Here is a 144,179-nt window from a genome sequence, read left to right as displayed (position 1 = left end):
AGAAGAGAATTTCATAGAATATCTTTTGTCTCACATTTTCTCCGTTTCTCTCTGCCTACCGTTGTATATTAGTGATTTAAAGAAAGAGAATAAAAGTGAACTATGTCTACTTACTGGGGTTCAAGAAGGATGGTGCAAAAGTAATATTCATTTCTTTTCAAAATTGAACAAACTAAAAACAACTTATTGGATCGAAACAACACATTAACTGTCAAAGTTTTTTTTACCAGTATTACAACCGTCAAATGAGACCTCCGTTGATGACACGATACTTTTCGAAACAGTACTGTTCTTCTGTCCAGACTCGTGCAAGCATATCCTCGGTTATTGATTCCACTGCTGCTTCGATTCTTCGTCATAGGTCATTTAGGTCATTTCGCAAGGGGGGACATACGGAGTCGTAGGGTGTTACCGTACTTGAAGTAATTTTAACTCTCTTGACCCAATTAGCAGAAATTCGTGAAAAAAGGTAATTCTGTAGCAGAAAAGGTCTCTTTCATATCTATAACAATTTTAACTCTCGTGATTCAATTATCAGAAATTCGTGAAAAAAGCAATTCTGTAGCAGAAAAAGTCTTTCATATCTATAACAATTTTAACTCTCGTGATTCAATTATCAGAAATTCGTGAAAAAAGCAATTCTGTAGCAGCAAAAGTCTCTTTCATATCTATAACAATATTAACTCTCTTGAATTAAGTAGCATAAATTCGTGAAAAAAATAATTCTGTAGCAGAAAAAGTCTCTTTCATACCTATAACAATTTTAACTCTTTTGACTCAATTAGCAGAAATTTGTGAAAAAAGTAATTATGTAGCAGAACAAGTCTCTTTCATATCTATAACAATTTTTACTCTCTTGATTCAATTCGCAGAAATTTGTGAAAAAAGTAATTATGTAGGAGAACAAGTCTCTTTCATATCTATAACAATTTTAACTCTCTTGATTCAATTCGCAGAAATTCGTGAAAAAAGTAATTCTGTAGCAGAACAAGTCTCTTTCGTACCTATAACAATTTTAACTCTCTTGATTCGATTCACAGAAATTCGTGAACAAAGTAATTCTGTAGCAGAACAAGTCTCTTTCATAACTATAACAATTTTAACTCTCTTGATTCAATTAGCAGAAATTCGTGAAAAAAGTAATTCTGTAGCAGAACAAGTCTCTTTCATACCTATAACAATTTTAACTCTCTCGTGAAAAGACCAACTCTGTAGCAGAAAAAGTCTCTTTTATACCTGTAACAATTTTAACTCTCTTGATTCAATTCGCAGAAATTCGTGAAAAAAGTAATTCTGTAGCAGAACAAGTCTCTTTCATACCTATAACAATTTTAACTCTCTCGTGAAAACACCAACTCTGTAGCAGAACAAGTCTCTTTCATACCTATAACAATTTTAACTCTCTTGATTCAATTAGCAGAAATTCGTGAAAACGTAATTCTGTAGCAGAACAAGTCTCTTTCATAACTATAACAATTTTAACTCTCTTGATTCAATTAGCAGAAATTCGTGAAAAGACCAACTCTGTAGCTGAAAAAGTCTCTTTTATACTTGCAACAATTTTAACTCTCTTGATTCAATTCGCAGAAATTCGTAAAAAAAAGTAATTCTGTAGCAGAACAAGTCTCTTTCATACCTATAACAATTTTAATTCTCTTGATTCAATTAGCAGAAATTCGTGAAAAGACCAACTCTGTAGCAGAAAAAGTATCTTTTATACCTGTAACAATTTTAACTCTCTTGATTCAATTCGCAGAAATTCGTGAAAAAAGTAATTCTGTAGCAGAACAAGTCTCTTTCATACCTATAACAATTTTAACTCTCTTGATTCAATTAACAGAAATCCGTGAAAACGTAATTCTGTAGCAGAACAAGTCTTTGTCATATGTATAACAATTTTAACTCTCTTGATTCAATTAGCAGAAATACGTGAAAGCAATAATTCTATAGCAGATGTTTCATACCTATAACAATTTTAACTCTTTTGACTCAATTAGCAGAAATTCGTGAAGAAATAATTCTTTATCAGAACAAGTCTCTTTCATACCTATAATAATTTTAACTCTCTTGAATTACGTAGCAGAAATTCGTGAAAAAAAATCTGTAGCAGAATAAGTCTCTTTCATACCTATAACAATTTTAACTCTCTTGATTCAATTAGCAGAAATTCATCAAAAAATAATTCTGTAGCTGAACAAGTGTTCTTCAGTCCTATATCAATTTTAACTCTCTTGACTCAATTAGCATAAATTCGTGAAAAAATATAATTTTGTAGCAGAACATGTTTCTTTCATACCTATAACAATTTTAACTCTCTTGATTAAATTAGCACAAATTCGTGAAAAAATCTGTAGTAGAACAAGTGTCCTTCAAACCTATAACAATTTTAACACTCTTGCCTCAATTAGCAGAAATTCGTGAAAAAAAAAATAATTAGCAAAAATTGGGTGTATCGGACGCCCGCACTAATAAGTAAGCGGTCACCTTGCTGTGAAAAATTATTTTTCCGGCTACATTTTCCCCCACTCATTTTCTCGGTAATATTTCAGAATGAAATTAATAATAGAAGTGTTCTCTGCTAATGTGAGAATTACTTTAGATCGTTTTCACGGAGTTGTATCCATTTGTGAAGATGTCAGAACGAACATAGCAAGACAGTAATAAATCTTCATCGCAACTAAATTGACTTTCAGGGGGGAAATGAGACGAAAATGAATAATTGAGTATCTCCCTGGGTAAAGGATGTAACATCAAATTAATGAAATACGAAGTTTTTGATGGAAAAACGCAATTTTGAAGCATTCATTTATAACAATGACTTATTGCATCCAATATCTGAATAAACTTTTATCCTTGATTAGCCAAATGGTTCTGCTAATAAAAAAAGGCCTAACGAAATATACCGCAGGAATTATTTGCCTTTCTCCTGAATAGATTTGTTAGTTACATCCTTATTCCGGGGAAGTCTTCAATTGTAAATAGTTACACCATTGCAACACAATATGAGCTCCAAATCTTCAACAATCAACGGACGCTATAATTGCTAATTCAATTAGGATGTGTAGCTGGAAGAGAAGTTAGCAACAATCAAAGAAAACTCTGAAAACTTACGTACGGAAATTTCTCAAAATCTTGCTAGCGTAGCACAGACAACAACTTGTAAAGCCGCCATGACAGCCATCGAACCTTCCAGCAGTTTTGTTCCTATTTCGCTGCAGTGTGACGTCATTGTTGTCCACCGGTCCGGTGAGATTCGGAATACGCTGATTGGTTCCTTTCTGGAAAATGTGGTCCAATTATTGAGAGTAGGTGAAACAGAATCATGTCCCATGATGAAGCGTCTGGCAGTGCCAAGGAACTTAATCCCCTGCTGCACGGAAAGGAAAATTTACTTCAATAGTTCTCCTTTAAAACACACGTTTTCTAGCTGGTTTATCCAGTCCGGTCCAGATATTTGTTAGCTTGCCTTTCTCAGGGTATCAGAAAGTGTCTGCAAGATGTGTTCACCGCTGTTTCGTTGCATTTATTCCAGCTGCTTCCAGACATGGAAACCACATCACATAAGACAACATGTGGAAGCAAATCCGGACCCTCTCAGCGAGAGCACGCTCCCTTTCCACCTCCCCTCTTCTCGTATACACGCACCAGTTGTTATTAACTTATAAAGTATGCCGCTAGCCAGAGAATTTCCGGGTTACAGTGCCCAAGTACAAGGTTTTACGAGCGAATGTGGGAAGTCGACCACAAACCTCAAATACAATATTATATTCTTGTGAATTCGTGTTTAAAAAAATAAAGAATGAAATAGCTACATTGTAGGATTTTATATTCTTCGAGTCAATATCTGAAAGTTGGAAAATTTCAACTCCAATTTTATGTTAGGATTTAAGTTCAGGTCACTTATAGACCATAGACCAGTGTTGACCAAAATTCGAACTGCAGTGATTACATGCGACAGACAACCTATGAAGTAAGGAAACGAAGGAAAGGTACTTGACATGAAAACTACAACCAGTGGTGGTTCCTGTACTAACAACTTGATAGAAATTTCAAGATTTCTTGTATCAGAAATGTCACTGCTGCCATCAAGAGCTAGTGAATAATATACGATGTTTCTTGGTTATTTTTTAACCTTTCTCTTGAATATAATCAGGAATTTTCCAAATTCATCTCTCGATATTTGGTCGAGAAATTCGTACCTTTTCAAAATTAAAAACTTCTTATGGACAAGTTATTTAAGCTATTTTAATCATTACTCTTTTGAGATATTCTGTTCTATTAAAAGGCTTTAGAGAACGAGATATTTCAAACCCCATTAGGTAGCTGACTTCCTTACATTTATTTATCTCATCTTTCTCTTCCTAGCTATGATTTAAGAAATGTAAATTCCTGGCGTTTAACAGTTCGTTAGCACATAATATTGAATAACTTTTTCTACAATATTATTATTAAATGAATAACAAATAAATAGTTATCCTCATCTAAAGATTAAGAAGATTAAAATTGAGATAAAACCTAATAATTTTATCCTTCTAGAGAGAAGATCTAAAAATATCAATATTCATGCACGTACAGAAGAATGATAGAAACACATACTTAGTGGTCAGTAATAATAATAATAATAATAATAATAATAATAATAATAATAATAATAATAATACATTATTCAGCGTGGCAATTAATGTTTCTATATAAGTACTCCTAATTGAACTGTTGAGCAAAGTAAACATATTACATTTTGTCGGACAGAACAACAAAAAACTTCTCATTCTTTACGAAACCACCTCTTACTGCTTTTATAGACAGATATTGTAGAGCGACATGATACCGCCACTGTCTGTCTTCAATACGTGAATGAAACACACAGCAATGTACAGGAAACTCCTCGTACCCGTTTGAATTTCTGTGATTACACGATGTAATCATGACACCCTCTTTGGTCACCGCTGCCATAGATGTATAGATTATAATAAGAGTTATAAAACAAGCAGATTGTAAATATTTTTAACTTAAATGAAGAAAATGTAAAACAAAATTCAGTGGTAAAAACATATATGATAAAATTCGGAATAACATTTTAGATTTACAAATCAGTGGAAAAAGAACTTTGGTCAGAAGACCAAGGACCAGATTTGACGATTAATATTCCTTCATGACCGAACAGTTCTGAATAGTCTAAACCAGCGTTTCTCAAACTATGGTCCGCGGACCACCTTTGGCCCTCGAGGTCTGCCCTTTTGGTCCTTCAAAAAAGACAGAAGAAAAAATAAAATTCAAACGAACTGCGTATTACATTATAGCTGAAAATCTCAGAGATTGGAAATTACACATGACAATCGCTTTCACTTTTTCTCCCAGTACTGACATTTTATGAAATTTGAAGGGTACACGGGAAAACGAACAATGTCACAATGCTGTTAAGGGTGATGTCATTATCTAATTCACTGTATTACTACAAACTTTAGTGTTATTTTTACCAAAAGTGGTAAAGGAGAATTAAAACCACGGATACACTCATCATTTCCTTCATTTCAAATAGAAACACCAATAAATTTAGCAGTAATATACCGAAATAGATCAAACCCTAATGGAAATGTGACATTGTTCGTTTTTCCCGTGTACCCTTCATTTATTACCCTACCCGTCTATCGATTTCCCACTCTACTCTCAGCAACAAAAGAGGGATTTAAAGCACAATGAACGCGGTGTTTCTCGCCATCTTTTCCCTGAACTTCTGGTGCTGCACCTGTAACCCAGGCAGGGACCACCCGAATTCATTACAGAGGACCAAAGTACCGAACCTTTTCATGTATTTATGGCTTTAAATCTTTCTTATGCGGTACATGCTAGTAGTTGTCTATGTCTCTGTTAAATAGTGCCCATTACACATAATGAAAAACTGGCTTCGATCCGGAGCTTTGAAAAGAAAAGAACGTGATGATACGCTTCATTTAGGCTCTGCTAATAGTTCAGAAGCTGTGTGTGAAGATATTAATATCAGTAATTCTAGTGTCATTAAATAAATATCTAGTCATTCAAATATAGGCCTAGAACAACTGTCTAAGAATCGACAGGCTCATTCATCTCATTAATGTGACTACCAACATTTATTAATTTTTTTAGTTAATAAGTTAAAGATTATCCAAACTGTAATAGCCTTGAATTATTAAAAAAAACGAAAATTAATTTTCTTCTATTAACATTATCTTAATTATCTAATACTAATATATAATAATTAATTGAATTAAATTAACTTTAATTAATTAATTCTAATTTCAAATATAAGTATACTGGTATTAGAATATGCTACAAAAATTATAAATTTACTTTCGAAGGGAATAAGAGTAAGGTGGTCCGCGGAACTGTTCTGGCTTAAAAAAGTGGTCCCCATTTCAAAAAAGTTTGAGAAACGCTGGCCCTAAACCACCAGCGGTTTTCAAAGTGTGGATCGCGACCCCTTGGGGGATCTTGTGAAGAGCAGAGGGGGTCACGACATGGTTTACAATATAAAACAAAGAACGCATCATTAATAGCACATTTATTTTGTACTTAGAAACAAAAACAATCTAGAACATAAAAATACAATGTCTCAGTTGCTGTGTAAAAATAATCAATGCGATAACTATGCCTGTTTTTGAGATGGAGCTTCTCAAACTCTGTATACGATACACACACGCTGGTAGCGTTTTCAATTTTAAGGATTTTTCGCTTCTATTACGATGACAATTATGGCGAGAAATTTAATTTGCATGAATACGATTTTGCAAATGCGCCCTAGTTTCTTGACCCCCATATTTCATTTAAAGTTCATTGCCGCGACTTTTTTCTAAGGGAATGTTGTAAGATTTCCTTCGCATCCTGCATCAATTCAGAGTGTAAATTGCGCCCTGACCCATCGGTTGTGTAACTGAAGTTGTGTTTGGTGGAAAATAAATTAACTTCACGTTAGAAAAATCAATCCTTGGATGGCAGGTACCAGGTCTAAAAACTGTATGACCTTACGACCTTGACGTTTCATTGCTCCATTGTAACTATGAAGCCACTCTTTCATGATAGAACTGGTTATCTAAGTTTTTTTTATTAAATCGCACAGTTTTACTTTATTCGCACTGTTATTTAAAACTGTATTGGCATATTAACACAAAACTCAGAATAAATAAACGGAAATGTGAAACTTAATTGACACTACACTACAATTATTCACAGTATTATTCTACTCGCACTGTCCTTTATCACTGTATTGGCTTGTTAGCACAAAACTGAGAATAAATGAAAGAAAATGCAAGAGGGTTGGAAGAAATAACGGTACAGGAGGTCAGTGATCTGCCCGGGTCCTTGACAATAAGCACAGAATAGTGATATGGTTAGAGAAGAATAGCGAAAGTCTTTCAGAGCATTGCATGTACAGTCACACAAAAAAAATTATGTCATGCTTCGTACAGTATTATCGCAAAATTAAAAATGGTTTGAAATAATTTAGCAACAGTTACGCTTAAAATAATCCGTTTTAGTCAGATTTTTTTTTTTACCTAAATGGTGCCCAAATATGATTCCGTTTTCGCGTTAGGCAGTTTTCCGTTTTAAAGTATTATTTTCATTGGAAATCATTCCGTTCCCAAATTTATTTTTCGTTTGTGCAGGTTTCCTTTTTACAGACGGTACGTTTTAGCAAGGTTTTACTGTATAAGAAAAAAGGAAATTTAATAATAATAATAATAATAATAATAATAATAATAATAATAATAACAATAATGGCTTTATTTAACCTGGCAGAGTTAAGGCCGTAAGGCCTTCTCTTATACTCAAGCAGGATTAAAACTTGCTTACATAGTTGAACATAAAACTGGATCGGAATTAAGTAATTACATACTGATAAAATTTAGGTACATAATGAGATCAAAAGAGGTAGTTACATAAAAATTTACCTCATGAAATAAAAATAAACATAGTGGTATACATATTAATGTTGTTAGAATCAAATACGAATCACATAAAAACAGAAGCCGATAATTCAATTAAAAAAACACATTAGTATACATATTAGTATTAGATTACAATTAAGTAGGATTTACATAATTGAACCAGAAACCGACAATTGAATAAAATGTACACAAAAAATAGATTAATAATAAAAAAATAACGCAGTGGGATACTTATTGGCGTTAAGTGATAAATAAACACGATTTAGATAATAAAAATAAGAAACAAAAAAAAAATAAAAACAAATACAGTGGAACACATTCCATTAAATATTTGCAACGCGTTAGGTCTGGTAACTCATCATAAGATATTTTTCTAATTTACATTTAAAGGAAATTAAAGTTCGGCAGCCTTTGACTTCAGGCGGCAGAGAATTCCAGTGACGAGAAGTAGCAATAGTGAAAGATGAAGAATAAAGAGATGATGTGTGGAGTGGTATTTCTAGCGTGTTATCATATTGTGACCGAGTATTTAAGTTATGATACCGAGAAAGAATATCGGTCAGATAAGTAAGAGGAAGTAGAGGTGTGCAAAATTCGGTATAGGAGAGAAAGGGAATGGAAGCAATACAGGTAGTAGGCCTAAAAGGTGCGTGTAAACTGAAAGAAATAATTAATGGCAGAAGAACAAAAGTGAATGAAATAAATGACAAGAAAGATATAGTAGGAACAATGACAGTAAAAAAATAATACTTTTAAGTAGAGAACTAAGGACTGTATTAAGACAGAGGACATAATGGAACGAAATAAAATCTTGAAAGAAAGGGGGAATGAAAAAGAATGAAAAAGTTGAGAAAGAAAGGAAAAAGGAGGAGACCGAAGATTCCAGATGAATACAGACTGCAGCTGGACTTTCCAATGTGGGAGTCACGCTCAAAGGGAAGTGCTTGTTTACTCAGTACATTTCCACCACATCCGCAGTCTATATTTCAAATGAGATTTAAAAGAAAATCCCTCTGTTTGTCGCAGCGGGAGTCTGTTTCTGTGAAGGTTATGTGCTAGAGTAAAAGACATTTTTGTCCTCAGTTTGATGTCCGCGAGTCCATTACCCAACATAAACCAGTTCGCAAGTTTCAACGTACCCGGTACAGTGAATGGCTTCCCTTATTCCTCTACTTTTCCTCCATTCCTCCAGACTCTTTTCCTCTCCTTCATTTACTGTCTATTTTGTACCTGATTATATTCCCTTCCACCATTTCCACCTGTCGTGATCTTATTTAATATTCTTTCATTCTTATCACTAGGGTGAGTTGAGGTAAATTGGGTATAAAAACAGCCTTTTTAAACTTAGAGACACAAAGCCTGTTATCATGACTATTACACTTTTACTACGTCACACTACTTTTGAGCAATCAAACGGTACGAAAAGATGTCTTTCAACTAATCATGGCTACTTATCGCATAATTTTATCGCGTTCTTAGCATTTGTTTAATTTTATCGCTTCCCTAGTATTTGTTTGTTTTCATCACTACCCTAGCATTTGTTTCTTTGTTTGCCAACATTTCAAACTGCTCTGGTCTGGACGTCAAAAAACAAAATTGCAAACCACTCCAGTCGATGCACAACAGTTTCAAATATGACTCGCATTGGTATTCAAGAACAAGAATTAATAAAGATCACTGGTCATAGCTATGACTAATAAATGAAGAGCATCATTCGGAAATCCTGAATTAGTTGAGGAATAAACCATGTACATCAACGAGTTCCAATTCTTTTACGCACACGTCTAATAAAACCAACTGAACCACCAACTACTAAAATATTCAAATTTAAAAATTGTACTTTCCATAATTGTTCCTTTTAAAATTATTCATTTTTTTATTTCATCGTCCTTTATTACAACGTTTCTTGTTTATTTCATCATCCCTAATTAAAACTTTTCTAACACTTGTTTATATTATTTAGGTTATGTTATAGCTTCTGCTATATGATATTATGGATAGTCACGTATCAGAGATTGTTTAATACTAATATTTATTGAAAATCATCTGTCAAGTGTCGTTGATTACTGGGATCCGGATAATTGCAACTGTTTTAATAAAAATGAAACTGAATCAACAAAGCCTTCTTGACTAGTAACCGTCCACAGAGTTCAATGAAGATTCCATAGTTGGCACAACTGATAACAAGAAAACAGCTAATCATAACACACTACTGCCATCTAGCGTAATATTTGTAATGTTCAGATGGTAAAATAATATATTGGAAGGCAGCTGCATTTTCGCAAGTCAATTAATATTTTATTGTATTGGAGTACTTCGTGTAATAGTCAATTAAATCCCACTCGAGTTTTGATTTTCTCTAGATAAATCAAAACCTCTAGTGAGATTACTGTTGATAAAACTTTCCAGTCAGTTTTTTATATGTTAGCACTGTGACCTTAAATGCTTGTCCCAGTCCCGGATTTTTAATTTTATGAAGTTCCCCTCTTTTGTGAAGACGGCAAGTGAAGGCGTGAAAATAACCATTAAAGACAGAGGAATCAACAGTGAATTGATGTCCACAATATTTTAAAATTTATTGCAGACCTATTATACAACCCTACGTCTATCGGCTACTGAAATTACTATTACCCAAAAGCTAACTTTTGTAACCGACTGATGTCGCAAATATTTTTTAAGAGTAAAGTTTTCTCATTATTTTCTTCTATTGATAACACTCCTTTCGTCGGTGTTTATTTTATTGTAAGTTTTATAGGGAAAGTCTTCAGTATCAGAAACTATCATTGTGTTTGTGTAATATAGACTAATAATAACGTGTTTTAATTTTAATACTTCCAAAAAAATATTTTATGCCGAAAAAACCTCCAGCATCACAAACTAACACTGCATGTGTGTAATTTAATAAAGGGTTTTAATATTAATCCTTATATTATAAATAATTTTGAAACTTGGTCTCTCACTTTGAGACAGGAACATAGGATAAGGGTGTTTGACAATAAGGTGCTTCCTAGGAAAATATTTGGGACTAAGAGGGATGAAGTTACAGGAGAATGGAGAAAGTTACACAACACAGAACTGCACGCATTGTAGTCTTCACCTGACATAATTAGGAACATTAAATCCAGACGTTTGAGATGGGCAGGGCATGTAGCACGTATGGGGGAATCCAGAAATGCATATAGAGTGTTACCTGGGAAGCCGGAGGGAAAAATACCTTTGGGGAGGCCGAGACGTAGATGGAAAGATAATATTAAAATGGATTTGAGGGCGGTGGGATAGAGACTGGATTAATCTTGCTCAGGATAGGGATCAATGGCTGGCTTATGTGAGGGCGGCAATGAACCTCCGGGTTCCTTAAAAGCCAATAAGTAAGTAAGTATTAAAAATAATTTTTCTGCGGAAAAAACCTTCAGAATCGGAAACTGCCGGTAAATAACATTGTTTTTGGGTAAAACAACAACAACAACAACAACGTGTTTTAACTTTAATAATGACAAAAAGTTTTTTCTGAGTAATAAATTTTGTTATAGAAAATTGTCCCGGATTTTGGCTCAAACAATATGGTCAACCAAACTTACAAAAATGTATAGAACATTAATTTGTATCATTGTATTCGAGTTTGTGTTGGCTTCAAATATTACCATTTTATACTTAGCCTAATACCCTTACATGAGGCGTTCAGAAGTCAACATTATTAACTCCACTTTTGGTTATTTCAGAGTTTCTAAGTTGGCAATGTATTAAATTGACCACATTTTTAGTAGTCAAAGTGATTAACTCCATAGTTCAGTAAAAAGCCCACAAAATGCAATATTCTTCTTGACTACAACACAGAATCAATTGCGTGTATTCAACTTTAACCTTGAATATCTCAAAATCTTTGGAAAAGGAGTTAATCATATTGACTTCTGAGCGCCTCACATATGGCCCGATATAGCACACATGCAGCGATTATTAATCTCAGATTAAAAATAATAACAAACCAACCTACAACTTGTCATACAGAGTAGCAGCCCACGTCCTCCCAGAATTTGTGGGCACCGTCACCATCCATGGCCTGGCTACTGTTTCAATCAATCCGATAAAAATCACAATGAAATCATTCAGTGATATTTCCTGCTTTGCTTCAGCACAGTGAAGTAGAACTTCACGCTTCTAAACTCCACGAGGAATATAGGAAGGAAGAACTTGTAGTAACAATTCCCTCAAGTATACTTCCGTACCCGATTTAAGAAATGTCCTCTGTTTCTCTCAATGCTTCTATTGGACGAGCTGTCTGCTGTTCTAAAAAAGCTGCGTAACAGAGCAAACTGAAAACTAAAATCTTGGCAGCCATGATGACAACTAGAGAGGATGCAAAAACCAGAAAATTGTAGTGTCAACTTTGAGCCAACTAGAGAGGATGCAAAAACCAGAAAATGGTACTGTTACCTTTGAGCCAACTAGAGAGGATGTAAAAACCAGAAAATGGTAGTGTTAACTTTGAGCCAACTAGAGAGGATGTAAAAACCATAAAATGGTAGTGTCAACATTGAGACAACTAGAGAGGATGCAAAAATCATAAAATGGTTGTGTTACCTTTGAGCCAACTAGAGGGGATGTAAAAACCAGAAAAAGGTAGTGTTAACTTAGAGCCAACTAGAGAGGATGTAAAAACCAGAAAATGGTTGTGTCAACATTCAGGCAACTAGAGGATGTAAAAACCATAAAATGGTTATGTTAACTTTGAGCCAACTAGAAAGGATGTAAAAACCAGAAAATGGTAGTGTCAACATTGAGACAACTAGAGAGGATGCAAAAACCATAAAATGGTTGTGTTAACTTTGAGCCAACTAGAGAGATGCAAAAACCATAAAATTGTAGTGTCAACATTGAGCCAACTAGAGAGGATGTAAAAGCACAAAATGGTAGTGTTAACTTTGAGCCAACTAGAGAGGATGTAAAAACCACAAAATGGTAGTGTTAACTTTGAGCCAACTAGAGAGGATGTAAAAACCATAAAATGGTTGTGTTACCTTTGAGCCAACTAGAAAGGATGTAAAAACCAGAATATGGTTGTGTTACCTTTGAGCCAACTAGAGAGGATGTAAAAACCAGAAAATGGTAGTGTTAACTTTGAGCCAACTACAGAGGATGTAAAAACCATAAAATGGTATTGTCAACTTTGAGCCAACTAGAGAGGATGCATAAACCATAAAATGGTATTGTCAACTTTGAGCCAACTAGAGAGGATGAAAAAAGCATAAAATGGTTGTGTTACCTTTGAGCCAACTAGAACCATACAGTGTCTCCTATTTATCTGACCACCCAGAATATCTTCGTAAGCAAACACCAAATGAAAAACTGTTTCACACAAGAGGTGTAAATCGGAAAGGTAGAAATATTATACTGACGGGAAAGCAACCTTGTAGCGTTATTTATTAATGAGACACAAGTATTACTATTGTTTTTAAATGCCACTATGCATGTATTATTCAATATTTCAATTACGCTCTTCAAGACCTGTTAAAAATGTATTAGAGAGGAGTAATTCTAATAGACAGAACATTATTTGATGGCTTTATGGCATGGTTCCTGTGCATAGTACAAAAGAAGTGGTTTGAATTCAAGTTGTTGTAAACAACACGTAGTACACTGCAGATATCCAGGGTCGCGTAACCCATTCCACGTAGTTTTGGTTTACAACAAATGAAAACAAATGAAGAACAGACCATTCACTCAATCATCAGTGTCTAATCGAATGAAACCAGTTGTTAACAGTTTACACCAACTTAAAGTCAAACTACTTTCTTTGTACGTACTATGCACAGCAACCAAGCAGTCAAGGCATCAAATAATGTTCTGTTTATTAGAATGGCACACTGCGATACGTTTTTAACAGGTCTTGACAGCCTAATAATTGAACTATCGTGTAACAAATGCATGTGCAATTTAAAAAATCAATATTAGTACCCGTATGTCATCAATATTATTTCACCCGTTTAGTTGCACGCCTTTCGTATGGAACAATTTTTCATTTGGTGATTGCGTAGAAAATAATTTTGGGTGGTGAAGATAAATGGAGAAAGAAACGAGACATGAAAAAGAAAAAGGAAATGAAGAGACGGAAAAAAAGAAAGCACCAATAAAGAGAAAAAGACAGAGAAAAAATAAAGAAAGAAAGAAAGAAAAATGAAGAAAGAAAGAAAAATGAAGAAAGAAAGAAAAAATGAAGAAATAAAACATCAAATAGAGAAATAAAGACATGCAGAAAGATATCCAAGTGGAGTAGAGCAGGGAAGAGCGCATAACACGACAATGGGTCAGTGCAATGTTTGTTCCCCAGGACGAATATGCTGTTTATGCGGCAGCTATATATTTTAATGATTCTGTAAAATATTCACAAAATTACACTGAACAACAAGAATTTTGCTCCGACTTAAAACAATGTGTCCCTTATGGTTTGATGTGCGCTGAATCCGAAAATGCATCTCTGTTCTTCGTATCACGTAAGGTTTGCAAGATGTACTATGATTTCACTTTTCGATAAACGGTCCCCCAGGAAACATCTGGCGCGGATTGGGGGGTATAAACCAAAACACAAGCTAATGCATTTTATGAGTTTATGACTTATTTCCAGTTTATTATGATTGTTGGCATGTTATTTTGTACTTCTAATAAATAAACAGATATTGGTCCTTTCTATAAGTAAATTTCATAACTGTTCAAAGCGAGGTCTATGCAGTGAACAAACAAGGGTGTGGTTTTCAGTATTTAAAGGAAAAGTTTACCAGTCTGAGACAAGGAAAATTAAGAGAAGGTATTTTCATCGGTCCACAAATTCACAAAGTTATGACTGACCCTTTGTTTGAGGAAAAACTTTCCGTCACAGAAAGAATGGCATGGCGCGCTTTCAAAGACGTTTGCTCAAATTTCCTTGGAAATTCCAGAGCAGAGAACTCTATAGAAATTGTTGTGTAAATTAAGTTAAGTGCATATGACAAAATGGAGTGTAATATGTCTCTCATAATACACTTTTTACATTCTCATTTCGATTTCTTTCCTCCTAACTTTGAAGCGGTAAACGGCGAGCATGGGGAAAGATTTAATCAAGAAACGTCTGAAATGGAAAGACGATATAAAGGAAGATCATCATCCAGCATGCTTGCAGACTATTGTTGGTTCCTTATAAAATACAATTCCGGGTCTAGTTATAAACAGAAGTCATCCAGAAAGTTATTTTAAATGTAAGTTCAAATTCCGAGATTTTTCTCATTATATGCATGAAATATTTTATTGTTGTTGTGTTTTAAACTATGTTACATCATTTTTGCATCCATTACACATTTTGCAAGTATTATGAGGAATTTTGAATCCCTAGTGTGTTGTAAGTTTATCAGTAGCAGCGAAAAATGAAAAACAGATAAGTTTTGTCCAAAAAAATTCAATTCATTTTCCCCGGAAAATGATACGTGATGGGGCAATTTGGATTTTAAATTCAGATTTAGGGCACACATATTAGTAATATTCACCTATTTACATTTCGGAGCAAGACAAAAAGTAAAAATTTGTTGTTCAGTGTTATTAGTTGCAATTATGTACATGCTTCCTTTCTTAATTTATTACAATCAATACATATTGAGAGCACCTAGAATAGGGATTATAGGACCCGTTTTTATTAATTTGATCCTTCATCTACGAAAAGCTGAGACTACTGGTACAGGCAACAAAGAGCAGGTCTTATATCTGTATGAAAAGGACAAAGTGGACTACTTCACCGTGGGAGAAGATTCGGCGACGAACAGCCGCGCTTGTCAGGGGGCCCGCAGGGTTATTTGTTGCTGAGATTGGAAACAATTTAAAAAATGAGGTGGGCGACATTCGACCTCAGGCTTGAAAATCGCACGATATGTAGGCGTTATTCCACTATTGATAGATAGCGACACGTCCCCAGCATGTTTTCGTCTTTATTGTTATTCAGACTCTTCTTAATCTCTTTCCGATACGATTTGAACCTTAAATTAAACAAAGAGTAGAGGAAGTGCCGTGATAATTCAAAACTTAATGTTGACAGTTCAAATGAAATAACCATTTTCAGCATCAGAATTTATATAAAAAAAATAGACCTAATCTGTCTTTTGCGTGCATTTCTACATATATTCTGCATACAATATTTAATTAATTCTGTTCCTCTGAGGGTAATACAACAAAAGAAGATGGGTAAACAAGCAACGGTAAGGATCAGAATTAAAAAAAAAGAAAACTGAAATAACAAAGTAGAAATGTACAAGAAATATGATTGTGAAAGGAAACAAGAATCGATAGAAACAATAAAAATGAACACGAGGGAGGCGTAGGGTTTAGTGTTTTGAAATGTTCGAACGTAAGAGAGAAGCAATCAAGAGATTACAAACTTAGTCTTATTTCATAAGACAAACTATTCGCAGGATCTGTGCTAAAATTCTTAAGCGGTTAAAACATGAAGAGGTGGGAGTTGAGGACAGCGAATATATTTTATAGCAAGGTGGAACAAACACGACAGTCCTCCTCCTGCAGAGCGAACATCGGCGAATATCGAACTTCACCATACTCCACAAATTTGAACCGGACATAGACCCAGTAACGCACAACGCTAGTAGGGATATGGAAAAGAATATAACGAATAATAGAAAAAAGGATGAAGTGTAAAAAATAGAAGAAAAGGATGTTATAGGGGGAAAAGAGTAAAAACGTAAAGAAAGAGTAAAAGGGCAAAGAAAGGGAAAGAGGTTAAAGGAAAATGGAACTGGAAAGGATGATAAACTGATATTATTAAAAGCATTTCGATTTGTTCGTAAAGAACGTGCTATATATCCAGAACAATTAAGCTCATATCGTTACTTTCAGGCATTTGAATGTATCAATAAAAAATTTGCTGTATAGACAGAACATAAGCCGGTATCGTTACTTTCAGGAATTTTAATCTGTTAAAAAATGCTCTGCATATTAAGAATATAAGTTGATATCATTAATTTCAGGAATATGAATTTGTTAAAAAGAATGTGCTGTATATCAAAAACATAAGCGGATATCGTTTCTTTCAGGGATTTGAATTTGTTCATAAAAATGTGCTATATATCCAGAACAAATACTCATATCGTTACTTTCAGGAATTTGAATTTATTAATAAAGAATGTGCTGCATATCCAGAACATAAGCTTATATCTTACTTTTAAACATTTGAATTTGTTTATAAAAATGTGCTGTGTATCCAGAACATGAGTTGACATCGTTACTTTTAGGCATTTGAATTTGTTCGTAAAAATGTGCTGTGTATCCAGAACATAAGCTGACATCGTTACTCTTAGGCATTTGACTTTGTTCGTAAAAATATACTGTGTATCCAGAACATAAGCCGATATCGTTACTCTTAGGCATTTGACTTCGTTCGTAAAAATGTACTGTGTATCCAGAACATAAGCTGACATCGTTACTTTTAGGCATTTGAATTTGTTCATAAAAATGTGCTATATATCCAGAACAAAAACTCATATCGTTACTTTCAGGAATTTGAATTTCTTAATAAAGAATGTGCTGCATATCCAGAACATAAGCTTATATCTTAATTTTAAACATTTGAATTTGTTTATAAAAATGTGCTGTGTATCCAGAACAAGAGTTGACATCGTTACTTTTAGGCATTTGAATTTGTTCGTAAAAATGTACTGTGTATCCAGAACATAATCTGACATCGTTACTTTTAGGCATTTGAATTTGTTCGTAAAAATGTACTGTGTATCCAGAACATAAGCTGACATCGTTACTTTTAGGCATTTGAATTTGTTCGTAAAAATGTACTGCGTATCCAGAACATAAGCTGACATCGTTACTCTTAGGCATTTGAATTTGTTCGTAAAAATGTACTGTGTATCCAGGACATAAGCTGACATCGTTTCTTTTAGGCATTTGAATTTGTTCGTAAAAATATACTGTGTATCCAGAACATAAGCTGACATCGTTACTTTTAGGCATTAGAATTTGTTCGTAAAAATGTACTGTGTATCCAGAACATAAGCTGACATCGTTACTTTTAGGCATTTGAATTTGTTCGTAAAAATGTACTGTGTATCCAGAACATAAGCTGACATCGTTACTTTTAGGCATTTGAATTTCTTCGTAAAAATGTACTGTGTATCCAGAACATAAGCTGACATCGTTACTTTTAGGCATTAGAATTTGTTCGTAAAAATGTACTGTGTATCCAGAACATGAGTTGACATCGTTACTTTTAGGCATTTGAATTTGTTCGTAAAAATGTACTGTGTATCCAGAACATAATCTGACATCGTTACTTTTAGGCATTTGAATTTGTTCGTAAAAATGTACTGTGTATCCAGAACATAAGCTGACATCGTTACTTTTAGGCATTTGAATTTGTTCGTAAAAATGTACTGTGTATCCAGAACATAAGCTGACATCATTACTCTTAGGCATTTGAATTTGTTCGTAAAAATGTACTGTGTATCCAGGACATAAGCTGACATCGTTTCTTTTAGGCATTTGAATTTGTTCGTAAAAATGTACTGTGTATCCAGAACATAAGCTGACATCGTTACTTTTAGGCATTTGAATTTGTTCGTAAAAATGTACTGTGTATCCAGAACATAAGCTGACATCGTTACTTTTAGGCATTTGAATTTGTTCGTAAAAATGTACTGTGTATCCAGAACATAAGCTGACATCGTTACTTTTAGGCATTTGAATTTGTTCGTAAAAATGTACTGTGTATCCAGAACATAAGCTGACATCGTTACTTTTAGGCATTAGAATTTGTTCGTAAAAATGTACTGTGTATCCAGAACATAAGCTGACATCGTTTCTTTTAGGCATTTGAATTTGTTCGTAAAAATGTACTGTGTATCCAGAACATAAGCTGACATCGTTACTTTTAGGCATTTGAATTTCTTCGTAAAAATGTACTGTGTATCCAGAACATAAGCTGACATCGTTACTCTTAGGCATTTGAATTTGTTCGTAAAAATGTACTGTGTATCCAGAACATAAGCTGACATCGTTACTTTTAGGCATTTGAATTTGTTCGTAAAAATGTACTGTGTATCCAGAACATAAGCTGACATCGTTACTTTTAGGCATTTGAATGTGTTCATAAAAAGTGTGCTGTGTATCTAGAACATAAGCTGACATCGTTACTTTCAGGCATTTGAATTTGTTCGTAAAAATGTACTGTGTATCCAGAACATAAGCTGACATTGTTACTTTTAGGCATTTGAATTTGTTCGTAAAAATGTACTGTGTATCCAGAACATAAGCTGACTTCGTTACTTTTAGGCATTTGAATTTGTTCGTAAAAATGTACTGTGTATCCAGAACATACGCTGACATCGTTACTTTTATTCATTTGAATTTGTTCGTAAAAATGTACTGTGTATCCAGAGCATAAGCTGACATCGTTACTTTTAGGCATTTGAATTTGCTCATAAAAAGTGTGCTGTTTATCTAGAACATAAGCTGACATCGTTACTCTTAGGCATTTGAATTTGTTCGTAAAAATGTACTGTGTATCCAGAGCATAAGTTGACATCGTTACTTTTAGGCATTTGAATTTATTCGTAAAAATGTACTGTGTATCCAGAACATATGCTGACATCGTTACTTTTAGGCATTTGAATTTGTTCGGTAAAATGTACTGTGTATCCAGAGCATAAGCTGACATCGTTACTTTTAGGGATTTGAATTTGTTCATAAAAAGTGTGCTGTGTATCTACAACATAAGCTGACATCGTTACTTTTAGGCATTTGAATTTGTTCATAAAAAGTGTGCTGTGTATCCAGAACATAAGCTGACATCGTTACTTTTAGGCATTTGAATGTGTTCATAAAAAGTGTGCTGTGTATCTAGAACATAAGCTGACATCGTTACTTTTAGGCATTTGAATGTGTTCATAAAAAGTGTGCTGTGTATCCAGAACATAAGCTGACATCGTTACTTTTAGGCATTTGAATTTGTTCATAAAAAGTGTGCTGTGTATCCAGAACATAAGCTGACATCGTTACTTTTAGGCATTTGAATTTGTTCATAAAATAATGTGCTGTCTATCAAGAAAATAAGATGATATCGTTACTTTGTGGCATTTGAATTCGGTTATAAAGAATGTGCTGTATATCTAGAATATAAGCCTATGTCGTTACTTTTAGGCTTTTGAATATGATTATAAAGTACGTGCTGTATATCCAGAACTTAAGCTGACATCGTTACTTTTAGGCTTTTGAATAAGTTTATAAGGAACGTGCTGTTTTCTATTTCCAAAACAAAAACTGGTATCGTTACTTTCAGGCACTTGAATAAAAGAATGTGCTGTATATGCAGAACATAAGCTGATATCATTCATTCAGGCATTTGAATCTGTTCATAAACAATACTCACTGTATAATAGAGTAAACAACACTACATATCGAGAGCATAAGCTGACACGGTTCTCTCAAAAGCTTAGACTGGTTCGTAAACAAAACTATCTTGTAATCAGTGGCAACTTTCAAGCTTCTCCTTATGAAATACTCGCTCTGTGTCGACGAATGCAATAAAAGCAGATGAGAAATATCTGTATTTCTGAATATGGGGCCGGAAGTCGGCAGAGTAGAGCCACAGTGGGCCTGTGGTGATGGAAGCCAGCATTTATGAGCCATTCACTCCGTCAAGGACGGAATTTCATATTTTTACGACTCAGTACTAACAGCATCTTTCAACACTCATACAAATATATTATTCTTTGATGTCGTTGCGCATTCGTTTGTCCATAAGACAGACTGTTTGTTCAGGCGAATCGTTTAGCAACAGATGTTGCATCCTTGTCCGACACAAATCGCTTTTAACCGAAATCTACCAGATTTAGGCGACATTGAATAACAGCAGATTGCGTATCCACATGGAGCGCTAGTTAACATAACCTGCTTTGCGTTGACTTGGATATCGTCACCTTCCTAATAGAATTTGTGTAAGTTACAATCCTTTAGTTACAGAATTTTTCTGTGGAAAGAAAAAATGTTCTCGCAAAATCATAGTGGGTTTGTAAATGATTATATAATTGCAATTAAATATTAGATATATGAAACATCCTCTGAGAGATATAACTGTGTAATTTTGCGTTTTACGGCTTACAAATTTTGTATCATTTGCTATTTTTTCATACGAATCCAATATGTGAAATGGTGGGCAAATGAAATGGCGTCTAGACAAACAGACAGGTAGACAGGTATGGATAGATGGATGGATGGGTAGGTAGGTAGGTAGGTGGATAGATAGATAGATAGATAGATAGATAGATAGATAGATAGATAGATAGATAGATAGATAGATAGATAGATAGATAGATAGATAGATAGATAGATAGATAGATAGATAGATAGATAGATAGATAGATAGATAGATAGATAGATAGATAGATAGATAGATAGATAGATAGATAGATAGATAGATAGATAGATAGATAGACAGACAGACAGACAGACAGACAGACAGACAGACAGACAGACAGACAGACAGACAGACAGACAGACAGACAGACAGACAGACAGACAGACAGACAGACAGATAGATAGATAGATAGATAGATAGATAGATAGATAGATAGATAGATAGATAGATAGATAGATAGATAGATAGATAGATAGATAGATTGAGTAATATTATACATACAGATTTTTACATTATCTAGTTTTCTCTAAAATCCAATGCACGGGTCTTCTGACCGTACGTGCTTTGTACCTAAAACAAGTCCTACTTTGTAGGTTTCACCCCCCCCCCCACCTATGATTATATCCAACTACTCTCTAAAAGAACACACATATTAAAATGAAAATGGCAAACAAAAGATAGTATATAATATATCCTAAACTAAAACAGACATAAAAGTGTATAGTTGGATAGATACTATTATCCCTTCCTCAGTTAATAGTTTAAATAAATTCAATATTAATTGCTACTTTGCGTTGTATTTTACAGAATGTTACTTGAACCCTCATTACTTATTTTTGACTTACACCACTTCTGCTCTGAACAGCTCAATTGTAAGAATAATAATATACAATTTGTAAATAAGGTGATGAATGAACGAAAAAAACTGAATAGATGGCAAGAGTTGTGGGTGACTGGCAAAACTGTTGAATAACTGAAGAAAAAATACGAGCGATGTATGAGGACTACTTATGAATGAGTTAATGAGTGAATGAATCAATAACTAAAATCAGAAAAAATTAATGAAAATACGGTATTGGTGGTGTGTTTCCGTGGATAGTCAGTGTGACTGTCCGTAACGGCGAGGGGTCGTTAGGAGATGAGAGGTGTACTGAAATGACTTTCAAACCCACAACGAGAGAGAACAACACTAATTTCCGGAGTCGCTAGAGAAGAGGACTTGACCACCTACTGCCCTGGCAGGGGGCCCTACATTGCACGTAATGTCAGGGTATTAAAGAGGCCCGCACATCACAAAATATATATTACATATCTGAGAGAGATTGATGACAGCCTCATGCGGGCAAGGACTGGTTCAGGACCACCAAACGCAAGGCTTGGCTGACGTGCTCTAATTAAAGTTACTTATTTGAGGGTGTTCGATTTTGGTATGTCTATTAATATTGGATTAAAGGCGAATGGTTATGCTTATACAGAGTGATTTATATAGAACTGACACATTTCTTTCATTAATTGTTTCAAAACGAATTGTGCTAGCGACAACTTATTATACCTAAAATGTAGAGGAATTTTGGGAGATTATTTACCTCTACAGCAAATGTTGTCCGACGTTGTCAAATCCGGAGATCTCGGTGGCCACAGGTTCCTGGAAATTATTCGGTCGTCACATAACCGGATAAATGGAACCATGCTTTATCTGTGAACCATGTGATGGACAATATGGCAGGATTTTGCACAATGAACGTCTGAAACCAACGACAATAATTCAATCTTTTATCCTTATCTGGTTCCTGTAGCAGATGAACAACCGTAACCCTATATGGCTTTAGGCTCTCTGACACATTGAGTAGGTGTACCCTGTCTCCTGCGACAAACGTCTTAATGATTTTTTGGGTGACTGCTTCATTCGTGCACTTACGTCAACAACAACCGTGGGAAGCTTAGATGAACGATGCTTGCCCTTTTCACTCACCAGAGATCCAGTTGTTTCCAATTTGTTTACCAGTCCCAGGACTGTGTTTCTTTTGGGAGGATTGCGAACACCAAATTCTCTCTGGTATGCCCTTTGAGTAGCTGTAATTGAATTCGTAATCCAGTATTGCTTCACAAGGAAGAGTCGTTGATTTAATGTGTACTGCATTTTCACTTTGACACAAATTGTCGAAAACAGCTGCCAACAATAGGAATAAAACATAAACATCTGCGCATATAATGGCAAGGAATCGAAACTCCAGAACATTCTGCTGTTAGTTTCAGACGTTCATTGTGGAAAATCCTGCCATATTGTCCATCACATGGTTCATAGATGAAGCATGGTTCCATTTATCCGGTTATGTGACGACCGAATAATTTCCAGGAACCTGTGGCCACCGAGATCTCCGGATTTGACAACGCCGGACAACATTTGCTATAGAGGTAAATAATCTCCCAAAATTCCTCTACATTTTAGGTATAATAAGTTGTCGCTAGCACAATTCGTTTTGAAACAATTAATGAAAGAAATGTGTCAGTTCTATATAAATCACTCTGTATAAGATAATGGATTGAATTTCACATATCGTCACTCATTAGTTCTTGGAAAACGTCTACAATATCCATGTGCATGGATGGGCAACTCGTGCTCACAAAGTGCTAAAAAATCTTGAAAGAGAGAAAGACAGACGGAGCCAGCCGCAGGAGTTACAAGTTGTTTGTAGTTTCGCTGCAAAAGAGTTCACTGCCACGGTGCGCTCTGGCGGCTCATGCAGATGGTCATGATATTTACTCCATGATTTGAATTTCAGGATGACGCATGGAACAATAATTACAGTAATTTTAGACAGACTGTACCCTAGCACACATAACCAAATTATATTATTTCCTATATTGTAAATTAGTTTAGTACTGGAAACACAAACTGAATACAACCTTTTCAAGATACAACAAATACAGGTACAAAATTTATTTGTTATTACATTATTTGTTAGTATTTCTTATTATATGCCTTATTTGAAACATAGAACGCGAGAATTTACAAGTCTTTATACATCAAAGATTATTTCTCTGTTCTCAGAAAGGTAACAGTCTGTATTCGCAAACAATCTCAAATTCAAGGAAGTATTTTTTACATGTCACGTCAGATGAAACAAACTTACTTCTAAGATCTTTCTGTAGATTGAGAGCTTTTACTATTCTTTCTTGTATTAAACTCTGACTCAAGTACATACAGTATACTGGGTGTTCAGTTCAAAGTGTGTCATGGCTCGCTGTATGCCGTCACGTGGCTAGTCGATGAGCCTAGAGAATTCAATCTTCCTACACTTCCGCAGAGGTGTATTACTTATCTGCCAGAGAAGTTGCCTACCAAGTACGGCGTTCATTCAGAAGAGTACTTACCGATAAGTACGGTAACGCCGCCGGTAGTGGCAGGAATGTGAACTGTTTCGAAACAGTTGGTGAGTTATCTCTTACTGTCGGGATATGGGGAGAGGGTTAAGACGATTACTTACGTATTTGTTGACATTAACTTCGATGGTCAACATGGACACGGAGCATTTGATTTGTATTGTGGAATGTTGCCGTACGCAACCGAAGACAACAAATACCCTGCGTACGACTTGGCCGCGCAAAACACAGATCGAAAGAGGTTATGGTAGTACATAGACCGTACAGACCGCCATCTGTTGCTACGACGTTCAAGTTATACCGTACACGTTCTCAAGTTCAGATTGAACGCCTTGATTAATAGGCAACTTCTCTGACACAAAAGCTGAAACTCGCTTCAAATTGCTGACTCATTAACAGTGACGTCATGACACACTTTGAAATGAACACCCAGTATATGGAAGCAAAGAGTATATTTGGAAATTCTGACTTAGGCAGCATTACGAACAATTCGATTCCTGATTTCTCTGGAATATGAGTGACGTGCTGATCTGTAGATTTATCAATTCAAGCTATAAACTTTCAGCATTTTCTATCGGATGTAACCAAAAGGATTTCAGAAAAATCTCGATTCCTTGTCAATTGTCACTGTTTCTCCAATGAATTCTGCTGTAGGTCTTGAAATAGGGTCTCATAATTTGACAAGAAAATTTTCTTATCACTCTTCAGGATAGTTTATAGTCAAAGAAAATGAAGTTGTCTATGTTCTATCTGATGCCGCCACAGTGCCACATTTCAAAGTTATCTATAAATGCTCTTAGGTAGTCGATCATATGTCGTGCAATTCTGTAACTCGCACGCACAACGTGCTAACGATATTTGACATCAGTCTTACCCTGTTAATATTTAATTTTTACCCTTAGCTGTTCTCAAGCAGATCTAGACAGTATTTCTTTACTAAAACCATCGCTGTGTTTATTTGTAACAAAATGCCATGCGTGAGAAAGTGTAATAGAACATAATAAAAGCTTTACCTCCCTTCATAATAAAAAAAAATCTTTCTCTTTCGACTCATCACTAAAGGGAAATGATCTGGGGATTATATTGTTTTTCACTTAAAACTAGCCGCCACTTACTGCAGACGCGAGGAAACTTGTATACAGACACTACAGTACAGAGTCCGTTCTACCTGCACTGAGGTTGTGTTCACACTTCGAGAGCACGAGTTGCCCACCCATGTCCATGTGTATTGCAGGAATCGCCATACAGAACATTAAAACATACAGAGGTGAGCCTGCCTGGAGAGAAATAAAAAATAGGTTGCAGCCGCCAAATTACTCTGCAAGGAACGACCATTCATATAAATTGAGGGAAAGAAGGCAGAGGACGGACACTGGAAAGTTTTCTTTTCTCAATCGTACTATCGGAATGCTTTACCTGCAGACTTACTAAAGGCTTTACCAACAACCAAAAATGTATTTAAAAATAGGCTTAAGGACCTTACTAAAAGACGGTAATTATACACAGTATTTAACGGGTGCAAATGATATGTTGTTATTGAAGTGTAGTATCAGTGAAGAATTATGTTGTGTCAGTGAAGTGTGTTGTATCAATGAAGAAGTATGTCTTGTCAGTGAAGTGTGCTGTGTAAGTGAAACGTGTTCCTGTCAGTGAAGCTTTATAGTTTATAGTTGCAGTGCATAGTATTTGAACAGTGAAATGATGTTTCTGAAGTGTTAGTGAAATCAGGATAGAATCAGTGAAATGTGTCGTAGTTCCAGTGCAGTGAGTGAGTTGACAGCGACATGAGTGTAATTTGAAAGGTACTTGTGCAGATATGAACATATCATACTCGTGGGTTTTAGTTCGAACTTAGGTTTAAGATACAAATTGGATTTATTTCAAATGTTATTTTAAGTGATCGTTTCATTTAATTTACTATATTCCCTGTTGTTGTTATTATTATTAATTATTGTTAGTATTAATTATTAGTATTATTATTAATTGTATTTTTAATTTTAAGTTTATTATTGTCATTATTGAGTGTAATTAGTTACCACTGTCACCGGGTATATACCCACTGCAATGTGAATAAATACATACATACATACATACATACATACATACATACATACATACATACATACATACATACATACATACATACATACATACATACATACATACATACATATTGAATTGTTGAGCGTTGAACTACGGTTTAAATGGCAGAAAACTGCCGATCAAGTTAAACTCAAGTTAATTAGTAGTTAGGTTTATAATACGAAGCAGAACGAAAAACTTCAGTTTAAACTGAACGTAAGGTTTGTAATACCGGCCCTAAACCAGATACATAAAACTGAGTACATCTGTATTTCCATGTATAAAAATTGGCCAGGGCTGGTGTTAACCTCGTCTCCATCTCTAGTGTCAAAAATTCGACTTTATTGGTTTCAATTGGATGCACTTATGCAATATGGAACCAAGTCCAAAATACAGCTTTTGAGCTACAGCTGTTTTAGCAAATCGTTACAAATAAACTTCTACATCAATACTATTACGAAAGTAATGATTGCATTATTAACATTCTGAAATGCTCTTTCAGATCAATGGTGCAGCTCGCATTAGTATTTGACTCACACAGAGTAGAAGGGCAACATTGGAGTTGGTTCCATATTGCTTATTGCAAAAATGGATATTGGCACTTGGTTCCTACTTGTGTGATTCAAATGAGAGAGAGAGATGAGGCAACATTCTAGTTCAAATCCATATTTAACACTTTATTATTGGAAAACTAAACATCCGAGACACTAATTGTGGGATTACAAATACAATTTAAAAAAATATACGAGTATATTCATTAGCATTTGTTCATACATTGACTTATCATTCCAAGGTGAAGTCAAGGGGACCGTTGATTCCATCAACATCATCCTGTCCACACCTGTGGAGTAACGGTTAGCGCGTCTGGCTGCGAAACCAGGTGACCCAGGTTCGATTCCCGATCGGGGCAAGTTACCTGGATGAGGTTTTTCCGGGGTTTTCCCTCAACCCAATATGAGCAAATGCTGGATAACTTTCGGTGTTGCATCCTGGGCTCATTTCGCCGGCATAATCACCTTTATCTCATTCAGACGCTAAATAACCTAAGCTGTTAATAAAGCGTCGTAAAATAACCTACTAAAATAAAAATTCATTGGATTTTCTTCTGCAGTTACATATTTGATACCTAAACATCTTCGATTCTACAACTTTCTTTGATACATTAACATTACTCTTGTTGCTATAATATAATATAATATAATATAATATAATATAATATAATATAATATAATATAATATAATATATCACTCCTATTAGCAAAAAATTGTATTCAAACTCCCATATTTACACAAAACAAACATGGGAACTGACAGCTTGGAGTTGGTTCTAAATTGCAAAACACTGCACTGTGGATTCTGTTTTTGGTGGTTGGTTCAGATTTCTCTATAGGGCAGCACGTTGCAGATAGCAGTTGGTTCTATTTTGTATAAGAAACTATAGACATTAAGACACATTTTGCAATAGAAATCCAGATATTCATAAAATGGTGGTTGGTTCCATATTGCATAAGTGCATCCAATTAGCCTAAATAGCGGTAAACAGACATCTTCACTTTACAATAGTGAAGTTTACCGCGACCTCAAGGTTTCATTGCTGTTTCTGCTCACAAAGCACATTTCAGTAGGCGGAATAGGTGTTCCGGATGAAATGTGAAGTCGAATTTGTAATATTACTTTATCCACGTAACAGTAGCAAAACATGACTGAAGCATGGGATGAGAAAAAAAGCGCCCGCCTGGCAGTCACGAACCTTTCTCGCAGATGAAGGACGCTGGGGTGAGTAGGGATCGCAGGGCTTCAGATTCTGCTTCCGTTTCGTTTCCTTGTCATATTTCCTGAAGACTTACAGCGTATTAATATTACACAAAGATCTCCGTGACCAGAATGGAATCCCTACGTTTGTACGCCGTAGAGAGGCGATGAATCTCTGTGATACATCGAAACCTGAAAGCCACACCAGGTTGATATTTGTTGAAGTCGCTTGTATTAAAGTAGATGGTTGTCAGATATCAACACTAATCCAGAGGAAAAGTGAAATTGAAAATGAAAATGAAAGATTGAAAAGAAAAACTTTGCTATTAAAACTTAACGAACAAGCAAACAAAAATTACACATTAATTAATTTATAGGTGATGGAATGAATGGACGGCCAAAGAATTTTTTCCAATGGACCAATGGGGAAGTGAATGAATATTAGTTGATTTAGTAAATGAATGAATATATATATATATATATATATATGTGTGTGTATAAAGAGATAGTATATATATAAATAGATAAATAAATAAATACAAACTAAAGAAAAATAAATGAATACATAAATAAACAAATAAATAAATAAACGAATAAATAAATAAAATTAAATAAATAACTGAATTAATGAATGAATGAATATGAATGAATGAATGTATGAATGAATGAACAAATAAATAAATTCTTAAATAATTTTAATAATGAATTAAATAAAGAAAAAATAAATAGAGAACTAAATAAACAAGTAATTAATTATATAAACAAGTAATTAAATATATAATGAAATAAATGAATAAATAATCAATTAAATAAAGAACGAAATAAATAAAGAACTAAATAAACAAGTAATTAATTGGTAATTAGAATTTGGTCTAGAGGAAAATCTTTAATTTGGGACTCCACTTGCGTTGACACTCTAGCTCCATCTCACTTACCGAATATCTCCAGACGCGCAGCATCTGCTGCTGAATTAGCCGTGAAGAAGAAAGTCAATAAATATGCTCATCTTTGTCCCATTTGCTGTGGAGACCTTCGGTCCTTGGAGTCATGACGCTAAGGTTTTGGTATCTCAAATCGGCCAAATTTTGATCTCCATTACTGGTGATCGCCGTTGCACTACTTATTTGCGTCAATGCTTAAGTATTGCTATTCAACACGGAAATGCAATGAGCGTTTTGGGTACTCTTCCAGAGTCCAGCCCTTTGGACGAACTTTTTCTCCTGTAAAATGTATTATCTCTATGTAAATGTTTATATTTAGTTTTTATATATGTGTAATTGTAATGGTGAAAATATTGTTAATCAAATAACTTTTTTTTTCATAAGTGTATATTATTTTTGGGAGCGTTTTTGCATACGCAAATACATTATTAATTTGGTTATAACTTTTATATCACCTTTATAAAGGTAAATACGCCTTATAATAATAATGTCCTCAATAAAATCAGTAAACAATAAAAGTTCCAGTAATTAATTATATACCGGTAATTAAATAAATAATGAAATAAATGAATAAATAATTAATTAAATGAAGAACGAAATAAATAAGTAATTAATTAGATAATTAAATAAATAATCAATCAAATAATTGAATAAATAAATAATTTAATAAATAGGCCTATCTAAATGAATGAATGAATGAATGAATGAATGAATGAATGAATAGACAAATACATAAATAAATACTTAAATAATTTTAATGATAAAGTAACTAATTAATTAAATAAATAATTAAATAAGAATCAAAATAAACAAGTAATTAATAAAATGATTAAATAAATATTGAAATAAATGAATAAACGATTAATTATTTAATTAAATAAAGAACAAAATAAATGAATTACTAAATAAATAAATTCGTTAATTTATTCATTCTTAGTGTTCCGCCCAAGGATAGGTCTTTCACTGCAAACCCAGCATTCTCCAATCTGCCCTATATTCCGCCTTCCTCTTACTCTTCGCATACGATCCATATCTTAATGTTGTAAATCAAATGATGTCTTCTTCTGCAGCCCCGAACTTTTCTCGTGTCCACCATTCCTTCCAATGCATCCTTCAGCAGGAAGTTTCTTCTTAGCGACGCACTCGGTAAATTCTTCTTTCTGTTCCTGATCTGATTCAGCATTATGTTTACTTCACCTATGCGCAAAGGCGCCGCTGTGCAAGCCGGAAGGTCGCGGGTTCGATTCCTGATGGGTCATGAATTTTCTCCATATATTTAATCTTAATCCTTCTGGTTGCACTATGACCATAAAATTCACTCGGTGTCTAACAGAAATGGATACCAGGGATATCATCTTCTTCAGGATAAATGACGTGTCTTTATTTAAGGATTATCCTTCTGCCAATCGTTGGTTTGAAGATCAGCACGGTCTCTCGAGCAACTTAATCACGGCTGTCTTCAAACAGCTGACTAAACAACAACATTATGCAATAAGTCATCATCATCATCAATAGCTATCAGGGTTTACGCCATTTGGCCTGTTCCGTCTCAGGTGAAAAGCTGGTCTCTCCATCGCTTCTTCGGGCGTCCACGATCTCGGTATCCAAGGGGTCTGTAATTTAATAATCTCCTGGGTAGTCTATCATTTGCCATCCGTAGAACATGCTCATGCCAGTTGCTCCGATAGTTGTGGATTGTCTCTGTAATGGCTGCGATATTTAGTTCTTGTCGGATGTCTTCATTATATTTATGGTCATAGAGAGTGTAGCCTGCTAGCGGTCTTAGTAATATCATCTCAGCTGCTTCTATTCTTTTCAGTTGACTAGTTGTTAGAGTCCAAGTTTCTGATCCATATTATGCTATATTATTAATTATTATGCAATAAGTAAAATTTAAAAATCGTTATGGTGGATATAGACTCATCCTCTCTAAAAATACGGTCGGTCTAAATGACGATCGACTACAATGCTTACATATGTGTCACTCAACAGCTTGAACCACACTGATGTCGTCCTATTACTGACCACCTAAGGATTAACAACAGGACGCTGGAATACGTCGCCGAGTATGTATACCTGGGACAAACTGTGTCACTCTCCTGTAGGAGAGAGAAAGAAATACGAAGAAGAATATGTTTGGCACAGAAAAAATATTTGAGCTTGAAATTCATCCTGCTAAACCAAAACATCAGAACCAAACTGAAATTTGAAGTTTTGGAAACCTGCGTAATCCCAGTAATGTTGTACGGATGCCAAGTTTCGTGTCTGACAGAGCAACAGAAAAACCTGCTTCGTGTGTGTCAGAGGAAAATGGAAAGAAAAGTCCTCCAGCTGAGACTGCAAGACAGGATAAGAACACCGACATCCGAATAAGAAGTGGAATGCAGGATGCAGTGATGCTGGCGCTACGTCTCAAGCAGGGTTGCCAGATAAAGGAAACACAACCGTCGTACCAACTTATCAAAAATGTCGTACTTCAGCATAAAATTGTCGTACATTTCTCACCTTACTATTTTTGTAGATACAGTGTATTGTACAATAGTTATTTATGGTACTTGTGAGGTAAGTGCATCTTTATTGCACGAGTGGAAAGATTTAAGCACGAGGCGTCAGCCGAGTGCTTAAATTACACGAGTGCAATAGAGATCACGCTCACAAGTACCATACGTAATTTTATCCATGACCATAACGAAAAATTATGTTTTATAAAAGAAAATATGTTGAAAATAAATCCTCATGTAATCACATACCATGGCATGGATTTTAGAATCAATACGAGTACTAGGTAGGTTATGATGTAGGAGGCTATGATTAGTAAAGAATTCGTTGGATAAATAACAAATTATAATTAATTATATAATTTTAATATATATTTTTTTTCATTTTAAACGTGTATTTTCGTCTTTTTAAAGTTTCAGGGATTAATTAGAAGTTTTCACGGGACTATTGTGATTAAAATAATTTCACATTTTACTTCTGTAAACTTAAGGTGAATATTAAAACTTAATTAATCATCGTGTCTGTTTAGCTCAGTTGGCTAACGCGTGTTGTTTTAAAATCCTATAAACCCAACTTCGCAGGTTCAAGTCTCCTCGCATCCCAAAAGGTAAATTATTACAAAATTTTAAGAAGATGCATATTAGATATGGATGTAATGTACAAATTACGACGTAGCAGATAGAGGAAAGAGAAGGAGATTGAGTGTAAATTTGTTTAAACAAAAGCCGCCCTAAATAAGGGTTCGATAGATCGGCCTACTAATCAATTCATAAAGAATAATAAGTAAACAAAACAATTCTGTGACATTTGGAAAGAAAAAGAAAAAACATTAAGATAAGAAAACTTAGGAAATCATTTACAATAAAAATGTTGTTGGGTACAAATGATTACTAATTATAGCTAAGGATGATTTTTAACACGTGAGATCCTATGGCATCAATCGTTGCATCAGACATTTTATATTGTTTAAGTTGATTTAAAGTTTCACGCGGGATCGTGCCACGGGCACCGAACATGAGCCCAAAAACTGTCCAATGTGTGATGTGGTATTGTTCTCCAAAATGCTGACAACAAGGCTCATATAGGACTTGTTTTTCACGACACACCTCTTGTGGCTATTGCTCATGCATCTCAAAACGGATTGTGGGATCAAGAATGACACCCTTATCCTTCTGCCGATCAATTATGATGATATCAGCCCGTCTAGTAGAGCCATCAGAAGAGACGCAACCAACCTCCTCATAAACCTCATAGGAAGCATTCTGACGGATTGAAGCTGCGATGAGAGAACGAACCGTATTATGTCTGTTGATTCGGAGCAATTCTCCATGATAGCAGAAACCCAAGACGTGAAGAAGCGTTTCTTGCTCGTCGCATCTTCTGCAACGGGTTGAGTCAAGAGTTCTACCAGGGAGAGTACGTACAGGTATTGTATTACAGTTCATCTTAATGGCTTGCGTCCACTGACTGCTCGAAAGTCCCTTTTTGGTTGAGATCCACGAATGGAAATAAAGAAGTAGAGGTAGTGACATCTAGTAACTAATATATTAACTTCTTGAGTAATAGTTGAATGGAAAAGTATACGTGTGCACCCGGGTACTAGGAAAATACTAATGAACTGTGAGATAAAGTTCAAACTGTGAGGTAAAGTCTTTATCTCACTAGTGAAATAAAGTAATGTTGAATAAAAGCCTACTTTACACACGCAAAAGTACTTAGTAAAGGCATGTTTTTCGTTATGGTCATGGATAAACATATTTTACAATACACTAAAAAAAGTAATTCATAGGCCTATTTATAATTGAGGGGTTTGCCGGAAGAAAGGCGTATAGACCTCTACGCCCTTCTCCGCAAAAACGGTTTAAAATGTAGTGAATAATTCGCTAATTATAGTAGCGAAATTTTGTTTTGATTGTACTGTACATACCTGCAGGACAGGGCTGCGTGCGTGCGTGCGTGAGCGATTTAGTTAGTCTACAAGTAGAGCTAGTGCTGAGCGTTACCGCATACTGTACTGTGTGTGTTTTCTCTTGGTAGAGACTAAGCAAATACTGTATATATAGTTCAATTTGGTCAGTCCAGTTGTTTCCTTTGACTGCTTTTTATGTTCATTGTTGTCCTTGTTTTAAGAGTAAACAAACTTATGAAACTCATAGATTCAGACGGAAATATTTTATGTTCTATAAAGAGATTTGTTACAATATTCAGATTTCTGGGCTTATTGTTATCAGGATTATACAAAGAATACATTTTATTTATTTATGTTCACACAAAACGGAGATTTTCTTTTTCTGTTATATTCAGAGATTTTGCTTTGCGTACTTAATGTATACTCAGTATATCTGAAATAATGTAAATTACTTTAGAAGTAGATAATAAATGTCATAAAATGTATCTTTGTTTCAATTCCGTGTGAAATTTAAATCTGAAATCTACATTAAATCCCCTAAGCAAATCATTATATGGATAAAGGGCGTATAGACCGAAGTTGTATATGGTACAAATATAAGGAAATTTAATAATTATAAATTGCCTAAATGCTACAAAACATTTATACTCGCTAAGATTTTTAATTTAATGTATAATTTTGTTCACTATCTGTATAACATTTTATTCAGGTGCGTTTTAAAATCTTAGATTGCCTGTATCTCAATTCACCATATTGACGTATACGCCCTTTTTCGGGCAAACCCCTCAATTATACCAGCAAATTTTTGTTACATGAATATTACTAATTTTCACATCCACAATGACATTTAACATTCAAACAAATGACCATTTCTTCATCAACACTGTCAACTCCGTAAAGCATGCACGATGACGCTTGGTCAGAAACAACATCATTATACAGCTCATGCATTTTTTCCAGACACTCCCCCACTCTTCCTACAGAGCTGCGCACGAGATCGGATGAGTCTACTTACGAATTATAGGGGAATGGGTTAGTATTTGCCTTGAGCTCGGTAGACACACGCCCGACCTTCCCTTCTACTCCTACCCCCTTGACAGAAACGTTGTTCCCGTACTGCACATAGCGAGTGTCTTGAAAAAATGGATGAGCTGTACTGAAAGTCAGCAGAAATTTGTCTTTGGCAGCGCGACAGAGATATTTAGGCTAATATTAATCAGCTGATAATTACATTAAATTAATCCACCTGCAGTCCACTCAATTCCGACACCGCTATAATATCGGCGCGTTTAGACTTCTTGACATAACCGCTCAGTACAATGGAACCTACAGCTGAAGATAACTAATTATGACTTGCATGGCAAGCGTAGCCACCATATTGATTTTCAAAACATCTTTTATAACTTTAAAGCATGTTTTTTCCTATTAGTCAACGCCATACTGAATGAAGAAAACTTGTCCAAAAAGGGACGAATTAACCTTTGATTTTATATTAATTATAGATTATAAGTTCCGAAATAATTTTGTTCCTTCATTAAAATAGTCGTACAAAATAGCGTACGACATAGAGTTCGATCGTACATCGTACAATTAGTCAAAATAGTCGTATGCGTACTACTATAGTCGTACGTATGGCAACCCTGGTCTCAAGTGGAAATGGGGCGGACACGTGAGTAGGATGGACTGCAGCAGGTGGACGTATGCCTCGACCATGTGGGACCCACGCATTGGGAAAAGAAGCAGAAGACGTCCAAGGAGAAGGTGGTCAGACGCTCTCCGGAGAGAGATTGGAGCGCAGTGGACGAGAACAGCGAGGGACAGACAGGCATGGAAAAGACTGGAAGAAATTACGAACACTATGTAAACTATGTATAGTTTTGTATTGTTTACACATAGTTCTTTTTGTGTGTGTTAGTTTGGATAGTTTGAGTCCGTGTTTATTTGGTATAGTTAATGTATTTAGTTAGTATAATTTTTGTGTTTAACTGTATGGTTTTTGTGTGTTTAGAATATATAGATTGTGTGTTCAGACTATAATTTATGTGTCCAATTTGTATAGTTTTTTTGTGGGTGTTTAATATAATTTATGTTTAGTCTGTATATGTTTTCGTGTTAAGGATATATAGTCTGTTTATGTGTTTAGTTTGTAAGTATATTGTAAGCTCTCTTGGACTGGATCCCCAAGTGTAGTAGACTTTCAGCTCACCCTGCACTTCTGTAGGAGGCCGTTGCCCTTATGGGATTTCAGGCTTTTCATATCATATTCCATATTCATTTTCTAGTAACCTACCATTTTACAAACTAAGTAGCTGCTCATTCGGACTGAGGTTCTTTTATCATAATAACCGGCTAACCAATGAAATTACGATTTTTCACTTCAGATAGTAGATAAGTTAGAAAATATACTTATGCCATATTTTTACTTATTTATTTATTTATTCTGGTGTTGTTAAGGCCATCAGGCCTTCTCTTCCACACCACCAGAAATTCAAATACAATAATAGAAATAAAAAGGGAAAAAATACACTATAAACAAAGTAAAGCCACACAAAAATATACACAGGTCGCAGTGACACAGACTTTAAATGAGTGATTAAGTATCATAATTAATTGTATCCTAACTAATTATCTAACATAAAGAAGAAACTTGCAATTTTAATCTAGATTAAAAAAAACACAAATGAACAATTCTAGCAATACCTAAAATGCATTAAATAAGACAAAAATTTTCCAATTTAATTTCGAATTGTGATAAAGTCCGGCAGTCCCTGACGTCATTAGGTAACGAATTCCAGAGACGAGGTATTTCTACAGTATAGGAGGATGAGTATAAAAACGTTCTATGATGAGGGATAGGAAGAAGTGCTTGGTGGCGGTTTCGAGGAGTTGTAAGAAATTGAAAGCGCGATAACAGATAATTCGAGTAGAAGTATGCATGATTCTAAACAGAAGAGACAGTGAATGTATTGTTCTTCGTTCCTTCAGGTGCACTCATGAAAGTAATTGGAGGGAAGGTGTTATATGGTCAAATTTACGAGTATTGCAGATGAATCGTATGCACACATTATGAACACGTTGTAGTCTCTGAGCTAAGAGTGAACTTGTATTAGTTACCAAGGAATCGCAATAATCAAAATGGGGCATTACAAGCATATGGTACCATAAATGTGTATCTTGTCGTTACTTGCTTCTTGAAACGTATTTCAAAACAGTGTTAACAGTGGATATAATAAAATCACACGTTGTCTAGAAAATCAAAGGCAAATGAGTAACATTTTTTTCAGGAAAATATATTTGAGATAGGACAGTGTATCAATTTTCCGAGCAGATACTCGTATTTTGTCCATCCTTGTGTAGTTTCCTTTTATATGACGTCTTGATTAGGAGAGGGCGTGGTGTCTTTAGCTTTCAACATCCAAGCTTGTCGTCTTTTCTAATCTGGTAAAAAGTAATAGAAAAAGAAAGAGACTTGAAGAAGGAAATGCCGATCACAAATTATTATTGCAGTCACTTAATTAGACGTGAAATGAACTCCATTGTGTGAAAAGAGACTTTATGACAGCTGTCAAAGCTTTTATTATATTAATGAGGAAATGTGGCTCGTAGCACACAATATTAAATTACAGCTACATTACTGGGAACAATAACCGTCTTGTGTTTCAGTTGAAAGGTGAATTTCCTCATTGTGCTCCAGGTCTTTCAGTGCAGAAGTTTTACAATGAATAGAATGAGACTATTATGCAAGCAGAAATGGGCACATTATAGTATGAACAATGCAATTTGTATCATTAAATTTTATCACCGAATGTAGTACATAATTTTCTCGCTATTTGAGTAACACTGAAACGTGGAAGATACAACAGTTTTGAAAGTGTGAAATATACAATACTAGTGACTTGTGCAGCAAATCCTGCAAACTAACAAGGAGAAGACACGCTCTGTATATCACCGAATGGAATAAGATTGTATGAGATGAAAGTAAACGACGTACTGTTTAAAGTCATACTTGATATGGGTGGCCAATGACCCCTCGTTTTGGAAATATTGGCTATTGTTTGTGACATACTTCCGTTAGGTGCTCAATAGGGAAGCATTAGCCTGTGTAACAGCGTAGCCCATATGGTTGGATGCTGAGTTGTTATCCAGGCAACCTGAGTTCGAATCTTAACTGGTTCTATATTTTTCTTTTAATATGATTAATACTGTGATCACAGTTATATATTTACATACCTATATCATATTTCTCAATGTATTGAATGCTTCATCATGTTTTAAAGAAATTACTAATTAACTAACATTGTAGTGTAAAGGATAATCATTGAAATACTGCTCACGTAGGAAGGTAAGATGTGTTCACTGGCGTCTGTTCTATTTCTGTAGCAGCTATTCCATTTCATTTTGTACCCGATTCATTATGATGTCATAAAAACACATAAAACATACATATTTCCTGCACCATGCACAGCAAATGAAAGAAGGTTGTCCACAGTCATACACATTTTTCCGAACTGCTGCTGCGAAACAAATATCCTTCACATTCACAAACACTTCTCGTTCGTTTAACAATTTTGATGCATGCCACGCATATTTCAACATGGCTTTGAATATAGGAACTGACAACTGAAAGTAAATTAAAATAATAATAATAGTAATAATAATAATAATAATAATAATAATAATAATAATAATAATAATATCAAGCTTTAAAAAATTATAAGGCATTAGAATTCGAACTCGGGTTACCTGGATGACAACTCAGCATCCAACCATATGAGCTACGCCCTTACACGGTTTAATGCTTCCCTATTAGGCACCTAACGGAAGTATGTCATAAACAATAGCCAATATTTCCAAAACGAGGGGTCATTGGCCACCCATATCAGGTATGACTTTAAACAGTGTGTCTTGTACTTTCATGTCACACAATCGTATTCCTTTCGGTGATATACAGAGCGTGTCCTCTCCTTGTAAGTTCATCAGACGTTCAAATAAAAATGTTTCAGATTTATTTTCAATGAAGAATACCGGATATTTTGAAAGTTATTTGCTTCTGTAATAATGAAACATACTCCCTCTGAATGGTTTTTTATGACAAATAGTTTTTCTTGAACCCATCCACCTTCAGTTTTTGAGTTTCAACGCGAAAACCCAAGTCTCAATGTCAGAACGATCAGTGGGTTTTTCATGTGGGAGTAAAGCAATAGCTATTTCAGGTCATTATGGATTGTAGATGAAAGTTAAAAAAAGTAGTTTTGCTATGCTTTCGAACAATAAACATAGCATCATGGTATAGCTGCTGCATGTAAAACTTGATATGTAGAGGGTAAAATCATTTTATATTGCTAAGAGATCTTGCTGAAATGATTGGGATACTACATAATTTTGTAGGCTTCTTCTTTTATCAGTAGTAATACCTTTTGGTCTTTCCTTAGGAACTGTAATTTTTGCGCTCTCTCGAGTCAATACTGAAGAGAATGACGCATATAAATACCTTCACCGCACCTGCGGGTTCGTTAAAAGCCATTTGTAAGTAAGTTAATTTGTGTACCTTAAATACTGCTTTTTGTAGCTGGTTCTCCGATTTAGCAATAATTACTTGGTCATCACTCATCAGAAAATAATAGGTTGTTCACCCTCATTTCGTCAATAATAAAATTATCTGTAGTAATGTCACGAGAGATCTGAGATTTATCTGGGAAATCTCAGACCTCGAGTGGCATTTATTAGGACTATTTCGTGAATAAAATAAAAATGTAAATAATATATCCCTAAAATTCGATCACAAAATGTTAATATTTGTTTATTAACGAATACTTAACCTATTCAGACATTGTGAAGTTGAAATACTCGTAGATGAATATCGATTACTGCAATAAAGAAGTTCGATGTTATTATTCAGTAATGCCAATTGCGAAATACATGTACTGCACTTTTCTCTTATTATAACATAAATACATTTTCATTATCTGCTGAAATCATAATTTAATTTAACAGTAACACTGGGGTCAGCTATATACCAAGGCTTGTGTATTCCCAGCGAGACATGTTGCTACACAGTGAAGCCATCTCTGTATAGATAGGTCTAATTAAAACACGAATTTTATTACTCCATACGGAAAGCAGTTTCATCAAAGACATTATTATTATTATGCAAGGTCTTTGGGCTTGATATGCGATGATGTTACATAAATTTGAACATCTGACTTTCTATTAATTGTTTAATTTCATTCACGAAATACAAATTTTATAGGCTACTTATTACAGGTTAAGTTACCTGTGGTAGCAGGACCAATGTCAGCTGTGCCTTATTTCCACCGTTACACACAATCAGTGCTTCACGAAAGCATTTTTTGTAGCTCGACAAACGCATTCTCGCTACAGTGTGTAGCGGAACTAAAGCTGTATCTACACAGTTCAATATTTCAATCGCGTATTCGTGCAATCTGGGAAGAATATTGAAAGAATCAAGCTTTAAAGGTACGTTCAATTAAGATGCATGAAGATTTTGTATCTACATGGAGCGCCGTTTTGAACGTCGTCTTCACTGCGTAAATATATTAATTAATATTAAATATCAATCTTGCATTCATTGCTTTAAAGCTGAAAGAAAAGTTTAACCGTGTAGTTGCATCTTAATGTATTCATGATCATCAATGCATGGGGAAACAGTTGGCGACAACGACTAAACAAAAGAACGCCCATGCGATAAATTGATAGCGATAAATCTAGCTGCAAAAATTATCGCAAAGTGTGTCTGTGATTGGTTGCAATTCAAAATTTCATTACACTTCATTGGTCGAAAATGGAATGACGTCATATAAACGAAATAGTCATCTAAAATAGCCTGCCTTTAAAAACTTCTACCAACTTTAATTCCCTTCCATAGTAACGCACTCTAAGGACATCGCACTTTAAAATCCATGCCGTCGTATCCAAAGACTAGCATGGTGTCCGCTAGGTCGCCGACGACGGACATAACGAATGACATGGCTGGTATTAAAAATAGGAGCCTCATACACACACGAATAGGTGATTATTTGGAGCCATATTTCTTATGAGCAGGGAAAGGATTTATATGTAAATACATATTTACTTATAAAGCTAATATAATTTATATTTTGCATTATCTTTATGTTTCACAATGTGTAGGGTTGAAAAATCCTACTTTTATTTTCCATATTTTTCCATATTTTAGAGTTTAGTACATATTTTCGTTAATTTCCATATATTTTCCATATTTCATATAAAACAGTCCATATTATATTAGGTTTAACAATAAAACAAAACAAAATTCCATTAACTTTTAAAAATACATTTCAACAATAGAGATTTAAACACATGTTCAGTAATCCCTTTAACATTAGAGTTATTTGAAAATTAGCAGTCCTATCAACAATGGGAAAGTAAGTTACAAAACTGTATTAATTTAATTTAAAATTTTTAACAGACTTCAGTTGTGCAGCTCAACAGTTAAATGCCAGTCAGAGTACACATAGGTTCAGTTTTGTAAATCATACTATAAAGACGGTAAATATGCCAAAAGTACGTCATTCAGTCAATTTAAAATCAAAACTAACAAGTTACATTTCAGAATTTAAAGAAGATGGTTTATCAACTGACAATAAAATATTATTTTGTAATTTGTGTCAGTGTGCAGTATCATCTACACAAAAGTTCCTGGTGCAACAACACATTACAACTAGTAAACATCAGGCCAACAAACAACTAAATTCCAAGCAGAGACAATTGTTTTTAACACAACCAACAACATCGAATGTAAGATCTGAGTTTAACATCGACCTGTGCCGTTCTCTCATCTCTGCTGATATTCCTCTCTACAAACTAAAGAATAAGGTCTTCAGGGAATTCCTTGAAAAATATACTCAACATACAATCCCGGATGAGTCAACACTTAGGAAGACGTATGCTCCATCCATCTACGATGATACAATACAGAAGATAAGAGATGAAATTAAAGATAGTTCAATTTGGGTTTCCATTGATGAGACTCCCGACAAAGAAGGTAGACTTGTTGGTAATGTAGTTATCGGTTTGTTAAGTGAACAATATTCTGAACGAATTCTTTTACATTGTGATGTTCTAGAAAAGTGCAATAACAAAACTATAGTTAAACTGTTCAACGAAGCTATGGGTATCCTGTGGCCAAAGGGTATTATGTACGATAATGTGTTATTCTTTATTAGCGATGCTGCCCCTTATATGGTCAAAGCTGGACAAGCATTATCTGTTGTATATCCTAAATTGACTCATTTTACTTGTGTGGCGCATGCATTTCATCGTGTGGCAGAAGTGGTCAGAGACAATTTCCCTAAAGTAGATTTGTTGATTTCATCAGTGAAAAAAGTATTTCTCAAAGCTCCCAGTAGAGTTAACGTGTTGAAAGAAATGTACCCTGAAATTCCATTGCCACCAAAGCCAATTTTAACTAGATGGGGTACATGGCTAGAAGCAGTTGAATATTATGCCGAACATATAGACTCTATTAACAATGTTCTCCTTGCATTGGACTCTGAAGATGCAGTCTCAATTGATACTGCGAAAACAGTTACCTGTGACATAAGTGTGAAGAATGACTTAGCTCACATTCAGCATACATTTTCATGCATCATAAAAACGCTCAAAAGTCTCCAAAATAGGCACCTTTCACTATCTGAAAGTTTTGAAATTATAAATAGTACTGTGGAACAACTGAATCGTGGTAGAGGTAAAGTTGCAGATGCAGTAAGAGCTAAGGTGGACACTGTACTTTCAAAAAACCCTGGATATGAAGAACTACAAAAGGTTGTTGCTGTGATGAGTGGTGAATCAACAGTGAAGATTAACTTGGACTTATCCCCAGCAGACATTGTGAAATTGAATTATGTACCAGTTACTTCTTGTGACGTCGAACGCTCTTTTAGTCAGTATAAATCTATCCTCAGAGACAATAGAAGAAGATTCACTTTTCAGCACTTGAAAGAAATGTTTGTAACCTATTGTTATGGTAACAGACAATAAAAATTGTGTTTTGTTGAAACTACATTGGAAGATAAGGTACGTCCATTATATTTTTTGTTTAGTTTGATTAAAATGTACCAATATTTAACGTACATAGTCATTTTTTTATAATTTTAAGTCCATATTTAATTCCATATTTTGGTAAAAATCCATATTTAATTCCATATTTTGGTAAAAATAACTACATATATATTTACATATTTCATATATTTTTAGTCCATATAAATCCGTTCCCTGCTTATGAGTAAAGCGAATTATGCTTAAAATAGCTCACTAGCAGACAAACGCGTCCCCTCTCCCCTTCCTTCGTTCCTGAAACAGAATGTGATAGAGTTTCATTACGTGCAAGCTGCTGTTTTCAATTGCAGATTAGCTTCCTGAGGGATATTCTGCAATGCACTTGTATGCAAATTAATTCATAAAGATCCGCTGCTACAAATAAACAGAACGCATGCAGACGGAGAGGCTTAATGTCTCGAAAAGACAATCAATCAACGCGTAACTATTCCGGCGCGCGGTCGTAAACAATTCAGACGCCTGCTGCCTGCCGTATTCGCTTCAGAGACACTCTATTCAAGACCGGGTGACCTACACACGCTACTGTTGCAATATTGTTCCACTGTGAAATCGCATTTGTTCAATCTACATCCCTAACAACATCGCGGCCATGTAGAGAAAGTGATAATAATTGAACATATAAGCATGGAAAAGTAACAAGACATTTGAGGAAACACCAATGATTGCGTGTAATGTCTGTACAGGAATTCATTCATTCATTCATTCATAGTGTTCTGTCTTGTGTCTGGTGTGTCATACAGGGTGATTCACGAGGATTCACGAGGATTTACGAGGATTCGTACCATCCCTTACGCAGCTTATTTCCGAAGACATTCAGAGCTAAAAATGTCATATAAACATTCGTCCTAATCTCAGTATTTTCAGAATTACACTAATTTGAAGTTTTTTGTAAAATACCTTTATTCTCGAGTTTCAAGGGTAAAAGAAGGATACACATAAACAATGAACTATTCAGGAGTATCAGTTCTTTAATTAGCTAGTATTCTTCTTCTTCCTCTTAGTTTAACCTCTCCCTTTTAGGTTCATTTACACGACCCACACCACCCGGTGCTTACAGGGCCGCGACCTGTCGGGAGAGGAATTAAAATGTTATGTTTTATTTAACGACGCTCGCAACTGTAGAGGTTATATCAGCGTCGCCGGATGTGCCGGAATTTTGTCCCGCAGGAGTTCTTTTACATGCCGTTAACTCTACTGACATGAGCCTGTCGCATTTAAGCACACTTAAATGCCATCGACCTGGCCCGGGATCGAATCCGCAACCTTGGGTATAGAAAGCCAGGGCTATACCAACTCGCCAACCAGGCGACTCGGGAGAGGAATTTCTCTATAGATCACATACATACTTTTTTGACCACAGAAGGACATGGAGGGCCTTCCCGGATGAGGGATCAGCTCAATGTCAGGGCCACCTTCGATACAACACAAACATTTAAGACATTACACAGCATTCACTCACCCATATGAAATGAATAAGGGAAGGATCGCCGTCCATGCCCGGACTTTCAAGAAGTGCAATCCCGGAATTTGCCTGGAAATAACTGAGGAAACCATGAAAAACCTCAGTTAGGATTGTCGGCCCCTGGGATCGAACTCCGGACCTCCTGAATGCGAGGCCAGCCCTCTACCACGCTGCTAGCCCGCTCAGTTAGCTAGTATTCTAAAGCTAAAAATGTGTTGTTAATTCCATAGTTGCTTCGTACAGAATTTCTTTTTTTCCATTTTTAACTACAAAACTACATTTTCTTACTCATTTATCACAATAATTGTTACAAATCAGGCCACTCTTGTAAATTTTTTAAGACTGTACATTAGGATCCATAATTAAACTGTAAAGTATCAAGTTCCTAAAATCGTATGATTTGTAACAATTTTTGTGGTAAGTGCGTAAGAATGATGTCACTTTCAGTTAAAAATTGTAAAATAAAATCTGTGCAAAACAACTAACAACATATTTTTAGCTTCAGAACACTAGCCAATTAAAGAAATCATAGGCTAATTCTGAATAGTTCATTCTCTATTTGTAATATTTTTTACCTTTAAAAATAAACAAAAAGATATTTTACTATCAACTTGCAATTAATGTAACTTTGACAATATTGAGATTACGACAAAAGTTTATATGACATTTTTGCTCAGAATGTCTTCGGAAATAAGCTTCGTAAGGGACGGTAAATCCTCGTGAATCACCCTGTATAGGTACAATGGCAACGTTTTATTTCTCTCTTAATAACACTATAGTCAACCCAGTAGACTTTTATAAAGTCGCATTTCGAGTCCCGTATGTTACTACAGATACGAGTTGCTTCATGTTTAGATTCATTTCTTCTACAGTCTATATTTTCTTCATGCTTCTAATAATTCCTCTCCTGTTGTATTTACTTCGAGTGCAATAACATCGAGCAAATGAGGCGTCCATTTCCAAAAGTATCTTCGTCCAATGTGTTTAATTTTAGGAAATATGATAAAAACATTTTACTGATATTTTTCATTAGACAATATTAATTAAATTTTTTTGTTTTATTTATTTATAATTTATTATCGAATGGCATTTTCAAATTATTAACTTGAAATTCTTATTGGTTTTATTGAAAATAAGGTTACTTACTTGGACAAGGGTAATGTTGGAATTGTTTAATGAACAAGGTGATTTTGGAACTGTGGGCATTTTGTTCTTGCAACATTTTATTAGTGACAGAAAAGAACATAATATTTAGTAGTAGTAGTAGTAGTAGTAGTAGTAGTGGTAGTAGTAGTAGTAGTAGTAGTGGTAGTGGTAGTGGTAGTGGTAGTGGTAGTGGTAGTGGTGGTGGTGGTGGTAGTGGTAGTGGTAGTGGTGGTGGTAGTGGTGGTGGTGGTGGTAGTGGTAGTAGTGGTAGTGGTAGTAGTAGTAGTAGTAGTAGTAGCAGCAGCAGCAACAGCAGCAGCAGTAGCAGTAGCAGTAGCAGCAGCAGCAGGAGCAGCAGCAGCAGCAGTAGCAGCAGTAGCAGCAGTAGCAGCAGTAGTAGTAGTAGTAGTAGTAGTAGGAGTAGGAGCAGCAGCAGCAGTAGTAGTAGTAGTAGTAGTAGTAGTAGTAGTAGTAGTAGTAGCAGTGGTGGTAGTGGTGGTAATTTTAAGTGTTAAACAAGTACAATTTAGTGCAGGGATTTGGCAAGAATGTCATCGTGATCATTACCAATAGTGACGTCGCAGGGGCAGCGCAGTAAACTGTCTTTGCTCCTCCCCCCCTTACGTAAGACTCCCATCCGCTCGGTAGCAAAGGTGTCCAATCATAATAGTAATTCCAGCAGGAAACACGTAATGAATATCTCGGTTGGTAGAAGGCGGCCTCAATTACTGTTTTTGATATTTTGGGACCTTATTACAACACAGTATTAATGCATTAAGTGAATAACTACTTTTCAGCCAAGAAAACAATTACCTATATGAATAGGTATGCAGTACTGGGTGTTCATTTCAAAGTGTGTCATGGCTCGCTGTATGCCGTCATGTGGCTAGTCGATGAGCCTAGAGAATTAATCTTCCTACACTTCCGCAGAGGCGTATTACCTATCTGCCACAGAAGTTGCCTAGCAAGTACGGCGTTCATTCTGAAGAGTACTTAACGATACGTACGGTGACGCCGGTAGTGGCATGTACTTCGAAACATGTACTGAGGTGAGTTTTTTTCTTACTGTCGAGATATGGTGAGAGGGTTAAGACGATTACTTACGTATTTGTTGAGATTAATTTCGACGGTCAACATGGACACGGAGCATTTGATTTGTTTTGTGGAATGTTGCCATACGCAAACGATGATAACAAATACCCTGCGTACGATTTGGCCTCGCAAAACACAGTTCGAAAGAGGTTATGGTAGCTCACAGACCGTACAGACCGCCATCTGTTGCTACGACGTTCAAGTTATACCGTACACGTTCTCAAGTTCAGAAACGCCTTGATTAATAGGCAACTTCTCTGACATAATAGCTGAAACTCGCTTCAAATCGCTGACTCATCAACAGTGACGTGATAACACACTTTGAAATGAACATCCAGTATAGTAGGCTATACATGAGAATATCCCGTAAATGTTGTTATTGTTATTTACTCATCTGTCTGCAATGTTAGTTAGTTCTGTGGTAGCGTGCCTGCTTCCAGACTAGCCGACCCGGGTTCGATTCCCCGTGGGGTCAAATTTTCGTGTAAAATTTTACCTCGTGTGTAAGAGAGGGAGAAGTGGCGGTTGTACAACTTCTAATCACTAGATTGTGCACTAATATGCCTGGGTTAAATCCCAAATTTCTTTTCAGTAGGCCTACATATGAAGAGAAGGCATGTGTCATTGTTGATAGTGATTTGTCCGTCGGACAGGAATGTTAAGCTGGTAAGGAGTGTAGGCTACGTGCCGGCACCGGGTTTCTCTTTCTCACCTTCATCACCATCATCACACATTCCCTACGCTACATTTACACGAACACATACACATACACTCACCCAAGTACACGATATAACTCTCTACAGATACTACACTATACATTATACAGATACTACTATATTATAAAAATTACAATATTATGGTATTAGGGATAATGAATTAAAATTATTTGTGTCTTATTTTAGTAACCGTCAACAGTGTGTCTTCATTGATGGCAATAAATCTAAGCTCATGAATGTAAAATATGGTGTGCCTGAAGGATCAGTGTTGGGTCCTATCTTATTTTTAATAATGGTTAATGGCTTATTCTGTGGTATTCGCTGATGACGCCACTTTCTTGACAAGTCATAGTGATATTAATGAATTGAAAACTCTTGGTAATTCCGTTTTTAATAAAGCCAAAAAATGGTTTAGTTCTAATAAATTTCTTTTAAATGAAAGTAAAACTGCATCTTTGTTGTTCAGTAGTACAGTCATGGAAAATAATAATTTTAAACTTCTTGGTATTACTGTGGACTTACTTGGGCAGACCATGTTGATTCTGTTTGTAAAAAATTGTCAAGAGTAATATTTTTTCTGCGAAATTTGAAAATGTATGTTCCGAAGAATTACATTAGAGTTGTCTATTTTTCTTATTTGCATAGTATACTTTCTTATGGACTATTTTTATGGGGTAATAGTACTCATACTAATAAGGTACTTCTGTTACAAAAAAAAAGTTATTAGAATTATAAATAATTCATCAATGAAGGCACAATGCAGACCGTTATTTGTACATGAAAAAATTATGACTAACATCACTGTATATTTATCAAGCCCTAAATTTGGTCCAAGAAAATTCACATATGTTGACACATAGGAATGATGTTCATATATACAACACCAGAAACCGTGACCTTTTTGACATACCTAAGTGTAGGCTAACTAAAACAATGAATAATTATTTTATTATGGCTTTAAAAATAGCAAATAAATTTCCGAGATATCTTTTTAAACTGGAAAGGAAGTCTTTCAACAGACTTGTCTCTGGCTGGTTAATCACCAAGCCCTTTTATGATATTAATGAGTTTTTTAATGTCAATGTTGTATAGAGTTTTTAAATTAATTTTATTGTTCTGTTGTTTACTTTTTATTACTGACTTCGTCAATTGCACAATGTTGTGTGCTCTTACTGTACAACACTGAATATACTGAATATACATGTACAGCGTGGACCGCCGAAGTGGTGTGGAACTTGAAAATGGTACACAGTCCTGCCTTCTGTCCGCAATATGCGAAACACAAGTAAAGTGAGTAGGGATTAGGTACACACATACACATATGTATGTGAGTAATGCCAAGATTGTGTAAATATCCTATAATTACGCATGTAATGTGCATGTGTCTATTTCGCGTTCATAAAGCACAACTTAATACCATTATTTGATAAAAAAATATAATACAATCCCCCATAGATTACAATAAGCTCTTTCCAGTGTGTTATATGTATATGTTTGGGGATTTCCCTTGTTTAGAAAAATGTATTTTTTTATTTCTAAGACTACAGGTCATTTTCGTAAAGTCTTCTTTTTTCCTTAAACTAATACGAACACAACACCCTTGCCCGAAGCGAGACTCGAACCCACAACCCTTCGGATGAAGCACTGGTAACATTTCGTGCGCCACCCAGACCGGTTGGACTCGTACTGTACATAATGCCTCTTTTTTTTCCTCCACATTAAGTCCGTCATTTCTCCGGTCGCACCGCAATCTTAGGGTTATTGTGCTGTCTATGTTTAATTTAATACCGATTCATCAGCCCTCTTTCCTTGATTAAAGTGTACAGTCCAGACATAGAACTCGCACATATTGCCTTTATATCGGGTTTTATACACATAGCATTATACTTTCTGAATAAAGTATTGAATTGATATATTCTAATTTATCCGCATGTACAATTATGTTAAGAACTTACTTGATGAGGTAAGATTTGCAGAATAATAAACTCCGTTGATGTTGAGAAGTAAGCACTTACCTGCAACAAAAAGAAAAGGACATTACGGTTAGGCTTCCTACATTCCGTGCGTAACGGATATAAACCTGCTTGCTATAGACAAGTATTAACTAGGAACAACGCGGTAGATATGGATTAATGCAAAATTAAACAGCTAACCTTTTAAACTTCAATTCCGTAAACTGCACACAGACTAATCTCAGATAAACAAACGAGAGTTCATTAATAGATAATCTTTGAGCTACTGCAATTACGACTGTTTACTTTGTTTATGAGCAGTTTGCAATTCATTTTGCGATGGAAATAAAAAACATTAATGTATTCTCGTATTTATTCTTTGCATGTACCAATTCAAAACAATCAGCTCAGAAAGTAATTTACAAAAAGGAATACACATCTAATATATCTTGAGCGTTGAGTAACGTCAAAGTGTTCAAAATTGTTTAAAACAATATGCGTTGATTAAAACGTTTTAAATACGAAGTTTAAAACCATAAGATATTAATTTTTAAGCCAACAGAATTCTCTTTTATGTTTATTATTTATTTCTCCGTTAATAATAAACAGTGTTTAAAACTATATCATCAAAACATGTTCCTTCTTTTTTTCTCAGTACAAGTTATTTCTTTCCTTTTCTGGTTGTTTTATTTTATCCTACTTGTTTAACTTTTTAACATTATTATTAATAAGGAATTTTTGTAGGATATAGGCAACAGTACAAACAATATGAATGCTGATATCTGCATGTAAGCCTACCATTTGAAGCAGCTTTTTGTTATAGTTATAAGAAATCAACTGAAAAAGGATTTTAAGATGCTTAAATTATAAAATATTCTAGTTTTCTTTACTTTTATACAAACTTAGCTTAAAATTTCAAAATAAAGAACTGAGCTATAAAATAAAATTTTCAAAGTACTCTATAGAATACAAATCTTTTTTTCTGTTGTATCACTGAGTCATTAAAACACCAAACATGACTTCTACTTCATGAAATCTTTTGATTGTTGAGTGCACGAAAAAGACATGCAAGTTTGGCAGCCTTCTCTGTGATACAAGTAATCATTCGATCATATCACTTGCTCACTAATCGATACTCAACAGTGACATCATAAGAAAGCAGAAATTCGGATATGCAGTTTGATTGGAATTAAGTGTTTGTGTTTCTGTTGTATGGTCTAAGTAATAAACAGTACGTGAAAGCTCTTAAGTTCGACAGAAAACAAGTTCGACATTCTATAGTTCGACTGCTTACGTAGGAGAATTAGACACGCCCCTATACGGGCACTAAGAAATGGGTTTGCCATTTGAATGGGAATTGGTTCTGTGTCTTGTAGTGATACTTTTGTTAAAGAAAAACAGAATATTTTATTGATTAGGACATCCATATTTAATTACTGATTTTAAATTAATGAACTCTCTTTTTCTATTTGGGAATTTTGCCGTTTGTGAGACGGAACTGTCGAAACCCACTGTGGTACTAGAAGCGCATACACAAGTCTCGGGGCGGGCAGGAATTGCAAATACAGTACTGTATTCGTTGATGGGTAACCAATAAGAATTTGTATTCATTTCACCTACCACACCCATTACCCTTATTGGACTGACATTTCAATTCTGTTCAGTCGAACTTAAGAGAGTCCACTGTAAATCCAAAATAATCTGTGTTTTATGTATGCTGTCTAAATATTTAGGGAAATTAAGTTCTGATGATGAGGAACCTCCATTAAAAAAGTGTTTATTTAAAGAGATGGAATGATGTGTACAATTAGCTTGTGCCCACGTATGTTTGAGATCAATTGTACAACCCCAAATAAAAAAAAGAAAATATATTAACGTTTTATTTAACGTTATGTTTTATGTTTCTCAGAAATGGAAATTTATTTGAGAATTTTTTTCTATTTATGACACCATAGGTACAGGGGCATCATTTTATTTTTACTTCAATTTTTATTGTACCTGAGTTTTTGAATGTACTTCACTCCCACCCCTTCTACTAATGAAGTTCAACCGTCCTCCGCACAGATCCAAGACCGCATATACAGTCATAGTAGCCTTACGGTCATAGTAAACAGTACGTTCCAAAAATATGTTCGCGTTTTCCAATGACGAAAGAACTTTCCACATTGCATCATTTTCGCACAGGTACTGTCGTACATTTGCCTACGTCGCATTCTGGTTTTCCCCACCAGCTTGTATTCGCCTCTCTGTAAAGGCTAGTGGCTGGGCTGTCTTTTCTGAGAACATTAATTTCTATTAGGAATTTGACGTCTACGTAATATTATACGCATACAACTGTTTAAAATAACTTAAATAAAAGGGCCTCGTTAAGTAATTAACTGTCACGTGATTTCCCCTCTTTCTACGATCCTGCGACATAACCACTTGGACGGACAGTAGATAGCATGTCTGAGTAATTTTATCTTTTTGGATCGAGCAGAAGTGAAGATTGAATTTTTTCGTACGTAAGGTAAGGTACAGAATTATTTCCACATGAATTACTAGTACGAAGGACGAAACTGGTAATTGGAATTACACACATTGGAACTGAAGCCTGTATCGAAATGAACGGCCACCATTTAAAAAAAAAAATATGTTTCAATATCCATATTATGATTATTTTTCAATTTAACCTGTCTCTATAGTTTACACTAATGTGCTGTAGACAGTATAATATACATTGCATAATGAATACGTCCACATGGACAGCTCAGTTCGTGAGTAAAAACACTTCTTGTTAATACTGTACTGTATTTTGATTAAACATAAACCTAATGAAAATTATCAAACTCAAAAGCGTGATATTTCCTAGTTTAGGTAAATGGATGAACTACTTTTCTTCCCTCCTATACCTAGTAAAGTGATTTGTTTGTATATTACGCCAGTATCATCGAACTCCAGTCGTGGAAGGGGGTAGCAACCGTTGATCCAAAGGTATAGCCAGGTTAATATTAGAAATGTTAGTCAAAATAAAATGATGTCCCTGTAATACCTCATAATAGAACCAGAACATTTTGATAATTATGATACTGTTTTGTCTTGTTTTTTTTTTTTGTATCAATTAAGCATATCTAATGTTATGAACAATATATTTAATTGTAAGTTATCTATAATGTTATTTATTTCAATGATGTATGTTATTCAAAGTTACGAAATCTTTCCACCCCTACCAAATGTTATTTCGTGAATGATGAGCGAGACTCGAAGCGCACGAGAGTTACAAGACGAGACGAGACTCGAAAGACAAATGCAACGAACACAGCGAGCGAGAGCGGCAGTTAGTTTTGTTCATCTCTAATAAAGAAACAGGGTAATGGATGCATTTACTGTGTATGAAATACGATGAGTGTTCAGAAATTAATAGGCCTATCATGTCATTATTAGAAAAACTGAATAGGCTACTGGTTTTCGATATACGAGTATTTTACTTTTTACCAGATTCTACATGCCACACACTACGTTACCGGCATTGTTAAGGTACTTTGTAGCGGGAAAATGTTTATTTATATCTACTCCACAGACGAGACCGCCTGTCATGTTAGTCACATCTGCACTAAGTCTTTCAGGCCATCATCCACCCCAAAACACTGGCCGTCCAGGAAGTTCTTTAAGTGTAGAAATTGGATAAAGTGAACTTGGCTCCAAGCCAGACCTCTACAAAGGGTTGCATGTCCATTCTTCTTATTCAAACGAGTGACTACATTTTAACTTTGAGCAGTAAAATGGTGCCGAACATTGTCATGAAAGAAAATCAAGTTTCACCATGCATGTGCTGTCGACCTTCACGGGACACTCCAACTTATTTCTTCACCTTGTCATTAATCATCGCATTTTTCACCCACTTAGTACATCTGGCGATGAATTTCGAGAAGTCGCATATTCCTAGCGAAAATAAGTATTAGAGACCTTTTACATGCGGCGGTAGTTCAATCGGTTTTAACATGTTCAAGGCAGCGGTTCTCAACCGGTGTGCCTCGCAGCCCCATGGAGTGTGTCGCGAAATTTTGGAATTTAAAAATACATTTTATACCATCCAGAAAGTCTCTTTACAACGCATTTTTTATTTAAAGCTGTATGTATGTATTTAGTCACACAGCAATGGGTATATACCCGGTGGCAGTGGTAACTAATTACACTCAATAATGACAATAATAAACACATTTAATAAAAAATACAATTAATAATAATAATAATAATAATAATAATAATAATAATAATAATAGGGAACATCCTAAATTACATGAAGCAAGATCAGTTAAAATAGCATTTAAAGTAAATCTAATTTGTACCTTAAATCTATGTTCGAACTAAAAACCACGAGTATGATATGTTCATATCTGCACAAGTACCTTTCAACACTACACTCATTTCGCTGTCAACTCACTCACTGCACTGGAACTACGACACATTTCACTGATTCTATCCTGATTTCACTAACACTTCAAAAACATTTCACTGTTCAAATACTTTGCACTGCCACTATAAACTATAAAGCTTCACTGACAGGACCACGTTTCTACAACGAAGTCTTTAATATGACTATTACACTTTTACTACGTCATACTACTTTAGACCAATAAAACGGTACGAAAGTACGTCTTTCAACCAATCATGGCTGCTTATTGCACAATTTTATAGCGTCCATAGCATTTGTTTAATTTTATCGCTTCCCTAGCATTTGTTTATTTTTATCACTACCCTAGCATTTGTTTCTTTGCTTGCCAACATTTCAAACTGCACTGGTCTGGACGTGAAAAAAAAAGAAAATTACAAACCACTCGTTCACACCTGTGGAGTAACGGTTAGCGCGTCTGGCCGCGAAACCAGGTGGCCCGGGTTCGATTCCCGGTCGGGGCAAGTTACCTCGTTGAGGTTTTTTCCGGGGTTTTCTCTCAACTCAATATGAGCAAATGCTGGGTAACTTTCGGTGCTGGACCTCGGACTCATTTCACCGGCATTATCACCTTCATCTCATTCAGACGCTAAATAACCTAAGATGTTGATAAAGCATCGTAAAATAACTTAATAAAATAAATAAATAAACAAACCACTCCAGTCGATCCACAGCAGTTTAAAATATGACTCGCATTGGCATTCAAGAACAAGAATTAATAAAGGTCACTGATCATAGCTATGCATTTTCCCTGAAATCCTATTTACAAATAAATGAACAGCATCATTCGGAAATCCTGAATAAGTTGAGGGATACACCATGTACATCAACGAGTTCACTTCTTTTCCGCACACGTCCAATATAACATCAACTGAACCACCAACCACTAAAAAATTCAAATTTGAAAATTGTACTTTCAATAATTGTTCCTTTTAAAATTATTCATATTTATTTTTTATTTCATCATTGTTAATTAAAACTTTTCTTGTTTATTTCATCATCCCTAATTAAAACTTTTCTAACACTTGTTTATATTATTTAGGTTATGTTATAGCTTCTCTTATATGATATTATGGATAGTCACGTATCAGAGATTGTTTAATATACTAAGATTTATTGAAAATCATCTGTCAAGTGGCGTTGATTACTGGGATCCGGATAATTGCAACTGTTTTAATAAAAATGAAACTGAATCAACAAAGCCTTCCTGACCAGTAAACGTCCACAGAGTTCAATGAAGATTCCATAGTTGGCGCAACTGATAAGAAGAAAACAGCTAATCATAACACACTACTGCCATCTAGCGTAATATTTGTAATGTTGAGATTGTACAATAATACATTTGAAGGCAGTTGTATTACCGTAAGTCAATTAATATTTTATTATAATGGAGTACTTCGGTACTTCTAATCTATATATACTTTCTTCTAATCGCGTAATAGTCAATTAAATCCCACTCGAGTTTTGATGTTCTCTACATAAATCAAACTATCTAGTGAGATTACTGTTGATAATTTTATTTTGAGACAGACTTTATCAATGAAACAATGATCAGTTTAATTTTTCTGCCTGCGATAATTCGAATGAAAGTGAACACCTGAAACAATGCTTAGTAATTCGTTTACTCTTTACACTTAGGAATAAACATAGTTTAGAATAGTCAGAACATATTGGTCAGTTTCAGTATATACGTGTGTGCGCGACTAGACTATTTTTATCAAAAGTGCTTTATTTAGATTTTATCAGTGACAAATTTTTAATAAAAAAAAGACAATCTGAATCAAGTTCTGGGTTAGACGACAACACTTCTAATTCAATTAATGTGAGCGAAAATTCCCTTCAGGGTTCACAAAAACGTACTGCGTTTCGTAAATATTGTGATGAATACTTACAATATGGTTTTACGTGGCGTGGACATGAATATGAACAAGCAGTCGATGGTGCCGAATAAACTAAAAAGAAATTTATAACTGCAATTTTCAACGTCGTACTTGCGTGAATCAGAATTATTCTACCATAAAAAATAGTGAAATCTAATCAAAGGAACAGACTGCTGCATCTTGAAGATGATTAGGTATTGGCTTGTCAATAATAAGGTCACGTATAGATAAACTCTGTGCAATCCACAAAGTGCAGACTTCACATTATTTCAAATAGGTGAGTTTTCAAAAACGATAATAAAGAACTATTTTTATTATTAATAAAGACAAATAAGTGTGTCGCATTTAGTAAACCATTGATTTAAGGTACAAAAAAGTAAACATGAATTGGTTTAAACATGACATCTGTGGTTTGCCAATGGTTAGAGAAAGTTCCTGTGCATATCTAAAGAAGAAATCTCGAAGATGCGCGAAAGATATGCGCAAAAGATACATGGATTACTTTTAGTAGCAAAATGCAACACATTTAACTTCGATAAAGAACAATACGATAAGTTATATATATATATATATATATATATATATATATATATATATATATATATACATATATATAGGGCCTACACAGCTTTTCATACGTTACAAATACACTTACAGGTATTTTCAGTGCTACTCTACCATAGAGTGTGAATTTACGAATATTCAGATGTAAAAATCTACAAAACATGGAGAGGTATTAGTTATTTATAACATAAATACGCATTAAATGTGAACTAATTAATAGGAATATGATTGTACGAGATGAGAAGGAGAAATACTTTATGAGAAATCGAAGACAAAAGTGATTTTTAGAAATAATTCTTCTCCTCCATAGGTTGCTCCACTCATAGAGGTTACCTCTTATTTCTCAATGCCTTCTTTCGCTATTTTTCTATTGAACCTCTTCCAATCTTCTATTTTCTATAGCTTTAGTAACTCCTTCCTGTAGTTCAGCAGAAATCTCAGTACACTGAGAAATTCCAAAAATACAATTTTTTTTTAAGGATTCAGGCATAGTGAATATGTGAAAATCTAGAAAAATAGATTTCTTTGTAACATTGTAATAAGTAGGCTTGTAATATTGGGGACCGATTACAAATGTAGAATGCAGCATGGTACATAGGCTGGGGACGTGAGCTAGTACGAGGACATTGACTTTGTTCTGCGATCGATTACGGGAATAACAAGGTGCACATAAACAAATCTGGACAGCTCTAAAAGTAACTATAAACTACATAGCATTACAAAGATATATTTTTACGTAGCTTTTGTTACGTGCAGCAGAATTATCATAAAACTTTTTCGTGGGTTTGAGTTTCCTCATTTCGTTTCTTGTGCTATATGTCTCTGTATATGATATCGCTTGTCACCTCGTATGTTTCTATTACATAATTTACATGTAATGATCCCGTCATTCAATTCAAAACACTCACCAAATTCCGCTGCAAAAATATGCACCTGAGAACCTTTAACCTTCGGCATTATTTGCAGCAAGTACACTGTTTACGCATGCTACAGTAGTGACTGGCGAACAGATAGTAAACTTGAAACCACCGTAACGTACCCTATCGGTCCCTAACCTTACAAGCCTAGTAATAAGCTTATTCTACTTCCTCTTTACATTTAATATAGCGAGAAAGTGATACAAAAAAAAAAGCTTTACTGAAAAGAAAAAGTAACTAACAAAGAGGAGAGGAAATTAAGAAGAATAAGAAAATGAAACAAAAAAAAATGTGCGCGGAAAATATAAACCAGACTTTTGGAAATGCTGGGTTAATTAGGTTGAGAATGGAGACGATTACTTCAAGTGAAGGTATGAATTGATGTAATGGAATTGAAAAATATAATAAGGAAAGTTGCGGATTAACATAGCAGGTACTCATCAGTTAAGTAACCTGAGCCTACGTTGGTTTACCCTGGTACAACCCTTGTTAATTACTGTATGTACATTAGGGAGGTCGCATAATCTCACCGTGATGAGAAACTTTGTTATTCTGGGAGAATTACAAGACTTCAAAGAACAACAAATGGAAAGAAAAAATGAGAAAGAGAAAATGAATACAGAGAAGTAAGCCAGTACATTTCACTAAAAACTCTTTCATGAAATTCTTTAACGACAAACGCAAATGTGTATGTTTATCGAGAAGCAGAATAAAAGAAGCTATGTTAGGTGTTCTTCATAAAAAGCAAAACAGAACTTTTATTTAACACAAAATTATTCTTCTGAGAAGATGCCAAGGGAGAATGTATATCACACAATGCAAAAATGAATGTTATTTTGTATATTTCTCAAAGTTGTAATAATTAGACCATATATTCGTAAGAGGTTTCAAGTAAAGTTTTTTTTTTCGTGAAACTGAAAACGTAAAATTACAATAAATAATAACACAATGTATAGAAAAAATATGCATGTAACGAAGGCTGTACATCCTTTCTAGTTATACATTTTACGGTTTTCGTTACATTCCTGAATTAGACACAAAAGTAGCTTTATATAGTCCTTCAAGTAAGATATATGATTTAGGCTTTAAAATGTACCAAAATCTAAGTTTAAAAATGTTTAAAACTGTGATTATGGAAGTACACTTTATGCCCTTTAAGGAACAATGTTGAACAAAGTTTAAATAAATAAATAAATATTAGCTTCATAAATGCATTTACAAGAAGGCAGTTTTGTATGTTGAAAAACTTTGACTTAATGCTCGGTTACTTCTGTTATTGCTCTTGAAAAAATAAATGAAGGGTTCAGAACCATAGTGGGCCAAGCGCCATTTACTAAAACCGTAGAAAACAAGGGTTAAAATGAAGTTATTACCATAATTCAATGGAAACATATAGAAAGTAATATGAAGTACACACATTAAAATTAATGATATGTCAATCTTCATTAAGCTATGGTATTCACTTAACTTTAACTCTTGCTGTCTCCGTTTTTAATAAGTGGCGCTTGGCCCACTATGGCTCTGAACCCTTCAAATATAGAATAAGTTTTAAATTTTACTTTTACTCAGAATAGTGTCAGCTTCATTTTCTCTAAAGAAAACCTGTGGATGTTGATCAGTCTAGCAGTAATTCGTGTGTTAATGAGAAGGGTTATTACGATACACATATTAGGACTATTATGGTACACTTTTTAGGGATTTTATAATAAACTAGAAGGGCTATTATGATATATTTACTATAAAAGAAGTTGACTAAGTTACAAAATTGATCAACTTGAAGTAATATATTACTTCCTGAGGAATATTTCATAATATTTCAGGTCTTGAAGGATGTTTGAATTGACATGTTGACACCTACTGTGCTGTATAAATTTTTATGCTCGACCATGCCGAAATGTAGTAATTATACACCTGGTAGCAGCCCTTTAATGGACCTCATTAAAGTACACCTATTCATTAAAGTTCAGGTGTTCCACCAATCAGAAAACATCATTGTAGCAATATGAAAGCGCAAGTATCGATTATTCTCGGATATGCAATCGAAAGACAACTAGCGCGAGATTAGACAATATTAAACTCAGTCGAAAAAAACAACACACAAATTAACATCAATTCATCGCCATCTTCCAGCCTTTCACAGAGCACATTCCCGCAAATTCATTTCACCAATTGCCGGAAAAAATCAATATGGTCGAGCATAAAAAGTCGTATGAAACTTGACTATAATGGTAATTAAGACGCTCGTATGAAAATTATGAAAGTCGCTTGCGCTCGTCTCATAAACATACTCGCGTCTTAATTACTACCATTATAGGCTAATTGAATAATGTACTAAAAATTACACATATAAACTTATTTGTACATACTTACCTAACTTTTCAGCTTATTTATTATAGTTATTATTCTTGGTGCTAAAATTTGACACAACTTTGGAAAATATATTAATCATTATTTAAAAATATATTTTAATAGGTAATATTTTAGCAATACAAACTGTAGAATAATAATTTTCTCAATCTGTTTCCTTGCACATAGAAATTATTGGGACATAAAGCAATTTTCTAACATTTGCAGTAAGGTGTTAAAGTTTCAGTAAATTATGTAAATTTTATGGAAAAAAGAGGTAATTACAAAACATGCTAAATCGCAGTCAATTTTGATGTGTTTACAACCAAACCTTTACAGATGATTCTGAACGTATTTCTTCTCAAAAACTAAGAAAAGCATTGCGTGAAGATTCTTTTCATCAATGGAGCAAATTGAAAAGTAAAGGTTTGGGAGTTGTTTTCTATTCTCACTGGAAGAAAGGTAATTCGTGGATCTCAACCAAAAAGGGACTTTCGAGCAGTCAGTGGACGCAAGCCATTAAGATGAACTGTAATACAATACCTGTACGTACTTTCCCTGGTAGAACTCTTGACTCAACCCGTTGCAGAAGATGCGATGAGCAAGAAACGCTTCCTCACGTCTTGGGTTTCTGCCATCATGGAGAATTGCTCCGAATCAACAGACATAATACGCTTCGTTCTCTCATCGCAGCTTCAATCCGTCAGAATGCTTCCTATGAGGTTTATGAGGAGGTTGGTTGCGTCTCTTCTGATGGCTCTACTAGACGGGCTGATATCATAATTGATCGGCAGAAGGATAAGGTTGTCATTCTTGATCCCACAATTCGTTTCGAGATGCATGAGCAACAGCCACAAGAGCTGTGTCGTGAAAAACAAGTCATATATGAGCCTTGTTGTCAGCATCTTGGAGCACAATACCACATTACACATTGGACAGTTTTTGGGCTCATGTTCGGTGCCCGTGGCACGATCCCACGTGAAACTTTAAATCAACTTAAACAATATAAAATTTCTGATGCAACGATTGATGCCATACGATATGATCTCACGTGTTAAAATCATCCTTAGCTATAATTAGTAATCATTTGTACCCAACAAAATTTTTATTGTAAATGATTTCCTACGTTTTCTTATCTTAATGTTTTTTCTTTTTCTTTCTAAGTGTCACAAAATTGTTTTGTTTACTTATTATTCTTTATGAATTGATTAGTAGGCCGATCTATCGAACCCTTATTTAGGGCGGCTTTTGTTTATACAAATTATCTGTATCTCACAATAACCTTACTTCATTGCTCTGAATAATATGGCCAGTTTTATAGCACTGTATCAGAATAGCCCCATAGATGTATCACAATAGCCCAGACAGAAAGCTATTATCCTGCACTGGTTTTATTTTAATTTTATCCTATAAACAAAATCAGATGCTTTCCTATAATCAAAAACATTTGATCGGTTAAGTAGGTATATCCCTTATTTACTGCTTTGTTAAGGTCTTGTTACACATCTGGAAATGTGACTCAGAGCTCAAGCTTCTGAAATTGAAACTCATTCTTTCTCCACTATTATCGAGGCAGAGCGCTCTCTGTCAAACAAGTGGCCGCTGTAATTTCTGTGATTATAGACCACCGTCGCTTGTTGCAAGAGAATTACAACACTTACCGCCGAAATCGAATTTCTATTTCCCCTTTAAAGCGTGGTCAAGCACTCAAACAAGAGCATTCCTAGTATGCAATTGGCACAGCAAGGGTGGAGAACACAAACAGTACTTCTAACCTTTATCGAATCGGTCACATTATGCGTAGGACTTTTCCTTTTGATGGAATTCAATACAAGAAATCTATAATAATATATTTTACGAAAAAGAAAAAAAGTTATAAAGTTGTTTCACGTGTCTTTCCTTCTTTTGGTGAGCTTTCTTTAAGGGGTTAGGTACAGCTTACAGCAGTAAAATTATGGAAATATTCAACATTTGTTTTCTCCATTACTGTATCTTGTACAATAATGAAAATTAGTATGTGTAAAACACTGTCATTTTGCTATATGAAAAAAAGTATTTTTAAGATTTAAAAAAATATTTACATTCTTTTTCAAAATTCAGTTTACTGTGCAGTGATGAAGCGTTTCCCACATAACTCAAAAACTGACCAACATTCTGTGATGAAATTTTTTATGTGTATTTATGCATATCATATCTACAATATGATGCAAGATCACTTCTCTATCTTTGATAGATTGTATGATAAAAATAAATTCATTTTAAAAAATGGTCAAATATCAGTATTTTCTATTACACAAAATAAAAAAAAAAACATTTTTTTTTATTTTTTTTGCTAGGTTATTTTACGACGCTTTGTTAACAGCTTAGGTTATTTAGCGTCTGAATGAGATTAAGGTGCTAATGCTGGTGAAATGAGTCCGGGGTCCAGCACCGAAAGTTACACAGCATTTGCTCATATTGGGTTGAGGGAAAACCCCGGAAAAAACCTCAACCAGATAACTTGCCCCGACCGGGAATCGAACCCGGGCCACCTGTTTGTATTATTTATTAAAAAATGTAGTTGAAAGAGCAAGATATTGTAAACATGAGTTTCAGCAATAAAATAAAAGAGAGAGAACATAAAAAGTTACTGTAACAAGTTTTTTGAGTTATGAGGGAAACGCTTCATCACTGCACAGTGAACTGCCAACATTTTTAATTTTGAAAAAAAAAAAAATAATATAAATAACGTTTTCTAATCGTAAAATTTTTTTTTTTTTCATATAGCAGGACAGTGTTTCATAAATATCAATTTTCATTATTGTACAAGATACAGTAATGGAGGGGAAAAAACCGTTGAATATTTCCAAAAAAAGTTACTGCTGTAAGCTGCACCTAACCCCTTAACAAACATGCATTCTAATTTGTTGCTGAATTAGGTATAGTCCCGTCGTTCTAATTTCCGGCAACCAATCGCGTTGCAGGTCGGCTACATTTAAACGTGTGCGTCTTGTGATTCGCTGAGGAAGACGTTATTCATTTCTTAAGTCTCGATAAATACTTAATATAATCGCCCGCCATTTTGGCTCTTTCGTTGGCGTTCGCAGAAAGCACACGAGGATGTTATTTGCCTCTCAATTATTTGCTGAATTACAGTGTGTTTGATTTATTATCATAGGAGTTACGACGTGATAATGTTTAACGGTGTGGCAAATAGATTCCTCGTATGGTAGCTCGGCAACGAAAGAACAAAAATGGCGAACGATACTACCTACCTAGACTTTATAGAGCCTTGACTTCCTAAGATGTAAGCAAAGAGGAGGAGTCACGCCGGGAATAACAGCGTCGCAACTATAGATTCGTGCATTAAGCAGGTTTTGCAGCGGAGTCTTAATTTCACACGGCTTTTTATATTGGAATGTGGTAGAATTTGGTGCAGGTGGTTACTACTCTCAGTAAAGTTTGTTCCAAAATACTTGATATGATATATAGGATGGAAGTGAAATAACCTTGCAGACTGAAAGGAACGATAGGGTATTCTGAAATGAATAGAAAACCTAACTTACTTTCTTTTTGATTAAATGCTTGGTTAAATAGTAAAATAAGTCTGAAGTTTCAACAGTCCAGCAACATCGCCGGTAACACACACTATGTTGAGTGTAGTATTGTATGGGACGGAAACATCGACATTACGACGAAGTGAAGAGAAGCGATTAGAAATTGACAGACAGAATAAGAAACGAAGCTGTACTAAAAAGAGTGGGTGAAGAAAGAATGATGCTGAAACTGATCAGGAAGAGAAAAAGGAACTTGCTGGTTCACTGGTTGAGAAGAAACTGCCTTCTAAAGCATACCTGCACAAACAGCGCTGAACGAGCGCGTGCGCTCCTTGGGAGCGGGAGAGCAGCGTTTACCGCTCGCCGAAACGGAGAGGAAGATTCGTCAGAATAACATAGACTTGCTATAGGTAGAGGAGAGGGAAACGACCACTCAGTTATCTAGTGGAGTGCAGTGTGTAGGCCTATTCTCAGTAACTGTTTCACTTGCTTACCTACTGCTACACTACAGTATGGAGGAATCTAAAAGACGGAACATAACGTGTAACATTTAACGATTTACAGCTCGAACTTATTGATCTTCAATGTGACCTAAGGGCTAAAGATCGTTTGAATAATAGTACTAGCCTGCTTGAATTTTACAAGACTAAACATTAGCATTAATAGCCACGACTACACAGGCTGGCTGTGAAAATGATTGCTATGTTTGGTTCAACATTTATATTTGTGAGCAACTGTTTTCTATAATCAACTTTAATAAAGGCAGAAATCGAACATCTGTAACTGATTTTTCATTACGATCAGTAGGCTACTGTTCCTTTCAGCTGCCAACAGCATAAAACCTCGTTTTGATGTACAAAATGATATTGTACATTTAAGTAGCTATAGAATTTCTATTACTTCTGTAAAATAAATATTTCTTTATTAATTAATAATAGTGCAAGATAGTTTTGCAAACACTGAAAGGGAATCCATTTCATAAGCATTCGTCATAGTACTTCCTTTTGTGTATATTTTGTAGATCGCCCCTTCTTCCAGTCCACCCTTATACAGAGCGTAGCTAATATCTGCATTCCGCTCATGAGCTGTGAGCCGGCTCGGAGAGCGCAAACCTTGTGCAGGCCTGTTCTAAAAGATGCACTGGAAGGAATGGTGAACGAGAGCAGAGTTCGGGGCAGAAGAAGATATCAGATGATAGATGACATTAACATATGTTGATCATATGCGGAGACAAAGAGGAAGGCAGAAAATAGGAAAGATTGGAGTATGCTGGGTTCGCAGTGAAAGACATGCCCTTCGGCAGAACACTATGAACGAATATGTCGAAACTCTATGTGCAATCTAGGAAAACACAAGGATTAATGTTTACAGGAATTTTCTGGAACGTTGCTTTTGTATGATGAAAAAGTATTGATTATACGATAATTTAACAGGAAACTAATTGTGGCTAGCGACTGTTTGGAAGGGCTGCCAGATATACAGTATTGTTATTATTTAGTCAACTGTCCGAAGACAACTCTGAACCTCACAAGTGCTACCAACAAGGCACCACTTACGAGGCAAGTGAGCCAGGAGATAATGGAGCAGAGAGGCTAGTCCCATTCCCCCTCCATTACATAAATCGCTGACTAGCTACATATTACACTAATAAGAGATTGTTAAACATTTGGGAAAAAACATTTTTCTCTGACTATTACACTTTTACTACGTCATACTACTTTTGACCAATAAAACGGTACGTAAGGACGTATTTCAACCAATCATGGCTGTTTATCGCACAATTTTATCGCGTCCCTAGCATTTGTTTAATTTTATCGCGTCCCTAGCATTTGTTTAATTTTATCGCGTCCCTAGCATTTGTTCCTTTGTTTGACAACATTTCAAACTGTGCTGGCCTGGACGTCAAAAAAATAATAATAATAATAATAATAATACAAACCACTCCAGTCGACGCACAGCAGTTTCAAATATGATTCGCATTGACATTCAAGAAACAAGTATTAATAAAGATCACTGGTCATATCTATGCATCTTCCCTAAAATCCTATTTACAAATAAATGAAGAGCACCATTCGGAAATCCTGAATAAGTTGAGGAATAAGCCATGTACATCAACGAGTTCCACTTCTTTCAAGCACACGTCTAATATAAAACACTAACACCAACCACTAAAACAATCAAATTTGAAAATTGTACTTTCAATAATTGTTTCTTGTAAAATTATTCATGTTTATTTTTTATGTCATCATCTTTAATTAAAACTTTTCTTGTTTATTTCATCATCCCTAATTAAAACTTTTCTAACACTTGTTTATATTACTTAGGTTATATTATAGCTTCTGCTATATGATATTATGGATAGTCACGTATCAGAGATTGTTTAATACTAACATTTATTGAAAATCATCTGTAAAGTGACGTTGATTACTGGAATCCGGATAATTGAAGTGGAATGCAACTGTTTTAATAAAAATGAAATTGAATCAACAAAGCCTTCTTGACTAGTTACCGCCTACAGAGTTCAATGAAGATTCCATAGTTGGCACAACTGATAACAAGAAAACAGCTACTGCCATCTAGCGTAATGTTGAGATGGTACAATAATACATTTGAAGACAGTTGTATTTTCGTAAGGCTATTAATATTTTATTGTATTGGAGTATTTCGTTACTTCTAATATTTATATACTTTCTTCTAATCGTGTAATAGGCAATTAAATCCCACTCGAGTTTGGATTTTCTCTAGATAAATCAAAACCTCTAGTGAGATTACTGTTGAAAAAACTGTTATCTTTCCACTAATATGATATTATTTTTTTGCCGTAACATGAGCTATTCGCTATGGAAATCTGCAAGGCTATTTCACTTCCACTCTGTATAATGACTGAGGTTGTTTGGTGATAATGGCATGATGACAAGAGTTATGGTTATTGTAATGATGCTAAAGTGATGTACTCACGACTGTGGTGGTGAGTGTATGAAAATTATGGTGGTAGTGGGGGAGGATGGTAAAACTGTTTTGGTTATAATAATTATGAAGTGAATGGTGATGGTGCTGACGTGAAACCGGGGTCACGGAAGTGTTGCTCCAGTACAACAGTCAGCGCAAAAGTCATGAAACTTTAGAATCCTGTGAGTCGCCTTTCACAGCAGCCGCTGCAAGTGAGCTAGAACATTTCCCCACAGTTTTAATATTCTACTTCATTCATTGAGTAGCTCTAGTTCTATTTTTGAAGAACTCATTAAATAGTCGATTTCCGCTTCTCTCTTTTTGCTCTGTTGCTTGTCTCTTCCTCCGCCTAAACAGAACTTCATGTTCTGAAAGTCTGTAAAGATTTGAGGGAAGTACCTCGTATGGCACCAGCTGTCGATGCCACCATCCAAGCGGAGAGATAAAAAGAGAGAAATCCTAGCCTTTGTGCAACAGAAATTTCACTCCAAGTTCGTGAAAAAAAAATCAATTGAACTGACGGAGTAGAAAAAGAAACCGCTCTATATTATTTCTCATTATATCTCTCCTTTCCTTCCTTCTCCTCCTCCCGCATTCTGACCTGATTTAAAGCAGGAATTGGGCATTTTCTGCCCGCCACCCACAAACTCTTTGTCAAGAACTTGAATTACACGCAAAGTCTATTTCTTAGAGTGCGCCAAGACTAATTTAACTTTAAGTTAACTTCTACAGCTCTTCTCGTTAATTAAAAAAATACAAAGTAACTACATAATTATAGAATTCAATATTCTTCACTGAGCATTTTCTTTGATTATAAAAGGCTGCCCAGAGACTGTGAGACGATTCACTCAGAGTGCTGCATTGGAGTTAAATCGCTCGCTTGAACTCGGTCGAATGTCGCACGCTCGAGCGAGATGAAATCGGTCGTGATACGCTCGTAATAAATAGAAGCACAGTACAAGGTCATCTCACCGACATGTCTTATCTTGTATGGAAGGCGACAGATAAGATACACATGTTTTGCTCACACGGCAAAAATATGACAAACGTCTAATGGAACGTACCAAAACAGTAAATTGAAGTTATAAATTAAATAGTATGAAAAACTTCGATATACAGTTATTATTCCTAATTAATAATTATTCAATATTTGATTTACCACATATACAATATGATAGGTCCATACATAGTATTCCGCTTATATACTGCGACAATGTGGAAACGTTTTACAAAATATTATTGATATAGCAGTAGATTAATAGCAATATCAGTATAGAGACAACGTCACAGAAAATATAATAAAACGAATAATCATGCTGCACAACTGTTACAGATGCAAAGATTGATACACTAATTATTAGAGATTATTATTATTATTATTATTATTATTATTATTATTATTATTACTAGAAAACTTGATACATTTCTTGCATTATCGTGATTGTCTTCTCCGTTTATAATAATTACATTTACATCCAATAACATCTATCAGATATGGCAAAAACAAAATACATTTACCTACAATATTTATATTACATTTTAAAGCAAGTTTTGTACTTGTACTATGGAGAGGTTAGTTAAACACTGCAAAGTTTTGAAATGATAAACATCTATGTTACTACACAGTTCATCACTTTAACAAGAACGAATATCTAACGCTCGGCTTATACGGTTCGAGGATTTATCGCTCGCGACAATTTTACCCATCATGCATGTGCGCTACCTATCGGATTATGCTATGAACTACTTGGCGCTCGAGCGAAAACGTCCGATGCAGACCTCTGATTCACATGGTTGTGACCAATCTTCGCCTTGTGATCCAACCATAGGACTGATCTCCAAAACCTGAAGATTTTTGGCATCTGGCTTAGGTCTCTCTATAGGATCTGTGAGCTACAAATCTACGAATCAAATTTTTTCCTCCCTCTTCAGACCATTTGGTTTCATTGCATCTCTTCCAAAGGAAGATGTTAATAACAGAATAACAGAATTAATCTAGAATTTGGTCTCTTTAATGCTACCCACATAACCCAAAATGGGTTCAGTTATGCCTCTTCTTCCACTGAGGAGAAACACTACACAACACAGTCCATCAGATTTTAAACCCATGTACCTGGAACGATCGGGCGATTTTAAGATCTTTTGTTAATAAGAATTCAACTATCTTATATTCATTTATGCTCGACCATGCCGAAATGTAGTAATTATACACCTGGTAGCAGCCCTTTAATGGACCTCATTAAAGTACACCTATTCATTAAAGTTCAGGTGTTCCACCAATCAGAAAACACCATTGTAGCAATATGAAAGCGCAAGTACCCATTATTCTTGGATATGCAATCGAAAGACAACTAGCGAAACGTCACGGAGGCTGGAAATCCAATACTGTCGCAGAAGGTTATGTTCTGTTACTATAATAATTAGCGTTAATTGTAAATAATATTCAAATAAATTCAATTTGTCATCTCGGTTTTCAATGTCTAAATCAATTTCAAGGTTATATCAAGATTAATGTTTATTTTACTCTCTAGATTATATCACGGCCAATGACATTTGTTTCTCAGAAAAAAATCAATACTTTCGCGTCTGCGCACATCTCACAATTTACGAGATATTGCACAAGGTCAGTTCCGCTCCCCAGTCAGATAAGAATAGCATGAATACTTACGAATAATTTCAAGTTAGAAATATGATCGAGCATAAAAAGTCGTATGAAACTTGCCTATAATGGTAATTAAGACGCTCGTATGAAAATTATGAAACTCACTTGCGCTCGTTTCATAAACATACTCGCGTCTTGATTACTACCATTATAGGCTCGTTGCATAATGTACTAGTATACCCTGATAGTATAATTCATTGCACGCCTACCTTAACTTCATTTTCCACAATATGTATGTGATTTACCATGGCATACTGCTTTCTAACCGTTTCTAGATAATTTTCAAGTCATAATTTACTGAGGTAATGTATCAATGATATTGTCTACTATTAAAAACAGCATCGTAATTGTAAAATGCATATGATAGTGACACGCCATCATATTATTTCTAATATCCCATTCAAATATTCGTATGCATTAGACATACTATCATATGTAAATCACAGCATGTAAATCACAGGCTATTCTGTTCGCGAACCGTAGATTAATTCCTGAAGTCAACGACCTGAATATTCCACCTGTGAAACTGGATAAAACAATCATCCCGTTTAGCTTTACCGTAAAAAATCTCGGAGTGCATTTCGAATCTAATCTTAGTTGGGATACGCATATTAAATATACATGTAAGAAGGCATTCTCTATTCTCCATTCACTAAAAAGATTGTATCATTATCCATCTGAATTAAAACAGACGCTGGTACAGACACTCATTCTACCTCACTTCGATTATTGCGACGTTTTGTTCAGTGATCTCAGGATTGATTCCGCCCAGAAACTACAGCGTGTTCATAACGCGTGCGTCCGCTTCATTTGTAATGTTCGATACTATGATCATATCTCACCTTCTTTCGAGAAGTTATCATGGCTTAGGTTACATGAGAGGAGAAATCTGCACTCACTTTCTCTCCTATATCGAATTATGCACACTTCATCCCCCTATTATTTATTCGCTCGTTTTCATACTCTCTCTCGCTATCATAATATTAATACTCGATCACAACGCGATAACACGCTAGAAATTCCACTTCACACATCATCTCTGTATTCCTCATCTTTCACTGTTGCTACCTCTCGTCACTGGAACTCTGTGCCGCCTGAAGTCAAGGGCTGCCGAACATTGAAATCTTTCAAATCCAAGTTAGAAAATTATCTTATGACGAGTTGCCAAACTAACTTACTATTATGACAAGTGTTGTATTGCATGTTTCCACGTATTCACATTTTTTTTATGTTCTAGTGATATTTAACTTATTTTATATTTTTGTTTTTATATTTTCCGATAATGGTATATCTCTAATGTGATAAGGTGAGCTATATATAAGCATAATTTTCCTTACTGTGTATACTTAAAAATATTGTATTCATTGTATGCTTTGTACTGCACTATTGTATTACTACTATTAGTATTATCATTACTATTAGGCCTGCTATTATTATTTTATTATTATTATTAATATTATTATTATCATTATTATTATCATTACTATTCTTATTTATTATTATTATTATTATATTATTATTATTATCAATAATTGTCTTATTTTTTTATACTTTGTAGGCCTCATTTATTTTTGACCTGCTGTTCACATTTTATTATGCTTTTTTCTTTCTTTCTGTATGTTATACATTATGTCTGATTTCTTCTTACTTGTTGTTTACATTTTATTATTATCTTATTCAGTTTTGTGTGTACTTTGTAAATTTGTAGTGTTTCTATAACGCAGTTTTAACTCCTGGTTGAGTGTTAGAGAAGGCCGTATGGCCTTAACTCTGCCAGGTTAAATAAATCATTATTATTATTATTATTATACTATCTTACTGGTGTAATATATTTTCTTATACTGTATGTTTTTAATGTTTTCTAAATATTTTAGTATTATGCAACAATGACTTCTGTATAAATTAGGTTAACTCCAATAAATATGACAGGAACTTGTTCCCATGTAATTAATTAATTAATGTGTTCACTATGTAACTGTGCTCCAATCTGAATATGACCATTAGTAGTTGAAAACGTTAGTTGAATTACATTAAATGATATCTTAATATCTCATTTATTAGTAGAAGATAAGTTCATTACTGATTACCTTCATCCATTACTATAATTCCTCTTGAATGTGAAATACCTAACATAGTTTCTATGGGTATATTCATTGAGTTTGTGCAAATACAACATTCCAAATGGTAATTGTTTTCTTTGAAGACGAATAATGAAATATATTTCATTTTATGTATTTTCTGTGTATTGTATATAATATGTCTATGTCTTATGTGTTGTACATGCACTAGAAATGCCATGTCTATTTCATGTCATTGTTATGTCATATACGTCCTTTAAAGTAATATGTATATTTCTACGAATTGCTCACTTTCTTTCTTTTTTTTAATAACAAGTCTGTGTGTGATATGTCCTGGGAAAGTACTGTATGTAATGTGTCTGCATTTCATATATTGTGTAGCTATTTCTATATATTATATCTATTTTATCTTATATTTTCGTATTTGTATAATATAAATATGACATTTATTGTCATACATATTTAATGTTATATGTTTATTTTATGTCATAATTATGTATATATTTTATGTAACTATTTGTACAGGGTTATAATATGTATGATTTAATTACAGCCCTAATATACCTTCTGGTAAAATAGGGTTCTATAAACTTGGAAATTCAATAATATTACTAAGGCAAAAGTAATGAATAAGTACCGAAAATTTTAACACGAATAAACCGTATGTAGCAAATAAATAGAATATAATACAGGGTGTTTCCGGCTAGTGTTAGTCTACTAATTTTCAGGGATGATGGGGAAGGGCACATGTATAAATTTGAGATAAGGAACACTGGTCCAGAAATGATAGTCGAAAGTTATAAGCAAAAATAATTGTGTGGAAATGAAATAATTTTATTCCTCTGTACACCTTATTTATGTGTATTTATCTATACATCTTACAGATACTGTATTCATCTGACGATGTTTACGTTGTCTACTTACATCTTACGGAATTCCATTCAGTGCGCTGTCTGAGGGATGGGGACAGGAAACTACACTAAAGCAATGCAGATAGCGTAATGTGTAACGGGCATGGTCGGTCCTGATATGCACGTCTGTAGACAGCAGTGTATGTGTACAAGTTGTAGTGTCCAGTCGATCAGTCCTAGTGAAATGGAGGAGTACATGAGAGCGGAATATGCAGACCTGATTTCCGAATACGAATTATCCAATGGGAACAGTAGACAAGCTCACAGATTGTATGGGGTACAAGTACCCACGTAGGAGACATCCGGCCCACACCATATTTCCACGACTGTTCCAAAGGTTAAAAGAAGGAGTGCACGTGGTGCCAAATTACAATTCCATTTCCACAAAACTATTTTTGCTTATAACTTTCAACTCAATCATTTCCGGACCAGGGTTCCTAATCTCAAATTGATACATGTGCACTTCCCCATCATCCCTGAAAGTTTGTAACACCAGCCCGGAAACACCCTGTATTGTTTTTGTTTTCGGGTCACAGTCCGCCTCTACTGCCATTCACTGCATTACCTGAGGAGATACCCACTCCACCCCTCTCTCTACGATATCTGTGTGCGGGTTGCATTTCTATTACGACACAATTTTATTTCGTGGAGTTTGGCAACCATTGTTGATCTCTAATAAATAATATAATTTAAAAGCAATTTACTTACTTACTTACTTACCGGCTTTTAAGGAACCCGGCCCACATAATCCCGCCATTGGTCCCTATCCTGAGCAAGAGTAATCCAGTCTCTATCATCATATCCCACCTCCCTCAAATCCATTTTAATATTATCTTCCCATCTACGTCTCGGCCTCCCTAAAGGTATTTTTTCCTCCGGCCTCCCAACTAACAGTCTATATGCATTTCTGGATTCGCTTATACGTGCTACATACCCTGCCCATCTCAAACGTCTGGATTTAATGCTCCTAATTATGTCAGGTGAAGAATACAATGCGTGAAGTTCTGCGTTGTATAACTTTCTGCATTCTCCTGTAACTTCATCCCTCTTAGCCCCAAATATTTTCCTAAACACCTTATTCTCAAACATCCTTAACCTATGTTCCTCTCTCAGAGTGAGAGTCCAAGTTTCACAACCATACAGAACAACCGGTAATATAACTGTTTTATAAATTCTAACTTTCAGATTTTTCGACAGCAGACTGGATGATAAAAGTTTCTCAACCGAATAATAACAGGCATTTCCCATATTTATTATGCGTTTAATTTCCTCCTGAGTATCATTTATATTTGTTACTGTTGCTCCCAGATATTTGAACTTCTCCACCTCTTCAAAAGATAAATTTCCAATTTTTATATTTCCATTTCGAACAATATTCTCGTCACGAAACATAACCATATACTTTATCTTTTCGGGATTAACTTCCAAACCTATCTCTTTACTTGCTTCCAGTAAAATTCCCGTGTTTTCCCTCATCGTTTGTGGATTTTCTCCTAACATATTCACGTCATCCGCATAGACAAGCAGCTGATGTAACCCGTTCAATTCCAAACCGTCTCTGTTTTCCTGGACTTTCCTAATGGTATCCTCTAGAGCAAAGTTAAATAGTAAAGGTGATAGTGCATCTCCTTGCTTTAGCCCACAGTGAATTGGAAACGCATCTGACAGAAACTGACCTATACGAACTCTGCTGTACGTTTCACTGAGACACATTTTAATTAATTCAAAAGCAATTTATCTGAACTAAATCCACTACATAAAATTCTGAGTGACGATTCCATCACATCTATTTTAAATAAAAAAAGTAATTTCGACAGAACTTTAATTGTTGTGCATTTGTAATTGTCTTCCGTAGTTTCGTATTCCACAAATGAGATTTGAGAAACTGGACTCGGGAAATATCCAATCCTAAAAATGCAGTCGGAAAAGAGGATTACGAAAATTCAGCGAGAGCATTCCACAATACATCCGCTCTATACGCTTCCTGCTTTGTAATCCTGACTCTCGCTATGCCAGTCTCGCTCAAAGCGGGCATTCCTGCAGAGGGGCACCGAGCATAGTTGCAGGCGGGCAGATTGTGAATCTATGAACTGTTCGCTGTGTCAAGCTTAGGTTACTGTACGTCGCATATTGGCAAAAAAGACTCCGAGGCTGATAGTGCATTAACTGTAGTCCCCGTATATGGCATACGTATTCAGAAATAGACGCAGAAATTATAGACATGTAGATAACAGAAGAACCTCACCGAATGTAAAATAAACATCCAGCGGGAAGAACAGCAGATTTTTGTTCCATCTGGCTATCATTATTAAATCAAAATGTAAAACCGCCTCATCACATTACTTATCTTTGTAAGAGCTTCGTAAAACAATTTATAAATTCGTTAATCTTCGATGCTACTTAAGGGGAGGCAGAGGTGAAATTTTCGGGGGGGGGGGGGGGAATGAAAATTTGTTTTTTTTTTTTTCCCCATTTTTATTATCTTTATTTTCATATTCCGATGTTAGTTTTTGATTTTGTGCCCTTTAAAAGTATGAAATTAAAGCCAAGATAACTGTATTACTATATTTAGTATTTAGTATTTATTTATTTAACCTGGTAAAGATAAGGCCGCCAGGCCTTCTCTGCCCCTCTACCAGGGGATTACAACTATAATATGAACAATAAAATTACAATTAACATTAAATTTACAATTACAATTACAATAAAAATTAAAGTACGACAAAATTACCTGATTAATGAAAGCTAGACATTAATTTATCATAGAAGTTAAGAACAAAGAATATTTTTGTATTTACTGAATTACAAATTAAACCTACAATAACAAAAATCTATAGTAATGAAATTACCGGATATTGAAATATTTTGTGATAGATTAAGAGAACTATTTACAAGAAATCATGTCTGAACGAGTCTCAATTACTGGCCAAGTGCCTAGTAAGTTTGCGTTTGAATTCAATTTTATTTCGACAGTCCCTGATGGTAGCAGGTAACGAATTCCAGAGTCTTGGCAGGGCTATTGTGAAAGAGGATGAGTATGAGGAGGTGCGATGGGATTATTCCCATAATAAACTAATATCATTATTTATATAACTTCTCTGAACATATAAATAAAAAGAAATATTGAAAATTTCTTACAATATGGTGCATGGAGCATTTTATACCCAACGATATAAAGTTTTATAAAATCATTAATATTTACAGAACTACTGTACTTAGAAAGTTGAAACTTGGTATGTCCATTGCTAATAAAAACTTATTATCCACGATCAATTTCAAACAAATCGGATAAATTTTGTGGATTTTGAAATATTAACCTCTGCCTCCCCTTAACCATTAGAATTCTACGAAATGTTTATTTGGCCTTTTTTCAACCTATTATTCAATATGGCATTATTGTTTGATGTGGAAGTACAAAAATTAATCTTAGTCCGTTAAATTTACTACAAAAACGAGTAATTAAAATTTGTTTGAAGAAACGTTTTGATTATCCAACTAAATTAATTTATTCTGAATTTAATGCATTTAATATTGAACAAATTTATAAATATACTCTGTTAAAATTGTTATCATAAAAATCGTAATAAGTTTATATTACAGACCCATAATGAAGAGACAAGACGAAATAATAATTTATCATTAGTAGAGCCTAAATGGTCTAAAGCATAGCATTAATTTTGGCCCTCGGATGTATAATTCTTTAGCTAAATTACACTCAGAATTTCTAACATGTAACCCATTATCATATAACAAGAAAATTAGAAACGTGTTAATGTCTTCAATTTGATTAAATAAATTTATAATCTATGTGTATGAATTAATCAGCCTATATTATATATGTATTCTATAATTTCGGAATATATATTTTTCATAAATTGTCCTACTACATTCACGTACGATATTATTCTTCTCTATGTTAATATTATCCAGACGTTTGAGATGGACAGGGCATGTAGCAATTACTGTATAGGCGAATCCAGAAATGCATATAAAGTGTTAGTTGGCAGGCCGGAGGGAATAAGACCTTTGGGGAGGCCGAGACTTAGATGGGAGGATAATATTAAAATAGATTTGTTGGAGGTGGAATATGATTGTAAAGACTGCATTAATCTTGTTCTGAATAGGGACCTATGGCGGGCTTATGTGAGCGCGGCAATGAACCTCCAGGTTCCTTAAAAGCCATAAGGAAGTATTAATAATAATAATAATAATAATAATAATAATAATAATAATAATAATAATAATAAATATGTAATATATAGTCGACCTTTGGGGAGGCCGAGACGTAGATCGGAAGATAATATTAAAATGGATTTGAGGGAGGTGGGATATGATGATAGAGAATGGATTAATTTTGTTCAGGACAGGCACCGATGGCGGGCTTATGTGAGGGCGGCAATGAACCTCCAGGTTCCTTAAAAGCCATAAGGAAGTATTAATAATAATAATAATAATAATAATAATAATAATAATAAATATGTAATATATAGTCGACCTTTGGGGAGGCCGAGACGTAGATCGGAAGATAATATTAAAATGGATTTGAGGGAGGTGGGATATGATGATAGAGAATGGATTAATTTTGCTCAGGATAGGGACCGATGGCGGGCTTATGTGAGGGCGGCAATGAACCTCCAGGTTCCTTAAAAGCCATAAGGAAGTATTAATAATAATAATAATAATAATAATAATAATAATAAATATGTAAAATATAGTCGACCTTTGGGGAGGCCGAGACGTAGATCGGAAGATAATATTAAAATGGATTTGAGGGAGGTGGGATATGATGATAGAGAATGGATTAATTTTGCTCAGGATAGGAACCGATGGCGGGCTTATGTGAGGGCGGCAATGAACCTCCAGGTTCCTTAAAAGCCATAAGGAAGTATTAATAATAATAATAATAATAATAATAATAATAATAAATATGTAATATATAGTCGACCTTTGGGGAGACCGAGACGTAGATCGGAAGATAATATTAAAATGGATTTGAGGGAGGTGGTATATGATGATAGACAATGGATTAATCTTGCTCAGGATAGGGACTGATGGCGGGCTTATGTGAAGGCGGCAATGAACCTCCGGGTTCTTTAAACGCCAGTAAGTAATATATAGTCTATTAGAGTGATTAATATTGAAATATGTTAGAAAATGGAAGTGCATTACATTTTTCTATTTTTGCTTTTTGGATTTGTTACCTCATCAGTCATCATTTCATTTGTATTTATATTTCTATGATTTATATTACCTAAATATTTAATTTATCAATAATATTAGTCTTCACCAAAAAGAACATGGAATGTTAGTCATGTTATAAAATAAATAAACATTATGTTCTTCAGTCCAAGGTTCCACGATTTATTGATTATTTTATCCACTTTTCATAATAGTAAATAATTTTGTGTGTTATTTTTAAGTGCTTTAGGCAGCGCTTCGTGGAGCCCGTTTCTATCTTCTCTTTTACTTAGCTGCAGCGTTTAACGTTTACATCACAAGTTAATTTATTAGCCGTTAGTATTGTAAATTATTTTATCAATTTTATTTCGTCTGTCATATATCTGCAGTGCTTGGGAAAAGTGACATAAGTCAGTTTCCACAAACCTTTTTTGATAATTTATTGACAACTTACACTGGTTTATGTCGATTTGATTTTTTTCTGTATGAATTGTAATGGGAGAAATACTTGTGCATTTTTTTCCAATCGAGCAGATGTTCCGTAAGTTGCCAATAAATTATCAAACAAGGTTTGTGGAAACTGACTTGTGTCACTTTTCCCAAGCACTGCAGATATAACAACACTGAAGGTTAAATAGTCCTTTCATATAAGATAACTCCGCAAATAGCTGTAATCGCGCAAATAAAATTTGGAACCGACATATTACAATGAACAGAAGCACTTTTTTCTCGTCAATTGGCAAAGCGAAAGCGCTTTACTATAACGCTTTCAAAACACGCTTGGTTTCACTTGTAAAGTACGTTCGAAAATCGACTTAATCTATCCAAATTTTATATCTGCCGTCACAAATTTGTACTCTATACTGTACTCGGATCAACCGAGTAATGACGTCACAGTACCTGCTCCGAACCGAACAGCTCCTAAGATATTGTAATGAGTATTCATTTCAAAGTGTGTCATGACGTCACTGGTGTGAGTCAGCGATTTGAAGCGAGTTTCAGCTTTTATGTCAGAGAAGTTGCCTATTATTCAAGACGTTCAATCTGAACTTGAGAACGTGTACGGTATAACTTGAACGTCGTAGCAACAGATGGAGGTCTGTAAAGTCTGTGTGCTACCATAACCTCTTTCGAACTGTGTTTTGCGCGGCCAAGTCGTACGCAGAGTATTTGTTATCCTCGGTTGCGTACGGCAACATTATATAATACAAATCAAATGCTCCGTGTCCATGTTGACCATCGAAGTTACTGTCAACATATATGTAAGAAATGGTCTTAACCTTCTTCCCATATCCTGACAGTAAGAAAAAAAATCCACCTCAGTACACGTTTCCAAACAGTTCACATTTCTGCCACTACAGGCGTTACCGTACATATCAGTAAGTACTCCTCAGAATGAACGCCGTACTTGCTATGCAACTTCTCTGACACATAGGTAATACACCTCTGCGGAAGTGTAGGAAGACTGAATTCTCTAGGCTCATCGACTAGCCATATGACGGCATACAGCGAGCCATGACACTTTGAACTGAACACCCAGTACATTTGGTGTGGTGTATGAAAGATTTATTTCTTTTCCTCTGTCTTTGTGAGCTTTATGAAGGTTTTAGTAAACCGGAATCAATGCTCATGCACATCTACAGCCTTCTTATCCATATTTCACACATTATCAACGCATCAACTCAGTGACTCTAGCCCCTGTGATGTGGAAAATGGTTACCGCACGACTTCTAGGAAATATCTGTCATTAATAGCACTTGCATATGTGTTTACAGTTCACTGGGAAAGTACTTGTTCCATGAAATCGGTATTCGCCACATTCAAAGCATCGCCACTGAGGTGAAGAGGTCCAGATGAGCTTTGATCAATGAGCTAGCCTCAATCAGATGTTGAAGTGTAGGCTACAGGATTCTTCGGCTTATTCAACAGATCATAATTATTTCATGATATTTTTCACTGATATTCATTTTGTGCTCTGGAACTAGTGCAAACTTTTGCTGTTTAAAATAAGGATAAAACAATATCACCGGTCGCTTTCCACCTATTGAAAGCATTGCTCATGATAATGCGACTGCTATTAACTTATTTTTTCCAATGTCAGGTAGCTTAATTTGCATTATTATCCAGGTGTCCCCATCTAGAACTTATGCGCCATATCTCTTTCAGGTTAAATAAATAAATACTACTTATTTACTTACAAATACGAGGCGAATCCAGAAAGTAAGTTTCCCTATTTAAAAAAAAAAGAACACACACTTTCAGGAAAACATTTACTGGCAACAGGTACAGCAATGTTTCAGCTATTTTTCAACATAGCCACCATCATAATTGAGACACTTGTCGTATCGTGGGATCAACTTTTGCATCCCTCTGTCGTAGAACTCTGCCGCCTGTGAAAGGAAACAGCGTGTGACAGACGTCTTCAGCTCTTCGTCGTTGCCAAAACGCTCACCGGAGGACAGGAATTTCTTGAGGTGCAAGAAAACGTGAAAATTGCTGGGAGCAAAATCAGGACTGTAGGGTGGATGATGCAACAACTTCCAGCCAAATTCCGTGAAAACAGCTGCTGTGCGCCGAGCCGTATGTGGACGAGCATTGTCATTGAGGAGCACAACACCTGCAGTAAGCATTCCACGCTTCTTGTTTTGAATGGCACGTCGCAATTTTCGCAGTGTTTCACAGTAACGGTCAGCGTTCACTGTTTCACCTCTTGGAAGGAAGTCAATGAGCAGAATGCCCTTCCTGTCCCAGAATACCGTGCACATCACTTTCTGTACCGACAGCGTCTGTTTGAATTTCGTCCTGACTGGAGATCAACTATGCCGCCAATGCATTGACTGCTGCTTGGTTTTCGGGGTGAAGTGCGAAATCCAAGTCTCATCGCCCGTGACGATCCTGTCGAGGAACTCGTCGCCGTCATCGTGATACCGTTCCAGAAATGTCAGTGCTGCCCCTAAACGTTGCATTTTGTGTTCGGGTGTCAGGTTTTTCGGCACCCACCTGGCACACACTTTTTTGAACAGCAGTGCTTAGTGACAATCTCATGCAACAAGCATCGCGATATCTGCGGAAAATGGCTACTCAGCTCCGTAATCGTGAAGCGACGGTTCTCCATGATGCACTGCCGCACCAGCTCAACACGATCACCATTGATGAGGGACGGTCGCCCACTGAGCTCTTCATCATGGACACTTTGACAACCTTCGGAAAACTGCCTACACCAGCGACGCACCATCCGCTTACTCATGATGTTCGGCCCATAGACCTGACAGAGCTGCCAATGAATTTCAATTGGCGCAATGCTTTGTGCATTAAATAACTTTATCACCGACCGAACCTCGCAGGCGGCGGGAGAAGGAATAAGAGCTTCCATTTCGGACCACTGCTGCAACGCTACTGGCACCAGGCGGAACCTATCCGGCTGGCATATGATTGATACGTCATAGATCTGTTACGCATGTGCAATTGACACGGCTAATTACTTTCTGGATGCGCCTCGTAGCTTTTAAGAAACCCGCAGGTTCATTGTTACCCTCACATAAACTCGCCATCGGTCCCTATCCTGTGCAAGATTAATCCACTCTCTATGATCATATCCCACCTCCCTCAAATCCATTTTAATATTATCCTTCCATCTATGTCTCGGCCTCCCCAAAGGTCTATTCCCTTCTGGTCTCCCAACTAACACTCTATATGCATTTCTGGATTCGCCCATACCTTCTACATGCCCTGCTCATCTCAAACGTCTGGATTTAAAGTTCCTAATTATGTCAGATGAAGAATACAATGCGTGCAGTTCTGTGTTGGGTAACTGTCTCCATTCTCCTGTAACTTCATCCTTCTTAGCCCGAAATATTTTCCTAAGACCCTTATTTTCAAACACCCTTAATCTCTGTTCCTCTCTCAAAGTTAGTGTCCAAGTTTCACAAACACAACTGGTAATATAACTGTTTTATAAATTCTAATTTTCAGATTTTTTGACAACAGACTAGATGACAAAAGCTTCTCAACCGAATAGTAACACTATGTCTCATATTTATTCTGCGTTTAATTTCCTCCCTGGTGTCATATATATTTGTTCCTGTTGCTCCAAGATTTTTTAATTTTTCCACTCCTTCGAAGGATAAATCTCCAATTTTTATATTTCTATTTCGTACAATATCCTTGTCACGAGACATAATTATATACTTTGTCTTCTCGGGATTTACTTCCAAACCTATCGCTTTACTTGCTTCAAGTAAAAAAATAAATACTGCTACTACTACTGCTACTGCTACTGCTGCTACTACTACTACTACTACTACTAAATAAATATTATCGATCTCTCATTGTGAGTGACAGTAGTTACTCATAAGCAGCGATTAAATTTAAGCAAGTTGCAACGTATTCGTGTGTTGCTTCTCAGAATCTATACAGTAAAACTGTGCCCTATCCCTAGAAATAAGAAGGAAGAAATGTTTGTCATGTTTATGATTGCTATTTGCCCCGCTATATAAAATGTTGCAAGGTAAATAAAAATGTCAATATTTTCAACAAAATTTAAATTGCATTATTGCCCCCATTTACATGCCTTCAATTAATGAATGAATCAATGACTGAGTAAATAAATAAATATATATATACATAATTAAGTAAATAAGTAATTTAAATAAATTCGGTACCGTTAATAAATAAACGGATAGTTAAATAAATTAATAGATGAAGTCAATAAATATGCTCATCTATTAAACAATTATATCTTTGTCCCCTTTGCTGTGGAGACCTTCGGTCCTTGGAGTCATGACGCTAAAGTTTTGGTATCTCAAATAGGCCAAATTTTGATCTCCATTACTGGTTATCGTCGTTGCACTACTTATTTGCGTCAACGTTTAAGTATTGCATTTGAAGGCGGAAATGCAATGGGCGTTTTGGGTACTCTTCCCGAGTCCAGCCCTTTGGATGAACTCTTTCTCTTGTAAAATTTATTTAGTATTCCGTATGTAAATATTTGTACAGTGAAACTTCCCAATAGCGGACACCGCCGGGGAAAAATTAAATGTCCGTTATTGAGAAGTGTCCGCTATTTAGAAAATCGTTAGTATTTACTGTATACAGTATATTAAAATTTCTCATACATATTCAACACTATATTTTACAGTACAGTACAGTAGACAGTGAGATTGTTTACAGTATTCATCCAGAGACAAATCCCAGATAAAGGCATCTTATTTGCTCTAGCACGGCAAAACCATTCATATGTTAAATTGTCAATGGCAAGCCCCTCAGTTTTAGGAAAAGTTCTTTTTGTGTTCTTATTTGCATTCTCAGTGTATTATTTTAAAATAACAACCTTGTTTTTCAAAATTTCACTAACCTGAATGTTTCCTACATTAAGCTTTGTGGCCAGCTCACGAACCCTTAATTAATTTCTCCTTCTTACTACGCTTTACAATATCCACTTTCTCTTTTAGTGACAAACGTTTACGTTTTTGTGACATTTTAAATGTGACTGTACTTTCGGACACTCAACTTGACAAACTAAGAAAATAGGGACTGCTTACGTACAGTATCACAACTAACAACTGTGCTGCTTACCTTCGATAAAGTACAAGAACGTTCAAATGCGCGATAATCATTGTTGCAAAGAATTCCGTTAAAATTCCGTTTAATTTACAACCGTATTTTTCTTCTTTTTTTTTTTTTCTTTCACGCTGTCCGTTATTTGGAAGTTTTAATTGCTGTTGGGAGATACATTTCAGTGTCCGCATCCGTTATTGAGAATGTCCGCTATTTGGAAGAATTTTATCATAAGGGCCAATGTTATTTTGCAGGGAAATTTAAAATGTCCGCTATTGAGAGGAGTCCGCTATTGGGAAGTGTCTGTTAAGGGAAGTTTCACTGTACAATTAAAACTTCCAAATAACGGACAGCGTGAAAGAAAAAAAAAAGAAAAGACGGTTGTAAATTAAACGAAATTCTTTGCAACAATCATTATCGTGCATTTGAACGTTCTTATACAGGGACATCATTTTATTTTTACTTCAATTTTTATTGTACCTGAGTTTTTGAATGTACTTCACTCCCACCCCTTCTATTAATGAAGTTCAACAGTCCTCCACACAGATCCACGACAGCATATACAGTCATAGTAGCTTTACGGTCATAGTAAACAGTACGTTCCAAAAATATGTTCGCGTTTTCCAGTGACGAAAGAGCTTTCAATATTGAATCATTTTCGCACAGGTAGTGCCGTCCATTTACTTACGTCTTATCCCGGTTTCCCCCACCAGCTTTTATTCGCCAGCTAGTGACTGGGCTGTCTTAGATCTTTTCTGAGAACATTAATTTCTATTAGGAATTGGACATCTACGTAATATTATACACTGTTTAAAATAACTTAAATAAAAGGGCTTCGTTAAGTAATTAACTATAACGTGATTTCCTCCCTTTCTACGACCCTACGACATAACCACTTGGCGGACAGTCGATAGCATGTCTGAGTAATTTTATCTTTTCGGATCGGGCAGAAGTGAAGATTGAATTTACAGTACGTAAGGTACTCTTTTATAGAGTAGGGACAGAATTATTTCAACATGAGTTACTAGTACGAAGGACGAAACTTAGGATAAGGTACAATAGTCTACAGTGCGATAATATGCACATTAGAACTGAAAGCTGTATGGAAATGAACGGCCACCATTTTAAAAATGTGTTTAAATATCCATATTATGATTATTTTTCAATTTAACTTCATTCTCTATATTGTACGCTAATGTGCTGTAGACAGTACAATAAACACTGCATAATGAATATGTCCGCATGGACAGCTCAGTTCGTGAGTAAAAACACTCATTGTTAATACTGTACTGTATTTTGATTAAACAAAAACCTAATGAAAGTGATCAAACTCAAAAGCGCAATATTTCCTAGTTTACGTAAATGGATGAACTAGGTACTTTTCTTCCCTCCTATACCTAGTAAAGTGATTTGTTTGTATATTACGCCAGTATCATCGAACTCAAGTCTTGGAATGGGGTAGCAAACGGCGTTGATCCAGAGGTATAACCAAGTTAATATTAAACATGTTAGTAAAAATAAAATGATGTCCCTGTACTTTATTGAAGGTAAGCAGCACAGTTGTTAGTTGTGATACTGTACGTGGGCAGTCCGTACTTTCTTAGTTTGTCACGTTGAGTGTTCGGAAATACAGTCACTTTAAAAAGTCACAAAAACGTAAACGTTTGTCACTGAAAGAGAAAATGGATATTGTAAAGCATAGTGAGAAGGAGAAATTAAGTGTTTGTGAGCTGGCCACAGAGTTTAATGTGGGAAAAACTCAGGTTAGTGAAATTTTGAAAAACAAGGATGTCATTTTAAAATCATACACTGAGAATGCAAATGAGAACATAAAAAGAGCTTTTCCTAAAACTGAGATGCTTGTCATTGACAATTTAACATACGAATGTTTCTGCCGTCCTAGAGCAAATAAGATGCCTTTATCTGAACCTTGATTAGAGAGATAGCCTTAGAAATTGCAAAAGAGTTGGGTTATTCTAATTTTAAAGCTTCGGGTGGTTGGCTAGACAAGTTTCGGCCACAACACAATATTTCCTACAAAAGTGTATGTGGTGAATCTGCTTCTGTTGATCCAGATATTGCATCTGACTGGCAAAGTAAGCTTACTGATATTTGTATTTTGATGTACTGTATACATACTAACGATTTTCTAAATAGCGGACACTTCTCAATAACGGACATTTAATTTTTCCCCGGCGGTGTCCGCTGTTGGGAAGTTTCACTGTATTTGTATTTAGTTTTATATACTGTATTGTTCAAATGAATAGATAAATAAATACTTACTTACTTACTTACTGGCTATCAAGGAACCCGTAGGTTCATTGCCGCCCTCACACAAGCCACCCCATTGGTCCCTATCCTGAGCAAGATTAATCCAGTCTCTACCATCATATACTACCTCCCTCAAATCCATTTTAATATTAGCTTCCCATCTACGTCTCGGCCTCCCTAAAGGTCTTTTTCCCTCCGGCCTCCCAACTAACACTCTATATGCATATCTGGATTCGCCCATACGTGCTACATGTCCTGCCCATCTCAAACGTCTGGATTTTATGTTCCTAATTATGTCAGGTGAAGTATACAATGCGTGCAGCTCTGCGTTGTGTAACTTTCTGCGTTCTCCTGTAACTTCATCCCTCTTAGCCCCAAATATTTTCCTAAGAACCTTATTCTCAAACACCCTTAACCTCTGTTCCTCTCTCAAAGTGAGAGTCCAGGTTTCACAACCATACAGAACAACCGGTAATATAACTGTTTTATAAATTGTAACCTTCAGACTTTTTGACAGAAGACTAGCTGACAAAAGCTTCTCAACCGAATAATGACAGGCATTTTCCATATTTATTCTGCGTTTAATTTCCTCCCGAGTGTCATTTAGATTTGTTACTGTTGCTCCAAGATATTTGAATTTTTCCACCTCTTCGAAGGATAAATCTCCAATTTACTAAATAAATAAATTGTCTTAATATACGATTCACAGTATCTCTCCAAACTCTTTGACATTTTGGTAGAATGAATATATTTACGAGCATAAACTGCAAGTCTCTGTGGGGGACACTTTTTCCGTCTCCCTCAGCAGGAGTGATCCATTAACCTCGTGTTACCACACGAGTTTCGCGTGTAAACGACTCAGTCTGTTTTATCAAACAGTTGATCATATTTCAGAGGAGCTTCGCAATTAGCGATATTACAGTTTGCCTCTAGGTCTGGTAATATCCGTGCTTCATGATGTCACAAATGGTATTATAGTCATTTAGATTTCATAGGTGCAGGTACCCTTGAGATTACATACAGCAATAAAACAGATGGCGTCTCTTTCCTTCTGACGTCATACGAATACCATAGCAGTACAGGTCATAATGCGCTGTCCAGTAGGAAGGTCGGGAAGCTACTGCGAGAAGTTGGCGCATTTCATATAAATGTATTTAGTTATCATTCATTCAATTGACCTCAATTCCTCATTTAATGATTCATTTCATTCACTTATTAATTTAATTAATAATCATTACCTTATTCAATTAATGTATTATTATTTTTTTAATTTATTGTGTATGCCCCAACGAGTAGAAATCATATGTAGGGGCTATACAAGAACGCATACATATATTATAGAATGTAATTAAAAAAGTCATGAAACTACAGTCTGTGAAAGATAAGCAATAGGCTAACACAAGAATTTATGAAAGAAAGAAAGCAAAATAAGAAGAAATAATAAGATAACTTAAAGTTTTGGGCAGAAAGAAGAAAAAGTTTGAAACCATGAAATAAATAAATCAACTGAGAATTAAAATAAATAATCTTCCCCAAAACGTATTTTTAAACAATTCTTAAAACACCGGCAATTTGTTAAAAGTCTATGTTCTAAAAAGTTGTTGTTAAAAATGGTTAAGTCCTTTCGTTCCATAAGTTACGGAGCTATGCTGAGAAAAATATATATTGTCTTTTTGTCTTGTTAAATAAGTATGTATATCTTTATTAAACTGAAATGTAATATTACTATGTATTAAATTGTTAATAACTTTGTACATGAAAATAGCAGCACCTAACTTGATAATTGATTCAACTGGTAGAACGAAAGAAAATTGATATAGATATTTAACTGGAGTCAAATAATGAAAACCCAATTAATTTCTTAAAGCTCTGTTTTTAATAATTTGTAAAGGTCTCAAAGCAGTTTTCTTATTATGTCCCCAAATACATGACATATACATTAAATGAGAATGGATAAAAGGATAATATACATTCAAGAGACAAGATTAATTCAGCTACTAATTAATATAACCAGTCATTGAATGAATTGACAAATGAATGAATGAATGAATGAATGAATGAATGAATGAATGAATAAATGAATGAATGAATGAATGAATGAATATTTATTAACTACGAATTGATTTTCACCCGGTGGCAGTTACAGTTAACAAAACAAAACAAAAATGTAAGAATAAAAGCAGACTGCAAATCTGAACATTTATCACTACGTAATCTCTGATTGAGATTCTGACTGATAAATCTATTATCAGGCGGTAAACCTCAATTAGCGATATGTGTCAGAGGAAGAACAATAAGTTGCATAGCTCTCAACTCTGATTAGTGAAATAGGTTACTATAATCCCGTCGCTCTAATTTCCGGCAGCCGATCGCGTTGCAGGACGGGTACATTTAAACGTGTGCGTCTTGTGATTCGCTGACGAAGACGTTATTCATTTCTTAAGGCTCGATAAATACTTAATATAATCGCCCGAGTTAAAAGTTACAAACAAAAATAGTTGTGTGGAAATGAAATAATTTTAGTCCTTTGTACACCTTATTTATGTGCATTTATCTGTACATCTTACACATACAGTATTCATCTGACGTTGTTTACCGTTGTCTACTTACAGTATTCCATTCAATGCGCTGTCGAGGGGTTGGGATAGGAAACTACGTTAAAGCAATGCAGATAGCGTAATGTGTAACGGACATGGTCGAACCTGATATGCACGTCAGTAGACAGCAGTGTATGTGTACAAGCTGCAGTGTCCAGTCGATCAGTCCTAGTGAAATGGAGGAGTACACGAGAGCGGAATAAGCACACCTGATTTTCGAATACGGATGGGCCAATGGGAACAGTAGACAAGCTCACAGATTGTATCGGTACAAGTACCCACCTCAGAGACATCCGGCACATACCATTTTTCCACGACTGTTCCAAAGGTTAAGGGAAGGAGAGCACGTGGTGCCAAATTACAATTCCAATTCCACACAACCATTTTTGCTTATAACTTTCGACTCAGTCATTTCCGGACCATGTTATTTCCTTTTGGAGTTCTTTTAGTTTACTTAGTTGTTTCTGAATTGGAATAATTCTATGTGCATATAGGTTTGGTACATATTTAATTATATTGGAGTCGGTAAATATGCAAATAGATTTTTCAGAAAATTTTTGTGGTATACCTGGAAACGAGAAAGTCGATAATATCGCAAAACAGGCAACATATTTGGAACCAAGACCTCTTCAAGTGATATCTCTATCCAGTACTTTTTCTTCAGTAAAGTCTCATTTTACAAACCTATGGATCAACAACTGGCTCTCTTCTGACAAAGGAAAAATTTTGCAGTCTGTACAAAAGAAACCAAATGACCTGGAAATGTACAAAAACTTGCCCAGACATGTTCAAACATTTTTAACAAGAGCCAGAACAGGTCACACTGTCACACAATTGTACCTACACCGATTTCACATTTCTGATATTCCTACTTGTCTGTGGTGTAATAATCATGATGAAGATCTGGAACACATTCTTCTATACTGTCCATCCATAAACCACAAAAGAAGTAAATTAAAATCACCAGTACCAGTTGCAGAAGACACAGCCCTGCAGTATATATTGACTACACCCCAACTGTGGCTACTAGCAACAGGCATATATAATGAACACCGATCGAAATACCCCTCATTTCTTGTGAAAAACAACAACTGAATAGACTACACTGGACTATAGTGGACTTTATGTTGTCAGCAAACAGCTGGATACATTAAGAAGATTGATTGATTTCCGGACCATGATTCCTTATTTTAAATTGATACATGTGCCGTTCGCCATTATCCTTGAAAGTTTGTAACACCACCTCGGAAACACCCTGTATAATTTATGCCCTTTTCATCGCGTACTATAAATATGTTTGTGCTATATATTATACCTTGAATCCGCCTCGTATCGAATATAGCCCGAAAATCGGCCCGGAGAGCTTTCTACCAGGCGCATGACAGTTCTTTGAAGAGAATATACCATTAATTTTAAGAACGGCGTTTGTTGGTTTGGAAAGGTGATGTATATAGCTCCACGAGGTATCACATACAAACAAAAGAATCGGTTTAGCGCTTCGCTGCTGTTTCCAATAAAGATCCATTCCTCACACAAACGTCTCTCGACTCTGAGCTTTAAATTTGATCTCGTCTGCGATTTAGCATCTAATATGGGGACTGAAAACTTCCTTTGCATGACGTAAACTTCTCCCAGAGGATTAGATGGAGTCAGTTCACTGAAATCTTAAACTCGGCGACAAACTTCACATCAACACTTATAATGGCAGAAAGAGAACCATCAGATATGCGTGCTTCAATGAATTAACGTGTACAGCTTTCAGAGCACATCCACGAAGTAAATATTTAGAACAAATCCTGACATCAACAATGCCTGGTCTGTTATCTTACGTTTCCTCTCATTTGTCTTATAGCTCCCTGCACATCAGGAGACTGAGTTTCAGAATCAGGTTTCAAGTTCTGTTGGGCTGTGAATCACTGACAAGGGAAGGGTTTCGGCTCGAACAGGAATTTCGTATCCGAAATTGTTATACAGGCCCATCTTTACATCTCTGTAAAGTTCCCAAATGCATTCGTTTGTGTAACGTTTGGTTTGTCTGTTAGAGCACTGTACAAGTTGAGGGGTGGGGAGAGCACTGCACAAGTTAAGGGGATGGGACACCTTACCCGTAAGCATAGCCTAGCCTAGAAGCTAGTGCGAGTGGTAAAATGTCTAGAGCCCATTTAAGAACATTTTTCTCCAACGTTCTGTCTGAAAATATTGCAGCGAATCAAAAATGTACACTGATGTGTGAGTCATTGAATGTGCACAACGACACAACCTTAATAAATGAATCATTCCAAGGATAAGACATGGAATGCATGATCATTCCACCTGAAAAAGAAACTAAATATTTCCGACCTCCGGATATCCATTTCCTTAGACAATACAAAATATATTCTCGGACGATAACAGATTGCATTAGGATTCTTGCTGAGAATCCAGAACTTAACTTGGAAAATCGAGTGTTTATAATGAAAATGCACTCTGTTATTCATAACCAGTTGTCTGCTCGAGTATTCCGCCCTATGCTTCAGTATTCCTGGCAGTCAACTGGTTACGTGAATCCTGAACAAGTCTCAGACTTCAAAAATGTAATTCAGGTAGCATTTGATTTTTCAGCACTGGAGTGTGGTTCAGAAGATTGTTCAGGTGTTGCTTCTGCGTGTTGTGCTTATTGCTCTGCTCCATGCTGTTTCATGCATTTTATAGAGAATCCTCATGTACATTTTTAAAGAAGTGTATTGACCAATACCAACCAAACGGAGAGTTACACAAATGAATGCTTTTACGGTCTTCATCACCTTTGTGAGGTAAGCCTATGTACAAATTTTTAACCAAAAACTCCTGTTCGAGCCGAAACCCTTCCCTTGTGAGAATTGATATGTTTAATGTGTACTTTTAATAATTTTATAAGGCTGGCCATATTGTATTCGATGGCTAAGGCTTACTTTAGGAACTGTATAAAAGCCCAACATGTGACTGTTTAGAATTAAGTTATAATGAAGTTCAGACAAGAACATAGACTAAGATCCTTCAAAAACGTATTATTATAGTAATAATAGCAAACATTTAATAATAGCAATAATAAAGTACTCGTAGCCAATATGGCCTATATGCTATATACTAGAATTTGTGACGAAAATTCGATAGATGGTGCCAGTAGTACCTTCGAGTCATTTCCGAGGTTGGTTTTCCAAAGTCAGTCCAAAGAGTAGGCTACGCTGCGGGAAAATAAAAGCCGCAGTGCTTTTTCGGTCAGCTTTGGGCGCAAAGCGAAGTTATAATTTCAAACAGGTAAGTAATTTAACTTCGTCTTCGTATTAGTTATGTAATTTCGTTCCTACTATGTATTCTCAGTAGTGTATTTCCTGTATTTGAAATGAGTTAATAGGTTTTACTTTCCAATTAATATTCTTCATGTTCTCTTGGTACAATAATTATTAATGTGTCAAGTGAAACCATACATACATAGTGTTCTGCCCAAGGTCATGTCTTTCACTGAAAACCCAGCATTCTCCAATCATTCTTATTTTCTGCCTTCCTCTTAGTCTCCGCATATGATCTATATACAGGGTGTAACAACTTTAATGTTTAGAATTTCAGGAACATGTTCCCTGACACATTCTACGTTGATTAAACCTAACATACCTATATCCGAAATTGAGAGGTTACAGAGATAACAGAGCTGAAAAAAATAGAACTTCTTGCAGCTCCAAGCATTATACCGTTTATACAAGGCCTTTTTATGGCATTACTAAGTAGAGATACATAAGAAACATTTGAAAAGCAGTGAATGAAGGAAATTTTACTTTTAAGAGAAATTAAATTAAAATTGTTTAGGTTGCTAAGGAAACGAAACAGACAACAGTTTAAAATAACAGATGTGAGAAAAATAAACCGTATTGTGACTAGTCTTTTTATTGAGTTTTGACCATTAAAACATGCCTTTTGTGTACACACATCAGGAATACGCTGACATAGTTTATGTGTATGGACTGTGTGATGGCAATGCAACAGCAGCTGTTTTGGCATATCAAGCACGGTTCCCAAATCGTAGGATTCCTAGTGCACAGGTATTTTCACGTGCCTATTGGCAAATTTCAAGAAGTACAGTGTTTGGAATCTTAAGGACATTTTTTTTCAACATTGCACTGCTTCTTTCATACTCACAAGTAGTTGATATTAAAATGTAATCTATACTAATAATAAATCTGTAGCCGAAGTTTTTCTGGTAATTTTCGATTTTCCAAAAATAATTGGTCCTAACATATACAATTAACCGAAACCGAAAATCGCTTTTTTGAAATTTTTGTTTGTATGTCTGTCTGTCTGTCTGTCTGTATGTTTGTTACCTTTTCACGCGATAATGGCTGAACGGATTTCGATGAAAATTGGAATATAAATTAAGTTCGTTGTAACTTATATTTTAGGCTATATGGCATTCAAAATACATTATTTAAAAGGGGGGTTATAAGGGGGCCTGAATTAAATAAATCGAAATATCTCGCTTATTATTGATTTTTGTGAAAAATGTTACATAACAAAAGTTTCTTTACAAATAATGTCCGATAAGTTTTATTCCTTAAAAAATTTTGATAGGACTGACATTTAATGAGATAAATGAGTTTTAAAATTAAAATAACTGCCATTTAAGGCCGTGTAATGAAATAAAAAACAAATGACTTCGTCTATAAGGAGCCTTGGACAACAACAATCGAAAGCTATGAAACATAACCTAAAGAGAATGTTTCTGTGTTTTTATGAAGTAATATCGGAAGCTAAATTAACCGATTTGTATAATTAATTATTATTTCACCATTGGAAAGTGTAGTGTCTCTAGATGGACAAATGCTATAATGTTATTACAGTAACTTCTGAGTGAATCGAGAACAGGTAAGATTAAAATAGCTTCTTATGCACAGAAAACTTGATAGGCTATTCTGAATATTATTTTCCTGTATTTCTTAAAATAATGTTTATGTACACATTAAATCTAAATGATGTCAATCGTCATTAAAATATGGTTGCATTTAATAAAAATTAAGAAACCTGTTAAAGGAATTCTCATTGCACCAAATGAGTGGTCTCTGGATTAAAATGATGCATTTTAATTATTTAAATACAATTTAAATTAAGTAACATATTAAACGATTTATCCTTATATCAAACACGAATGTTCCCTGGGTCAAACGTCCTATTTTAATTATGTAATTACTTCATATTTATTTCTAACGGGTTCAGCGGAGCGCACGGGTACGGCTAGTATGGTAATAATAAAAATAATGACATAGACATGTCACTTTCGAAAACTGGTGTTGCTTCTTTCAGTATTCAGCGATAAAATTAAACTCAAAAATTTAACTTTGGGGGTACAAATACTCCAAACCTATAGAACTTTGGATATAGGTATGTTAGGTTTAATCGACGTAGAACGTATCAGGGAACATGTTCCAGAAATTCTAAACATTAAAGTTGTTACACCCTGTATCTTAATGTCGTCTATCATCTGATATCTTCTTCTGCCCCGAACTCTTCTCCCGTTCACCATTCCTTCCAGTGCGTCTTTCAGTAGGCAGTTTCTTCTCAGTCAGTGACGTAACCAATTCCTTTTTCTCTTTCTGATCAGTTTCAGCATCATTCTTTCATTCTTTAATTTCTGTTGGACTGATCCCCTTTGTTTACGAAATATTTAATTACAGCACGAAGCTCGATGTTTTCCCGTTTTGCTAATATCTTCGGCGCACTAATTTTAAAATTAAACTAGACAAAATGTAGCTCAACAGAAAATTATGATTTTCGTGCTTGAACTGATGTAAAATGGCAGCTAACAATGGCGGCATTGTTGACACGTTTTCAATGCTATCTATGTATTAGGTCATGGGTAGCAATATAACAAATCACTTTGTGTGCGATTTGTTAGTAATTTACGTTCTTGTAACGTGTACTGCATATTCACGAATTAAACTGAACTGCAATGAATGGAAGTGAGCTGTATACTAAGGCTGGAATCTTGACGTCCCTTCAGCCTAAGCTGATCGTTCATAGTAGGACTACGCAACACAAACCTTCCCACGTCCGATACATGGAAAATGTACACACTATTTCGTGGGTAATCGCCTACTATCTGTAACAGGAAAAGGTCGACAGCATTTTTATCTGAATGGAACTTGTTTTCTGACGAACGCTCAATATATTCGCATGGAGAGCGTTACACTTTGTGATGAGGGTACTAAGAAAAGGTTCTGATAAATCCAAAGATTGCATATAAATCACTAGTACGTCCAGTAATGGAATATGGTGCTGCATGTTGGGATCCTTACAGATTAGAACATATTAAGACACTGGAAAAGATTCAAAAACGGGCTCTTAAGTGTTGTCGGAAAAATTCACCATTAACATGGGACACACTCACGGACAGGGGAACGCGAATTCGATTATGCGCAATGTTCAAAACATACAAAGGTGAGCCTGCCTGGAGAGAAATAAAAAATAGGTTGCAGCCGCCAAATTACTCTTCAAGGAACGACCACTCATATAGATTGAGAGAAAGAAGGCAGAGGACGGACACTGGAAAGTTTTCTTTTCTCAATCGTACTATCAGGGACTGGAATGCTTTACCTGCAGACTTACTAAAGGCTTTACCAACAACCAAACATTTATTTAAAAATAGGCTTAAGGACCTTACTAATAGACGGTAATTATCAGGGAAAGGATTTATATGTAAATACATATTTACTTATAAAGCTAATATAATTTATATTTTGCATTATCTTTATGTTTCACAATGTGTAGGGTTGAAAAATCCTACTTTTATTTTCCATATTTTTCCATATTTTAGAGTTTAGTACATATTTTCGTTAATTTCCATATATTTTCCATATTTCATATAAAACAGTCCATATTATATTAGGTTTAACAATAAAACAAAACAAAATTCCATTAACTTTTAAAAATACATTTCAACAATAGAGATTTAAACACATGTTCAGTAATCCCTTTAACATCAGAGTTATTTGAAAATTAGCAGTCCTATCAACAATGGGAAAGTAAGTTACAAAACTGTATTAATTTAATTTAAAATTTTTAACAGACTTCAGTTGTGCAGCTCAACAGTTAAATGCCAGTCAGAGTACACATAGGTTCAGTTTTGTAAATCATACTATAAAGACGGTAAATATGCCAAAAGTACGTCATTCAGTCAATTTAAAATCAAAACTAACAAGTTACATTTCAGAATTTAAAGAAGATGGTTTATCAACTGACAATAAAATATTATTTTGTAATTTGTGTCAGTGTGCAGTATCATCTACACAAAAGTTCCTGGTGCAACAACACATTACAACTAGTAAACATCAGGCCAACAAACAACTAAATTCCAAGCAGAGACAATTGTTTTTAACACAACCAACAACATCGAATGTAAGATCTGAGTTTAACATCGACCTGTGCCGTTCTCTCATCTCTGCTGATATTCCTCTCTACAAACTAAAGAATAAGGTCTTCAGGGAATTCCTTGAAAAATATACTCAACATACAATCCCGGATGAGTCAACACTTAGGAAGACGTATGCTCCATCCATCTACGATGAGACAATACAGAAGATAAGAGATGAAATTAAAGATAGTTCAATTTGGGTTTCCATTGATGAGACTCCCGACAAAGAAGGTAGACTTGTTGGAAATGTAGTTATCGGTTTGTTAAGTGAACAATATTCTGAACGAATTCTTTTACATTGTGATGTTCTAGAAAAGTGCAATAACAAAACTATAGTTAAACTGTTCAACGAAGCTATGGGTATCCTGTGGCCAAAGGGTATTATGTACGATAATGTGTTATTCTTTATTAGCGATGCTGCCCCTTATATGGTCAAAGCTGGACAAGCATTATCTGTTGTATATCCTAAATTGACTCATTTTACTTGTGTGGCGCATGCATTTCATCGTGTGGCAGAAGTAGTCAGAGACAATTTCCCTAAAGTAGATTTGTTGATTTCATCAGTGAAAAAAGTATTTCTCAAAGCTCCCAGTAGAGTTAACGTGTTGAAAGAAATGTACCCTGAAATTCCATTGCCACCAAAGCCAATTTTAACTAGATGGGGTACATGGCTAGAAGCAGTTGAATATTATGCCGAACATATAGACTCTATTAACAATGTTCTCCTTGCATTGGACTCTGAAGATGCAGTCTCAATTGATACTGCGAAAACAGTTACCTGTGACATAAGTGTGAAGAATGACTTAGCTCACATTCAGCATACATTTTCATGCATCATAAAAACGCTCAAAAGTCTCCAAAATAGGCACCTTTCACTATCTGAAAGTTTTGAAATTATAAATAGTACTGTGGAACAACTGAATCGTGGTAGAGGTAAAGTTGCAGATGCAGTAAGAGCTAAGGTGGACACTGTACTTTCAAAAAACCCTGGATATGAAGAACTACAAAAGGTTGTTGCTGTGATGAGTGGTGAATCAACAGTGAAGATTAACTTGGACTTATCCCCAGCAGACATTGTGAAATTGAATTATGTACCAGTTACTTCTTGTGACGTCGAACGCTCTTTTAGTCAGTATAAATCTATCCTCAGAGACAATAGAAGAAGATTCACTTTTCAGCACTTGAAAGAAATGTTTGTAACCTATTGTTATGGTAACAGACAATAAAAATTGTGTTTTGTTGAAACTACATTGGAAGATAAGGTACGTCCATTATATTTTTTGTTTAGTTTGATTAAAATGTACCAATATTTAACGTACATAGTCATTTTTTTATAATTTTAAGTCCATATTTAATTCCATATTTTGGTAAAAATCCATATTTAATTCCATATTTTGGTAAAAATAACTACATATATATTTACATATTTCATATATTTTTAGTCCATATAAATCCGTTCCCTGGTAATTATACACAGTATTTAAAGGGTGTAAATGATATATTGTTATTGAAGTGTTGTATCAGTGAAGAATTATGTTGTGTCAGTGAAGTGTGTTGTATCAGTGAAGAAGTATGTCGTGTCAGTGAAGTGTGCTGTGTAAGTGAAACGTGTTCCTGTCAGTGAAGCTTTATGGTTTATAGTGGCAGTACAAAGTATTAGAACAGTGAAATGTTTTTGAAGTGTTAGTGAAATCAGGATAGAATCAGTGAAATGTGTCGTAGTTCCAGTGCAGTGAGTGAGTTGACAGCGAAATGAGTGTAATGTTTAAAGGTACTTGTGCAGATATGAACATATCATACTCGTGGGTTTTAGTTCGATCTTAGTTTTAAGATACAAATTAGATTTATTTCAAATGTTATTTTAAGTGATCGTTTCATTTAATTTACTATATTCCCTGTTGTTGTTGTTGTTGTTGTTATTATTATTATTAGTAGTAGTAGTATTATTATTAGTAGTATTAGTATTAATTATTAGTACTATTAATTGTATTTTTAATTAATAAGTTTATTATTGTCATTATTCAGTGTAATTAGTTACCACTGCCACCGGGTATATACTTTTATCTCTAATGGGACTTTACTATGAGCGATCAGAATTGTCCACTTTCGTCTGTAATTCACGTTACTAAATTGCTTGAAAGGCATATTCTCAGGTTGTCACATAAGGAAAGAATCAAGAGAATGCAATTGGCGTGTATAATTGCACTTCCCAGCGGTGAGCACTGTTTAAACTCATTATCACTCCGATATTGCTGTTATTCCGCCGAGTGCTGTTTCGCTTTCCGTTGCCAATTTCCCCCTCCCACCTCCCTTTATGTAATCCAATTAAATCAAGTGCACGGGAGACAGAGGCAAACAGAGAGAGAGAGAGAGAGAGAGAGAGAGAGTGATGGTTAATAATGAATCCCGTAATACTCCACAATGCTTATTACAGAAATTGCACTACTGATATGCGCTTATTAATGCCCTAATTTACGGGGGGGTAGGTAGTGATTCCTGTGCGATTAAAAAATTTCAGTATACAAGTTTAGTTCAATATTTCTAGACTTTTAGAGTTCAGAGTAGAATAAAAATTTCCATAGTTATACAATCAATGATTCTGAATTCACTGGTATAAAACACAACTAATTAGATTCGTCTCCTAGTGCTAAAGAAAGGCCCTAACTGATAACCTGTTTTCCAACTTTGCTAAGTGTACTTCATTCTTCAGGTGCAAATTACTTGTTACAATCTTCACTCATATACCTTGTATTTGTTTTACTTTATCTAGCAATGTATATTGTAAATTCTAGAGCAAAATTTAGTTAAATATTTCACCCCTAGTGAAACAGAAAAAAATATTGAATTTTAATATTTTTTGCAATTTTTTCAATGCATATATACTTTTTTCTTGTGTTATGAGTATGATATTCTTAAACCCGTAGGTCTACTATGTAGAACTCAGGCTTCACAGAACACTGTAAAAATTTCATGTAAATTGATTCAGCAGTTTCAGAGAAAAATGCACTTAAGTTTGAAAAATGTGAACTTGTGGCAAACTGCATTAAAAAAATGTATTATGAATTACATGCACCGCCAAATTTAGAGAGGCCATTTAAAGGTCATCTGCGGAAATATTTCCCACAATATTTATAATGTTTTTAAAGAGCAAATTTTGTTCTTTTTTAAAACACAAAATAAAGAAATTGGATTTTTGACGCATAATCATTACCTAGTACCCTTAAAGCGACAACCTTGGATTTGATTGAAGACAAACAGAACCCCGATACCGACAGTGGTGTAAGCAAGAGTCAAGGCGGTTTAGTTCAGTTTTGGACTTCGGTGCATGGTTTGAATCCCACTCGATGTATGAGTGCATTATCAGCACTACGTTTTTAATGTCCTATGCTGTCTTCAATGAAGGCACAGCGGTCGTACTCACCTCATATCACAGGGGCCTCGTAGTTGATCTGGCAAGTTGAGGTTGAAATTGAAGAATGTGATTTCAAAACGCTTTCAGTCAATTTTAATGAAAGGACTGGGCAGGTTCTTTTATCCACGCGAGTTTTCAAGTAACATGCACAATAACACAAACTTTTAGATAAGGATTGGCTTCTTTTGCAAGAAAACAAGCTTAATAGTACACTATGCAACGAGCCTATAATGGTAGTAATTAAGACGCGAGTATGTTTATGAAACGAGCGCAAGCGAGTTTCATAATTTTCATAAGAGCGTCTTAATTACCATTATAGGCAAGTTTCATACGACTTTTTATGCCCGACCATATTTCTAACTTGAAATTATTGATAAGTATTCATGTTATTTTTATCCGACTGGGGAGCGGAACTGACCTTGTGCAATATCTCGTAAATTGTGAGATATACGCAGACGTGAAAGTATTGATTTTTTCAGAGAAACAAATGTCATTGACCTTGATATAATCTAGAGAGTAAAATAAACATTAATCTTGATATAACCTTGAAATTGATTTAGACATTGAAAAACGAGATGGCAAAATTGAATTTATTTGAATATTATTTACAATTAACGCAAATTATTATAGTAACAGAACATAACCTTCTGCGACAGTATTGGATTTCCAGCCTCCGTGACGTTTCGCTAGTTGTCTTTCGATTGCATATCCGAGAATAATCGATACTTGCGCTTTCATATTGCTACAATGGTGTTTTCTGATTGGAGGAACACCTGAACTTTAATGAATAGGTGTACTTTAATGAGGTCCATTAAAGGGCTGCTACCAGGTATATAATTACTACATTTCGGCATGGTCGAGCATAAAATATGATTATAGGGTTTCATCTATATTTGTATGTATACAGAGTGTATTTTAAGTAATGTCATTAATTGAATGGCTGCCTAGAATAACGTTGTAAGTCCGTTTTTGGCCAAACTGAGTTTTCGGCTGAAAAAATGTTGTATCGAACGTCTTGCATCATGTGCTGTCATTGTCTTGCTGATATTCACACTACTTCGAGAGCTGTAGTATTTTGATTGTGTTGCTGAGCTGAATAACGTTGTAACGCAAATAAAATGGCGGACAATCATACTTGTAGCGTGTCACTGGTCTCATAAAAAACGTAAATAGAAAGAGAAAACGTAAGATTAATATCATGCAATGAAAGGACAATGTACGTAGGATACTGAAGGATCAGGGGAAAGAATATACTTCGAAGAAAGGTGACATTAAACCAGCTGTGAAACGACCTGAACTGATGAGTAGAATAAGGTTGTAAGTCAATGTAGGCCTATAGAATGCTAAAGGAAAATAGTTAAAGGTAATAAGGTCATGGTTACTCTGAATTCTACCATGGCCTAATAAGAGAATAAAGGGGGAAAAAAAGGGATTGTTGTCTTTGTAATATGCCTAAACATATTATCTAAGTTGTGTAATTTGTTTCAAGTTCTTATTATATAAATTTGTATATTATTATTATTATTATTATTATTATTATTATTATTATTATTATTTAATGTAGATGGTAGAGACTGGATTAATCTTTCTCAGGATAGGGACCAATGGCGGGCTTATGTGAGGGCGGCAATGAACCTACGGGTTCCTTAAGAGCCAGTAAGTAAGTAAGTATTATTTAATATACTGAAATGTAACAACCATAAAGAATCTACCAGGAAATATGGACAGTATTTAAGTTTCTTTGCTTTACGACGTTGTTCTTCTGGATTGGCATAGGCCTACAACGTTTTTCTACTGTAAATGTTCACAAAGTTGTGTTATTTGAAAGATGAAGACAATACATATATATATATATATATATATATATATATATATATATATATAACTGGTGTGAATACTTATTGAAGTATTAATACAGATCTAACACTGTCATATTTTGTAATATTTAACAATGTTAGTATGGAATAAACATATTTTTAATTTCCTAACAAACTGTAAAAACTGACTTAGAACGTTATTCTAAGCAGCCATTCAATTGGTAAATGATTCCTTTAGTAAAGAGCAATGAAAAGGTCAAATACTATTTTCCTATGTTTTGAAGAATTTTCCAAAAAATGTGCAGTTTGAAATACATGTATTACTAGATCGTGCAACGCTTTGTAATCAGTAGAGTGTGCACATCGAAGTTGAAGGTCAATTGATAATATGAAATATTTTACATATGCGCCCTTGGTTTCAGCCGATGTTGAACACAGTTTTTCCGCAAACAAGGTTATACAGGGACATCATTTTATTTTACTAACATTTTTAATATCAACCTGACTATATCTTTGGATTAAAGATCTAGAACCGGAAACACCGCTTGCTTCCCCTTCCAAGACTGGAGTTCGATTATACTGGCGTAAAATACAAATCACTTCACTAGGTATAGGAGGGAAGAAAAGTAGTTCATCCATTTATGTAAACTAGGAAATATCGTAATTTTGAGTTTGATAATTTTCATTAGGTTTTTGTTTAATCAAAATACAGGACTGTATTAACACTTAGTGTTTTTGAAGATAAATATCATAAATCCTTCAATAACTGTCTACTTAGTGCTTTTACTCACGACCGTATTAATTATGCAATATATATTGTACTGTTACAGCACATTGGCGTACAATATAGCAAATGAAGTTAAATTGAAAAATAATCATAATATGGATATTCAAACACATTTTTGAAAATGGTGGCCGTTCATTTCGACACAGGCTTCAGTTCTTTTATGCATATGCCTATTATCGCACTATAGACTATAGTAACTAATTCCAATTACCAGTTTCGTCTTTCGTACTAGTAACTCATGTTGAAATAATTCCATACCTACTCTATAAAGAGTACCTTACGTACTGTAAATTCAATCTTCACTTCTGCCCGATTCGAAAAGATAAAATTACTCGGACATACTATCTACTCTCCGTCCAAGTGGTTATGTCGTAGGGTCGTAGAAAGGGAGGAAATCACGTGACAGTTAATTACTTAACGATGCCCTTTTATTTAAGTTATTTTAAACAGTTGTATAATATTACGTAGACGTCAAATTCCTAACAGAAATTAATGTTCTCAGAAAAGAGTTAAGACAGCCCAGCCACTAGCTTGCGAATAAAAGCTGGTGGGGGAAACCGGGATACGACGTAGGCAAACGGACGACAATATCTGTGCGAAAATATGATTCAATATTGAAAGCTCTTTCGTCATTGGAAAATGCGAACAAATATGATTCAATATTGAAAGGTCTTTCGTCATTGGAAAACGCGAACATACTTCTGGAGCGTACTATACTGACTGACTCAGTACTGCATACGCGGCCTCGGTTCTATATGGAGAACGATTGAAAGTTTATTAGTAGAGGGAGTGGAAGTGAAGTACATTCAAAAACTCAGGTACAATAAAAATTGAAGTAAAAATAAAATTATGTCCTTGTACATCCCTGCCTGAACGCAGAGTATTGTACAGTTATATCACAGTCTAGAAATTATATACAGTCGCGAAGCTCCATATGTAGTAAATATGCATCCATGGACAGTTGCTAACCACTAGGATCGCTACTATCGCCTCATTACAGACAATGCGAAAAAGTATCGGCACAGTCCATTGTTCCTAGTACCCTCACAACTCAAGCTTCGTGACTGTATATATACTAACTAGACTGTGGTTATATGCTGTCTTATACAGCAGAGCATGCGGCTAGTCCTGTACCTTCAAAATAATAGTTGCCGTGCTGATTTGCAGTACACTCCGACAGAATTCACCAGCATCGCTATCATTAATGCCGCTACTAACTCTATCAGCTATCACCAAAGAGTAGCGGCATACAGCTGAACAGACTGTACTACAGCGAAACTGCAAGAAATTAATCATTTGCTTCTGCTACTACATTGCGTCGTGATGTTTCAGAAGCTAGGCGCGAGATGCAGTTCACCTGCTAGGGAAATAGAGTTTGAGGGTGGTAGAACTGCAAGTTGCTGACAGCCCTCGTGAATTATGACAGTTTGAAAAAGTAGCTCGGATTTGCAACTCAAACTTGCACTGCCTCTAGTCGCAAAATCCGCCCAAATGTTGGATTCCCTAATGCTGATTTATGGGTATTACGAAAGTACATTTGTACAATACAACAGTACATCAAAATGTTAAAAATTTAACTTTCATCGAGGAAATATGCATTAAAACAAAGACCTCTTCCACACACTAAATATTAATGGAGAATGAAACATAATAAGTCGAACTAGCCCTTTGGCTTTCAATTTATGTAACTGCAAGTTACATGCTGAAAATTAGCAATAATGGATGTGGCTCAATTAAAAAAAAATCTTGGATGGAATTACTGGAAAATTAAATACCTACAGGGACATCATTTTATTTTTAATTCAATTTTTATTGTACCTGAGTTTTTGAATGTACTTCACTCCCACCCCTTCTACTAATGAAGTTCCAACTCCACACAGAGCCAAGACAGCAGATAGTAAGCAGTACTGTGTTACTGAGTACAGTACGTTCCAGAAATATGTTCGCGTTTTCCAGTGACGAAAGAGATTTCAATATTGAATCATATTTTCGCACAGGTACTGTCCGTTTGCCTACGTCGCATCCCGATTTCCCCCACCTGCTTCTGCTCGCCCCTCTGTAAAAGCTGGGCTGTCTTAGCTCTTTTCTGAAAACATTAATTTCTCTTAGGAATTGGGCGTTTACGTAACATTATACAGCTGTTTAATTTAACTTAAATAAAAGGACCTCGTTAAGTAATTAACTGTCACGTGATTTCCTCCCTTTCTACAATCATGCGGCATAACCACTTGGACGGGCAGTAGATAGCATGTCTGAGTAATTTTATATTTTCGGGTCGGGCAGAAGTGAAGATTGAATTAACAGTACGTAGAGTAGGTATAGAATTATTTCAACATGAGTTACTAGTACGAAGGACGAAACTGGCAATTGGAATTAGATGCAATAGTCTATAGTGTGATAATATGCACAAAAGAACTGAAGCCTGTATCGAAATGAACGGCCACCATTTTCAAAATTGTGTTTAAATATTCATATTATGATTATTTTTCAATTTAATTTTTTTCTCTATATTGTATGCTAATGTGCTGTAGACAGTATAATATACACCGCATAATGAATACGTTCGCATGGATAACTCACTTCGTGAGTAAAAACACTTATTCTTAATACAGTACTGTACTTTCATTAAAGAAAAACCTAATGAAAATTATCAAACTCAAAATCGCGATATTTGCTAGTTTACGTAAATGGATGAACTACTTTTCTTCCTTCCTATACCTTGTAGAGTGATTTGTGTTTTACGCCCGTATCATCGAACTCCAGTCTTGGAGGGGGGAGCAAGCGGTGTTTCCGGTTCTCAAAGGTATAGACAGGTTAATATTAAAAATGTTAGTAAAAATAAAATGATGTCCCTGTATATAAGAGAGGGCCTATAAGTAGGGACCGTATTCTGGTCCAAGGCGTTCGGAGATAAGGTGAGTTGGTCACAGACTATATTAACGTGACGTCATATTTGGCGTGTGCCACAGATAGGCCTACTATCAGGGAACATCAAATTTGCTTCTTGGTTATGCTGCTATTGACATTCTATTCACGATTAAAAACTAGACCTCACCAACCGTTTACAATGTACTCGTATTTTAGTGATTAAGAGTGGTACAGTACTACGGTGATCGTTTCTACTATTTAAATGATTTATTTATTTGATTTATTTTTACTGGTAGAATTAAGATCATAAGCCTTCTCTTCCACACAACGAGTATAAAAATATATAGCAAATATAAATAACGTCAATATAAAAAGCAATGGAATAATAAAATATAGTTTTGTGTACAAATGGTCGTGATGTGTCATTTTTTATGTCATTTCTGGCTTCAACCCACAAAAATACATAAAGGAGAGCTAAAATTTTGACAAGTTTTTTTTATTTATCGCAGGCTTGTGTAATAGTAACATTAAGATGTAGATATATTTAGTTACATGTAATTCTAAGATTTCATTACAATTTCGTGTCAAATAAGACAATTTGTCTCAAAAGAATTATAAACATAATGGATAATTGACATATAAAATAAAAATCATCCTACATAATTATGATTCTGGATTTAATCCAGGCACATTTGTGCACAATCTAGTGATTAGAAGTTGTGCACCGCTACATATCCTAGTCTCGAGGTAAATATTTTACACGAAAATGTCTGACTACGCCTGGAATCGAACTCGGGCCGGCTAGCCTGGAAGCAGACGTGTCACCACAGAGTTAACTGAGCGGACGGGATGAAATAACTAAAAGAGGAAAAATTCGAATACCCATGATGATGATGATGATTTTTTTCTTTATTGTATCACAGTCTAGTATATAGTCACGAAACTCAATACGTAGTAAATATGCATCCATAAATAGTTTCTAACCACTAGGATCGTTACTATCGCCTCATTACAGACAATGCGAAATAATACCTCCACAGTCTATTGTTTCTAGTACCCTCATAAACTCAAGCTCCGTTACTATATACTAGGACTGTGATAGTATCCTAGATACAGACTAGCTCACGATCAGTGCGTACGTTGGGTATAGCATGTTGGCAAAGATGTCCCCTAACGAGTTTTTTATATCTCTATATTTCTCGTACATCCGGATGTCATCAGTCTCTAACCTTGCATCATATAAATATTGATCTAACATCATTTGGAGACGACTTTAGTTCATGAATACATATTTTTCACTAGTACTGAAAGCGTCATTAACGACATCTGGTGTCTGCCGTGATTGTACAGTTCAATAAAGCCGAACGCACAAGCGCTGTAAGCATTCGGAGTCTCGCATCTGCTGCTGATGTTACTCGTTTTCTTTATAGTTCGGTTTAATATGCTTGCACCAAGCCGGGTCAAGCGAAAGCATAAACTGCACGACCGCAGTTTGATTTGTATTTTAACATCGCATGTTCTTGTATGTAACCATAGCGTAATAGAAATTAACATTCATAATCTAATTCTGTTCAAGAGGACCGCATAGAGAAGAAAATGAGTAGATAAAGGATTGGGAGTTGTTTAAATGTACAGTCTTTGTATTATATTTACTTATTTCTTTTCTTTCCACCTTACTTTTACATTCATTAATGCATTATCATTTGCTATATACATTACATTTTCTTTTCAATCCATCCATACACCTACACCAGCCGTCGCGAAAATGTGGCTCGCAATGATAGCTATGCATTTCTCTTGCTTCCTACCTCCCCAACCCCCACCCTCTCACTCACTGGAGTCAAACTCCGTTCCATTTGTATTTGTTTCTGACCTACGAGTGGCGTATCATCGCAATGTCTCTCTCGAAACCATGCACCTCTACAAAAACGGAAACTTCAAGAAGGATGGGAGGACGCATTTTTTTGCTGTCAATATGATGAGAATATTAAATGTATGATTTGTTCACAAGTATTACGAGGAAAACGGTTGTATAACATAAAACGGCATTATACTACATGTTACTCATGAAACATTAAATGGTTAAGTATTATTATTATTATTATTATTATTATTATTATTACCTCTGTACGTCGATCCTTTTTCAGCAGATGTACGAATAATGCGGTTAGATCTTCAATTTAAACTCACAGATTTACAATGTGATGTTAAATGAAAGCTAAATGTAAGGACTTGACAAATGTTGAACTTTTCAAATATTTGCCAAAAAATAAATATCCGAACCTTCGTTCTTTCACTTGCTCTATTAAAGCCATGTTCACTACAACTTACGTTTGTGAAAAATTATTTTCAACAATTAAAATAGTAAAAACCAAATTTAAATCACTACTGACAGACAAATACCTTCGTGATCAACTACGACTGGCAGTAAGTGACATAATTCCTGATTTTGAAACTCCGTCGCAGAGACATTCTGAAGACAGTTAATTTTAGGTTGTGATAATGTGTACTATAATTTCTTATTCATTCTTTTCTTCGTTACACGTACTAAACTTTAGTTTGTAACCTTATTCTGTATAAAATTATATTTAAGTGCTTGACGTAAAGAAAATGAAATCAAGTCAGACAGTTGCTTCACTTCCCCATCGGGTGTCCGCCTCCCTCCATAGGTGCTGCACGTTGCAGGTTACACAGTGGCTCGGCGCACAATCACATTTTCGTCACGGCTGACCTACTCGATGATTCGGGACGAATAGTAAACATTGTGTGGGATTTCAGAGGATTGTATTTTTGAATGAATAGAAGTACAGAAATCAATTTGTGTCAGATGAAAATAATACTCTCTCGGGTTCGAATCCCGAGCTCGGCTCTCGGTGAATTTTTCTTGAAGAAGAAAAATTGCCCGGACGTGTAGAGTCTGGAAATTTGTGTGAATATGAGTGTGGTTGTGAGTGTGCCGGGTTAATATTAATTAGCCAATCATCAAAATTATAAAATATATCAGGACTGTCGCTGGGCAGTAACCTGAACACAAGTTTCAGTGTCACATTGCTGACAAGTAACTCCATCCGTTCGCACAACCATAAAGCACTAATAGATGCTATATAGTTAACAACGGGGAAAAAAAGTTTTTTTTCTGTAAATTTGAGACACTGAAGAAAACAAAAGGCGGTAACAATCGAACAAATGCAATAATTTTTATTATTACAAATTAATTATACAAGGGTGCGGTCTTTCCCCTATTCTATTTATCACATATTATGTGAACCATATTTTGTACATTTGGAGGCAAAGTCACCATGCCGAAATAAAAAATTAAAAGAAACACGTTTCTCCATACATTACTTGCCCTCAACCAATTGAAGCAGATTTCCTGGGTAACTTACGGCGTTGGATCTCGGACTCATTTCGCCATCATTAATTCACATATTTAATTTAATTTATTTAACTAGCTAAAATCATAAAACAAAAATGTTTCTAGCCGCTACCGCAAGAACCAGGCTCGTGTATGGTGTGGTCTTAGTCAATAATAAAACAATAAAATTTACAAAGACAGTTTACTAAATACAGTAAGCAACTTAATTCAAACCAATAAATAACACAAAAGAGCAAAAAAAAAAGAAGACAAAAAAACACATTTAATATAAATTGACAATCAGACAAACGCCAGTGATATTCAATAAAACCATTAATATAGTCGATAGAAATAATAATAGTAATAATAATAATAATAATAATAATAATAATAATAATAATATCATCATCATCATCCATACAATCGCCCGGGTTAAGTTCACGGTGCGGCGTGCTGTATTTGTACAAGAACGCGGCCGTTCGGCTATCCAATCATTCACAGAATAGGAGTGGTAAGCACAATAAGCCTCAGGCTGCAGTGTAAGCCTTCGGGTCCCTCCTCCGTACAAAAGAGGGAGAGAAAAAAACAATCTTCAGTAGAATAATGTATAACGGATATTTTGGAAATTAGTAGAACGTCCGTAATATAAGAGTGTATGTACCATTTGTAATACTCATTACTTTATTTATAAAAAACGTGATTATTAGATATGACAAAATTACCGTTATGTATAAAGACATAACAATTGTGAAATACAGGGTGTTAAGAAAAAAGTATCCATTATTTTAGGAGGTGCTAGTATGCATCAAAACAAGAAAAATGTCTAATAAACATGGGTCCTACAACACATACTTTCTGAGATCTGAACACTTGTTCATAAGAGGTGCTAAATGTGACGTCCATTCATGGCAATGCATTCCTCTGCCCATCGGCGTAAGGAATCACGTACTCTTTGAAACTGACTTGGTTGTTCTTGATAACCAAAAGTCTAGGGGATTTAGATTTGAGGAATGAGCAGGCCAAGGTGTGAGGCCTCCCCAACCAATCCGGCGGTCTTGAAATGTCAGCGTCAGGTGTTCACGCTCATTGCGGAAGAAAATGTGCTGGTGTGCCATCATGCATGAACCATATCTGTAGTCTTTGCTAACATGGCACATACTCCACCAAGGTGACAATACATTAATAAGAAAGTCCTGATAACGAGCCCCGGTTAATCTCTGTGGTAGCACGTATGGCCCTTAATCTATCGCCAAGAACGCCTGCCCATACGTTGATTGAGAATCGGTGCCGATGCCTTGTTTCTTCAAGTGCACGGGAATTTTCATCAGCCCATACATGCTAATTACGAAAATTCACAACAGACTCTCTGCTGAACTCCGCTCATATCCGCAACAAAACCTTTCTTTTGAGTATTCCTTGCGACGTATCAGTAATCCATGCGAGGGGTTCAACTACAGTATGATTATCTGGTAACCTGCCGTATTGTAGGGCAGAAAAATGCATTGCCATAAATGGACGTCACATTGAGCACCTATGAACAAGTGCTCAGATCTCAGAAAGTATGTGTTTTTTTTTTATTGGGTTATTTTACGACGCCGTATCAACATCACAGATTATTTAGTGTCTGAATGAAATGAAGGTGATAATGCCGGAGAAATGAGTCCGGGGTCCAGCACCGAAAGTTACCCGGAAAAGACCTCAACCAGGTAACTTGCCCCGACAGGGATTTGAACCCGGGCCACCTGGTTTCGCGACCAGACGTGCTGACCGTTACTCCACAGGTGTGGACTAGTATGTGTTGTAGGACTCATGTTTATTAGACTTTTTTTTTGTTTTGATGCATACTATCACCACCTAAAATATTGGATACTTTTTTTAACACTCTGTATATGTTTCTGAATTGCCTTTATACTTCCCTTTTATACGGAAGCGAGATTTGGTCATTAAAGAAAAAAGACATGAACAGAATCAAAGCAACGGAAATGAAATTTTTCAGGAGGACAGCAGGATATACTCTTTTAGACCGAAAAAGGAATGAAGAAATTTTAGAACAATTAGAAGTAGAGTCAGTAGAAGAAAAAATCAGCAGATACAAATTCAATTGGCTAGATCATGTAAGAAGAATGGAAAATTCAAGAATCCCAAAAATTATGATGCAATATAAACCCAGAGGACATCGTCGACCAGGAAGACCTTTAAGAAGACTGCTAGATGGGGCCGAAACAGGTCTATAGAGGCCTAATTCGTGAAGGATGATGATGATGATGATGATGATGATGAATTAGTGATATTCGAGTAAATGTTATAAAATATTGGGATCATATATTGTCGCTATCCATTGTTATTTTATAACATTTATCAAAGTGAGTTATCATTCAAAAAACACATAAAATACTCTAAAATTCAATTTTGTTTATTTTCTATTAAAATGTTTCACGAGCTATTTCTGTCGTTTGTCAAGTATGCTTTGACGTAACTCAATTGCGTACTACACATCAAGTCATTCTTTATTTTGAAGGCCGAAAATACAAATCGAATTATTTGGTCGATAAATCACTCGAGTTTAAAGTCAGGATAATGACAGTTTAAGCTATAAGATTACGGTCATCAACTGACAGCTTGTCACTCGTCGAATTGTACAACAGTTGGCTGTAACGATGAATAACTGGCACCCATCAAACAGCAGCACGGCTCATAGAAACAAGAGCTTTAAAACTTGATATTTATATTAATAAAAGTAGTAATATATTACTCAATTCTTTAGTTTTAAATAAATCCTTAATTTATGTCATCACATAAAACAAATGAAGATTTAAATTTGAATTTCAGAATGATTAAAATTCGTAAATGTTATACGCGTGACTGTGCTGGCTTATTTAAATGTAAATTGGAAATTCAATTGAACAGATGGAGAATTGATTGAGTTAACTCATATGAGAATCTGACGTTCTGTAGCGGGATAAACATGTTTAGACTAAGAAGGAATTCAAGCATACGAATAAAATTCGTTATATGGAGTACTCGAAAAACTTCACCCGAAGAGACGTGACAGTGACACAGAAGATCAAGTCATGTAAAATCATGAAAACGTTCCCCAAAAATAAAAGGGGCCATATAATTTGTTTGCAGATTAACGTATTCCTAAACAACTTGTTTAATTATTACCTCAAATACCTTGAACGAAATCCCCATTGCTTTCTCAAAGCTATGTAGTGATGTTAGAATCAATTAATTATTTGATAGTGCCATACACCAGGCATGTCATTGATGCCCACAGGAGCAAGCGCGCGCTTTAGAGCCCAGGTGAGCCTGAGCGCTTTACAGCGGAAAGGAAAGAGACAGGCGAAAGAGGTGGTAGGTATATGCCGCTTGGTCGAGCTATATTCAGGGATGGCCAGCACTGATTCAATAGATAAAGGGAAGAGATCTTATTAAAACTGTATCCATGTTAATTTTTAGAGTTGCCTGAGAAGTATAAGTGCATTATAAGAATGTAAGTGTTAATTTTTAATGCTCATTTCTCACAAGTTTCATTTTTTTTTATTCATAAGAAATATTTTCTCAACTTGTCGTATAGAAAAGTGAAATTTTCAGGTATAGGCCTATTTATTTAGTAGCCTTACAGAATGTTTTCGTAAATCTAATATACCGTATAACTTATACGTATTACTAAAGATAGTGTATTGAAAATTTTGAAAAAATTTGCATGGAAATGGCTTGTAAAGAAATGAATTAACAAAGCAACTACTGTTACATCATAAGCAAAAGATACGTGCCCATGTGTTGTAAAAATGTCAGCTCTATAGCTTCAGCAGATTTCGAGAAAATAATTTAATATTCTCATGATAGGAAATTGCTCACAAATATCACCTTAAAAGCATAATGCGATAAGAGTTTTGTTATGTAATATTAGTTACACTTAAAACAGATACAGTACCTAGGTATCTTTGCTTTGTACTTGTAATATTGTTTTGATTAGTTTATTGATTACTTTTGTAAGGCTAAATATACTATCAATATAAATTCCAACTTATCATATCATACTCAATCTCTTTCTTTGGAATATCACTTTCTTTTTGAATGATGTGTTTCATCCACTTAATACAGTATAATATTATACTACTGTGGAATTTAAGTGAATATTCCTTCTTAACTCTCTGTTATGTTATTAAGGTTTAACACACAAGTGCAATATTAAGAAATCAGTGTTATTACTTTTGTTTTACAGACAACATACTCGTAGATAATATTAAACAGAAAGAAGCCATATAAAAATAAAGAAATAAAATTTCGCGTTCCGTTTGAAGTTTGTGCACCACTGTTTTCTTAATCCAACAGGTTGCTTATTCATATACACAACCCTTCCTCTTTCCATACTTAGCGCTTTTTGCCCGCGCACGACGTCAAGATCAGAAAAATGCGCTTGCTTTGACATCACTGCTGATCACGGCTGATCCCGGAAGGTTCTAAGATGGATGGAACCCCTGAGGATGTTAATGCTCTTTTAATGATGTCATTGAGCGATGAATGACGAGAGAGACGCCCCTTACTCATGCCACAACTTAAGGCATGGCGGCCATAAGAATCTACAATATTGCCACAGATACATTTATGAATGTGACAGATTTTGCAACCGAGGCGTAAAGTCACGGAAACTTTAAAGGATCTGGGATCCATAAGGGTACCGATGTGAGGGGAAGGAATTGCATGAAGCCAAGATCCTGAAACATTTTGTTGGAGAGCCAAAAAACGAGCACGATCTGTATCTGAAGAAAAAGATGACTGAAGGGACTCCTTAACAAGAGAGATTAGTATTTCATCCCAATTCTGTTGAACAGCTGGAAAAGATGGAGGATCAGAGTTATTGGAAACCTCACCCCATCGAACTAAAGCCTCCTGCACAAAAGGGATCTGAACCGAATCACTGTAAGAGGGAAAAATAGATTTGATTCGGTCCGAAACCCCGTGCGCAGAAGCTAAAAATGCCGGCGTACAAATATCACTCAAATTTCTAATACTTAACCCACCAAATTTAATAGGTAGAGAAGCCTGAATCCAAGTACAATCACTAAGACAAATGTTAAGTAAAATTTCTAAGTAATGACGTATCATCCATTTTGAATCTTGCGTACACCACTTTTAACACTTGAATATAAATAATTGATGACACAGGACAATGGTACACAGATTACTCAACATACCCATGAACCAACAACACTACAATGAAGAAGTGAACACAATCAAATTCATAGCACAAGAAAATGGATACAATCCAAACATAATAGACAACATCATAAGGAAGACAAAACAAAAACTTAACAAACACATGAATACACAAAACACAACACAAACAAAAGAACACAAGAAATACGTCACACTAACATATGAAAACAAAAGCACACATAAGATCGCATCTTCATTCAGAAAACAGAAATACAACATAGCATACAGAACAGAAAACACACTACAAAGACATCTCAACACACAAAAAACACAAACAAATAAATACGACCACACAGGTGTATACAAACTCACATGTAATAGTTGCGACAAGTTCTACATAGGACAGACAGGCAGATCATTCCAAACTCGCTACAAAGAACACATTAAAGCTATAACCAAAGGACACAATACATCTACATACGCCGATCACATAACCAATGCCAACCATACATACAATAACATAAATACAGACATGGAAATCCTACACACACAATCCAAGAACCAAAAACTCAACACACTAGAACAATACGAAATATACAAACACACTAAAACACACCCCGATCAAATCCTCAACACACAGATCAATTTCAGTATACACACACTATTCGACTACACAATCCAACACATTCCAACAATAAAACACACCCTCCTAACAGGCAGAGAAGTTCGAGATGACGCCGAGATCTAGTAGGCTCTGATGATGGTGCGTGATGCACTGAAACAGCTGTAAGCCGGAAAAATATTACATATTTAACACGAGTAAGTCCACTAGTTCATCAATTATTTAATGACGTATCATATTGTCAGCTTGACAGAGGAAAGATGGAAACAACCATATAGGGGTAGTCCGCAAAAAGTAGTTAAATTTTGGAATCAATAAACAGTTCTCAAGGAGAAAGTAAGATATGTGGGGATTAAGGGGGACTAACCTGTCAAGCAAAGTTTTCAAACGAAGCAATTTATTAAAACTGATGTTATTAAAACTGATTCTACAGTGTATAATTTTCTGAGTACAGCTGTGTATTGGATATTCAAATCTACGAAAATTGAGGTGGTTTGATGACATTATTACCATTGGAAATTAAATATTATTGTAGTTAGTATCATGATGCGTCTATTCTTCATTAATCGTACGATATATAATATTATATATATATTGATGCTCTATTGATGACATGAAAGTGAAACGTTTTGAGGTTATGTAAGTAAATGTAGAGAATATCTTAATTTAGATCTTCATTTCTATAATTTACTGAGTGACTGCTATATATAACTACAAAACTTAAGCAACATAATAATATTGTTACTAAAAATCGAATATTTCAATACTTATTAAACCAGTGGGGTTGGGTCTTTTTCATATACTTAATGGCGGTGTAGTGTAGATATTGATATGTGTCATTGTCTTCAGTATTGGCTCGAGAGAGCGCAAAAAATACAGTTCCTAAGGAAAGATAAAAAGGTGTTACTTACTGATAAAATAAGAGGCCTAGAAAATTTTGTAGTCTCCAGATCATTTCAGCAAGATCTCTTAGTAGGATAAAATGATTTTAAGCTCTACATTTAAAGTTCTACATGCAGCAGCTATACGAAAATGCTATTGTTCGAAAGCTTAGCAAACCTGACTTTTGCCTACAATCCACAATGACCTGAAATAGCTACTGCTATCGTCCTGACATTGATACTTGCGTTTTCGCGTTGAAACTCAAAAACTGAAGTTGGATAGGTTCAAGAAAAAGTATTTGGCCTAAAAAAATCCATTCAGAGGGAGTATGTTTCATTATTATGGAAGCAAATAACTGTCAAAAAGACAAGTATTCTCCATTGAAAATAAATCTGAAAAATTTTTATTTGAACGTCTAACGAACTTAGTTTGCAGCAGCATTTGCTGCACAAGCCACTAGTATATTTTTAAAACAAAATAAAATATACTGAAAGGTGATAACGTAAAAGATGCAACTTTTATTACGACCTAAATTATTATGCTGCCAATCCTAATCTTTAATTTATCTACTCACAATCACGATTTTTATACGAATCCAGATGGGCGTTTGGCTTTAAACGGGCGATCGTATCAGATTATGTGTTGTCCTACCTCTCACTATTACGGCAACATGTTGAATGACATCCCTTTAACAACGTAAACAAATGACACCCGTCAAGCGAACACAATGGGATAGCTTGTAGACTGGTGATGGTTTCTGCAGCCAACAGCTGGGACCGCCTAAACTGTTTTTCCTTCGATTATACACACATAAAAAGCAAACAGGCAGAAAGGTTTGCAATGTGCTGTCAAATACCGGCCACGCGGAAACAATAACGGGGCATTGCGATGTATTTATACACGTCGGCTACGACACACATAACCGCTGCCCATTTAACACCGTGACGTAACGATTCTTCTACCTGTAGTTGCTAAAATTTTATTATTCATATATTCAGTACTATTTAAACGGGAACTTAGCTATATCTTTTATTCTTCAATTTAATTCTGTAAAGGAAGAAAGAAAGGTAATATAATAGATTAAGAAACGGTATTAACGCCATCTAATATTTTATACAGGGACATCACTTTATTTTTACCAACATTTTTAACATTAACCTGGCTATACTCGGAAACACTGTTGCCCCCCTTCCATTACAGGAGTTTGATGTTACTAGTGCAATATATGAACAAATCTTTTACTGGGTATAGGAGGAGAGAAAAGTAGCGTATCCATTTATGTTGTAGGAAATACGATATTACGATTTTCAGTTTGATCATCACTTTTATGGAATTTATCAAAATACAGTAGAGTAGTAACATTTTTTTTTTTTTCAAAAACTCAACTTTTCAGGCGGCTGTGTTCGTTATGTAATGTCTACTTTATTTAGCATATTAATTATTGATGATAACATACAATATAGAGAGTGCATTTAAATTGAGGGGGTCATAAGTAAAGGGCTGTAAGTGCACTTAAGTTACTTTTGAGAAAATGGGGATTAAATATTTAAGCTTTCGTAAAACCGGTGAAATTTTTATTTAAATTTTAATGTGTGATGCGATTAAAATATCCCTTTGCCACTAAAATTGTAGATACTTTTGCTTACACTGGATGCACTTAACTCATGTTATTACAAATGTCACTAACATTCCTTTGCTTCTAGCCACCTCAATTCAAAAAAAGCTAATCTTAATTTTTAAACAAGTTGCCGAAAATGGTTTCCGTTCATTACAATGCAGGTTTCAATTCAGTATGCATATTATTAAAAACATTTTGAAGGATATTCTCTGAAATTGAATTTATCGTTTCTTGAATATAATTTTTTAGTACGATATTATTAATATAGGCTCTTTCTTCTATAGAAAACACAATCATATTTATGAAACACACTATACACTGCAGTGTTTACTTCACTGCTTGAAGACTTCGAATGCAACAGCGGCCGTAAGTTTGTGTGTCTGACGGGAGCAAGGACATTAGTGAAGGGGTGGGAGTGAAGTACATTCAGAAATTCAGGTACAATAAAAATGCAAGTAAAAATAAAATGATGTCCCTGTAGTTAGTTGAATGAAAATGTTTGTTGGCAGCCCTCGTCAGAGAAGTATTGTGTTTGGAGGAACCTTTCTTAAACATCTGGGACCATCAATGACACGGATTTCTATCTTTAGTGTCAGTTTAACAAACTTTAAGTGGAAAAGTGCGCGCTTTAGCTGAGACTGTGATTGTCGACTGACGTGAATATTGTATTCTGCATACAGATAATTAGAAATGTAGTTAATGGTGAAATGTTCCATTTTTGTGTTAATTTTAGTGGCGTGGTGTTGTTTTAAAGTTTACAATATTATAAGCAGAGACCGGAACTTTGGAACAATGCCTTTTTAAATGTATTAAATCTATCTTCATTTTGAAAGTAAATCTGTACGAATTAAACCTTTGTGATTGAAACGTCACAGTTTTATGTAGCCCTTTTCTGCCTTTTTTAATATATAAATGCCTAATTTACAGAATAAATACTTGTTTTTGCCTTTATTTGATCATCATCATCATCATCATCATCATGATTTTAAAATCAAATGTAGGAAACAGAAAACGGATGTAGGTAAATTCTCATTTTTAAATAGAACTATAAATGATTGGAATGACCTACCTGCAGCGGTCTTTGAGGGCTGTCCTTCCTTAAGGAGATTCAAGAATAATTTAAAAAGTTGTATATAAAGTGAAAATTAAAATTAAGGTGACATTCAACATTTAATTTTTTTAAGGTGACATGTATTTATCTAGGCTGACGAGTTTACTTCCTTGGTTTGAATTGTAAATTATTTAAAACTAGCGTGTAAGAGGGCCTTAGACTAGAAATGTTTAGTTTAAATGTAGTTATGTTTATAAGTATGCATAAGGATGTAATTATTTGACTTATTTGAACTGTTGTATCAGTGAAGCGAGGTGAGTCAGTGAAGTTATGGTTTTACAGTGCAGTGAACAGTTCCGATCAGTGATAATTTATAGCGTCAATGAAATGTGTTCTATAGTGTCAGTGAAATGAGTTATAGAGTGGCAGTGAAATGTGTGCTAAAGTGTCAGTGAAATGCGTCATAGTGCCACTACAGGGAATGAGATGTGAGAAAAGTGAAAGACTATTGAAACTTATGTAGGACCTATGGGTAATTATGTAGGTTGTATTGTAAAATTAGGTATTTTATTTATGTTTTATTATTATTGTGTTAAATTGTATTGTGTATTATTATTGTATTGTGTGTAAAATTGTATATGTGTTGTAAAATTGTATTGTGTATTGTAAATTTTATTGTGTATTGTTAATATTGTATATACCACTGCCACCGGGTGCTTCCCCACTTGCAGTGTAAATAAATACATACATTTTATTTATTTATTTATCTATTATAATTATTATTAATTTATTATTAAAAATTGCCTGCAGGTATATTTTAATTTATTTCTATAACCGCTACAATGAAAGTAGAGATGGCCGATATTTCACAAACCGATATTTTGTCACAGGTATTTTTTTGTCACAGATAAACCTGTGACTGTTGACGCGAAATATCTGTGACAAAATATCGCTATCGAAATCTGCTCCGTATTCAGTACTCTGTCACCGTTGCAACGTCTGTGACTGATATTTTCTCCTCTACGTCGTGGGTTTGCGCATGCGCATGATACAATAACAGCAATCGGGCGGTGGTATTTGATTATTTTTTCGTGATATTTTGTTCAATATTATTTCTTTCAAAGTGATGATGTGTTGCAAAGTTATTAGCGGCATTAAAATAATATAATCATGAATCTGACATTTTGTTTTCATATTTTAGTCTGTATATATGTTTTATAAATATTTTATGTATTCCCCGAGATCTTCACATTTTCATATTACTGTGAATTTATATTAATGTGTAAGTATTTTCCACTCAATTAAAACCGAACGACATAAAACTGGCTAATATGATGGGCAACTTATTTCCCTAAACTAACCTTGAGGTAGTTACCTTCGTATTCCCCTTATAAACCTTGCATATACGAATCTGTGACAGGTCAGGTTTGGTTGGTTTAAGCTTTTATTATGCCTAGACATATATACGATCAACGACTAAAAACTAGCGTTGAGGTAGTTCCCTTCGTACTCCGCATATATGAATCTGTGACAGGTTAGGTTTGGTTAGTTTAGGCTTTGTTATGCCTTGGATATACGATCAACTGCATCTCCACACAAAATCAAATTCAACGATTTTCACTTCCGAAATCACCGAAACTACCTCAGCGCTAGTTTAACCCGAGGAACTGTCTCTCCAAAAAAAAAAAAAACTTATAAATGCAAAGATTTTCACATCCGAAATCGCCGAAACTACTTCAGCGCTAGTTTCACCATCTTATTATAAATGATATAGTGATTACACGATTTTAATAATAATACCATTGGTTACCAATACTTTATCTTGTGTAAAATCCTGCCTGAACAACTGTTTTGTTTTGTAATTATTTTCCATTGTTTTTCCGAATACTGATGTTTCGTCACTTTTTATTCTGACTCAATATTATAATGTTAATGCACGACTTATAATAATTTATCCATTATATTATATACAATAAAAAGGATCAATTTTTAAAACGATTAGGATAATCACATAACCTCAATTTCTCCATACCCAACTACATTAAAAAATTATCAACTGATTCCATATCTACAGTCAACTACGATATAACTTCTTGGTATGTGAGGTTAACTTTTTACATGTTACTATTGAGTTAGATTAGTATTTATTTGTTAATGGTACATGTACATACCTTATTTGTTGGATTTTCCCATACACACCATTGATGTGTGGCGTGTATAGAGAATTCGTATTCGGTATTCACACTGCACTGCTCTTCAATATTTCCTGTTAATTTTTATCGGTGTGACAAAATATCGGTGTAATTTATGTACATTGTGCTTACTTATCGATATAAAATATCGGTGTGACAAAATCACAGATATTTAATTGTCACAGTCACAGTTGTCACAGATACTTGAAAATATCGTTTAAACTCAACTCTAAATGAAAGTGACTTCACCAAATGTATATTATTGTCTTTCACTCAGTTCATATTCTCTTTGCAATAGTGAGTGCTGCCGTGCAAAAATGTATTTTAACAGTAAGCGTTTTAATTATCGCTTGTGTTTATTTCACAAGGCAACAATGAGTGCGGGTCTAACGTTATTTTTAACGGTTATCTCTTTTTCAGTTTTCATTGCGACGTTGTTGTAGCTATAGTCCCGTCGCTCTAATTTCCCGCAGCCAATCGCGTTGCAGGTCGCCTACATTTAAACGTGTGCGTCTTGTGATTCGCTGATTCATTACTTAAGGCTCGATAAATACTTAATATAATCGCCCGCCATTTTAGCTCTTTTTTGGCGTTCGCAGAAAACACACGAAGACGTTATTTGCCGCTAAATTATTTGCTGTATTACATTGCGTTTGATTTATTATCATAGGAGCTACGACATGATAATGTTTAACGGTGCTGCAAATAGATTCCTCGTATGGTAGCTCGGCAATGTGAGAACAAAAATGGCGAACGCTACTACTTACCTGGACTTCATAGAGCCTTTACTTTCTAAGACGTAAGCTAAGGGGCGGGGTCACGCCGGAAATAACAGCGTCGGGACTATAGCTAAATATTTCATATCGCAACATATCAGTACAACCAAACACAAAAATGCACTTTCCAAGGCTACTGGGAAGAAGATATCTTTGCTTCCCAACAGTAATTAATTTCAGAGTGACATTATTAGTACTGTAAATCTAAAATGTATTCCATCCTTATAACTCGTGCACATTTGATCTAAAATTTATAATTTGAGTCACTTATGTACAGAGGTTAATGACTAAAGGATTATCTGTCAGAGGCCAAAGGCACGTCATCGCACTGGCCACGGCGTGGGTACGCCATCGAGTAGACGCGAATCACGCGGATTTCAAAGGTCACAGTAGCGTTAGTGGCGCGAACCGATAAAACGGCGCGGCGATCGTTGGAGAGGCATCACCATAATAATAATAATAATAATAATAATAATAATAATAATAATAATAATAATAATAATAATAATAATAATAATAATAATAATAATACCATTATTATTATTATTATTATTATTATTATTATTATTATTATTATTACTCTAGCTCTGCAATCAGCAGAAGTGCTGGGGAAGGCGACGAGTGGCCCACGTGGCAAGAGTAATCATCATCATCTTCATTTCATCACTTGTACTACGCCTTGTATTTCAAGATTGATTAATAAACTTAAGTATTGGCAGCCCTTGGTTGTTTAATGGACTTAGCTCTTTTACTAACTCACCTATAACGCACTCCAATAGAAGTCATTCCAACAAACTTAATCACAAATGGTTAAATAAATCGCTGTACATAGACAAGCGTCATGTCGAAACAATGTTTTCGATGTCAGTAACACTGAAAACATGTAATTTCGCGAAAAACTCGAAATAATGTTTAAATCATAACAAAATTTTCTCTTATATTTTGTAGAATGAGAAAGTAAAAATTAATAGATCTGTATTTGAAATTAAAAAAAAAGACATAAAAAGGCCATGAAGTCGAAATCAGTTCGAAGGATTCATTTAATTTCGATTCTTATTTAAATGCGAGTTAAGACGACAAAGACAAGGAGGAGGGGGCTCTTTTTTAACACACATTTTTACAACATATTATTTTAAAATTTCCCCTTCAATAAACTGCATTAAAAGTGTTTAATAATCGAGAGATTTGCTTAGAATTTCGTTATAAGTTACAAACAATTTTTAGTACCTAATTTATATTTTGAAATGTCGATATTAATACTTACTTACTTACTAGCTTTTAAGGAACCCGGAGAGGTTCATTGCCGCCCTCACATAAGCCCTCCATCGGTCCCTATCCTGAGCAAGGTTAATCCAGTCACTACCATCATATCCCACCTCCCTCAAATCCATTTTAATATTATCTTCCCATTTACGTCTCGGCCTCCTCAAAGATCTTTTTCCCTCCAGCCTCCCAACTAACACTCTATTATGCATTTCTGGATTCGCCCATACGTGCTACATGTCCTGTCCATCTCAAACGCCTGGATTTAATGTTCCTAATTATGTCAGGTGAAGGATACAATGAGTGCAGCTCTGCGTTGTGTAACTTTCTCCATTCTCCTGACACTTCATCTCTCTTAGCCCCAAATATTTTCCTAAGAACTTTATTCTCAAACACCCTTAATCTCTGTTCCTCTATCAAAGTGACAGTCCAAGTTTCACAACCATACAGAACAACCAGTAATATAACTGTTTTATAAATTCTAACTTTCAGATTTTTTGACAGCAGACTGGATGACAAAAGCTTCTCAGCCGAATAATAACAGACATTTCCCATATTTATTCTGCGTTTAATTTCCTCCCGAGTGTCATTTATATTTTTTACTGTTGCTTCAAGATATTTGAATTTTTCCACCTCTTTGAAGGATAAATCTCCAACTCTCATAGTTCTATTTCGTACAATATTCTGATCACGAGACATAATCATATAAGGTAATTCCGGGAGAGATGCCCCACGGGGAGAGTCGCCCCACCCTCCTTTTCTCCTTATCTCAAAACCTCTAAGGAATCGACCTTGGGACCATTTGTTTAATTCGTATACGACCCTCGAAGGCAAGCAGTGCAATCTTTGTGACGGTTTTTTTGTGTGTGAAAAGTGAATAGAAAAAGGAAATGCTGTTTTTCGTAGGCTTTGTTATAATATTTATAATTTTTCAAAATTCGTAATTGGGATAATGGCTATGTATATGTTGCTCAATCCAATATATTTGACAAGTACATGCATTGTACTCCATTCTAAAAAAAATTAAGTAATTGTCCATGACGGTTGCCCTTAAATACATAAGGCGTAATGGTCATGCTAAAGGGAGAGATGCCCCACCTGTTCGAGGGAGAGACGCCCCATGTACTTAAGTGATGTTACCGTACATAACTAATTATTATTAGTGTCCTTGCTGAATTTATTGGAATTTTAATTGAATTATTAAATTGGAATAGAATTATTACATATTAGAGGCCAATAATTTTTAAAGGATGACCAAAACTTGCCAGAGGATCACATATTTTCAAGAGGTGTCCAAAGTTGAAATCCATGAACATTTTAAGGAATACCGGTATTCTAAATTTGTTGCAGCGACATTTTCAATAGGTGCCCAAAGTTGAGGGCCTTCAAAATGTTAAGGGATGTCCAAAGTTATGTTTGAAAGACACATTTCACGACCAAACGTTAGTCAATGCAATCCCAGAGATTTCTTCAATCTTACTGTAACTTTTTAGGGAATTGGGAATTAATGAAGCATCGCACTGTTATGGAATTATTTAGAGAACAATCCACCGACTGAAATCTAGTGGAGTATTCAAGAATTATCCAATGGCTGCAATTCTTCCTACAGCGAAACCTTGAGTTACCTGTCAGGCAGTCAGAAGGATCATCCATCTCTCTGAAGGGGTCAAGGTATGTCGAGACAAGAAGTCAAGCATTATTCTGACCTACTGGAAACAACTCTATGTGAACACAATATGTAGGAAAGCCACATAAAATAGAGGAAAGTGGCATCCAACTAAACAAATTTACAAGGAAAAATGGTTGAGAAAAAGGGATCCAAAGATGTTGAAGTCTAACTTCAAGCGAGAAAGGTGGAAGTGATTCTGTCATAACATATTGCAATTCGGAGGGAACATTTCTTCTACCGTCAATGTTTGTGACGAAAAATGGAAGTTTTTTTGACGGATTCCTAGTAGAAACGGGGTTTATATGAACCCAAAATAGTCCTATGTTCCATCAGAATTATTTATGAAGCGATTGAAGGAAAATTTTACTCCAAGAAAGAATCCTGGCAAGATTCCCTTAATTTTGGATGAACATTCAGCACATTTAGATAACATAAAATGCTACAATGAGGATAATGAATCACAATTGTTTGCCTACGAACCTATGCAACTCAGGCACTTCAATCTCTTGATTGCTCACATTTTAAGTCTCTCAAGCATTATTTCAAGAAGAGAATCACAGCGATGGATGGCTTATAAAAAGCAAGCCTGACAATCCATCTAGAAAGCTGAGTTGGTAGTAATAGAGAGGTCATTTGGATTTCGAGCCAGAGGTTTCTATCCTTTCAATCCAGATGCAGTTCCTGAGCACCTCTTCAGTATTTATGATGCATCAATCAACAACACAGCTGTAAGAATTCCTTTCTGTGCGTCTTCAGGAAATCTCAAAGAAAAGAAAACTTTATCGGCTACAAGTTCTAATGATAACGGGATAATAAGTTGTAATTTCGGCTCAAGTGCCACAATGGCAAATTCAGCGACAGCGACTCCTTTCAATCCCTTCATGAAATAAACTATGTGCCAGCAATATCTTTTGCTGTGAACAAAAGAAAACGATCGGTAGAACGCGTTACAGATGGAGATAAAAATGGAAACACCATCTTTGAAACCCTCCCAGTTCCAAAAAGCTCAAGTCAAATTCTTCAAAATCTTGTAGATATAGAAGACACTTTTGGAGAAAATATGAAGAGTGTGTCGTCAAATGAAACAAAGTAAATAGTTCCTACTTTGTTGAGTGCCTTGAAAACTTGATCAAATGAAGGAAGTTGTTGATTGGATTCAGTGACTTTTCTGCAAGAAGTTGCATAACATGTGGGCTAAGTGCCATATGTGTGGTCGCACTGAAAAACGAGCTCAGAAAATTAACTTATTGGTAAAATAAAATAAGCAACATTATTTAGAGTGTTATTTATCAAATTAATAGTTTAATTTGGGAATTAACACAGCGGGGCATCTCTCCCCTACATGTGTGTATATTACAGTGATGTCGTATCTGATTAATTTTTATTTTGCCACTTGTTGTGTACGAATTATTGATTGTTTCATATTTTACATAAACCTTTAATGTATGTCACATGCTATAACACATGAATAAAGTATCTGCTTTGGTTTGTTTAATTTTTAAACGATAAAAACCTTAAGTGGGGCAACTCTCCCGGAATTACCTTACTTAGTTTTTTCGGGATTTACTTCCAACCCTATCGCTTTACTTGCTTCAAGTATAATTCCCGTGTTTTCCCTAATCGTTTGTGGATTTTCTCCTAACATATTCACGTCATCCGCATAGACAAGAAGCTGATGTAACCCGTTCAATTCCAAACCCTCTATGTTATCCTGAACTTTCCTAATGGCATATTCCAGAGCGAAGTTAAAATGTAAAGGTGACAGTGCATCTCCCTGCTTTAGCCCGCAGTGAATTGGAAAAGCAATTAATAAATTGCAAAATTTTATTACAAAATTACTGATGTACGACAACTAACGCTGTCGACTGACCAAAAATTGTGATATGTTAACAGACGCCTTTCATCGATTAATCGACAGATTAATGATATGATCGAAAACGAACACACATTTTCAGAAATAACTTATTTCTAAACTAATGGGGTATATGACACGTAATTATGAAGAAGCAATTTCCGCTGATTATGTACACAAGAAGTTAAAAAATAGACAAACATTTTCAGTTTACATTTATTTACAGTCACATCTCTTTGCTTCAGCCAAACACGTCAATGCGTTGACAATACCTCAAAAGTTTGTTTATTATTTCAGTTTCTTTAACACGGGATACAGACTTTACTCTTAGATGTTCTAACGTTGATTGAGCATATAAACTGGAAGTAGCAACGTTAGTATGCGTAGATTTCTCTTGGAAAGACTGAACGTGTTTTTTTATTTGGTTATTTAACGACGCTGTATCGAAAACTGGTTATTTAGCGTCGATTTGTTTGATGATAGCGGGGTGGTATTTGGCGAGATGAGGCCGAGGATTTGCAATAGATTACGGGACATTCGCCTAATGGTTGGGGAAAGCCTCGGAATGAACTCAAGCGGGGATCAAACCCGGCCCCGAGCGCAGCTCACGATCGGCAGGCAAGCGCCTTAGCCGACTGAGCTACGCGGTAGCATGAAAGTGTTTAAGATGATAGGGTAGAGTAGCATAAATCGCACCGCTTCCTTAATGGCACCACTGCTAGTTTAACACACGTTACTGTAGTAGTGTAGCATCTAGTGGCAGTTAGAGGAGTACCTGGTCGCTCTTTGGACGGATCCCGGTGCAGACATGGCTGCCCGGAGACTGAAACCCTTGCCCACGTCCTAGGTCAGTGTAACAGAGGTTTACTCCTCCGAAATGCCAGACACCATCATGTTCGATCCTTAATTGCGACTGCTTTGAGAAAAAAGTCTTGGACAGTAGAAGAGGAAGTTTTTTGCCTTGCTACTAATGGCTCCTCTAGACGTATTGACACCATAGCGTATTCCCAGACTACCAAGAAAGGATATATAATTGATCCTACCATAAGGATTGAAACGGGGAGTAGCCAGCCGGAGGATGTCAATAAAGAAAAGATCAACATTTATCTGCCAACAGTTGATTACTTCAAAGTAAAATACCAGCTTGAAGACATTGAGGTGATTGGTCTTCTTATTGGAGCTCGTGGTGTGATTCCCAAGTTCTTTGAACGCTTCAGGAAGACTTTTGAACTACCACAGACACTTACTGCTGACATCATAACTTCAGTTTTGAAACGCTCTTGCCAAATTCTGAGTCATCATATTCACTCTGTTTAATTTTTTTTATTTATTCACTTTCTATTCATATATGTTTATTTTAATTTTCTTTCTACAAAATTTATGTAAACATTTAATATTGCAAAATTCATGTAGGAGAGTATACTGAGTCATTCTGGGCTACCTCCAATGGGAGGCAGTTATTATTATTATTATTATTATTATTATTATTATTATTATTATTATTATTATTATATATAAAATCTACCATATGAACTTCAACCATGTCACTTGATTTCTGCCACTTCTTTGCGCTAGCAACGTGGAGATGTATGTATTTATTCACACTGCAGTGGGTATATACCAGGTGACAGTGGTAACTAATTACACTCACTAATGACAATAATAAACTTATTAATTAAAAATACAATTAATAATACTAATAATTAATACTAACAATAATTAATAATAATAATAATAATAATACTAATAATAATAATAACAACAACAGGGAACATCCTAAATTAAATGAAGCACGATCGGTCAAAATAACATTTGAAATAAATCTAATTTGTATCTTAAAACTAAGATCGAACTAAAACCCACAAGTATGATATGTTCATATCTGCACAAGTACCTTTCAAATTACACTCATTTCGCTGTCAACTCACTCACTGCAATGGAACTACGACACATTTCACTGACACTATCCTGATTTCACTAACACTTCAAAAACATTTCACTGTTCAAATACTATGCACTGCCAATATAAACTATAAAGCTTCACTGACAGGAACACGTTTCACTTACACAGCACACTTCACTGACACGACATACTTCTTCACTGATACAACACACTTCAATGACACAACATAATTCTTCACTGATACAACACTTCAATAACAACATATCATTTACACCCTTTAAATACTGTGTATAATTACCGCCTATTAGTAAGGTCCTTAAGCCTATTTTTAAATACATTTTTGGTTGTTGGTAAAGCCTTTAGTAAGTCTGCAGGTAAAGCATTCCAGTCCCTGATAGTACGATTGAGAAAAGAAAACTTTCCAGTGTCCGTCCTCTGCCTTCTTTCCCTCAATTTATATGAGTGGTCGTTCCTTGAAGAGTAATTTGGCGGCTGCAACCTATTTTTTATTTCTCTTCAGGCAGGCTCACCCCTGTATGTTTTGAACAGTGCGCATAATCGAATTCGCGTTCTCCTGTCCGTGAGTGTGTCCCATTTTAATGGTGAATTTTTCCGACAACAGAGTGATAGAGTATTTAATGTAATCGCTCAGGTGGATGTATATTTAGCTAACATTTTGTAACTAAATAACGGATTTGTAGGCGAAGGAATCCATAATCTTAAGATGTTATTCGTTTAAAGAAGTATTAAAGAACATTTAACTTAGTACGATTTTCGAACATGTGGTGATTATAGGCTAGAATGAAGGAAATAAATTATGACGTAGTTTCTTAATTCACACCACTTTGTAGGTGCCTAATTCGCACCGGTGCGATATGAGCAACTGTAGCAATTCTAGCCGTACAAAAGAAGGCCCAAAAATTTTAACTGAACGAGGAATGCATCAGGTGGGTGCAATATCAAGTGGTGAAAAGGGCGTTAATACAACAAGTGTGTGTTGTACAAGCGCACCAAATATTTTGTGCCACCTATGAAAATTTTTAAACGTCAAACAGTGCAACCTACATTATCAGCTGGTGTTCTTCCAGGATCGTTATTTATTTGCTCTGATTCAGGTTACATCAACAGTGAACTATTTGTCGAACAGCTCAAACATTTTATTTGCCACTCAAACCTGCCACAGAAAAAAGTGCTGCTTGTGTATGTCCACCTATACGAACTATTCCAGAAATTTAGAAGCTAGATTATCTCGGGAAAATGATGTGCTCCTATTTCAGCTTCCTCGTCATAATATTCATAGGCCCAGCCTTTAGATATATCTATCTTCAAACCATTTCAGACAGCTAAATCATGAAGCAGTTCTTAGGTGGCTTCGAGATAATCGTGGAGAAAAGGTGACGCAGTTTACAGTTTGAACTGCCTGGTGAAGCACATGACAAATGTGTAACAATAAAAAACGCATTCAGGAAGTTTAAATGTTAGGTAATGTATGCGTTACTCTCTTTCTTTAATTTCAGTAAACTTGTAATTTGCATTTATTACATTAATCATATTAAATACTGTTCGATATGTTCAATATTAAAAGCTTTCCTTCATCCTGTTTCCTGCAGATAAAGAGGTGCGATTTAAGGAACCGCAGGTGCTATTTAGGAAACTAGTTGCCTAAATGGCACCACTGACAAGTGTTCCGAAAATGTCATTCTACTTCAAAAATATTAAATCAAATTCAAGGATTCTTTTTTACATGAAAGGTAAATGTTCTGGGAATGTATTTCTGCAAAGGAATGCAGAAAAAAAAGTGGTATTGTTCAATAAAAATTATAAATGCTAAAGTGGTGCGATATACGCAACCTTACCCTATTGGAGGCTATTTAGACTTTGACTATAACTATTTTCCGCCTTTCTTACAAAACACTTTCTTCTGTCTGTCTCCTGTCCACAATCGTTTAATAAAAGAGGTTTTAGCAAAAACAATTTTAGTCCAAAAAAAAAAGTAAAAACTGAATTTTCTTTGTCACTGCGTGCTACTCTCTATTGGTATTGTATGATACGACTTTGATGACTTTTCGTTTACAGATATTGTTTCCTTAAGAAATTTGAGATGTAAAACCATAGTAGATAAACAATTCACTAAGATAAAAATGACAGATTATTTTGTTACACTAAAGTGTCTTATAATATTTTGTAAAACTTGTGTTTTTTAGTTCAAGATTCTATCCCACTGCAGTACTGTATATCACTATAACGTTTCAAAATGTTTTGCACTATTTCACATTTTGCACTTGATTTTGAAGTGTGTTTTAGTAATTAAACCTATTAGAATAACTTTTACTGGACTTTAAATAAAACTGTAATATTTTTTTCGGATAATTAGTAATTTTCGATATTTCGTGAAAGTTCGTGCTTTAATTACCTTGAATTATTGGGAGTCAACTGTACTTATGTTACGTCCACACGCTGATGATTTAGTTCATTAGTTGTTTATGAATCTATCTTAGCGCAGTACAGATGAACAACGATCGAGAAAGCAAGACTAACAGAGCAATCAAAGCCGAAAACCCGCACGACAGTTTTCTTTACGTCGCGTCGTTGACAGACTGCTTGTGAGTGTTTCGAGACGTCGAGATTGATCAGTCCCGAAGTCCCGAAAGTCAAGCAACCTTGAATCGCCACAGTTGTTTATACCTGACTGAACTTTTATCTACTTTGTCAACTGTTATTACATGTATAAACAATCAAGTGGCCTATTTGAAACATCATCTCTACCTTTCAGTGTATAACAATCCGTTCCCCAATCTTTATTTAATTACTAGGCCCTTTAGGAATTTTCTTTTTATATGTTTGAGATCAAGTGTGCAATCTCAAGTAAAAAAAAAATATTAACGTTATATTTTATCTTTCTTAGAAATGAAAATTTATTTGAGAACTGTTTTTTTTTCTAATTATATAACCATAGGTAATATCATATAATAGAACCAGAACATTTTGATAACTAAGATACTGTTCTGTTTTGCCTTTTTGTCTCATTTAAACATTTATAATGTTATTTATTTCAATGATGTATGTTATTTAAAGTTACGAAATCTTTCCACGCAGACCAAATGCTATTTCGAGAATGATGAGCGAGACTCGAAGCGCACGAGAATGACGAGACGAGACTCGAAAAACAAATGCAACGAACACAGCGAGCGAGAGCTGTAGTTAGTTTTGTTCATTTCTATAGCTCAGCATTCAGTGACTTTATGTTGTCAGTTCACTTTCAAAGATTGTGAGTGATTGCTGATTATTCAGAGGTCAGTTTTACAAAATTTAAAGTACAATATTTCCTGTAATAAAGATGAGTGAGAATATTCAAGCCTATATGAATCAATGTTTTAATTGAAACTAACATAATAGCGTTACTATTTGACACACTGATTCTAACGATGACGCAAAGCTGCTATTTCAGTTAAAAATAAAATAAACCGACTCTTTTCTGTCGACAAAGTACTGCACAGCATCTTTCACATCCTCGTCGTTCGGAATTATACTGCGGACAGGTGATGTTTCAAGTGCGGAAAAAAAGAATGTTTGTAGAGCTACAAGGCTGATGTTAAACTAATTTATTATCACAAAAGTATCTCTTGCCATGGCTACACAGACGTTTGACCCAGAGCACTATCAAAGAAAGCTTTCTAAACTCTAAGTATTAGAACAATTTAACAAAAAACGCTGCAATTTGGCTCAGACGGTAGCGTTTGAGACTCGCATTCGGAAGGTCCCGAGTTCAAACTCCGTGGCCGACCAATCTGACTGAGGTTTGTCATGATTTTCCTGAGTCACAAACGCAAATACCGGATTGGAAATCTACATACCATAATTGAATCAGTGAGTGGAATAAGGGAATAACTACTTTGAACCCAACTTTTCAGGAAACAAAAAAAACTTTCTACAGCTTTTCTGTTAAGTTTGATTTAAATGTTGTCAACGGTAAAAATGTTCACTATTGTTTGTAATATATATATTATTACCAAACTTTGCTCTATGCCTTGTTAATATTCGTATACGATTGTTTTAAATTTTAAAACTTATTTCCTTTTTCCACTCAATAATCATACATATACTTTATTAGCTTCCTAGCCTCTCCTCCAGTTCTTTCCTTCTTTAAAAATGTATACAGATGATTAAACAGGTTAATAACGACTTCCACATTACAATTGTATGGAAAAAAATATACAGAATGAATGAAAAGTCTGGAATATATATCTTCCATATGCTTGATTTTCGACTGTTATGGGTGTTACCAGTATTTGTAAAACCAAATGCTCTACCAGTGACACATTCGATTCTAGCTCTCAGCTATCTCAAAAGCCGCCATTTTGAATGCAACTTTGAAATTTTAAATGGAAAGGGGGTCATATAGGTACTCAAAATCATCTAAAATTTTCTGAGAAAAACAGTGGTGCAATTCGTTTTGAGATATGTCTAATCGTTTTCAAGTTATTTAAAGATAACTGTAATAATGACGCAAACTTTAGTTACTGCATCTACAGATATTTTGTAACACGGTAGGCGGTACTAAGGAAGCTTTGGAAAAGGTGTTTTTATGCAATTATGGTAATTATTGTTAGAAAGATTATGAATACAGAATACTGTATGTACGTATACCCAAAGCTTGTGAAGATAAAACATCTCCTGTACACGAATAAAGGAAAGTGATAAGTTCTGCATGTTTACATGTATCAGTTACTTTCTGTAGCTCATTATTAGTTTATTATAAAAATTTTCCAATATTAGCTGTAATAGAACAGTATTGAGTGGAAAAAGGGAACTACTACAGAATTATTTCCTTCTTCCACTCCACACAGAACAGACATGAGATTTTACGTGGGTAAGAATGTTAGTAATATTCCCTTTTTCAGCTCATCCAATGGGTCTATCATTGAGGAACAAAATGGCTATCTCAGTTCAATTTAGCAAAAAAATGTAGTTATTCCCCTTTTCCACTCACTGGTTCAATTCATCACCGCCTCAGTCACCAATATCATAAACAGTAATCAAAATCTTAAAATCAGGATGAACTCAGCAGTAATAACAACGGCCTATTGGTATACCCACAGATCCTAAACACGCGATGTGACCAGAGATGTTAAAGCGGGTATAAATAAACTAAACAAAGAAAAGCCAACGTGGAAATACACAATTGAAACATCGAGATATTAAACAAAACGAAAATTGAAGGTTGAATATACTGTATGTAGCCAACTTAATAAATTTTCAAATACTTTTCAGAAAATAAAATAAGTACCCCCTCTGTGACAGCGACGTGAGATTCGAACTCACGACCGGCCGACGCGGAGGTTGCGCGCCTCTGCTTCCTGTGGCATGTGCTATGGTGGGGAGAAAGGGGAAAGAGCGACTGCGGCAGAGAGGAGAGATATCCGGATGATTCGAGAGTGGAATCACAGTTTAGTTTATACAGTTGCGAAGCTCAATACTTACTAAATATGCAAACATAGACAGTTGAAATATGCATCCATAGATAGTTGCTAGCCACCAGGATCGCTACTATCGCCTCATCACAGACTCTTTCCCTAGCAGACGATAAACTGTATTCTACTTTCGATATCGTGTTCTTTTGAAAAATTAACACCTTTCTTCCACTATTGAAATACGAAATACATAAGGTTTATATATTATTTTCATAAAGTATATATTATATTTTATAAACTCACCTTCCTGGATCTTTCGGAAGGATAACTCTGACCTCTTTTTCTTAGAATTTATAGCGCAACAAACGTTTCCTTGTCCCATATTATTACTCAAATTATTGCATTTTAGCCATTTACAGTTATTACAACCGATAACGAACATTTCACAGTTTACACAACTTTTCACAACAATGCGAAATACGGCATAGTCGATCTAGACCAGGCCGTAATATATGTTCGGTTTTTCTATTTCAGTGTATGGAGCTCAGTGAATTATTATATTATAACTTTATTGCGTATCATACATGACATTATGCTTAATTATAATGTATAATTGCGAATTTAGGAATATAAGATATAGTAAACATAACCTATAATATTTCCATATGAATGGCAGGGCATTGGAGACAACTAAAATTAGACAGAAAGGGGCAACTGGGACAGTAAACATAACCTATAATTTCAACATACCTAAATATTCGTGCGGTGCAACTGAACATTATTGAATCGTGTATAATAATTTCGCAATATTTAATCGAAATAAAGGCAGGTAGGTCTATTACACATACGAACAACGTTTCACACCAAAAATAATATTACACCTTAACTCGCAAGGAATTATGTCTGAAGTGTCTACTAATCATTGTTTTAAATTTTATTAATGCAATTACACTACATTTTAGAGAAATATGTTACTTTTTATGCGTTCCAATTAATTTATATGGTTGAAACGCCGCCCTTTGTGATCGGGTTAAGCGAGTCACATGGTCTGCCTTACGTCCTGTATTAGATCACGATGCCAGTGACAGTCTATTGTTCCTAGTACACACAGCGCTCCAAGCGGCTAGCAACTATCGCGAGAAATGCAAAAAATCACCCCAAGCTTCGCGACTGTATATACTAGACTGTCGTGGAATCTTTCGCGAACTCTCCAGAAACTATAGTTTGGTTATAAAAGACAACGCGCAAGTGAACGCGAGTCAGTCAGTCAGTAAGCCAGTGTTGTTAAAGTCAGTGGAGAGCAAGCCAGACACTCTTGTGTAGCAGTGAAGCCAGCTTCGAGACCAGAGCGCGACTTGAGCTGTGTCCGTAACTGTGGAGCCTGAAGCCCGGAGTTCGAGTGCAGTGGACCGCAGTTGGGGGACCTGAATTCGAAGTGCAGCGAAACGTCTCTGAAGTTCTGGGGTTCGAGATTCTGTGAACGCGAGTGACTGAGCTAGAAGAACTAGCCAAGACAAACGAGCTGTGAACTGAGAACTGACAGTTCTGTGTTGTAAATAGTGCTTTGTGAATATTAGTTAAGATTAACAGTTCATTGTTGTTCATAATAGTCCAAGTAAATTGTCATTGTCGTCTGTGGAGTGCACTAACGAATACTGTGTTACTGTGTGGAGAGCAAATCCCATTGTTGACGGGAGTAGAATTCAATTGTAGAAAGTGAAGAGTTATTGTTGAGATAATAAAATTACAGTGTTGTTCAGTATAAAAATGTACAATATGGTATAGAAAGATGTAATTAATTCTGTTCCAAAATATGGTATACATTTTTAAAGTTCTATTTTTTTTTTCATTTCATTTATTATATTCCATAGAGCTTGCATTAGCAATGAAGCTTTAAGATGTGGGACAAGTCAAAATTTTACAAGATTACAATTACAATTTTTACAATACTTTACAATTTTGCAATTTTCTACAATTTCTTACATTTTTCTACAATTTTTACAGTATTTTGATGAGATGTAGTGAGATGAGGTGAGGCCCGAGGATTCGCCAAAAGATTACCTGGAATTTGCCTTATGGTTGGGGAAAACCTCGGAAAAAACCCAACCAGGTAATCAGATCAAAGGAGGTGAAATGAAGTGAGGCCGAGGACTCGCCAAAGGCTTTAACTTTAATACATCTTCTAGATACTTATTCATTTGATAAATGAATATAAGAAAATTATAAAAATTAGGTACATTTCATTCTGTGTGATGTCAAATTAATGAAGTAAAAAACAAACATTGTGTTTAGAGAGGTCAATTGACATAAAAAGTGCAATATGGTTTGACATAAATTATCTCGTTTAACATAAATTATCTTTCTATCAACGAAAATAAAACCATAATTATTCCATTCTCATTATCTGAAAAATGTAACAAAATTTCTACATCTATATTAAGTATTAAATTACATAATTCTGATTGTTGTCTTATACAGTGTAAATGTCCGATTATTAAAGAGTCCTCTGAAGTTAAGTATTTAGGCATAATTTTCGATAATCATTTGAAATGGAACCAACACATTAATTACCTTTGTAATAAATTACATAAAATAGTATATTATTTTGTTTCATTGAGGAATTACTTGCCAATAAGTTTATTACGCACAATATATTTAACTTTATTTCAATTGGTAATTATAGGATGGGGTAGCTCATTTAAATCCAATTTTAATCCACTTTATTTATTACAGAAGAAAATAATTAAAATATCTCTTCATAAACCTGTTGATTTTCCATCTCAAAATTTGTTTCTAGAGTTTAATGTACTTAACGTAAGACAAATTAATAAAATTCATACATAAAAATCTAAATAATTTTGACTTGTATTCTCATAGTTATGAAACAAAAGGTATGAATTCTTTAAGATTGTTTGAACCGAAATGCAACAGTGTTACAGTATTTAATCATAGTAGTAATTTAGGCCCAAGAATATATAACAAACTTATATTTAAATATCCTAATCTTGTCAATTCTAATTGTTCTAGTATTAAATTTAAAAAGTTATGTATGGGTTTTATAAAAATTGAAAAATTGTAAATTTAAATTTACATACTATAATTGCACAGTAAACACAAGACAAACTGTATTATATAATTATTAATTTCAATTCAGGAATCCGCCCCTGAGCATGAGTTCTACTCTTTCAGGGGCGAGCTAAAATTTTTCTGTATATATTATATTTTATGTTACAATTATTAGCAAAATAATAAATAGAAAAATAAATAAATAAATAAATATTACAACCAGTTTTTGTACGACTGTTGAGCCTTAGATGTTCTATTCCAAATTAACTGGGTTGGTGTTACATTTTCTGCAAGAGGAACATCACAGCAGGTTCTCCTTTGATTTCTGTCCATAATGAACTATTTAAATATTATAGTTTGATGCACTACAGAAGATTAGAATCATTCACAACTGCACTGTCTGATGGTCCCTTCACTACTGAACAGAATACCACGCCGCGATACATTTCTTGCGCGCATGCACAATAATCAAACTTGTTTTGTTTGTTACTGTACCATATTTTGGAACTGAGGGTGTAATTCAATTCACTCATGCTATTAAATCTAAGTCTAATTTACTCTATAAACTTACAGTGAAAAGGTTTTTTAAGTCATTGGTTATAAATAAATTAACATAATTTACACTTCACAAATTGTCGTAAATGCTAGAGCAATATTGAAACCATTCTAATACAGTAGCGTGTAAATTAATCCGAACACTTCATATTTTTACATTTTCTGTCATTGTTGGCCTCACAGCTGCTCATACCGCTTTAATTGACATCTGTAGTACGTGTAATTCCATTGCTGAAGGTCTGTCATTATTATTATTTTTTATAATATGTGACATTTTGCCTGTCGTTTTGTACTTATAAGCATTTCAGTTGTGTTGAAGACTTAACACTGCAATCCTGTGTACATTCTGTCGTCTTCACAAATGGATACGACTCCACGAAAACGGTCTGAAATTATAACATTAGCAGAGCATTCTTCTAAGACACAGAGGCAAATTGCTGCAGAATGTCACATCGGTTTGGCTACTGTTAATTCGATCATAAAACGATACAGAGAGACTGGATCCATCACACCCCAGAAAAAAGGAAACTGTGGCCGGAAAAATAAGACTTAACCTGCAGATGATCGTTTAATTGTCAGGAAAAGTAAATTAAATCCTAGACTAACTGCTGTCGACTTAACCCGCGAGTTAATGGCTACCACTGGGGCGAATATTCACGTCACAACAGTGCGGCGTAGGCTTTTGGAAGCTGGACGAAGGGCTCGTAAGCCTATTAAGAAGCAACTGCTAACCCTTGTTATGTGCAAAAAACGCTTAATGTGGGCAAAATTACATCAACACTGGACATTGAATGACTGGAAGAGTGTACTTTTTTCCGATGAGTCTCATTTCGAGGTCCACGGCCACCGTGTTTCTTACGTACGGAAAGGATCCGAAAAAGTAACAGCAGCTCATCTCCAACAAGCACCCAAATACCCCCCCCCAAAGTAATGTTTTGGGGTTGTTTTACACATGAAGGGCCTGGAGCATTAATACCTATCAAGGGAATGATGAATTCTGATAAATATATTCACTTATTAGAAACCAGAATCGTACCCCAGCTGCAAAAATCATTTCCGGATGGCACAGATGTGTTCCAACAAGACCTGGCACCATGCCATACGTCTCGAAAAACTACAGAATTCTTCAACAAGAAGAATATTCAGGTACTCCCCTGGCCAGGCAACTCACCCGACATCAACCCCATTGAGAACTTGTGGTCAATTTGCAAAAGAAGAATGAAAAAAAATTATTTTTCTATAAAGGAGAAGATGATTTCTGCCCTCATTGGTGTATGGTTTCGCGATGAAGAAATGAAGAATATTTGTGGGAAATTAGTGGAATACATGCCAAATCGTCTCAGAGCTGTTATTAGGAACAAGGGAGGCCACATAGATTACTGAGGTATGACTTAGATCCTTTTTTTTATCCCGTTTGAGTGTTTTTGCATAAGTAATTACGTTGTTCGGATTAATTTGCACGCTACTGTATATAGCCCAATAGTAGGACGTGCTGTTTACATTGCACTGTTTAGCTAGGCACTGAACGAATAGCCTCAGATTGTTTCGGTTCAACCCACCGCTATCTCGCACCCTGTAGTGTTTTATAGCATTCCGACAAGTGTAGGATGTTTGCATGTTTATGCTATAGCCGCAAAGACCAACTTCGCGGTCTACTGACCACTATGAAGCTGGGAGACCAACTCTGCGGTCTATCGACCATGCATCAAATCAAGATGTGTAAGGTGGAGAGCGGTTAGTGTAGCTAGAGCCACAAGACCATTCAGCGGCTTTCTGACATTACACACTAACCAGGATATCAATAGTAAGCTAGGGCTCAGTGTTTGTTTCTGTAATTGAAACGTTGGGCCGAATAACGGCCTATGTTACACTCTGCAGGAGGACCAAAAATGTTACATCGTAATTCCGCTCATAAATTTACTATCGGACGGGCAACGTAGACAGTTATTCCATCAATATGTTGTGTACACTAAGCGAAGTATACGATTGTATGTTATTGAAAGTCATATTACACATCATAGATGTTTGTAACATTTTTAACTCCAGCGAAATGCTACTGGGGAATACAGAAAATAAACACTTTTATAAAATCAGAATATTATGAAATATACAAAATAAATAAAAAGGTTAAATTATGAACAAAATTATTATGACATTTATTTTTAAATACTATATATTAATATGTTGCGATAGAAAATCTGAAAAAGTACAAATCTCCAGGTATCGATCAAATTCCAGCAGAATTAATACAAGAGGGTGGAAGTGCATTATATAGCGAAATTTATAAACTTGTACTTGCTATTTGGGAAAAGGAAATTGTACCAGAACAATGGAATGAGTCCATAATTGTACCTATTTTTAAGAAGGGGGACAAAACCAACTGTGGTAACTTTTGAGGAATATCACTTTTGTTGAAGTCATACAAAATTTTGTACAATATTCTTTTGAGAAGATTAGCTCCGTACGTAAATGAAATTATTGGGGATCATCAGTGCGGTTTTCGGCGTAATAGATCGACTATTGATCAGATTTTTTGTATTCGACAGATAATGGAGAAAAAATGGGAGTATAGGGGTACAGTACATCTGTTATTCATAGATTTCAAAAAGGCATATGACTCGATTAAGAGGGAAGTATTATATGATATTCTTATTGAATTTGGTATTCCCAAGAAACTAGTTCGATTAATTAAAATGTGTCTCAGTGAAACATACAGCATAATCCGTATAGGTCAGTTTCTATCTGATGCTTTTCCAATTAACTGCGGGCTAAAGCAGGGAGATGCACTATCACCTTTACTTTTTAACTTTGCTTTAGAATATGCCATTAGGAAAGTTCAGGATAACAGGCAGAGTTTGGAATTGAACGGGTTACATCAGCTTCTTGTCTATGCAGATGACGTGAATATGTTAGGAGAAAATCCACAAACGATTAGGGAAAACACGGGAATTTTACTGGAAGCAAGTAAAGAGATCGGTTTGGAAGTAAATCCCGAAAAGACAAAGTATATGAGTATGTCTCGTGACCAGAATATTGTACGAAATGGAAATATAAAAATTGGAGATTTATCCTTCGAAGAGGTGGAAAAATTCAAATATCTTGGAGCAACAGTAACAAATCTAAATGACACTCGGGAGGAAATTAAACGCAGAATAAATATGGGAAATGCCTGTTATTATTCGGTTGAGAAGCTTTTGTCATCTAGTCTTCTGTCAAAAAGTCAGAAAGTTAGAATTTATAAAACAGTTATATTACCGGTTGTTCTGTATGGTTGTGAAACTTGGACTCTAACTCTGAGAGAGGAACATAGGTTAAGGGTGTTTGAGAATAATGTGCTTAGGAAAATATTTGGGGCTAAGAGGGATGAAGTTACAGGAGAATGGAGAAAGTTACACAACGCAGAACTGCACGCATTGTATTCTTCACCTGACATAATTAGGAACATTAAATCCAGACGTTTGAGATGGGCAGGGCATGTAGCACGTATGGGCGAATCCAGAAATGCATATACAGTGTTAGTTGGGAGACCGGAGGGAAAAAGACCTTTGGGGAGGCCGAGACGTAGATGGGAGGATAATATTAAAATGGATTTGAGGGAGGTGGGAAATGATGATAGAGACTGGATTAATCTTGCACAGGATAGGGACCGATGGCGGGCTTATGTGAGGGCGGCAATGAACCTTCGGGTTCCTTAAAAGCCATTTGTAAGTAAGTAAGTATATATTAATATGAATTAACACCATGTAATTTATTAAAGTTACACTCAATGTTATATTATGAATAGGCTAAACATAAAATTTATTATAGTTAAATTTTATAGTAGATAGATTGTTGGGAGATGGAATTTGAACTCCTGTACCTAACATTCTGTATTATTATTACTTACTTACTTACTTACTTACTTACTGGCTTTTAAGGAACCCAGAGGTTCATTGCCGCCCTCACATAAGCCCGCCATTGGTCCCTATCCTGTGCAAGATTAATCCACTCTCTAACATCATATCCCATCTCTCTCAAATCCATTTTAATATTATCCTCCCATCTACGTCTCGGCATCCCCAAAGGTCTTTTTCCCTTCGGCCTCCCAACTAACACTCTATATGCATTTCTGAATTCGCCCATACGTGCTACATGTCCTGCCCATCTCAAACGTCTGGATTTTATGTTCCTAATTATATGAGGTGAAGTATACAATGCGTGCAGCTCTGCGTCTTGTAACTTCTCCATTCTCCTGTAACTTCATCCCTCTTAGCCCCAGATATTTTCCTAAGAAACTTATTCTCAAACACCCTTAATCTCTGTTCCTCTCTCAAAGTGAGAGTCCAAGTTTCACAACCATACAGAACAACCGGTAATATAACTGTTTTATAAATTCTAACTTTCTGACTTTTTGACAGAAGACTAGATGACAAAAGCTTCTCAACCGAATAATAACATGCATATCCCATATTTATTCTGCGTTTAATTTCCTCCCGAGTGTCATTTAGATTTGTTACTGTTGCTCCAAGATATTTGAATTTTTCCACCTCTTCGAAGGATAAATCTCCAATTTTTATATTTCCATTTCGTACAATATTCTGGTCACGAGACATAATCATATACTTAGTCTTTTCGGGATTTACTTCCAACCCTATCGCTTTACTTGCTTCAACAAGAATTTCCGCGTTTTCCCTAATTGTTTGTGGATTTTCTCCCAACATATTCACGTTATCTGCATAGACAAGAAGCTGATGTAACCCGTTCAATTCCAAACCCTGCCTGTTATCCTGAACTTTCCTAATGGCATATTCTAGAGCGAAGTTAAAAAGTAAAGGTGATAGTGCATCTCCCTGCTTTAGCCCGCAGTGAATTGGAAAAGCATCAGATAGAAACTGACCTATACGGACTCTGCTGTATGTTTCACTGAGACACTTTTTAATTAATCGAACTAGTTTCTTGGGAATACCAAATTCAATAAGAATATCATATAATACTTCCCTCTTAACCGAGTCATATGCCTTTTTGTAATCTATGAATAACTGATGTACTGTACCCTTATACTCCCATTTTTTCTCTATTATTTGTCGAATACAAGAAATCTGATCAATAGTCGATCTATTACGCCTAAAACCACACTGATGATCCCCAATAATTTCTTCTAAGTACGGAGTTAATCTTCTCAAAAGAATATTGGACAAAATTTTGTACGACGTCAACAAAAGTGATATTCCTATTGAAATCATTATTACTATAATTATTGAAATTATTATTATTATTATTATTATTATTAGTGTTGTATTATTATTGCTACATTATGCTATTATTACAATATAAAAATTGTTATTGGAAGAGAAATACAATAACAAGATATGATATGCAAGAACAGAGAATAACAGAAGGCAGGCATATAACGGCTTCATGAAGCCCCTTATAGATGTAACTGAACTTAGTAAAAGGGCAAGGACTAGCTATATAGTATCTGACGCGTGAGTGCTACAACGAAAGATGATCGAACAAGCTATCTGCAATAGATACACCCCAGAATCCCGAGCATTGAACTGAGCACTTGCTGGTCTTCCCATCCATCCGTCGACCGCCGAGATTGTTTTCTCACACGAAGACAGAGAGAGAGAGATAGAATTCTACTGGTATCCTGTAACGCCATTATTTCGATGCTGCTAGCCAGAATTCTCTTTAACTTTTGAACTTTGTTTTTCATCATTCCTGAATACACTCTTTTAACGCTTAGATCAGGCATGGGTATAACGGAGGGAAGGTAGGGGAGGGACTTCTAATTTGGCAATACTTTGTATTTTGAAACAGTTTGTTGTTACATATTCTGAAATTAAATATTCCTCTATTATGGAATGTGTTTAAACATTAAATCCCAATAAACCTCTGAAAGAAAATTCTACAAATCTAAATTACTGTACACATAACACACCAATAAATAACAAGTTACATGTTTCCAGATTTGGTACTTCATCAGGATAATTTGGCAATAGTACAGAGGTAATTTGGCAATACGATTAAAAATATGTTTTTTTTTTTCAAAATAAAACAGTGGTACAAGGTTTATAAGACTTAATTTACTGGGACAAGAAATCACTAAATACCATAAACAGAAAACAAAAGCAAGAAAAAAAAATTGAATGTAATTTTCCGACCGCTCTTATTAATTATATTGAAGACTTGTCTTCTAATTTCTTTTGTCGATAGCCCAAACCCAAGTTCTTGCATTTTGATTGCATGTGTCACCAGTTTTTGCTCTTCCTCAACGATTAGAGCTAGGGGTCTTCCTTTCTTGGGAAAGACAACGTCATCGGGTCCTGAGGATGCATACAGAAACCTCTTTAAGTTGTTAAAGGGCACATTGTACTTCTTAGAAGCCCTATAATTCGACCATCTAACTTTCAAAACACTCCCTACCGCAGCCCCCAAATCATCTTTGGAATATTTTTCAGAATTATGTCCTCGTTCCATTGGCATATCTGCAACACACCACACACAGTGTTGCATTGAAGACTGTAAAAATCCCTCATACGTTCCTACTCTTAAATTTTACCATCGAGTATACATTCTTGTTCAAAGAAAGCAGCAATATATCACTATAAAGGAAAATGGCTAATTCACACTACCCTATAGAAGACATTTTTTTGCTAAGAAGAACATAAAACGAGCTAAGGCCTGATGAGTTATTGACAGAAAATATTAATTATATAAATGGTTTATCTTATAATATGGAATCTCAGCTTTTGACATGTAATGCACAAACAAACGTAGGTAATGAACAACACTTTTCTTCCGTCTTTGAATACACACGCCCACACAACCACCACGTCAAAAGGAAGTATTCAACACTTTTTTCTATTAGTAACAATATCTGCCACTATAATGCGCGGATTCGAATTAAACGAAAACTAAAAGTACTCTCAGATGTTGCACTCTATGATCGTGTCATTGAACTTCTTAAAACTCTGGAGGAAATTTGGCAATATAAGAAATACAATAATATTTCCAAATTTCTCATATTGCCAAATTTTCCGAGTTTCCCCTAAATGTGATACAGTTCACCCCTTCCACAATATTTCGGTACCAGTGGTGCTGAAAATGTGAGCCCTGCGAAACTTTTTATGTCGACCTTTTACAGGATCACAATGCTTCCTCTTATCATCAGCCACATGGTTTAAGCTTTGTTTAGCTCGTTCCGGTCTCATGAAGTATATAAATTTTAAAATTGTTGAAGCCATCTTTTCCTGGGTCTACCTATATTTCGTTTACCAGTTGGTCTGTAATCGAATATTAATTAACGAATACGGTCTTGAGTCATTCTTTCAACGTGTTGCTTCCAATTATTCCTATATTCTATGAGTTTTTCAATTAAATTGAATATATTCAGTTCTAGTCTGATGTCTTCATTGCGTTTCTTGTCTAAGAGAGTATAGCCTGCTATACACCTCAAAAATCTCATTTCTATCACCTCGATTCTTTTTTCTTCGGATTTAGTAAGAGTCCAGAATTCAGAGCCGTACAGCAACACAGGAACTGCCATAACTTTATAAAATTTTAATCTTGTTTCTTTGCTAGTGTATTTGCTTCCATTCAACACGATTTTGGCTCTAATTGTTTCTAATCCTCTGCTTCATCTTATAATTTGTGTAATGGGAAAGTACAGAGCTGGGCAAGAATAACCGGCCCGCCTTATCTCGCTTAGTCTGAGATTAAACGTTCACTTTTTTTTTAGTTGGTTATTTTACGACGCTTTATCAACATCTAAGGTTATTTAGCGTCTGAATGATATGAAGGTGATAATGCCGGTGAAATGAGTCCGGGGTCCAGCACCGAAAGTTACCCAGCATTTGCTCATATTGGGTTAACCCCGGAAAAAAGCCTCAACAACGTAACTTGCCCCGACCGGGAATCGAACCCGGGCCACCTGGTTTCGCGGCTAGACGCGCTAACCGTTACTCCACAGATGTGGACTCGTTCACCTGAATTAATTAATGCGACATAATGAAAGTGAAAATGAAGTAATGGAATGACTGAGTATAAGAGGAAAAATAGATCCAGTATAGGAGAAAGAATGGTTTCAGACCAGGAGCTTGTAAATGACTGGCAAGATGAGACTGACCGGTTATTCGTGCTCAACTTTATAATATAACGAACTTATAAAGAGAACAATGTTCTATTACAGTTACAACTGAAAATCAATTTAGGGATCATTGTGTAGTTGAACAATGCAAACGTATTCATAATTGAGGCGCTGGGTGTAATAATAGCTTAAGTTGAAAAACTAAGTTTTGGAAAAGCAATATGTCAAAGTTTTAGAACAGCACTGGCGAATATCTGACTCACGAGCACATTGTGGCTCGCAATGGTTTCTCTTGCTTTCTAGCTCCCACAACCCCCACCCTCTCACTCACTGGAGTCAAACTCCGTTCCATTTGTATTTGTCTCTGATCTGCGAGTGGCGTATCGTCGCAATGTCTCTCTCGAATACATGTACTTGTACAAAAACAAAAGTTTCAAGTAGGATGGGAGGACGCATTTTTTTGCTGCCAATATGATGAGAATATTAACTGTATGATTTGTTCACAAGTATTACGAGGAAAACGGTTGCATAACAAAACGGCATTATACTACATGCCACTTATGAAACATTAAAAGGTTAAGTGTTATTATTATTATTATTATTAGTGTTATTATTATTATTATTATTATTATCTCTGTACGTCCATCCTTTTTCAGCAGATGTACGAATAATGCGGTTAGATCTTCAATTTAAACTCACAGATTTACAATGTGATGTTAAATGAAAGCTAGATGTAAGGACTTGACAAATGTTGAACTTTTCAAAACTTTGCCAAAAAATAAATATCCGAAGCTTCGTTTCTCTTTTGAAGCCATGTTCACTACAAATTACGTTTGTGAAAAATTATTTTTAACAATGAAAATAGTAAAAACCAAATTTAGATCACGACTGACAGACAAATACCTTCGTGATCAACTACGACTGGCAGTAAGTGACATCATTCCTGATTTTGAAACTCTGTCCCAGAAACATTCTGAAGACAGTTAATTTTAGGTTGCGATAATGTGTCCTATGTTTCATTGTTCACTTCTTTCTTCGTTACAAGTACTAAACATTAGTTCGTAACCTTATACTGTATAAAATTATATTTAAGTGCTTGACGTAAGGAAAATGAAATCCGTTAATAAGTCAGACATTTGCTTCACTTCCCCTTCGGGTGTCCGCCTCCCTCCATAGGTGCTATGCATGTTGCAGGTTACACAGTGGCTCGGCGCACGATCACATTTTCGCCACGCCTGTTTTAGAACAATGTAGACATGGAGCTTGGACTCATTTTGCTGGCTAGATAACCATAGCAGTTGATAAAGGGTCATAAAATAAACCAAAAATATAGGCCTACTGATATAAAATAATCTTTTTTACTCAAACCTCTTACAGCCGTAAAGTGGAAAGCTATTTTTTAAGCTAACATCAGACATACAAACAGCT

Source organism: Periplaneta americana, chromosome 3, assembly GCF_040183065.1.
Source record: "Periplaneta americana isolate PAMFEO1 chromosome 3, P.americana_PAMFEO1_priV1, whole genome shotgun sequence".
In the NCBI taxonomy this organism is placed as follows: Eukaryota; Metazoa; Arthropoda; class Insecta; order Blattodea; family Blattidae; genus Periplaneta; species Periplaneta americana.
The sequence above is the reverse complement of the archived record's forward strand: the minus strand, read 5'-3'. Positions refer to the sequence as shown.